Source organism: Schistocerca serialis, chromosome 8 (assembly GCF_023864345.2).
Source record: "Schistocerca serialis cubense isolate TAMUIC-IGC-003099 chromosome 8, iqSchSeri2.2, whole genome shotgun sequence".
Classification (NCBI taxonomy): Eukaryota; Metazoa; Arthropoda; class Insecta; order Orthoptera; family Acrididae; genus Schistocerca; species Schistocerca serialis.
The window spans coordinates 161,079,879-161,224,057 of NC_064645.1; the positions used below are offsets into that span (position 1 = coordinate 161,079,879).

At 43.0% G+C, this 144,179-nt stretch overlaps 1 protein-coding gene, 1 long non-coding RNA gene and 1 other non-coding gene across 4 annotated transcripts; all 3 read right to left on the bottom strand.

Moving 5' to 3' along the window:
- Window positions 1-17,192: 17,192 nt before the first annotated feature.
- Window positions 17,193-95,647, bottom strand: LOC126416553 (uncharacterized). Of its 2 annotated transcripts, none has more exons than XM_050084298.1 (4): window positions 95,539-95,647; window positions 23,267-23,353; window positions 22,301-22,359; window positions 17,193-17,413 (listed from the first exon to the last, which is right to left on the bottom strand). In XM_050084298.1, the coding sequence occupies exons 1-4, from the start codon at window positions 95,582-95,584 to the stop codon at window positions 17,291-17,293; spliced, it is 315 nt and encodes a 104-aa protein (XP_049940255.1). In that variant the 5' UTR covers window positions 95,585-95,647; the 3' UTR covers window positions 17,193-17,290. The 2 variants fall into 2 exon arrangements, with proteins under 2 accessions (XP_049940255.1, XP_049940256.1); XM_050084299.1 differs by lacking the exon at window positions 95,539-95,647 and adding an exon at window positions 28,987-29,121.
- Trnas-cga (transfer RNA serine (anticodon CGA)) lies at window positions 32,323-32,397 on the bottom strand. Its single transcript has one exon. It is a non-coding gene; the product is annotated as a tRNA-Ser (tRNA).
- LOC126416555 (uncharacterized) lies at window positions 64,474-78,826 on the bottom strand. Its single transcript, XR_007575481.1, has 3 exons — window positions 78,739-78,826; window positions 77,774-77,832; window positions 64,474-64,694 (listed from the first exon to the last, which is right to left on the bottom strand). It is a non-coding gene; the product is annotated as an uncharacterized LOC126416555 (long non-coding RNA).
- Window positions 95,648-144,179: the final 48,532 nt, after the last annotated feature.

Consider the following 144,179-nt stretch of genomic DNA (forward strand, 5'->3'; position numbering starts at 1 on the left):
CAGTGTGCGTCAGTTCTCAGCGGGACGCATCAGCATAAGCAGCATTTTTCTGAAGATGGCGAACAGTTAGATCGCCGAAATATCGAGTCAAGTTGATTTTAGGATCTGGCAGCAAACCCGAAGAGACTTTCAAAAATGTTCTTCCAGGTCCTTTGCTGTCTCCAACAGAATTACAATGTCATCGGCGAATCTTAAAGTTTTTATTGCTTCTCCATGGATTTTAATTCCTACTCGGAATTTTCCTTTTGTTTGCTTTACTGCTTGCTCAACATGCAGACTGAATAACATCGAGGATAGGCTACACCCCTGTCTCACTCCCTTCCCAACCACTGCTTCCCTTTCACGCCCCTCGACTCTTTATAACTGCCGACTGGTTTCTCTACGAATTGTAAATAGCCTTTCACTTGCTGTATTTTACTCCTGCCACCTTCAGAATTTGAAAGAGAGTATTCCAGTCAGCATTGTCAAAAGCTTTCTCTAAGTCTACAAATGTTAGAAACGTCGGTTTGCCTTTCCTTATTCTATCTTCTAAGATGAGTCGTAAGGTCAGTATTGCCTCACGTGTCCAACATTTCTACGGAATTCAAACTGATCTTCCCCAAGGCCGGCTTCTATCAGTTTTTCCATTCGTCTGTAAACAATTCATGTTAGTATTTTGCAGGTGGGACTTACCAAATTGATAGTTCGGTAATTTTCACACCTGTCAACACCTGATTTCTTTGGGTTGGAATTATTATATTCTTCTTGAAGTCTGAGGGCATTTCGCCTGTCTCATACATCTTTCTCACCAGATAGACGAATTTTGTCAGGGCTGGCTCTCCCGAGGCCATCAGAAGTTCTAATGGAATGTTGTCTACTCCCGGGGCCTTGTTTCGACTTAGGTCTTTCAGTGATCTGTCAAATTCTTCATGCAGTATCATATCTCCCATTTCATCTTCATCTACGTCCTCTTCCATTTCCATAATATTGCTCTCAAATACATCGCCCTTGTATAGATCCTTTATATACTCCTTCCACCTTTCTGTTTTCCCTTCTTTGCTTAGAACTGGTTTTCCATCTGAGCTCTTGTTATTCATACAAGTGGTTCTCTTCTCTCCAAATGTCTCTTTAATTTTCCTGTACGCAGTATGTATCTTACCCCCTAGTGATATATGCCTCTGCATCCTTACATCTGTCCTCTAGCCATCCCTGCTTAGCCATTTTGCACCTCCTGTTGATCTCATTTTTGAGACGTTTGTATTCCCTTTTGCCTGCTTCATTTACCATCTCTCTTCTATATCGGCCTCTCCTTCGTCTTCTATGACGTCCTCCCCCTCATAGGGTTCTTCAATGTACTCTTTCCACCTATGCGCTCTCTCCTCTGCATGTAACACTGGAATTCCCATTACACACTTAATATTACCAGTCGACCGCTGTGGCCGAGCGCTTCTATGCGCTTCAGTCCGGAACCGCGCTACTGGTGCGGTCGCAGGTTCGAATCCTGCCTCGGATATGGATGTGTGCGATGTCCTTAGGTCATTTAGGTTTAAGTAGTTCTAAGTCTAGGGGACTGATGATCTCAGATGTTAAGTCCCATAGTGCTTAGAACCATTTTGAACTTAATGTTACCGCCTTTGCTTTTAATTTCTGCGAGGATTGTTTTGACTTTTCTATATGCTTACTCAGTCCTTCCGACAATCATTTCTTTCTCGATTTCTTTTCGTTTTTCATGTAGCCATTTAGCCTTAGTTTCCTGCACTTCCGCCGCGCTGGTTTAGCCGAGCGGTCTCGGGCGCTGCAGTCATAGACTGTGCGGCTGGTCCTGGCGGAGGTTCGAGTCCTCCCTCGGGCATGGGTGTATGTGTGTTTGTCATTAGAATAATTTAGGTTAAGTAGTATGTAAGCTTAGGGACTGATGACCTTAGCAGTTAAGTCCCGTAAGATTTCACACACACATTTTTCTTCCTGCACTTCCTATTTATATCATTCACACGTGACCTATATTTCCGTACGCCTGAATTTCCCTGAACGTGTTTGTACTTCTTTATTTCAACCATCAACAGAACTATTTCCTTTGTTATCTATGGATTCTTTGCGGTTAGCTTCTTTGTACCTATGTGTTTCTCTCCAACTTCTGTGACTGCGCTTTTTAGAGATTGCCATTCCTCTACAACTGACCTGCCTACTAAGCTATTCCTTATAGCAGTATCTATGGCCCCACAGAACATGCAAACAATGGAAGTCCTTTGCTGTAAAGAAGCTCCATGTAAGCAACTGATATGGATCACACGTCACTGCTGTCGTAGTGCTCTCTGTTAGTACTGTGCTAATACTGTCCATACGAGGATGACAGGAGCGGCGCTAATATTCTCTTCGGCTAGAGGGCGCTTATGTCGTGATGCGGTCCTTGTCAGCATGCTATTGGCTGACGTCTCACCGCCATCTTTATTCTTGCGATCTTCGTCTTCGTGCCAGCGCTTGTCGATACCCCGGAACAGTTACTATCTGATATTTATGTCAGATCTCAGTTGCTCACTGTCTTATTCCTTTTAACAAGCCATGTTCTCCCGTAACCCTTTCTTCTACTCCTTTCCTTATAACTGCATTCCAGTCTCTGTGGCTAGCTATTAGACTCCCGTCTGCCTTTACGTGCTGAATTACCCATTCGACATCGTCATATACTTTCACTATGTCTTAATCTTCTGTATGCGACATCGATATGCATACCTGAACTATTGTTGCCGCTGTTGGTTTGCGATTCTGATGGGAATTACTCTTTTACTGAATTGGTCACACTAACTCACTCTCTGCCTTGTTGTTCTATTCATAACGAATCCTACTCCTATTATACCATTTTCTGCTGCTGTTGATACCACCCTATACTCGGCTGCCCAGAAATCCTTGTCCTCCTTCCATTTCACTTCACTGACCCCCCACCAAACCTAGACTAAGCCTTACAAGGGAACCTCCCCATCGCACCCCCCTCAGATTTAGTTATAAGTTGGCACAGTGGATAGGCCTTGATAAACTGAACACAGATCAATTGAGAAAACAGGAAGAAGTTGTGTGGAACTGTGAAAAAATAAGCAAAATATACAAACTGAGTAGTCCATCTGCAAGATAAGCAACATCAAGGACAAAGTGCGATCAGCAGCGCCGTGGTCCTGTCGTTAGCGAGACCAGCTGCAGAACGAGAAGTCCTTGGTTCAAGTCTTTCCTGGAGTGAAAATTTTACTTTCTTTATTTTCGCAAAGTAATGATCTGTCCGTTCGTTCATTGACGTCTCTGTTCACTGTAATAAGCTTAGTGTCTGTGTTTTGCGACCGCATCGCAAAACCGCGCGATTACTAGACGAAAGGACGTGCCTCTCCAATGGGAACCGAAAACATTTGATCGCAAGGTAATAGGTCAACCGATTCCTCCACAGGAAAACACGTCTGATATATTCTATACGACACGGCTGACGGCATGTGCGTCACATGACAGGAATATGTTGCCGACCCACCTAACTTGTACACTTGGCGCATGGGTAAAAAGATTCTTCTACCTTTCCCGATTTAGGTTTTATTGTGGATGTGATAATCACTCCCAAAAAGTGATGAAAACATAAGAGTTTGTCACATAAACTGCAACAAATGAATGCAACAGTTTCACAGTCGCACAGTTTTCCCTGTATTCTGTCAAAACATGTTTTTAACGCTTTCTAATTTTTCCGTGTGTTGACCGCCAAATCCTGCATAAGTCCAAGCAAATCTGAACATCTACTGGAATATTGGAGTGCGAAGTTGATTTTGTGTGAGTGCCTGAACTTTGATAACTGTCTGAAAATAAAAAATTAAAATTTCCACTCCAGTGAAGACTTGAACCAAGGACCTTTGGTTCTGCAGCTGCTCACGCTAACCACGGGACCACGGCGCTCCTAAGCGCTGATTGTCCTTGATGTTGCCTATCTTGCAGATGGACTACTCAGTTTCTATATTTTGCTTATTTTTTTCATAGTTCCACACAACTTCTTCCTGTTTTCTCGATTGATCTGTGTTCAGTTTCTCAAGGCCTATCCACTGTGCCAACTTATAACTAAATGTGAGGGGGGTGCGATGGGGAGGTTCCCTTGTTAGTATTTCCTTTTACGGACTTTCTAGCTTCCCTACCACTTTCAAAATTCTGACATTCCACGTCCCGCTTCGTAGAACATTACCTTTTCTCTGATTACTCAATCTTTTTCTCATGGTCACCTCCCCCTTGCACTCCCTTCCCAAAGTTTCGAACGTGGGAGTAGTCTGTAATCTTCTGCCAATGCAGTGATCATCGCGACACATTTTCAACTTCACCCCACATGTCCTGTCAGTACACATTGTGTGTCTTTAATGCTGTGGTTTCCATTTCATTCTGCATTCTCATAAAGTTGTTCGTTTTGATTCTTCTGCCTTTTAGGGTGAGTCTCCCACCACAAGGGCAAGAGAGTGGCCTGAACAAATGTGCGCTCCTCCGGTCTTTTTGACAATGGCGTTGGCAGAACGATGGTCGGAAGTGTTCAGCCGCCATTGCTGATGATTTTTATTCAGAATTTAAGCAGTGGCTGGGATCGAACCCCGGACCCACGACGTTTTGATTATTAATCTAAGGCGCTATCCATAAACTGCAGGTGCTGAGACAAAAATACTCCCCCTTTCTTAATTTCACTCTCATTTGCAGCTGTCCCTTGATAGAGGAGAGGCTACGTCAGTCAACACTCTTTGGGCATAGTCGTCTACTATGGTCTACACTGACGGTCAGAGCATTACAACGACCAACCTATTATCCATTTGAACCTGTGCAGGCGATAGCAGCGTCACCTGGCGAAGAATGACTGCTAGTCAGACACACGCTCGGTACATGTAGTATGAGTGAGCTTTCTGTCCTTGTATGGAATGGGGAAGTTGCGCGAACTAACTGAGTTTGACCGAGAGGAGACTGTGATCGCCCTGAGGCTCGACATTAGCATTTCGGATCGTGTTCGAATTTTCGGGTGTACGAGGAATGCTGTGATATTTGTCTTCAACACGTGGCGAAAACAAGGTGAAACCACGTCCAGATGTCATGGGATTGGGCGGTCGCGCGTCATTGGACATGTCGGACGTTGTAGGCTGAGCAGATCGGTAAGCCAGTACACACAGCGAACTGTGATGGAACTAATATCAGACTTTAATGCTGGGCAGAGTACAAGTGTGTCTGAACGCACAGTGCACCGAACACTCCTAAAGATGGGCCTCCGCAATCGACGACCCATGCATGTGCCAATGTCAGTACCACAATGTCGGCCATTGCGACTGAAATGGACACGTGACCATTGGCACCAGAAGTTGGTGCTGTGGCAGAGATTTGTGTGGTCTGATGAACCCCGATACTTTCTTCATCATGCCAGTGGAAGGGAGTGAATCTGTCGTCCTCCGAGGAAACAGCTCGTTCACACCTGTACTGCAGGTTGGAGACAAGTTGGGGAATATTCACATGGTCATCCATGGTCCAGTGGAGCTCGTGCAAGGCACCTTGACGTCCAGGGAGTATTTTACACTGGTTGCAGACCATCTACAGCCCTTTATGACGATCATGTTTGCCGATGGCAGTGGCGAGATAATGCGCCATGTCAGAAGACCAGGATTGTGCTGGAGTGGATCGAGGAGCACAGTGACGAGTTCCAATTTATATGCTGCCCTCAAGTCGCCAGATCTGAACCCAATCGAACACATATGGGACATGACCAAATGTGGCGTCAGAGCTCATCACCCCCCCCTCCCCCCACCCCCGGAATTTACGGGAGTTGGGTGATATATGTGTGCAGATGTGGTGCCAACTCCCTTCAGCGGCCTACCAAGCCTCATTGTTTTCATTCCACATCTCGTCACCATTATTATCTGTGGAAAGGTGGACATACTGGCTATTACGTAGGTGGTCATAATGTTATGGCTGTTCACTGTGTGGAGTCACAAGGCTCGCAGGAGGGACTCTTCCACTGCATACTGTAGCGCCAGTTTCTGGGTCATCACTCATGGGATGCAGAGACTGCCATGATTCTGCTAGGCCTACTGGAGGCTTGACCATCAAGGCCAAGGAGCTGTACGCCTTCAGCCAGGAGGTTGAACCACTGTTACTTTTTGTCCCGTTCCTGCAGCCGATTCTAGAGCTGCCAGACTCTGTCTCCCAGCTGGAGGCCGCAGCGCTGGAGGGCGAGTCCAGTGGTTGCAAGTCCTCAAAGAGTACGCTTCGGAGAACAGCCCGCAGAGCTGCTGTCCACCAGTGTCATCCATTGCCAGTCATGCCTGCCAGCCCGTGGAGGCCACCATCCAGCAGTGACGTAACAGCTGCAACACGAGCCTTCTGTCGACACATCAGTACGACCCATCAGCCTTCTGAGCTCGCTCAGCAAGACTGTTGAGAAGGTGATTCTCAAACGCATCACTAGGCACTGCATAACAAACGACATCCTGAGACCGGAGCAATTTGGCTTCAGGAATCACCACTCCACAACAACTCTTTCGGGTCATTGAACATACAACACATGGCTTCAACACAAAGAAAGCAACAGGGGCGGTGTTCTTGGACATCGAAAAGGCTTTCGACCGTCTATGGCACAATGGCCTCATTCGCAAACTCAGCGACGCGGGATTCCCCGACGGGCTGGTGCGTCTCATACTCATGCCTCACAGACGGTAGTTTCAACACTGACGTGCAGGGAAAACAACCAACACGACACGGTATACACGCGGGAGTACCCCAGGGAAGCATCCTAGGGCCCCTACTGTTTAACCTCTACATAAACGATCTCCCAACCACACACAACACAACGATGGCAATCTACGCGGATGACACAGCCATCCTCGCGCAAGATTGGAAACCATCAAACATTACGTCACGCTTACAGACTGCACTCAGAGTGGCTGAGCCTTGGTTGGTGAAATTGCGTGTTAGAGTAAACGTCGACAAGTGCGAAGCCGTTCTGTTCACTAGAAGACCGAAGCAACTGCGCAAGCACCGATACTGCACACCAATAACTCTACATGCACGCCCAATACGTTTCCGTGAGAAAGTCAAATACCTTGGTGTCTGGCTGGACCGGAAATTACTCTTGGGGGACCACATACAACAAATGACCAACCGAGCAAGCGCGATGCTCAAACAGCTCTACCCTATGCTCAACAGGCGTAGCACACTGAACAGAAGGGTGTCGAGGTCCATGTACATGACACTTATTTGACCCCTGATGAGGTACGCAGCTCCTGTCTGGGGATACGCTGCGCCCACACGCCTGCGCCGTCTGCAGCTCATACAAAACAAAGTACTCAAAATCATAAGCAATGCTCCACGATACACACGCATCGCGAACCTTCACCGGGAATACCGACTTGAGACTCTCACGGATGTAATCAACAAACTCACCACAAGACTAAACAGAAACTCAAGGCATTCGCAGAACCCGTTTATTCTGAATCTGGGAAACTACGACCACAACCATAGATAGAAACATAAAAGACCAAAAGACATACTTGTAAGGACCTAACATCTATGGCCAAGTACACGCAAACACAACGGTACAGGTGAGCCCCTGTTAATCAGGCGCCATTACGGGATATCCAGTTGGAACGCACTTGCCGAATAACTAGCACCACGCAGGGAAGCCGTACTGTACACTGTACACTGTACACTGCATGCCGACAAGCTCCACACACACCCCGCATAGTGAGAAGATCTATGTACGATCTTCCACTACTATATAAGGATTGTTTCAGGAATGTAGCGGCTGCAGCAAACTGGGATACATGGCCATCGCTTGCCACGGTAACGATGCATGATACCCATACTAACAAATCCAACCTTGCATGAACTATCGCAGCTAGTAAGCCACTTCTGCTCTTACTACCCATCCCACTGTCGCAGAGGTTTTTTTTTCCACGAGCCTTGGCACTTTTTTCCCTCTGCTCTTCAAATTGCTACCCTCATTCGCGTTTCGTCCACTATCTATCACCTGATGGACCGTGTTAATGCGTAGTCTTACCCAGACGCACGGATAACATCACAGGCCAGCATCCTGTGATCCACCTATTAGATAACTAACATGTTGACGGAGGTGACAGTAGAACTTTTGGTCTGGTCACCATGTTGGTGCGGGCGTGGAGGGGCGCCATCTCTATACTGCCGGGCGACGCACGCCTGCTAGTGCTGAGTGGGCCTGCATACCGCTGGCCCGAGTGAGCTGGCAGCGCCTGGGGAAAACAGTCCTGTATTGCTGATTGATACGAAGGGCGTACAATAACTAATGCGACGCATTTTTATTCTGAAAGCAGGTTGGTTTTGGTTCAAATGGCTCTGAGCACTATGGGACTCAGCTGCTGAGGTCATTAGTCCCCTAGAACTTAGAACTAGTTAAACCTAACTAACCTAAGGACATCACAAACATCCATGCCCGAGGCAGGATTCGAACCTGCGACCGTAGCGGTCTTGCGGTTCCAGACTGCAGCGCCTTTAGCCGCACGGCCACTTCGGCCGGCCAGGTTGGTTTTATTCAGGATTCAAATACATCATATTATTCCCCACACTTTTGGCTACAGGGGGTTATTTTTCAACATAATCTTTGTTCAATGCGACTGCCTTAGACCACTTTAATCAGAGGGCATGTGTGCTGGAATTGTACCAATCTGCTGGTCGACGTCGGAGCCCAAGTCTTGCTGCATCAATAACCTTGTCATGAGTTTGAAACTTCCCCTTCGAAAATTAAGAATGACTGTGCTAGTAAACTTCTACGTTATTTGATTTTCAAACAGCTGAGCAAAACTGAACGTACTCAGACATTTCTCTCTTTACTCATTCTCATCATCTCTAAACTTACACACAATATTTTTTAGCGCAACGCAGTCTGACTTTCAATAATCCCTACAAAAGAATGGCCCTGACTAACAATAACTTATACCTTTCATGAATCACTTACCTCATAAAAATCTTCGTTAGTCGAAATACTGCAATACACCGAGCGCCAATACTGCAAGCTAAATAAAAGATTTTAACTACTGAAGGCACTAACTACTGATAGGCATAGTTAGCAAATGAAACATTTTGATAGAGAACAAACAATGTATTTACCTTAAAAATGTTCAAAAGACATCATATATATATACAGGGTGTTACAAAAAGGTACGGCCAAACTTTCAGGAAACATTCCTCACACACAAATAAAGAAAAGATGTTATGTGGACATGTGTCCGGAAACGCTTAATTTCCATGTTAGAGCTCATTTTAGTTTCGTCAGTATGTACTGTACTTCCTCGATTCACCGCCAGTTGGCCCAATTGAAGGAAGGTAATGTTGACTTCGGTGCTTGTGTTGACATGCGACTCATTGGTCTACAGTACTAGCATCAAGCACATCAGAACGTAGGATCGACAGGTTAGTGTTCATCACGAACGTGGTTTTGCAGTCAGTGCAATGTTTACAAATGCGGAGTTGGCAGATGCCCATTTGATGTATGGTTTAGCACGGGGCAATAGCCGTGGCGCGGTACGTTTGTATCGAGACAGATTTCCAGAACGAAGGTGTCCCGACAGGAAGACGTTCGAAGCAATCGATCGGCGTCTTAGGGAGCACGGAACATTCCAGCCTATTACTCGCCACTGGGGAAGACCTAGAACGACGAGGACACCTGCAATGGACGAGGCAATTCTTCGTGCAGTTGACGATAACCCAGCGTCAGAGAAGTTGCTGCTGTACAAGGTAACGTTGACCACGTCACTGTATGGAGAGTGCTACGGGAGAACCAGTTGTTTCCGTACCGTGTACAGCGTGTGCAGGCACTATCAGCAGCTGATTGGCCGCCACGGGTACACTTCTGCGAATGGTTCATTAAACAATGTGTCAATCCTCATTTCGGTGCAAATGTTCTCTTTACGGATGAGGCTTCATTCCAACGTGATCAAATTGTAAATTTTCACAATCAACGTGTGTGGGCTGACGAGAATTCGCACGCAATTGTGCAATCATGTCATCAACACAGATTTTCTGTGAACGTTTGGGCAGGCATTGTTGGTGATGTCTCGATTGGGCCCCATGTTCTTCCACCTACGCTCAATGGAGCACGTTATCATGATTTCGTACGGGATACTCTACCTGTGCTGCTAGAACATGTGCCTTTACAAGTACGACACAACATGTGGTTCATGCACGATGGAGCTCCTGTACATTTCAGTCGAAGTGTTCGTACGCTTCTCAACAACAGATTCGGTGATCGGTGGATTGGTAGAGGCGGACCATTTCCATGGCCTCCACGCTCTCCTGACCTCAACCCTCTTGACTCTCATTTATGGGGGCATTTGAAAGCTCTTGTCTACGCAACCCCGGTACCAAATGTTGAAAGTCTTCGTGCTCGTATTGTGGACGGCTGTGATACAATACGCCATTCTCCAGGGCTGCATCAGCGCATCAGGGACTTCATGCGACGGAGGGTGGATGCATGTATCCTCGCTAACGGAGGACATTTTGAACATTTCCCGTAACAAAGTGTTTGAAGTCACGCTGGTACGTTCTGTTGCTGTGTTTTTCCATTCAATGGTTAATGTGATTTGAAGAGAAGTAATAAAATGAGCTCTAACATGGAAAGTAAGCGTTTCCGGACACATGTCCACATAACATATTTTCTTTATTAGTGTGTGAGGAATGTTTCCTGAAAGTTTGGCCGTACCTTTTTGTAACACCTTGTATATAGGCATCTCTCTCTCCACATCCGCCACTGCTAGCGGCTCACCTCCAACTGCCCAACGCTACACGCTGTTCACATCCAACTGCCCAACACTACACAAGCGAATATTCCAACAATGAGTCCAACCAGCCACAGACTGCACGCAGCGCAGTCAGCGGTTTTCATACAGAGCACTACGTGGCGCTACCAACATAAAAACCTAAACAGCCTACTTACAAGTTGAATAATAATTAATTCAGATAATAACGTGTTTTGTTTCATGGATTCTGACACTGCATCCTATTGATAAATGTTAATAAGAATGTCTTGTAGCTCATCATAGCTCACATAATGCTTCCCACAAAGTGCATCCTACATTGCGCCAAGAGGATGGAAAGTGCGAGATCCGGGCCGTAGGGTGCATAAGGAAGAACAGTTCAATGGTGTTTTATGAGCTCCTTTAGGGTGTGGCATTGCGTTTGACTGCAACCCGTCTATCATCTCGAATGAATTTCCACACTTTCCAACATTACAGTAATTAGAGCTGTGTGCGGTCGGCCGGGACGCTGGATGTCGGACATGTTTACTCGACCTTGTTGCAATGATGGAAGACGCCTCGCCCAACAATCCTCCCGGGTTGTGTTCTCTGCCAGATCTCCGTAGATATTCTGCAAGAGCCTACGGATATCTGTGATGCAATGATTTTCCGACGAAAACCACTTTATTTTGTGGTGCGAAGTTAAATTTTTGTTTAATGAAAGTTTCTTCTTCTTCCAGTTTGGGTAACGGATGGATAACTGTAGCTTTCGTTGCTTGTAACAATGCAGGAAGAGCAGGTTTGGAATCCTTTGAAACTAGGGAAATCCTAGCTTACCGTACTATACCTGTTTCTGAGGTTATTATTGCTAGTGAGGGTTCCTACATTTTACCGCGCGGTAGTTTGTCTTTGTCTTGTCGTAGACGTTGTAAGATAAATTCCGATTGTAGTATTCACTTATGGGTGAAGGCTAGTGGTTCTGCTTCTTTGGAAGATTGTCGTATTGTGGGTGATTGTACTTTATACAATCATTGAAAGCAGTTCTCAAATCGGCCCTTTTAAGGGCCACAAATACTACACATTGATCTTGCCAAAAGCCGAGAAGCGATTCTTCTTGGTGTTTTAGCTCCCTGGGGCACTCTGGGATGCTCTCTGGGGCACCCTGGGATGCTCTGTGGGCTGCTCAATAGATGTCGAGCACAGTCTCTGATTTGTTGTCTTGGTTTTGGCGCGCGATTCAAATTACGTTTCAACAACACGCTACCTAGTATTACTAGGAGCGTGTTGCTGGAAAACTCACTTCCGGTGCGATTGCGCAAGCTGATAAGAGTCCACATCCGCTGCGTGCTCCAGGACTGATGCTATAAATAGCACACTGTTCTGTCTAGCGCATTCACTCGGTTTGAGTGAATAGCCACTGAGGCACTGCTTCTTACAATGATGCGTAAACCTTTCTCTGCTTGGAACACACCTCCGCTACAAACACCAGTTTGAAAGCTACGTATGGCGCTGCCACCTATTAGAATTCATGGAACTATAGGAGCTGAAGCGGGAATGTTTCACGATGTTATAACATCTCAAAATGGACTTACAAATTTCTCTACAAAATCATGGTTTATGAATACTGCATTGGACACTGATAATTATTAGTTTTATTACTTCTTGCAACCATGAGCTGCAATTCTATCAAAATCAAAGTAAGTTTGTAATTGATCTAGTATCAGTGAACTCCATAATATCTTTGACGGACGATAAGATGCTACTACCGAATATTGTTCTCTTCCCTTATCTTGAGCCAAGCATGTAAGCATCTGATTTCATTCACTAGTGTAATTTCATCAGTTGATTAATAATTACTTCAGATAGTAACCTTATTTCAAGGAGTTTGGCACTGTATCCTATAGATAAATGTTAACAGGACTCCCCTTGCAGCTGGGCAGAATTTGGTACCATTACCTCGACTACTCGTACATTCTGTCAGATCGAATCTTCTTCTTCTAATGGTAAATCTACTTTTGTGCAGCAGATTGTAATCAAATATTTTATAAGTCAATGTTCACCTTCAGCGCGGCAGTTTAAATTACCCGCGCGTAGTCAATAATTGACGTACTGCCGACGATGTATTTTACGCCAGGGCGGGAAGAGGTAGATAAAAATTAAACAGAGTTTTCTTTCTAACTTTCAGTGAAAAGTATCAGTTAAGGATTTATTTCAAATTTTAGCAGTTCTGCGTCTTACTGAAGCCCCCACTCTCCTATTTACGCATAGCTCAATGCACGTAGGTAACTTTATGTAATTATGTACGTACTAAAACTTGGTCCAATTTTTCATGCTCTGCGAATACTACTCGTACATGGCAACAGCTTCATGTTGGCCTTACTGAACACCAAGAAAATAAAAAAAACTATATCCCTTTCAGGATCTTAAGAGATATTGCCCAAATATAGTGTTAAGCAATCAAGGCTACTTAGTCTTAGCTATTAAAAGTGTATTTTTTCAGTGATTTACTTTATTCCATTTGAACAGTTTACCTAATCTAGTAAGGAATGGTGTAGCACAAATATACCTTAATATGTAAATATTCTTTGTAGACTAGATATTTTTATTATGTGTATAATAGAACTCTCTTTAGTTTTAAGATTTTTTGGTAACAGTACACGAAGGATCAGGGAAACCATGGCCCTCACTGGACGCTGCATTTAGTAATTTAAGAATAAGTCATAGATTTGACTGTAACTTAAACTACCTACGCCGTAGAAATCAATGTTCCATGAAAAGTAGGAAATAATAGATTGTAGTGTATGCTTGGACTTGAGTCTTGGGTATTCAGTAGAGGATACACACTTGAGAGGCTTAGATAAAGAGCGCTATAATATTACAGAGATGCAGTTGTAGATATCTTGTAATATATATATATATATATATATATATATATATATATATATATATATATATATATATGACAAGGTGATTTTTTTCTTTCGTTCTGAAATTAATGTGAGGTCCATGAAGAGATGTGTCTTGTTCAAAAGAACTTCTCCAAAATGCTGTGTGCAGAGGTCTGCAGTTATTTCCCATAATTGAAACTGATAGAAGAGCAGCAATACGGGCACGGTCCATGCTTAGCACAATTTTGATAAGAAGAATTACTTTATGTCGCAGTTTCTTGGCCCGTGGTAGTCAGTTTATGTTTATAAGTAAACACCTGAGAGTAAAAGGGTCACAAGCGAATGCGTGTACACTCTAAGGGATATCAAGATGAAGTTATTCTTGTCTTTCGCCAGCGAAGACCATGATTAATAACTCATAAATTAAATGTTAACCTGGCGTAAAATATACCGATTAAAGTGATGAGTTTGATGATTATTAATGTCCTCTGTGAAACAAATGCAACAGAGAAAAATGAATAACAACTGATCGCCGTGTACAGCGCGAAATTGTATGTAAATGCTGTAAATATTGTTAATATGTAGAATTTTGCTTACTGCTTGGCCACATATATATATAGACAGTGTACTAGAAAGATACCAAACAGTAAACGATCTGGACCACTTTATGAGGGTGAGTGAAGCGGGACACTGTAAACGCGCTAAACAGACAGTAATAGGTGAGTAGTGAACACGCCCTGTTAGTACGACAAGGGATAAAATTATTACTGTGGATGTGAGAATTCCGTCCTGATATACCAGCGAATGTGTTATTTACAGTGGTGATTATGGTGAGCTACACTTCTGACGCGGCCTGTGATGGATGTGTGCAGACGGTGGCGAAGCGCAGTGAGGTTAAAGTGATTATCGGCAAATTGTTTTCGGAGAGCGCCAGCAACAATAACTCAAATTTCCCGGCCAGCCCTTGGGAGGCCGAATAACAACGTACCACATAACCTGATCTATGTACGTGTCCTCATGAGCATGCATGTTAACATGAAACGAACTATTCGTAACGCATAATTACAGGGTGACATTTATTGAACTATATGAAAAAAAAACATAAATTAGTTACAAATTGCGGCTGCACACACTTTATTCGACATGTAAACGTTACTACAGATATTGGGATTTCGCTCATGGCATGTTCGATATGGCTGCCATCATTGGCGAGTAGCGAAATTCTGCGCGACTCGTTGAAGTGACGGAAGATCGATGCTGTCGATGACCTCCTGAAAGGCTGTTTTCAGCTCAGCAATGGTTTTGGAGCTATTGCTGTACACCTTGTCTTTAATATAGCCACAGAAAAAGGAGTCACATGTGCTCAGATCCGGAGAATATGGCGGCCAATCGAGACCCATGCCAGTGGCCTCTGGGTACCCCAGAGCCAGAATGCGGTCCCCAAAGTGTTCCTCCAGAACTTCAAACACCCTCCCGCTTCGATAGGGTCGACCTCGGTCTTGCATGAACCACATCTTGTCGAAATCAGGGTCACTTTGGGTAAAAGGGATGAAATCATCTTCCAAAACCTTCACGTACCGTTCGGTAGTCACCGAGCCATCAAGCAATATCGCACCAATTATCCCATGACTGAACATTGTACACCAAACATTCACCCGTTGAGGACGAAGAAACCTCCCGATTGCGAAATGTGCATTTAAGTCCCCCACATGCGCCAACAAATTTTGCTTGTTGACGAACCCATCCAACTGAAAGTGGGCTTCGTCGCTAAACCAAATCATGCATGCGCATAATAATTCCCATCATGCCCCGCGGCCAACCGTGCAGTTTGAACGTCCTAAAGCAGACCGTTCCGAAGTTATGACTATTTAATTTCATTTAGTACAGTAAGTGTCACGCTGCATATGTGTGACGCAATTTAAAATACAGATGACTAAAATCTTCACTCTAGCATAGACAGTGCCAGGAATTACATAAATTAATGATGTCATGTGCAATGTCTACGTGACTTGGTGTGATAGCACATGTTCTTTTTCAGGCAATAATATGTTGTAAAAATGCAGTATATTTATGAAAGCCCTTGTGTAACCTTATATGTACTCCACGGCTGATGGCGAATGGTTACGGCAACTAGTCATAATCCGGCTAAATCTACTGAGACGAGATAAATTATCGGCAGTTCCAACAGCACACAGCTCTAATAGACCAACCACCTGCTCCATCCATTTACCTGAGAAACCTTCCGTCAAATTCAACACATTTCATAAATGTAAACTTAATCTGTTAAAACTAATTATCACTGTATATACTTCAACAGAACATGTTAGAGGATCATTAAAATCACACAGATCTTAGCGGAAACCTTCTGAACACTTCACTGAAACATAAATTTGATCTGTTTGCTGAGCGAAAATTGTAAACATCTGTGTTAAATGTGGTCTTACATAACCATGTTATTAAAGCAAATTACTTAATGTTGAATTTCAGAAAGTTCTAATCAACACAGACCAATGAAGTAAATTAACATGACTTTGTTTTTAGCAAGGTAAACTGATGAATGTGTAACGAATGAAATTATTACTATCATAACTGGAAGAAACGTCATCGCCCTGTAAAAAAATCTGTAAATCTACATATCTTTGTCGGTAAAAGTCCAAACTGTAAAATAATCCTGCAGTGTATAAGCATAGTTATTGTGTAAAACCAGGTCAAAATTCTCTGATATCTGTATGTTGTCTTTATTATAAATGCGCTAACTTGCCCTGTGTAATCTAATAATTGGTGACGCATTGTTGCGACTCAGAGATATCTTTTTTTTTTTGTCTCATATTGACTGATATATTAATTTTTTGATAATTTTATTTTCGTAATTTAGGATCGAACACTATTGTGGTACATGTACTTCGCTTTTGTAGAAGCTAAATAATTTCTTCCTGCTTCACATGTTACAGCCATAGTGTCAAACAGAAGTTATTTTCGCAGCACTTTTTATACACCTGCTACAGAGTACTAGCACGAGATGTCAGACGCTTCCAGAGCTGATAAACATACCCCATGAACGTTTTAAAACCACTACGTTGATGGCAGGTATGCTTCAGAAAGTCCAAATAAGAAACATTAATTTTATGGTGTCCCATAGACAAACTACATTGGTTATAAGCAAATTCCCAAAACGTCGTTAAACAACATGTTTTTGCCCCAGATGCTACATTTCACAACAAACAGAAATTACAGCTGGTGCCACAGTGTACTAGCAGTTGTCAGGAGCTTACAGAAGTGGTGCAGCTTACTCCCATGAACGTCATAAATAAATTCAGTCACTGGTAAGTATACTTCCCAGTCCGTGAAAGGGTACATTAATAGCAGATAACTAGTGTTGTTGTTATAGAAAAGCTTTCTCTGTCCATTGTGACTGAACTTGCGTCAAAACGGCGATATTTCGCTGTTGAAGAAATGGTACTTGTTACGGCTAATGTGGCTGTAAATAAAAAGGTGAAAGGAGCAGCTCCTTCAGTGAAATTGCTTTTCTGAAATCAAATAGTATAAATCAAGACATCGTGAGGAAAGGAAATAGTTAATTTACAAGTAATTTGTGGAAGTTCTTTAATTGTTGTGCAGATTATTTCTGTATACGGTGCTGATATTACTCAAGGTATAGAAACATCATACAAGCCACTTCTGCTTCTAGTGGTGATTACTGCGGTGGTGCAGAGGAGCATGTCTGGAACGATGTGCAGCCAATTTACGCGAGTGGGATCGCGCGTTGATGCGATCCGATCCGCCTTCCTCTGTTGAAGTAGATCTAGGCTGGAGAGCAGGAGAAGAAATAACTGTTTGATTACGTTGTTTCAATCAAATTTGGTACCAACATCATATTTCACGATTAACATCACACTATTGCTAATGTACCGCACAAATTGTGGATAATAAACCACCTTGAATTCATGCTACTACGATATGTTTGTGACAATGTGCGATTGGTGCTTTTACCAGCGGGGGGGGGGGGGGGGGGGGGGGGGGGGCGGGGATATGTCTTACGGGGTTAGTATAATTATATATGTTACTAGCTTCGACCGTGGCGTTACCCATGGTTTATAAATTGACGTTAATGCCGAAACTCACTATTCACGCGTATGCACTATCAGAAAAGCCATCCCCTGTTGTATCTTTAAAAGTACATTATAGGTGAAGCTTATTTACAAAATCATCTACATACAGGCATACGAGGAGAATTCAAAAACTAAAGGCACATTTGTGAAAAGCTGTACTTATTCTGATGACAGAAAACTGAAACATGCGTTATTTTTCTACGTAACCTACCTGGACTTCAATGGCAGTTTTCCCGACGTTTTACAAGTTTTTTTATTTCATCAGAAAATACGTTTATCGGTTGCATCTGTAACCAATTTTGCACCGCAGCAATGATGTCTTCATCACTTTCAAATCTTCTTCCCTGTAGTGCTTCCGTTAAGGGTCCAAACATGTGAAAATCGAATGGAGCCAGGTCTGGACTGTTTGCTGGGTGTTCCAGCACCTCGAATCTCAACTCCTTTATTGCGCCGGCTGTCCGTTTGGCAGAATGTGGGTGAGCATTATCTTGCTGCAGGATGATACCTCTTCACAGTTTTCCACGACGTTTGGATCTGATTGCAGGTTTTAGTTTCGTTCGCAACACATCACATTCCTCATACAATACAGACCTGGCTGTAAACCTCGTTTACGCTGGGGCGACGTCTTGCAACATTGTGGCATGCTATGGAAATGTGGCGTACATTGTCCTGCCATTTAGTTCTAAATGTTTTGAAATGATTAACTACTGCATAACTCTTTTCAAAATTAATAAGCAAACATATTAATAGTAATCATTCAGTGTTCGCCTCCAGAAATTTAAATTATATGTAAAGTCTTACTCCAGTGCGTGGGAAATAAACATCCCAGGTTGGGATGTATAAACTAAAACCAGAGCAGGGGATGGTCTGATGCAGAGTGGGGGAAATCCCCCCCATCCCCCCCCCCCCCCTGCAAATCGCACACTGGTTTGCGACGTCGACAGAGAGTACGTTGTCAGATTTGACAGTTGCTGTGCATACCTGTCACAGGGTCTAGTCACATTAATGTGACCACCGCCTATGTTCGACGCCAACGTGCCGTTACCACTCACAGATGGCAGGTGGCAGCACGAGTGGGGGTATATAAAGCATGTCGGAGGGACGCGGAATACAGTGCAGTCGTTGTCATAATGCGGAAACGGATCGATTTATCAGACGTCCAAAAGGGCATACTCATTGGCTTTCTGACTAAGAGCGGAAGCGTATCAGAAATGGCTAAGTTTGCAAACTGTTCACGTGCCTTATGCCTTGATTAAAGTTCACCTTGCATGGGAAAACTGCACTATCCAAATGACGCGCCGAGGCAACTGTGGTACACCACAGGACGTAGATGACAGGATTGGAGATATGTATGGGCGAACAGGCGTGCAAACTGTTGAGCAACTGACCGTCCAGATGAACCATTGGGTTAATAGCAGTGTCTTCTCCATGACTATCCAGTGAACGTTGCTGCGTATTTGCCTTCCCATTGGGCACCTTGTTCATGCACCCATGCTGACAGCTGTTCATAGGCGACGAAGGCTAGAACTTGCGCGGCAATACCACAGCTGGACGTCACACTGAGAGGCGACAGGTGGCGTTTTAAGACGAATCACGTTTTATGCTCCATCAGATAGGAGCCGCGGTGCGGCTCGCGTTGGTGCTGTTTGTAGGTTTCCGCCCTCTGTTGGAGGCCAGACGGTATCGTTTAGTTGGCATGGTTGCTGTTGTTTGTCTTCTTCTCCTCTTGACTGGCGCCACTCGTTTCGCAAGCGTTGCCTGTCCACTAGTGGCAGCAGCGAAGGTTAACGATATGTAGTAACTGTTGCCCTATCTTTGGGGCGACGTCGTTGTTTTTCCGGGTCGTGTGAGTGTGCCAGTTCGGTTAGGGACTCAGGAGGATCCAGGTCCGCGCAGTGCGAGAACACACCGGGACCGCTGGTGGCACGCATGGACTGCCGGATGGAAGGCCTGTGGTCACGAGGGTGCACGACCTCGTCGTAAAGGGGATCAGCAAGCTTTAAGATGAGTGCATTTCAATCCAAGTAGAGCGGAGTCTGTCACCCGTGTGGGCCCCGTAGTACGTATTTGATGTTGTGACAGATTATCATCGCGCCGTCATGTGCAGTTTAGTGGATCTGCATACCGCTTAGTACTTGAACACCCAACTGTGTTAAAACCACTCGGCTCAGTGATTAGACGGTGTGGTTGCACATCTGTGAATTAATGAAGCAGGGAAGAGATTTGTTTCATTCTGCCAACCATCGTCAGAGTTGCCACAGTGAGTTCATTGTGTATTTGTGTACCTACTAAATTTGATGTCACTCTTTTGGTTCAAGACAACACGTTAAATAAGAGTAACTTGTTACACATGAATAACGTTTACTGCTCCCCCAAAAAAGTTAAGAAACTGGCAAGAACTATTCTTCGTTCATGTCAAGGCACATTAATAATATAGTAGTCCTAATTAAGGACAAAATATTGAATGGTCCAAACCATAAATTAAGACACAGTGCACCGAGAGATAGCTGAAATACTAAAAATCGTGAGAAATGACGAGACCAGCCTAGACAGGGGGAGCTGGAATTGCTTTTAAGGAAACAAAATACGATTCTCTTACCAAATGTTTGGTATACATGTTGTCGTGTCCCGTCGACATTATTATGGATTAGCCGGCCGTTATGACCGAGTGGTTCTAGGCGCTTCAGTCCGGAACTGCGCTGCTGATATGGTCGCAGGTGCGAATCCTGCCTCGAGGATGGCTGTGTGTGATGTCCTTAGGTTAATTTAAGTAGTTCTAAGTCTAGGGGACTGATGACATCAGATGTTAAGTCCCATAGTGCTTAGAGCCACTTCAACCGTTTGAATTACCGATTAGCACGCGGAAACTGATTCCTTACCATACTGTATTGTGTTGCGCGATCAATGGCCGGTACCGATGTACCTAGCAGGCACATTTGTGCATAATGGCGGCAACTCAATCGTGGACGATGGTCGTGAACTTGCACTTAATAAGAACTGGCTTCGACTGGCTTGTCGTGAGAGCCTCCTGTCACTTCCGTGTCCCAAGACCCAACGACAGTGTCTGCCTCCGCCGACAGGAAGAGGATCTCCGTGACCATCTAACAGCTCGTTAGACACCCTGAAGGCGGTGTCGGCGCCCTCACAGTTGGGACACCTGAAATAGCGGGTCCTCCCCAAAAACGACGGAGAGGTCTGTGTTCCTCCGCCGCCGATGATACAGAATTGGTGAACACCAGAATGTAACAGTTCGTTGTGTCACTGTGGTGAAAACTGCTGCTCAAATTGTTGCTGTAGATGCAGTACGATGTCCCAGAGCCATACGCCGAACATTCTATCAGCAGTCGTTTACAGTGGCTACATTCCTGCCAAGTCTTTCTGCAGTGTAACTGAAGCACATCTCGTAGCACTGTTGCATGGCCTCATTAAAATTCGGTGAGGTGTTAACAAGGGTGTCTTTGTCGCCTGAAGGGCATTCCTAACTAACATCAATTCGCCACGTCCAATCTCAAAGGTAACCAACTCTCACGACCACTCAAGCGTGTATTTAAAGCAAACCTGATTTGCATCGTCATAGTGGCACTACTGTTGTGCAACTGGTGAGAAGTTTCAACAGACGTCATCTTTCAAATGTAGAAACTCGCCTACAACCTTTAGTTCGTGTCGCGCAACTCGTTCTTGGTGTTGCGATTCTTTTTTCCGCCAGTGTATTATCGTTTGGTGTTTGAACTGCACAGTTCAGACACTGTGCTCTAAGGTCAAGTGCTAATATTGGGAAGAGCACATCTATTTTGACCGATTGTTTCTTTGTGAATGGAACTTGTATTGACTGATTTGATTCAGTGTGAAACAATTAAGTAAATTTTGTGTAATAATTATTATACGTTATTATGCTGTTCAAGAACTTTACCTGTGACGAAACTTTTTTTTAACTTAAATTTTTATCTCATTCGTCAGTTTGGCTGCGAGTTTGAATTTTATATTATAAGGGGTTTGTAACATATATTACAAAACGTTGTGCATGTAATCTACCCAGTCCTACCACTCTCGTGCTGCTCCACAACAAAGATTTGTTACGTCTTTGTTGATCCATTATGGAATGTGGGACAACGGCTGGCGTGTATTTCTTGATGCAATCATTTATCAACAGCCTGCCCACTAAGAGCTATTGCATAACGATTTGATTCACGGATCCAGTTATATGGCTCCTTCCGTGTATAGTGATTTTGCGACTATGACGTGTGGGGCCTCAAGATGGCATCAATGTAATGCCGAAACTGGTAGCACATAAGAAGTTCATAAAAAGCCGGCCGGTGTGGCCGTGCGATTCTAGGCGCTTCAGCCTGGAACCGCGTGACCACTACGGTCGCAGGTTCGAATGCTGCCTCGGGCATGGATGTGTGCGATGTCCTTAGGTTAGTTAGGTTTAAGTAGTTCTAAGTTCTACGGGACTGATGACCACTGATGTTAAGTCCCATAGTGCTCAGAGCCATTTGAACCATTTGAACCAACTTCTACAATACATGCGGCTATTGATAAATTATTGCATCATGAAAGATTTACTTCGTCCGTTTCTTAATCTTACCTGGTACAGCAGGCATCGGTCGTCGCACCCAGCTTTCCTATATTCAGCAACTATGGGACCTGTCCAAGAAAAACAAAACGTTTTACAAGATATTTGGCTGAGGCCAGTTATATGGTACGTAGGTAAGAATACTAAAAGTAATTTCAGACGTAAAGTATAATTAATCCAACAAAAGCAAGTATGGCAGTGAGAAGTGGCTAAAATATTCCGTCCAGCTATCTAGTGCCGAGTGCCCCACATGTACAAATATTAAAATACAAAATTGTTTCTATTAATTCCTACTGCAAACAATACTACCCACGAGGGCATCAAAAGCTGCCTACCATCGCAGTCTAAATGACAGAACGCAGTGAAACATCGGACACTGAAATGACAGTGAGTGTTCATTACATGTTGATACTTCATCATGGAGAGTGGTTTTAAAGTTTCATGACCACATTAAATGACTGGAATACATGTGTAGATATGTGTTGTTGCGCTTATTTTATTTTCATTAAATTTTTCCTGTCGATAGCCGAAGTTCTTAAATATTCCTTTCGTACGAGTCAATACTTTCCTCTTTTGCAAAATATGTATCTCATCAATTTATAAGAATACTTTTAAGGGCATTTTTTGCGTTTCAGTAATTGTGAATGTGTTCTTTAATTAATAGTATTCCAAGTGTGCAGACTTACATAACCATCAATCAAAAATAGAATATAAACTTAAAATAAAGTAAACATTTATACTTTTTCATTCTAAGAATGGTAAATCAAAAGCACTTTTAAAGCCTAACACTAAATTTTTGATACTTTTGTAAGAATCAACAAATTCAGATGCCCTTAATGATAGATGCATGAGTGATCAAGAAGTGAAAAGATTATGGCCATCAAAAATCGTGAAACTTTTAGAACGCTATTATTCTCAATTGACTAAGAACATTTCGCTCATCAGGTGTTCAGATAAATGTAAGAGTAATATACAAACCACACGTAAGGGGGTCTTGTTGAGAATTAGCCTGTTTTGCCAGCTCTAGGCACTCATCAGAACATGTCACTTCTGCAGAGCTGGCACCTGCAAAAAGATACAATGTTATAGTGTAAATGTGAGTTATATATGTATTCTATATGTTATTCATCTTACACGACAGAGCCACGCGGGGTAGCCGCGCGGTGTAGGGCGCCTTGCCACGGTTCGCGCGACTCCCCCAGTCGGAGCTTCGACTGCTCCCTCGGTCATGAGTGTGTCTTCTGCCCTGAGCGTAAGTCAGTTTAAGTTAGATTAATTAGCGTGTAAGCCTAGGGACAGATGACCTCAGCAGTTTGGTCCCATAAGAACTTACGACAAATTTCCAGATTTACACCACACAAAAAAAAGACTTGGTTTGTTGGAAAGACCTAAAGGATAGTACAGTTCTTACTGTCAGATTGAAAAGGTTCACGATGCGACAACTCAGTGATATGCCTGTACTTACCATTATCATTTGACCTTCCAGCTAAGTGAGTATAGTTCCATCAGCTGCAAAAAGTTAGCGCATTAACATCGTATCTATAGAAATTACATTCACTCGCGTGTAATACGAGTACATCGTTGTAAATGTACACACTTTGTACACAACAAGAAGATTATTCAGTTTCACCAACACGAGCGTTCTTCCATTACACCCCACACACCTCACTGCATACCGTCACATTCTTATAGATGTAAATACGCTAGAGAAGAGAAGCAGTGTGTGACATATCGGTAAAACTTGAGCTCCAGACTTCTCACTGGACGCCGCAACATCCATGGTCTATTCCTCCCAGCGCTCAGAGCTCAAATTGCGTCACACAACTTGTAGGAACGTTAATCATGTTAACCGTCTCTCCCTAAAATAAAGTCCCCAATAACCGAGTGGTGCTAAATAATCTGTGAATCAACAATGGAGGCAAAATTCAGAAACTTGTTGATAAGCTCAGTTTGCTCAACAACAACATATGCCTACACGAACAGCGCAAAATGCAGAATTACGTGAAACGTTGAACAACAGGTATGTAAAGTCAAACACGGTCACGGAACACTACGAAGTATTCAGAAACCTGTTGAAACTGGGAAGGGCAACACGTCTGCAATGCCGAAATGAGGCATGCTCATTCGACTGTATTCAACGATACGAGATCGAAGTTCTGTAGCTCGGGTTCTAACAACCCTACCACAACAAAGGTCATAAATTAATTGTGATTGTAGTGTTGCTCACGCTGCTAAATACTGCATTTTCGGGCAACAACAAAGTTATATTATGTGGCAGGTGTCATTAGAGCACAGTTAATAAAGTCATTTCTTGAAATAATGGATAAACAAGGCACTCATCTTTTCGTGTTTCACACGCTGGTCTCGTTGTGAACTAATGGCTCAATCGTCGAAATTCTAGGTAGTGATGGTTCCAAGCTCGAATGCAAGGAGGCCTAGGTGTTATTCTGCGATATTCAAAAGTTTTATAGATGTGTTTCATAAACCATTCTTGAAGATTAAACTTTTGCAAAGTTATGACAATGGTGATGTAAAAAAGTAATCAGCACTCCGAATTTAAGTTACACTTCTTTTTTATTACTTTTGTTGCAATATCACGTAACTCGTTCCAAAACATCACTTCACAATATAAAACATACTCGAAAATATCTTCCTCGCTGTTAAAGTTCACATTTCGTAAACTGACTACAATTTGCGTCTTTTTAACATGACGACCAAAGCTTGACTCTCCAATAAACGCTTACGCCCCCAGAAATCAGAGTTACAAGTACGTCAATGATCATAGTGACAAAAGAAAGAATAGACATAAGAATGATATCATTGCAATATACACATATCGATGTATCGAAGTACCTCTACATTAATGAAATCAAATCTGAATGTTGTCACAGAAATATGTTAACTATTTTACAGAAACACAGTAGAATATTGCTGGTATCGAAAGGTTGAGGTGAGCCTCGTCACGGGAAGCAGCCGCCTGTGCCTTCCGCCAATTCTCTAAGCTAGTCTGCCTTTCGTTGTTTATGGCAAAATATCTTCGTAGCCAGCGGTTCATATGTGCAAAGATGACGAACGCAAGGAGCCAATTAAGGCCTGTATTGTGGGTGATCAAACACTTCAGAACTAAAGTGCTTTGGGGGCGTCTTCATTGCCCCTGCAGAATGCGTCTGAAAATTGTCTTGAAGAAAGAAACGCATGACATTTATATTATGTGGGCTGCATATCTTCAGACGAAATCTCTCACCAGACGCACATACTTGGCGGGAGGCATTTCTACGTGATCACTTTGCGCTCTGAACTGAAAAGGGTTACGTGAAGCGATCGACAGTGACACTAGACTTTCACGGGCGGAAATGTCATGTCCCTTATAATTTCCGGGCTGTTATGCCGTGGTCGGTTGATGAATTTTGTGTCAATTCCCAACGTTTCGTCCCTGTCTGCGGGAGACATCTTCAATGGGGTCTGTAGCTCGATGGAAGGTCCAACACACCCGCTGGCTCGCTACTGACTGCCGCTAAATTCCGAGTCCGCGCGCTCCCGCGCCGCGGCGTGACGTCACGTGTTTTGAAAACGTCAGTGCAATTGGCCGCTGTCCGTTGCCGTCGATCGCCGTTGCCATCACCCAGTAGTGGACGGGTGGTACACATCTTTAACACCGGCATCCATGTACCGTTTAATTTTAGGCCCTCCTCCTTACGATTGAAAACGTGTGGAAGAGCACAAGGGCAATTGTAGAAGAGGAGAAACGGAACAATCAGTTGTTGAGGAGCATGCTTTCCAGCCAGGGAACCACCATATTCGTTTCGAGGACACGCACGTACTAGCGGCCACAAGCGGATATTATGGAAGGCTCTACAGGGAGGCAATCTAGATCGCTAAACACCCTGCAGTTAAGAACGACGTTCAGACGCAAATGTGGCGAGTGATTGCCAGTCTACATTTTATATCCTCTCTACTTCGACCATCATCAGTTATTTTGCTCCCCAAATAGCAAAACTCCTTTACTAATTTAAGTGCCTCATTTCCTAATCTAATTCCCTCAGCATCACCCAACTTAATTCGACTACATTGCATTATCCTCGTTTTGCTTTTGTTGATGTTAATCTTATACCCTCCTTTCAAGACACTGTCCATTCCGTTCAATTGCTCTTCCAAGTCCTTTGCTGTCTCTGACAGAATTACAATGTCATCGGCGAACCTCAAAGTTTTTATTTCTTCTTCATGGATTTTAATACCTACTCCGAACTTTTCCTTTGTTTCCTTTATTGCTTGCTCAATATACAGATTGAATAACATCGGGGACAGGCTACAACCCTGTCTCACTCCCTTTCCAACCACTGCTTCCCTTTCATACCCCTCGACTCGTATGACTGCCATCTGCTTTCTGTACAAATTGTAAATAGCCTTTCGCTCCCTGTATTTTACTCCTGCCACCTTCAGAATTTGAAAGAGAGTATTCCAATCAACATTGTCAAAAGCTTTCTCTAAGTCTACAAATGCTAGAAACGTAGGTTTGCCTTTCCTTAATCTTTCTTCTAAGATACGTCGTAGGGTCAGTATTGCCTCACGTGTTCCAACATTTCTACGGAATCCAAACTGATCTTCCCCGAGGTCGGCTTCTATCAGTTTTTCCATTCGTCTGGAAAGAATTCGCGTTAGTATTTAGCAGCTGTGACTTATTAAACTGATAGTTCGGTAATTTTCACATCTTTCAACACCCGCTTTCTTTGGGATTGGAATTGTTATATTCTTCTTGAAGTCTGAGGGTATTTCGCCTCATTAACCACCCTAGATATGTAATTACGCAAGAAAGTATCGCTGAATTGTTTCTAAACGCTTATCAAAGGACGGCCACAGTGACGAAGGCAACAAAGGCGTTCAAGATATGTGGCATTTAGCCAATCGATCGTCAGATATTCACCGAGGAAGATTTCCTGCCTTCGACTGTTACAGACCAAAGTGACAAATTTAATGATGGATCCACAGTTGAAACTGGATCTCTCCAGAGACAAAGTTCAGAGACAGCTACAAATGAACCATAACCAGGACCAAGTACCTACGTTTCCCCAAAAGACATACTTCCTTAGCCAAGAAGAAAAGATTGCCATAAAAGACAGAAGAAAGGAAAGAAGTCAGAAATAGTATCTGGGACCCCATTCAAGAAGCAACTGGAATCCCAATCAACAAAACAAGAAATAAAGAAACCGAAGAGGAAACTGTTTGATTCTGATCAAGCAAACAAAAAGAAAGTAAAACAAAACTTAAATACGTCTAGCGAAAATTCATAAACTTTTCACTGTCCAGGCTGTACTGAAATATACAATAATCCACCAACAGAGGAATGGATTCAATGTCTCAAGTGCGAGGAGTGGTGGCATGAATCCTGCTCTTGTCATAAAGGTTCTGGACACTTCACTTGTGATCTCTGTTAAAAATATTTTCGTCCGACGGGAATATTTTTGCATGTTTTTGATGACAGGCCCAGATTTGTGCATTACGTCAAAAATTGTATGAACAGTAACTGTTATATGTTGAGAAACAAGGTATATTACGTTTATGTACGCTATAAATTAAATAAAAGACGAAGAACTAAATGACACATATGTTTTTCTCATTTGATAATAATGCGCAAATTTACCCCACTAGAAACGCACTCTTACCCCACGGTCGGGTAAGACTGCGCACTTGCATTACTTTTTTTACTAAGTGCGAATTACAGTTTAAATTGTTTCTATGACTTTCGGACTCTGTCATATAAGAGGCAAAATTCAGATGAAATGCCAGTAAAAATATAATTGTAATTTGTGACGTTTCCTTCAGTATATCGCTATTTAAACCTCAAGTGCGCAATCTTGCCCCACTTTACTATCGCCTAGTTATTTTAAGGATAGACGTCATTTTCACCTCCTTCTCACCGAACACAGCTATAGATGAAATGAACTACAGTAAAATACTGAGATTGTTCTTTAAAACCCTTCAAGAAATCGTCCGTCAGGTTTTCTCCATAAGAACTAAGTCCTCAGCCTTCGGACTGGCTTCAAGTGGCGAGCCACGAGTTCCTCTCCTTTGCCAACCTCGTCATCTAAGAATAGCACTTGCAACTTACGTCCTCAGTTATTTGTTGCACTTAATTCCAGATGGTTCCCTGTCTTACAATGCTGAAGTAACTGACTAATAATCTCTTTTTCCCGCCTGCTTTCCTAAGTAATGATGTGTGTGTTATCTTCGTTTGGCATAACTTTAAAGTGATCCTTCTCTCATTCTCCTTTTAGTCGCCTCCTTACTTTACGATTAATAAAATTTGCCCTACGGTGCCACAGACAGAATTTTTCTTTTATCCCAAATGAGGAAAGGGCAAAACGCGTGTCACAATAATGTTTGTTCCGACAGAGAGCAAAAACCGAGGAACAGACAACTCTAGAGATGAAATCACGCAGAGTAGCCGCAAAAAGGGTTGCTGCATGTTAAGCGTGAATGTAAATTAATGTAATGGAGAAAAAATTTAACTGAAGTGTTTATCATCATACAGTTGATTCCCACTTCATCACTCAATCGATATTTAGTTAAGGATAATTTATCATTCTTGAATTTTTTCCTCACATTTAAAGAACAAGGATGTGTGTACAATTCTAGTGTAAAGGGAGGTGGGTTCACCTCACACAAGACGTTACTACGTGCTGTTGGAACTGCTCGCTTACCGACACAGGCGGCGATCACGACGACAGCGATGAGTGCCTTCTGCATGGCGACTGATAGTCACAAGTCAGCAACGAGCGTCGCCAACGTTACCCTTTATGTACGAGTACGCGCCCACTGTTTCGGAATGCAAATTTAAGCGGAAAAGAAATATCAGCTGTAGCGATAACACCTGCAACCTGCATTTCCATCAAGTTTCTTATTGCTTGCTTCTTATTATCAGTAGCACGTTTAAATGAGAGTTAATAACTGTCCAACGAGGAAAAGGAAGCAAAATTCTTTGACGTTATCATAAGCGTGTAGCGTGGACACGCACATAAGCCTGATAACGAATGCGGTGTACAAATTATAGTTTCAGACAGTTTTTTTCTAAACGTTAAGTTTTTACCTGCACGAGTACTGCGATACGGGCTGACAAACGTGCCTTGGACACTATCCACGTAACTCGTAAGTAGTTACTGGGAAGGAGTGCAAGGTCACAAAAGGGCAAAGATGTTGATGGCATTCGACGCCCCATATACTCTGATCAGCCAGAATATTATGACCACCGACCTGCTATTGACGTAAACCCGTCCACGCGATAGCAGCGTCATCTTTCAAGGAATGACTCCTAGTCAGACACGCGCACGTTGCATGTAGTATCAGTAAGCATGCTGCCCGTGTGTAGAATGGGGAAGGCGCGCGATGTATCTTGAGTCTGACTGAACGCAGATTGTGCTGGCCTAGAGACTAAGCACGAGCATTTCGGAAACTGCCGACTTGTCGTGTGTCCGAGCAGTGCTGTGGGGAGTATCTAGAACACGTGGCAAAATCAAGGTGAAACGTCGTCCAGACGTCGTGGGGTCGGGTGACCACCCCTCATTACAGATGTCGGACACCATAGGCTGGGTAGACTGTTAGAACACGAAGCGAAATTTGGCGCAACTTACCGGGTGATCAAAAAGTCAGTATAAATTTGAAAACTTAATAAACCACGAAATAATGTAGATAGAGAGGTAAAAATTGACACACGTGCTTGGAATGAATTGGGGTTTTATTAGAAACAAAAAAAAAAAACAAAGTTCACAAAATGTCCGACAGATGGCGCTGGACAGCAAAACGTCAGTGACTGCGCATGACAATCGTGTATAAAAGGAGCTGTAATGAGAGAGAGAATCAGATGCACCAGCAGTCGCAGCATGTTGACGTTACCTGAAAAGGCGATTTAGTGAAACTGTATTATCAGAATGGGGAATGTGCTAGTTCAGCGTTACGATCGCCATAGGAAGGGGATTCGAACGGGTAAAGGTCCGTTGACAAATGCAGCTGTGGCGAGAATGATTTCAAAGTTCGAAGCCACGGGTTGTTTAGACGATAGACCCCGTAGTGGCCGACCGAGCGCAAGGCGTAATGCTGCTAAGACAGTTCAGGAAGAAATGGAGACTGTAGCGGGTTCGTCTATGCACGGGGAAGTCAGCGCTCGTGCAGTAGCACGTCGCACCGGCATTCCATACACTACTGTTTGGTTCGCACTTAGGCGTACCCTCCGATGCTATCCGTACAAAATCCATAGGCAGCATGAACTGTTACCTGACGATTTAGTGAAGCGGAGGGCATTTGCGGTGTCTGCGTTTCAAAAGATGGCGGAAGATGACGATTGGTTGAGTAACGGGTTGTGGACCGACGAAGCTCATTTCACGCTCCGAGGGTCTGTCAACGCCCACAAATGCAGAATTTGGCCTACCGAAAATCCTAGAACTGTCGTGGAAACTCCACTGCACGACGAGAAAGTCACGGTATGGATTGCATTTACCACATCTACCGTTATCGGGCCTTTTTTCTTCGAGGAAATGAGTGATTCTGGTTTTGTAACTGCTACCGTAACGGATGAGAGGTACGCTGATATTTTACAGAATCGCATCATCCCCAGCCTGGCTGATAAACACCTGCTGGAACGTACTATGTTTATGCAGGATGGCGCTCCACCCATACTGCTAGACGCGCGAAAGATCTCTTGCGCGCGTCGTTTGGTGATGATCGTGTGCTCAGCAGCCACTTTCGTCATGCTTGGCCTCCCAAGTCCCCAGACTCAGTCCGTGCGATTATTGGCTTTGGGGTTACCTGAAGTCGCAAGTGTATCGTGATCGACCGACATCTCTAGGGATGCTAAAAGACAACAGCCGACGCCAATGCCTCACCATAACTCCGGACATGCTTTACAGTGCTGTTCACAACATTATTCCTCGACTACAGCTATTGTTGAGGAATGATGGTGGACCTATTGAGCATTTCCTGTAAAGAACATCATCTTTGCTTTTTCTTACTTTGTTATGATAATTATTGCTATTCGGATCAGATGAAGCACCATCTGTCGGACACTTTTTGAACTTTCGTATTTTTTTGTTCTAATAAAACCCCATGTCATTCCAAGCATGGGTGTCAATTTGTACCTCTCTATCTACATTATTCCGTGATTTATCCAGTTTTCAAATTTATACTGACTTTTTGATCACCCGGTACATCAGACTTTAATGCTTGGCAGAGTACAAGTGTGCCTGAACACACAATACACCGAACACTTCTAACGATATTCCTGCGCAGCCGATGACCTACGCATGTGCCAATGTTAGCACCACGACATCGGCAACTGCGACTTAAATGGACACGTGACCATCGGCGCTGGACGTTGTCGCAGTGGCAGAGAACAGCATGGTCTGATGAGTCCCGGTACCTTCTTCGTCGTGCCGATGGGAAGGTGCCAGTCTGTCCTCTTCCAGGGGAACAGCTCGTTGACACCTGTACTGCGCGACGGACACAAGTTGATGGCGACTCCGTGACAGCCAAGGAATGTCGTACACCGGTTGCAGATCACGTATACCCCTTGAAACGCCCACTAAATCACGCAGGGCTAACAGGTAATTACGATTTTGGAATGGGCCAAGGGCGTTGCGGTCGGATTCATTTCACAATTGTAATTTATTATCTTTTAGTTCACAAATACACTTCTGAAACAATTAAATGTGCTTCGCGGCTGAAGGCTTCCAAACAGATGCTTTAGAATAAGTTCAATTTTGAAAAAACATGACACACAGTTAAATTTACGAATTAGATAAATCATATACATATATGAGATCAGCATGCAGAGCGGCTGATGACCGCCGGATTAAATCTTCAAAATTCCAAATATACTATGACGATTACTGAAGGCAGAAGGCCACAATGTTTTAAGATGCTAACAGGGCTGATGGTCCGCAAGGTGCACAGAAAGAGATAAACAAGCGCAATAAGATGGCTGAAGGCCGCAAAGTTAAATTCTGCAAATTGAAGAAATACGAAACTTCCTTACAGATTAAAACTGTGTGCCGGACCGAGACTCGAACTCGGGACCTTTGCCTTTCGAGGGCAAGTGCTCTACCAACTGAGCTACCCAAGCACGACTCACACCCCGTCTTCACAGCTTTACTTCTGGCAGTACTTCGTCTCCTACCTTCCAAACTTTACAGAAGATTCCCAGGATGGATGAACTATATATATATATATATATGGAAGGGTCATTTGAAAAGTCCGTGCAAAAATAAAAACTACTTACGTGTTTGGGGTAAACCTTTTTTATTTTTCGACATAGTCTCCTTTCAGACTTATACACTTCGTCCAACGCTGTTCTAATTTGTTGATCTCTTCCGAATAATGGGAAATGTCCAAGTCTGTAATATAGCTATTAGTTGCTGCAATTGCCTCTTTGTTTGAATAAAATCTTTGTCCTGCCAGCCACTTCTTGAAATTGGGGAACAAATAGCAGTCCGAGCGAGTCGTCTGGAGAATAGAGGGGATGTGAAACGAGTTAGAATACTATTTCCAATAATTTTGCGACCACCACTGCTGAGGTGTGTGCTCCTTCATTGTCGTGATGGAAAAGGACTTTTTTGCGGTCCAATCGCTGGCATTATTCTTGCAGCTCGGTTTTCAAACAGTCCACTAACGATAAATAATGTGCACCTGTAATAGTTCCCTTTTCCAGAGAGTCGATGAGGATTATACCTTGCGAATTCCAAAAGACAGTCGCCATAAACTTTCCGGCCGAAGGAATGGTCTTCGCGTTTCTGCTGCAGATTCTCCCTTTGTAACCCATTGTTTAGATTGTTGTTTGGTCTCAGGAGTATAATAATGTATCTATGTTGCATCCACAGTGACGAAACGACGGTTCAGTCCTGCGGATTCTAACTGAACAGCTGCAAACCATCCTTGCATCACTTCACACGATTCCGTTTTTGGTCAAGCGTGAGCAATCGCGGAACCCATCTTGCGGATAGCTTTCTCATGTCCAAATGTTTATGCAAAATATTATGTACCCGTTCATTCGAAATGCCCACAGCAGTAGCAATCTCACGCACTTTAACTCTTCTGTCATCCATCACCATATCATGGATTTTATCAATGATTTCTGGAGTCGTAACCTACACAGGGCGTCCAGAACGTTCAGCATCACTTGTGCCCATATGGCAACTCCGAAAATTTTGAAACCACTTATAAACTGTTCTAATCGAAGGTGCAGAGTCACCGTAATATTTATCAAGCTTCTCTTTAGTCTCCTGAGGCTTTTTGCCTTTCATAAAGTAATGTTGACTCACCACACGAAATTCTTTTTCGTCCGTTTTTTGACAATCACTCGACTTCCTGGATTCACACGAATGCCGAACACAAAGAAATAGACCTATATGGCTGAAACTTGGTGTGCGTTCTTTCCAAAGATGTTAATAACTGAACATGACCTCGATACGCGCCGGTGGTGCCATCTCTCGGACTTTGCACGGACTTTTCAAACGCCCTGTACGCGAGCCTCAGTGCGCTAGTCCTACCCACACTTGGCCAATTTTGCTAAATACAGTAGTGTCTGGAGGGAGCTACTAGCATTGCGTCGTAACACAATGACTGTCCCCGAATGACAGATCACTAAAAATAACTCTGTGCATCTGTACGCAAGATGTGCCAACAGAGTAAATTCAGAAAAATTTTCAGCATATAGATTGTCAGACAATTGTCAGTTTTTACAAGATCATTTACTTCCAGTGGAGACATGAACATTCTTACAGGTACTTCCACTCTTCAACCACTTATACGTCCGTGGAGTGAGGCTATCTCCTAGGATAACACGTGGTTGCTGTTCTGAACACAGTCATACCGTCGTGCAAAACTTCACCCACACCACGAGAGATTCGCTGGCACGCAGGTCGATACACGATATCCTGCACAGAAATTCAGTCCTTACCGCTATTTTCTCTATTCTGATTATGATTTTCCACCTCTTGCGCTCGGTATATGTAGAGAAAAAAGTGTATCTCAGGGCAGCCAGAGCTGGACTGCAACTTGCCCGGAAATAGACCGAAGATCTATAGCTGCACTCTGTGACAGAAGAGCAGCGTCCACGTTGTTCCCGCATCTGCACTTACAGTAAACAATAACGTTATTAAAAATAAAGTTTCGTCTGATAACTTACCGTTAAGACGCTTCAGTCTGAAAGGTTTCGAAATACTATGTAATAAAGGTTATTATCTCAGGTTATGATATAATTTAGGTGTCCATGAATTCATTGTCAGAGAACACTATCAGGATAAATAATAACAGCATGCTTATTAATAGAACCTATGGGACACATATTTTAATCTTTAAACAAATCAAATTAATAAATGTTTTGATCAGGATGAAATAAAGATCGACTTTTGCAGTCATGAAGTCACAACATAAATTTGGCACTTGTTGCATATTGAATATGGATGGAAAGGCTGCATAGGAAATTTGCGTTTGTAGGCGATATCTTAGCATGGCCATTACTGTGGATATATAATGGATGTGCGTCCTTCGTCAGTCGGATATTGTCCTCCATCTCAATTGTCCTACTCGGTGACGGGACGTAAAACATCCATTCCCCTATAATCAATCCCAGTCTTGCGTCTACCTTTCTTAACACTCGTTTAAGTGTTTGTCGGAGTTGTGAGTTATCCTTAATGTTACTAGTCTTGTTATTGCGCTTAACCGTCTTTTTGTGCGTGCTTGCCTATGCAGCTTACTTGCTTGTTCGGTGCTCAACCACTAGTTTGGCACTATTCTTGTCTATAGTTCTCCTCTATTGCATCCTGTGGTTGAGTGTGTGTGAGATTTTCGTCATGTGATTCCTAACAATAACCCTAATTTCTAATTGTCGACAAAATGCTAGTGCATGCAACAGGTGACGCGACACGTACACAAAACCAACTCAATCAGTAAGTGGTGCGTAACTGCCAGCATTATTCACGCCTACTTTCATATTCCTACATCTACACAGGTACTCCGCAAGCCACTGTAAGGTGTATGGCGGAGGGTACGCTGTACCGGTACTTGTCATTCCCCTCCTGTTCCACTCGCAAATAGAGCGAGGGGGAAACGACTGTCTGTACGTCTCCGTAAGAGCCCTAATTTCTCGTATCCTATCTTCGTGGTCCTTACGCGCGGTGTATGTTGGCGGCAGTAGACTCGTTCAGCAGTCAGCTTCAAATGGCGGTTCTCTAAATTTTCTCAATAGTATTTCGCGAAAAAAACGCCGTCTTCCCTCCAGGGATTTCCATATGAGTCCGCGAAGCACCTCTGTAACATTTACGTTTTGTTCGAGGCTACCAGTAACAAATCCAGCAGCCATCCTGTGTATTGCTTCGACATCTTCCTTTAATCCGACCTGGTACGGATCCCAAACACTCGAGCGGTACTCAAGACTCGGTCGCACCAGCGTCGTATATCTGGTCTCCTTTACAGGTGAACCACTCTTTCCTAAAATTCTCCCAAAAACCGAAACCGACCTTTTGCCTTCCCCACAACAGTTTTCACATGTTCTTTTCACATCACCAAAAACAGGGAATGGCTAGCTGATTTGGCATTATTTAATAAAGTAATAAAAGGGTTCTTACCCTTTTATAATCATGCGTTTAAGCTTGGTAATAATCATTTTGGATGGGAAGGTAACTGTCTGCAACTCCAACACTGATATTACGTGACATAAATTTTATTATTCCCCTTTACGGGAAGGCCAGGAGATCAGGTCTACGTCCATAATTTTTCCGGGAGGTAGGTGCGTGTCGGAAATCTTAGTAAATTTACTCCCTGTTTCTTGGTGTATTTTAGGCCCGATGAATCTGCTGGTTAAGGATAACCACACCGGTAAGCAGTACCAGATCCACCTTAGCCAAGTTAAATTTGGTTAGTCCTATTGTTGAGTGCCCCCCCCCCCCCCCCCTGGGTTGGTGTTTGAGGGGGCAGGTTAAGCGGTGGCCGGCTCGCGTTGATGCTGTTTCTTCTTCGGCATTTTCTCACTATTGGGTGGCGTCTTATTGCTCGCTGAGTAACTACCATAATGAGTTGCTGACTTGCCTCCGTCAGCGGCAGCAGCACTTTTAGATACTAGTACTGCTGTACCATCTTTGGTCTGACCGCTATTTCCGTGTGGTGGCGTGTGTGAGGCATTCGGTCGGTTGCAACAGAGCAGTGAGGAAGTCTCCGCGGCGTGATGTCAGGCTGGGGCCGCTGGCGTCGTGCACGCGCGGTCGGATTTGTGAGGCACTAGCTGCGAGAGCTGCGAAGTTCGTCGCCCGCAAAACCTGGATACTGGAGTTGAGTAATCAGTTAACCTGTTATGAAACCTCAATTCCTGTGACGTCTCTTCATTCACTGCTGGTTGTTGCTTCCTGGGCCATTCCCGCAAACAGCTACGTATGGTGTGCTGGAGTCGGCAAAATTTTGCAGCCGTCTTCCTGTATGGTGTTTAACTATTGAATTGATTGTAATTTATCAGAGAAATCCACCAGCGGTATCTTCTGCCTTGTAGCCGTTAACATTCCAGTTACCTGCCCTGGTCATTAGCATAGTTTTCCGGCAGTGTGTTTTCCTCGCCGTGTTGATGCTGTCCGGCACGGCGTGTAGTTCGACAGCGTTGGCGTTGTTCATTATTTTTAGTGGTTATTGTGCCTTGTCTGTATTTAGACGCCATTTGTCAAGACCTAGTGCTGCTGATGTCTTTATCCTCACTGATATTTTCGGTTGTCATGCTGTTGGTCAGGTGGAAGGGAATTGATTAGGTTGTTGGTTGATTCTTCAGCCATCCCTAGGCTGTGTTGCCATCCCATTATTTAGTATTACGCTTGGCTGCCTGTCTCACCTAAACTTATGTTAGAGTTTCCTCCCCAGGCCGATCCTTGGAACACTTCTGAGCACCACTGCTCTGTTGTTTTTCATTGTGATTTTTTTAAGTCTCAAGTAGTGCTCGAGGCCTTCAGCTGTGTATTAATTTAGTTTGTTTTAATGTTCAGTATGTGGGCTTTAGCCGAACTTCTATGTGAAATATTTTAAGATAAGGCCTTCAGCCAAATTAAATTAAAATTCGAAAAAGCACTTGAAAATTTGAGCATTTTCCTTTCTATCTTAAGTTTGTTATCCAAACCTTAAGACTTGAGTTGTTCTATAATCAGTATACGTCCTTCAGCCGAACCTTATGTGAAATATTTTAAGATAAGGCCTTCAGCCATCTTAAATTAAAATTTGAAAAATTATTTGAAAATTTGAAAATTTTCCTTTCTGTCTTAATTTTTGTTGTCCAGGGCTTAAGCCTTGAGTTGTTCTAGGTTCAGTATATGGCCTTCAGCCAAACCTTATGTGAAATATTTTAAGATAAGGCCTTCAGCTCCTTCAGCTGTCTTAAATTAAAATTTGAAAGGTCATTGGTTTAAAACCTTTTAAAATTTCCTTACTGAAATTCTTGTCATCCAGGCCTTAAGCCCTCAGTTCTTCTATTTGGTAACGAAGGTGTATTCCTTAAGGCAATTTTAATAACTTGTGTTCTGACCTTCAGCCGTACTGTTTCTGAATTCTTTTAAGGGCATGTGTTATTAAATGTTTTAGCCAAATAAAGTTTGTATGTTTGTGCAACTAACAGCAACTGATTTGGGCCCCTTCCCACAACCTGATCCGCTCTGTCCTGCGAACCCAGATTTCATGAACATACTCTTGAATCATCGGTCTACACTATTATAGGTGCTGACACGTACTGAAATTTCTAATAGGTCTCGTACCATTGACCTATTAATTGTCACACTACAGGGATGCCGAAAGGAATTAATTATCACACACTAGAGCATAACCTTTCCACGCGTCGACAAGCTGAAGTAGACAACCAAGAATTACGCAAAATGCCCCTATTATACAAACTAAAGCAAAGGCGCGATCGCGCTGAGCTGGGAACTTACCCTCAGAGACGTCTGAGCGCACAATAATCAACTGCGCTCGTGAGATGAGCCAAAGATGGGACGTTGGTTAGCGAACTTCTTCTGTGATGATACTGCATTTTACTACAGCTTTCCACCTGTCAAACGGAGCACCTCCACACTGCGTCCTCTCCTCAGCACGTCCACTGACGACTCTACCGACCGGCCACCACAGCCGTTGTTCGAACTGCCACGTTTCTATTGGCTGAGGGCCAACATCAGCCCTCTATGCTCCTCAGAACAGATCTTTCAGAAGTCTCTCAAGCAGTCCCAGTATTTAGCTTCCCTATTTTCTTTTTCGGGAAGCCTACTGGATGTAATGACAATCTTTGAAACAAACCTGCGCCTTTCTAAGACCATCAGATTCACACAACATGCCCTCATACATACTGGAAATGTACAGAGACAATGTGGAAGTGTGACATCGATATCACACGAAAAGTCTGTGAGGCAAATTCAAGCAAAACCTTCTTTGATGTGTGTGTATATACACACATATAAAAAAAAAATCTCACGGGATAGATAAGGATGGTTAGTTTATTAGGAATGATAATACAAAGTAATGTCTCCTTGTACAACAATATATTTTGTAAGAACACCACTAATCAGCCATGATTGTACAGATCGAATTTGGCAAGTTTTTATTCGTGTGTAATGGTTACTTCGAAGGAACTTTTGTCTCCATTCTGCAGCTCTCTGAACATTTTATCTAACAGAACGAGTCGCATTTGCCTACAAGCAGAAAAACGTAAGAACTCTGTTCGAAATTTGTTGTGAAATGGGTCCACAGTCTTCACGGAACTATGAAACATTACATTCACCGCTTACTGCTCTCAAAAATATTTATTTATAGTGATTGCAATATCTAGAGCTCTCATTTTCGGGCAAAGGCCGCAATACATACATGGCTGAGTGCATATTTGTCTTTGGGTTCATTTGTTTGAATACGAGGAATAAAGTTGTCATTGCAATAAATAAAAAAATTTTCATAGCCGTTAACAAGAATACAGCGTTTATTTTTCTTAAGTTTTAAGCAGTTTCAGTCATACGAATATGTTACGTCAAATGATGTAAATCATTGGTAACAACCTGTACACTCTGTTACTCGATGAAGCTTTTATCATCGATCACAGCACAGTACGACACAGCTTGCAGCTTTCCACCAATAGAACATTTCGAAGCACGGGGTTGGAAATGAGATCGACTATAATTATGTCATCAATGGCACTTAATTGACGTGAATCGTGTCGTTCATCTGCCTTGCGCTAATGATTCGGAACAATATGCGAGCGACGGACACACAAATCCAATACAGGAACATACAAAGGGCGGTCTGGAGAGAGAACGTGAGGTAGTTGTAACAGACCTTCCAAACAGATCGACAAATCGGTTGCTTGCAGCTCGTTATGACAGAATCTGTTTTCCACATTTGTTGTACCAATAAGCTGCATGCTGGAAACACGTCACAAGTCTACGAAAGCCGTTCGAACTTTCAGTTAACTGTTCGCCATTACAGCTGACACTGAATGTTCTACAATTAAAAACCCCTGGTACAAACGTAACTTTAAGTACCAAAGCTAAGAATCTATCTCTTCTAAAACAAAAAAAAACAATACCTTCCACGTGATGTGAAAGAAGGAAATAAATTCAGGAAGTTAAGAATTAACAAATAATATGTCACTGGTAAGCGCTGTGAGTGTCTGTCGTGCAACCACATCTTTCCAGCTCTCCAACAGCGTGGATGTGTGGATGGGATCATTTTTATGCAAGATGGCGCACCTCCGCACATTGCAAATCCAGTTACGCAGCTGCTGAAGCTCCATTTCGGAAATGCTAAAATTATCAGCCGCCATTTCCCTACAGCCCGGCCGTCCCGATCACCTGATCTTAATCCGAGTGACTTCTGGCTGTGGGGATGTTGCGTTCAGTGTTCCGATTGCAAACTCAGCTGCATTGAAGGCACGCATTGCTCCATGTTTTGCACCAGTCACATGGAAATTAATAATCCGATTTGGTTTTGATTGATGCTTTTTATGCGGTTTTTGGCCTCAGGACAATTAAAAACCGATGTGGGATGCTTTTTATGTGGTTTTTGGCCTCCGGACAGTTAAAAATCGATTTTTCCCATCCGATGTGATATGACCTTGCCGTGGTGGATGGGCTTACGTAACTAACAGTATCCACCTGTACACCCATGCACACTGAGTAGTACAGTTTGTTTAACATCAAACATACACCTTAGGCATTTTTGTATGATTCATTTGTCATTTGTAGTCGACAACTATTAAATTATGATGCTTACAGCGCCATCTAGTGCTACATTTTATAACTTGTGTTTTTCTTCTAACATACATTTTTCCCCTTCTCCGATAATATTCCGTTGCAATTTGACGTCATTTTGATCAGTGGTGCTATTTCTACAGAGTTTTGAAAGTTTAACTTTAATTTTACTCATCCTGTACATTTCGATGCACTCTAATCATAAAGCTTATTTTAAACTTATTTTCCACACCACAACAACAGCAACGAACTGTGAACACAATAATATCCACAGTATGCGAGTGACTGGCAAGGACAGTATTGATCACAGACGTAGCAATATTTCTGGACAGCGCAGTATATTTAAAAAGTTTTTGACTTTCGTACTATTATTGCGCAACCTCCCACTCTCATCCCTAAACGTTCAATATTACTGCGCATGATGAAATATTGTGCAATATCATTGACCTCTAGCGAGCGCTTATAGAGGACGGTAAGCTGCCAATAAAGCTGTTCAACATCTGACTGTGAGAGCATTCCCTGGCCTCGCTGCCGCCGCGGACTCCACTTTAATCGTTCGCTGGGGCTACGCAAATTCAACATCCTGGCGGCCAGGTAGGCATCCCGCTATTCTTGGGTTACTACATAGTGGTCAGCAACCAGGATCACCACAAAGTGAAAGCAAGGTAAATGTAACCCAGCCAGTATTGCAGAGTCATTCAAATTAGGATCACTCTCTCCAGAAACGTACTCCTACATAATAATAATTAACGCATGGGTTTTGTCACTGCAGCTGGTTACATTTAATAAAAAGATTTATTTTCCGTAAATGTCGCCTTAATATCTTAACTCTTACGTCCACTACCAGTTTTTGCCCATATGCCCATTCTCAAGATCAGATCATTCAACTGCTACATGGTCCAAGTTTAAAACTATCCACTCACATGATCTTATCTGTAGTGACAGAGACTGTTTCCTTCTCTACACGTTTTACCAGGAGAGGTGGCACGCTGGTTGACGCTCTGGGTTCGCATTCGGGTGGATTTAAGTTAAGTTATGTTTCCCATGGTTTCAGAAAATTATTTAAGATGAATGTCTCGATGCTTCATTTTAAAAGGACATAACGGGTTTCGTTGCTCATCCTACTCCTACGAATTTCTGCTATGTCGCAAATGACCACATCTTGGACGGGGCATTAAAGCTTGTCCTTCCTATCTTCCGCAGGTTTCATATGTTTCCAGTCTGTACAATACTTTTATCCTTCTCACATCTATCACAGGTTCGTTGATGATATGCTACATTCAGTAAAAGTGAGCAAGGATTATATGACCAACTGAATGTAATGAACAGTCTAACGCGCACAAAATCTGGGCTGGGAGTACACCAAAGAAAGACTAAACTAATGAGGAGTAGCAGAAATCAGATTAACGGTAACCTCACGTTAAAAATGGGGACCATGTAGCTGAAAAATTTAGGGAATTCTGCTACCGTGAAGCAAAATAAAGCATAATCGACGAAGTAAGGAGGACATATAGGGTGGCAAGTATGAACTATATGAAAAAAACGTAAATTAGTTAAAAAATACTGCGTGCACACACTTTATTCAACATGTAAACGTCACTACAAATATTCGGATTTAGGTTATGACATGTTCGATATACCTTCATTATTGGCGATGATATGGGGCTGACGAATAGCGAAATTATGTATGATCCGCTGAAGTTTCGGAACATCAATGCTGTCAATGACCTCCTGAATAGCTAGCTGTTTTCAGCTCAGCAATAGTTTTGGGGTTATTACTGTACACCTTGTCTTTAATACAGCCCCACAAAACAGAGTTCCATGTGTTCAGAACCGGAGAATTTGGCGGCCAATCGAGGCCCATGCCAGTAGCCTCTGGGTACCACAGAGCCAAAATGCGGTCCCCAAAGTGCTCCTCCAGTACATCACTCTCCTGCTTCGATGGGCTCGAGCTCCGTCTTGCATGAAATCGGGATAGCTTTGGATAATGCGGATGAAATCATCTCCCAAAACATTTACGTGCCGTTCGATAGCCACCGTTCCATTAAGCCATATCGCACCGATTATTCCGTGACTGGACATTGCACACCTCACAATCACCTGTTGCGAGTGAAGAGACTTCCCGATCGTGAAATGCGGAGTCTCAGTCCCCCAAATGCACCAATTTTGCTTATTGACGAACCCATCGCTAAACCAAACAGAACAGTGCATACTAATTCCCATCATGCCCCGCGGCCAGCCGTCCTGTTTGAATGTCCTAACGCAAACCGTTAAGGAGTTATGACGATTTTATTTCATACAGTTCAGTAATTGTCACCCTGTAAGAAGCAGATTAGCACAGACAAAGAGGACATTCCTGGCCAAAAGAAGTCAACACGTGTATCAAATACAGCTTTTAATTTGAGAAAGAAATTTCTGAGAATGAAGTTTGTAGCACGGACATGTATGGATATGAATCAGGAACTAAGGAAAAATCGAAAGAGAACGAAATCTAAACGTCTCAAATGTGGCGTTGCAGATGGATGGTGAAAATTAATTGGACTGGTAAAACAAGAAAATACGGGGTTCTCCGCAGAATCGGTGAGGAAACGAAAACTGACTGAAGGAAGGTTCAAATGGCTCAGAGCACTATGGGACTCAACTGCTGTGGTCATTAGTCCCCTAGAACTTAGAACTACTTAAACCTAACTAACCTAAGGACATCACACACACCCATGCCCGAGGCAGGATTCGAACCTGCGACCGTAGCAGCAGCGCGGCTCCGGACTGGAGCGCCTAGAACCGCACGGCCACCGCGGCCGGCGACTGAAGGAAGGGGCAGCACGACATGACATGTATGAAGAGCATAGGAATGCATTCCATGGTACTAGAGTGAGCTGTGGAGGGAAAAACCATCGGGCAAGATGAAGTTTTAACACACCTAACAAATAAATGAAGACGTATGGTGCATGTGCTACTCTGAACAAAGACGTTTTTGCCAGCCGATGTGGCCGAGCGGTTCTAGGCGCTTCACTCTGGAACCGAGTGACCACTACGGTCGCAGATTCGAATCCTGCCTCGGGCATGGATGTGTGTGATGTCCTTAGGTTAGTTATGTTTAAGTGGTTCTAAGTTCTAGGGGACTGATGACCTCAGACGTTAGGTCCCGTAGTGCTCAGAGCCATTTTTTTGAACAAAGAAGTTGTCACAGGAGAGGAAGTCGTTGGGGGCCGCATTAAACCAATCAGAAGACTAATGAGGAAAAACAAAACAAATAAGTTTTTAAACTACCTTTAATTGCTTTACCTGTGGGAATCAAACTCAACAAGTTCAAGTCAGCAGTCAATTACGCTAATCTCCAGGCTCATATTGGGCAATGGCGTTGCGAACCGTGTTTTTGGCCTCTCTGGAACCATCTTCATTTCGCCATCCAGGTGTGTTACTGGAGCTGCAAGTGAACGTGCAAAACGGCATGTGGAAGTTTATCTCAAAGTATCAGCAGCTCCAGTCTACGAGACGGGTGTTTGTTTATAGTACTGTAGAGTGCCACCCGCATTCCGTCCCGACCCATGGGCAGTCTTACCCCAGCCAATAGAGTCGACTGCAGATCAGAGACCGAGCTGCAAGTGTGACACTGGTGAGGCACGCTTCGCTTACATCAACACCGACGAGCAGTGGCAATATCGCGGCCGCCGGCACATCGGAAACCTCGCAGCAGTGGGAGGGAGAAAGAAAACATACACTCGGCAACAGTGGGTCCAAACATATAGCCTCTGCAGCGACAGCGGTCGAGATATCGTCTGCAGCTCAGTGGAATGGGATGCAGTACAGTGTATATCCAGCAGGCCAGAGCCATCCAGTTAACTACTGGTGCATTCAGCGCCCTGTGTATATATGCTGCCGTGTGCTAGAAGAAATCTGGGCCGAACGAACAAAGCGGCCAGAACGAGGCTGTTATGGAGGAGTAATCCACTAAATTACAGGCCCATATCGTTAACGTCGATATGCAGCAGGATTTTAAAACACATACTGTGTTCCAACATTATGAATTTCCTCGGAAGAAACGGTCTATTGACACACAGTCAACATTGGTTTAGAAAACATCGTTCCTGTGAAACACAACTAGCTCTTTATTCATATGAAGTGCTGAGTGCTATTGACAAGGGATTTCAGATCGATTCCGTATTCCTGGATTTCCAGAAGGCTTTTGACACTCTGCCACACAAGCGACTCGTAGTAAAATTGCGTGCGTATGGAATATAGTCTCAGTTATATGACTGGACTTGTGATTTCCTGTCAGAGAGGTCACAGTTCGTAGTAATTGACGGAAAGTCATCGTGTAAAACAGAAGTGATTTCTGGCGTTCCACTTTGCTGTTCCTTATCTATATAAACGATTTGGGAGACAATCTGAGCAGCCGTCTTCGGTTGTTTGCATATGACGCTGTCGGTTATCGACTAGTAAAGTCATCAGAAGATCAAAACAAACTGCAAAACGATTTAGAAAAAATATCTGAATGGTGCGAAAAGTGTGAGGTCATCCACACGAGTACTAAAAGGAACTCGTTAAACTTCGGTTACACGATAAATCAGTCTAATCTAAAAGCCGTAAATTCAACTAAATACCTAGGTATTACAATTACGAACAACTTAAATTGGAAACAACACATAGAAAATGTTGTGGGGGAGGCTAACCAAAGTCTGCGTTTTATTGGCAGGACACTTAGGAAATGTAACAGACCTACTAAGGAGACTGCCTACACTAGCCTGTCCGTCCTCTTTTAGAATACTGCTGCACGGTGTGGGATCCTTACCAGATAGGACTGATGGAGTACATAGTAAAAGTTCAAAGAAAGGCAGCACGTTTTGTATTATCGCGAAATATGGGAGAGAGTGTCACAGAAATGATACAGGATTTGGATTGGAAATCATTAAGAGAAAGGCGTATTTCGTTGCGACGGAATCTTCTCACGAAATTCCAATCACCAACTTTCTCCTCAGAATGCGAAAATATTTTGTTGACACCGACCTACATAGGGCTGAACAATCACCACGATAAAATAAGGGAAAGATATAGGTGTCCATTCTTTCCGTGCGCTATACAAGATTGGAATAACAGAGAAATGTGAAGGTGGTTCGATTAACCCTCTGCCAGGCACTTTTTAAATGTGATTTGCAGAGTACCCACGTAGATGTAGATGTAGATGGCAGTAATAACGGTCACCTAAACACCCAAGTCAGCGGGAAGAAGAAGAGAGTAATAAAGAACTTAATTCTTCAAATAACTTACGGGAATGCAGCCGGGTGACGTCATCGACAACCGCTGGTATTTCGATGGATGCACAACCGCCATTTCCAAGGCCACAGTGCAGCAAGTATGCGCTGGGCAAGGGACTACAAAACCTCGGTTTGCAGAGAAATTCCGGAAATATAAAATTAAACTAAAATCAACACCTCTGTTTTTAAGTTTATTTTTAAAATTTTATTTCGAGTGCTTCCTTAATAACACCATTTCTGTAATTGGAAGTGCATGACAGAATCTCCGTGCTGTTATATTCCATAGGATGGCCGGTGTCAAGACAAGGTTCTGCAATGACGGATTAGCTCGGCTGCTGTAAGCGTTTGTGCCGCTTATGCCCAGTACACCAGTCCTCCACAGTCCTAATGTTGTTGTTGTGGTCTTCAGTCCAGAGACTGATTTGATGCTGCTCTCCGTGCTACTCTATCCTGTGCAAGCTTCTTCATCTCCGAGAAATTACTGCAACCTACATCCTTCTGAATCTGCTAGTGTATTCATCTACGATTTTTAACCCTCCACACTTCCCTCAAATACTAAGTTGGTGATCCCTTGATGCCTCAGAATGTGTCCTGCCAACCGATCCCTTCTTCTAGTCAAGTTGTGCCAGAAATTCCTCTTCTCCCCTATTCTATTCTATTCAGTACTTCCTCATTAGTTACGTGATCTACCCACATAATCTTCAGTCCTGATAGTCTGACCAATATATTACATGCTACAACTGCAACAAATGTAGTAGACATCGGCCTTATGTAAACCAAGATTATACTTTAGGGAAGTTAAAAGGACACTGATCTTAGATGGTGGACGAAAAACATACCATTCATGATGTTATAACGCCTCGGAATGGACTTATAAATTTCTCTACAAAATCATAGTTTAAGAGTACCGCATTGGACACTGATAATTATTAGTTTTATTATTTCTCGCAACCATGAACTGCAATTCTATCAAAATCGAAGTAAGGATGTAATTAATCTAGTATCATTGAACTCTATAATAACTTTGATGGACTATAAAAAGCGGCTACCGAATATCATTCTCTTCCCTTATCTTGAGCCAAGCATGTAGCTCCATTAGTGTAATTTCATCAGTTGAATAATAATTAATTCAAATAGTAACTTTTTTTTATTTCAAGGAGTTTGACGCTGTATCCTATAGATAAATGTTAACAGGACTCTCCTTGTAGCTCGGCAAAATTTGGTACCATTACCTCGACTACTCGTACATTCGGTCAGACGCCAACTGCCACAGATCGAATCTTCTTGTTCTATTGGTAAATCTACTTTTTGTGCAGCAGATTATAATCAAATCTTTTCTAAGTCAGTGTTCATTCAGCGCGGCGGTTTAAATTACCCGTGCGTAGTCAATAATTGACTTACTGCTAACGATGTATTTTACGCCCGAGCAAGAAGAGCTAGATAAAAATCATACAGAGTTTTCATTCTAACTTTCAGTGAAAAATATCAGTTGAGGAATTATTTCAAATTTTAGCAGTTCTGTGTCTAACTGAAGCCCCATCAGGTACTCTGAACTTACGTAACGGGACTGCTAACCATATAACGTTTTGCCCTCTACGCCTTAAATACAAATTGAAACTTTAATCAAAGCAAATCTTGTTTCCCACTCTCCTATTTACGGAAACGTTATAAGTGGTGCCCAAACGCATAGCTCAATGCTCGTAGCTAATTTTAAGTAATTATATACGTACTAATACATTGTCCAATTTTTCATGCTCTGCGAATACTACATGGTAACAGCTTCATGCTGGCCTCACCCAACAGCAAGAAAATAAAAGAACCATATCCCTTTCAGGATCTTAAGAGATATTGCCCAAATATAGTGTTAAGCAATCGAGGCTACTTAGTCTTATGTATTAGAACTGTATTTTTTCAGTGATTTACTTTATTCCATGTGAACAGTTTACCTAATCTAGTAAGGAATGGTGTAGCACACATATGCCTTAATACGTAAATATTCTTTGTAGACTAGATATTTTTTATTATGTATATAATAGAAGTCTCTTTAGTTTTAAGATTTCTTTGTAACAGTACACCAAGGATCAGGGGAATCGTGGCCCTCACTGGACCTTGCATTTAGTAATTTTAAGAAGAAGTCATAGATTTGACTGTAACTTAAACTACCTACGTCGTAGAAATCAATGTTCCATGAAAAGTAGAAAATAAAAGGTTGTTGTGTATGCTTGGATTTGACTCTTGAGTATTCAGTAGAGGATACACACTTGAGAGACTTAGAAAAAGAGCGCTATAATATTACAGAGATGTAGTTGTAGATACCTTGAAAATGTATATATGACTAAAGTAACGTGAGGTAGATGAAGAGATGTGTCTTGTTCCAAAGAACTGCTCCAAAGTGCTGTGTGCAGAGGTCTGCAGTTATTTCCCATAATTGAAACTGATAGAAGAGCAGCAATATAGGCACGGTCCATGCTTAGCATAATTGTGATGAGAAGAATTACTTTATGTCGTAGTTCCTTGGTCCGTGGTAGACAGTTTATGTTTGTAAGTAAACACCTGAGGGTAAAAGGGTCACAAGCGAATGCGTGTGCACTCTTGGGGATATCAGGATGAAGTTATTCTTGTCTTTCGCCAGCGAAGACCATGATTATTACCGTATAAATTAAATGTAAACCTGGCGTAAAATATACCGATTTAAGTGATGAGTTTGATGATCGTTAATGTCCTCTGTGAAGCAAATGTAACAGAGAAATATGAATAACAACTGATCGCCGTGTACAGCGCGAAATTGTATGTAAATGTTGCCAATATTGTTCATATGTAGGATTTTGCTTACTGCTTGGCCACATATATATAGACAGTGAACTAGAAAGATACTAAACAGTAAACGATCTGGACCACTTTATGAGGGTGAGTGAAGCGGGACACCGTAAACGCGCTAAACAGACAGTAATAGGTGAGTAGTGAACACGCCCTGTTAGTCCGACAAGGGATAAAATTATTACTGTGGATGTGAGAATTCCGTCCTGATATACCAGCGAATGTGTTATTTATAGTGGTGATTATGGTGAGCTACACTTCTGACGCGGCCTGTGATGGATGTGTGCAGACGGTGGCGAAGCGCAGTGAGGTTAAAGTGATTATTGGCAAATTGTTTTCGGAAAGCGCCAGCAGTAATAACTCAAATTTCACGGCCAGCCCTTGGGAGCCCGAATCGCAATATACCACATAGCCTGCCGTATGTACGTGTCCTGAAGAGCATGCATGTTAGCATCAAATGAACTTTTCGTAACTCATAATTACTGGTTGACAGTTATTGAACTATAGGGAAAAAAACATAAATTACTTACAAATTACGGCTGCACACACTTTATTCGACATGAAAACGTTACTACAGATATTGGGATTTACGTTATGGCACGTTCGATAAGGCTGCCATCATTGGCTATTATGTGGCGCAAACGAGTAGCGAAATTCTGCGTGACCCCTTGAAGTCTAGGAAGATCGATGCTGTCGATGACCTCCTGAATGGCTGTTTTCAGCTCAGCAATGGTTTTGGAGTTATTGCCGGACACCTTGTCTTTAATATAGCCACGCAAAAAGGAGTCCCATGTGTACATGTCCGGAGAATATGGCGGCCAATCGAGACCCATGCCATTGACCTCTGGGTACCCCAGAGCCAGAATGCGGTCCCCAAAGTGTTCCTCCAGACCATCAAACACCCTCCTGCTTCGATAGGGTCGACCTCGGTCTTGCATGAACCACATCTTGTCGAAATCAGGGTCACTTCGGATAAAGGGGATGAAATCATCTTCCAAAACCTTCACGTACCGTTCGGTAGTCACTGAGCCATCAAGCAATATCGCACCAATTATCCCATGACTGGACATTGTACACCAAACAGTCACCCGTTGAGGATGAAGAAACCTCCCGATTGCGAAATGTGCATTTAAGTCCCCCACATGCGCCAACAAATTTTGCTTGTTGACGAACCCATCCAACTGAAAGTGAGCTTCGTCGCTAAACCAAATCATGCATGCGCATAATAATTCCCATCATGCCCCATGGCCAACCGTGCAGTTAGAACGTCCTAAAGCAGGCCGTTCCGAAGTTATGACTATTTAATTTCATTTAGTACAGTAAGTGTCACGCTGCATATGTGTGACGCAATTTAAAATACAGATGACTAAAATCTTCACTCTAGCATAGACAGTACAAGGAATTACATAAATTAATGATGTCATGTGCAGTGTCTACGTGACTTGGTGTGATAGCACATGTTCTTATTCAGGCAATAATATGTTGTAAAAATGCAGTATATTTATGAAAGCCCTTGTGTAATCTTATATGTACTCTACGGCTGATGGCGAATGGTGACGGCAACTAGTCATAATCCGGCTAAATCTACTGAGACGAGACAAATTATCGGCAGTTCCAACAGCACACAGCTCTAATAGACCAACCACCTGCTCCATCCATTTACCTGAGAGGCCTTCCGTCAAATTCAACACATTTCATAAATGTAAACTTAATCTGTTAAAATTAATTATCACTGTATACTTCAACAGAAACTGCTAGAGGATCGTTAAAATCACACAGATCTTAGCGAAAACCTTCTGAACACTTCACTGAAACATACACTCCTGGAAATGGAAAAAAGAACACATTGACACCGGTGTGTCAGACCCACCATACTTGCTCCGGACACTGCGAGAGGGCTGTGCAAGCAATGATCACACGCACGGCACAGCGGACACACCAGGAACCGCGGTGTTGGCCGTCGAATGGCGCTAGCTGCGCAGCATTTGTGCACCGCCGCCGTCAGTGTCAGCCAGTTTGCCGTGGCATACGGAGCTCCATCGCAGTCTTTAACACTGGTAGCATGCCGCGACAGCGTGGACGTGAACCGTATGTGCAGTTGACGGACTTTGAGCGAGGGCGTATAGTGGGCATGTGGGAGGCCGAGTGGACGTACCGCCGAATTGCTCAACACGTGGGGCGTGAGGTCTCCACAGTACATCGATGTTGTCGCCAGTGGTCGGCGGAAGGTGCACGTGCCCGTCGACCTGGGACCGGACCGTAGCGACGAACGGATGCACGCCAAGACCGTAGGATCCTACGCAGTGCCGTAGGGGACCGCACCGCCACTTCCCAGCAAATTAGGGGCACTGTTGCTCCTGGGGTATCGGCGAGGACCATTCGCAACCGTCTCCATGAAGCTGGGCTACGGTCCCGCACACCGTTAGGCCGTCTTCCGCTCACGCCCCAACATCGTGCAGCCCGCCTCCAGTGGTGTCGCGACAGGCGTGAATGGAGGGACGAATGGAGACGTGTCGTCTTCAGCGATGAGAGTCGCTTCTGCCTTGGTGCCAATGTTGGTCGTATGCGTGTTTGGCGCCGTGCAGGTGAGCGCCACAATCAGGACTGCATACGACCGAGGCACACAGGGCCAACACCCGGCATCATGGTGTGGGGAGCGATCTCCTACACTGGCCGTACACCACTGGTGATCGTCGAGGGGACACTGAATAGTGCACGGTACATCCAAACCGTCATCGAACCCATCGTTCTACCATTCCTAGACCGGCAAGGGAACTTGCTGTTCCAACAGGACAATGCACGTCCGCATGTATCCCGTGCCACCCAACGTGCTCTAGAAGGTGTAAGTCAACTACCCTGGCCAGCAAGATCTCCGGATCTGTCCCCCATTGAGCATGTTTGGGACTGGATGAAGCGTCGTCTCACGCGGTCTGCACGTCCAGCACGAACGCTGGTCCAACTGAGGCGCCAGGTGGAAATGGCACGGCAAGCCGTTCCACAGGACTACATCCAGCATCTCTACGATCGTCTCCATGGGAGAATAGCAGCCTGCATTGCTGCGAAAGGTGGATATACACAGTACTAGTGCCGACATTGTGCATGCTCTGTTGCCTGTGTCTATGTGCCTGTGGTTCTGTCAGTGTGATCATGTGATGTATCTGACCCCAGGAATGTGTCAATAAAGTTTCCCCTTCCTGGGACAATGAAATCACGGTGTTCTTATTTCAATTTCCAGGAGTGTAAATTTGATCTATTTGCTGAGCGAAAATTGTGAACATCTGTGTTAAATGAAGTCTTGCATAACCATGTTATTAAAGCAAATTACTTAATGTTGAATTTCAGAAAGTTCTAATCAACACAGACCAATGAGGTAAATTAACAAGACTTTGTTTTTAGCGAGGTAAACTGATGAATGTGTAACGAATGAAATTATTACTATCATAACTGGAAGAAACTTCATCGCTCTGTAAAAAAAAACTGTAAATCTACATATCTTCGTCGGTAAAAGTCCAAACTGTGAAATATTCCTGCAATGTACAAGCATAGTTGTTGTGTAAAACCGGGTCAAAATTCTCTGATTTCTGTATGTTGTCATTATTATAAATGCACTAACTTGCCCTGTGTAATCTAACAATTGGTAACGCATTGTAGCGACTCAGAGATATCTTTTTTTGTCTCATATCGACTGATATTGAAAGGTGGTTACACTGAGCCACAGCGCCAGAGATTGCGCCAAGGATTATTATTCCGCCGCCTCCACTGGTGCAGTAGTAGTTCAGAGGATGTCGAGTGCAGTTGTTCTGTTGGGCGAGAGAGTAGATGTTGTTCAGTTGATGTAGTGTGTAGATGGAAGATGTTGCAATTATCACAGTGTATTTGAGAAAGGAGATGGGCTTTGATTTATGATGCTGGTGTCATGGAAAAATTTCGTCAATATATAATGAAGTAAAAAGGTATTACAGATTTCTTTAATGACAGCCTCTTGGTCACAGGTACAGTCAACAAAGCATCTGGCTCGTGTTCATGTATTAGACTTGTAATTCTGGTTTCTATGTGCAATTATAGTATTTCTGGTTTTTCAATTAGTTCATTGTAAATGGTATTTAAAATATTTTGTCGTTTTGAGAAAGAACCGAGCCAGATACATGTACGTTGAGTCACACTACGACACACAGAACAGTTACACTTGTGCTTTATTGTTTCGTAGTTTTTATAGTTGCAGGGGACTTAATTAATCTATTGTGTTAATGGAAATTCCTTCTCACTCTTTATATTTATTCTATGCAGTCAGATTGCGTGCTAATACTAGTCAGGGCCAATCGGTTACGAGACTTCGTAACCGGTCACACAGCTACTAAAATTATTGCATCAATTAATATTTTTAATTAAGCCCCCATGCATGTGGCGACCACTGCTTCGGATCGTCCCTTGGAATTCTTTTGATAGTAAAAATAGCAGACAGTAGTATTGTTGTAGTAATTTGCAGTTTAGTAATTGTAGTCTATATCGCACATATAGATTTTGTAATTGAACATTTGTAGTTGTCTTATCATTCTTCTGATGGTATATTTATAGAATTTAATTTTTGATGAGTCGTATACGGGTTTGAGAATTTTATGCAATTGTGAAGGTTTTAATTCAAAATTGTTAAGGCTTTCGTGACCACTTGTTGACAAACTGCCTATTGGCTTCTGTCTCGGGTTCTTCGGCCGACGTTCATCTAATGATTTTTCTGACGTTTCGCCAGCACGGGTGGCTGGCATTGTCAAAGCTTCACCCTCCATTGCCGGTGGTGAACTGGAGCCGAGCTCGCAGCCGCAGACTATATGTACCTGGCGCGCCAACGTCCGAGGGCTTCTCCGCGGTCATTTCCGGTGCGGTCCTCCTCTTGCTACCTGCGACGGTCGTTCGATGCAGTACGGGAAGCCAGGATCCGCTTACCTTAAGGCTTTCCTCTTTCTTGTTCAAACTGTTCGCGTGTTTTTGTATTTCTATAGCTTCTCTGAACATGCGCGTGTGATAGTGCTTCTCTACAGCCAGAACTTCCGTATCAGCGAATTTTATTACGTGGTCGGTCTCATTCAGTGCGTGCTCTGCCACTGCCGATTTCTCCACCTGCCCCAACCTGCAATGTCGCTTATGCTCTTTGATCCTGGTGGTAATGGATCGTCCAGTCAGGGTGAAGCTTTGACAATGCCAGCCACTCGTGCTGGCGAAACGTCAGAAAATTCATTAGATGAACGTCGGCCGAAGAACCCGAGACAGAAGCCAACAGGCAGTTTGTCAAGGTTTTAAATGTTCGTTAATCGTGTTTGTCGGGAAGTATTTCGTGTGGATGGTATTGTTGGTGATAAAGTGTTATATTGTGTGTAATTTTCGTATAGTGACGAGTTTTGTGTATTTTGTAAATGATTACGCGATCGATGAAAAAGGCAAAAATGATGAATAGTCAGAATAACGAAATTGTTAACAGTGCGAACTCCCCAACACAGGAGAACAGTATGATGAATAATGAAGTAGAAAATAATTTAATAAGCCGGGAAAATAGTCCGGAACCAGTTCAAAATTTTTCACAATCATAAAATTTTCAGAATACGAGATTAACGACAGAAGTTTCTGGAATAGTATCGAACACAGATAGCTTTACACCTATGATGAAGGAAGTTAGTTTTACGGGAAATGTTAGGGGCGAAAAGAATTTCGAACCAGTTAATATGGAGCAGTTGATGAGTGCAATATTAAATTTGGGATCACAAATAGGAATAATTAAAACCGATGTGAGAACAACGGAAACACGGTTAGACTCACGAATAGGGACATGTTTTAAAAACATGAAAGATGAATTAAAGAAAGAAATTAGAGAAGAAGTACAACCGATTTTGAATGCTCACAATAATAGATTAACTTCAATAGAAATTAGACAAAAGGAACAGGATAGAGAACGGGAAGAAAGAGATCGCGTGATAGTACAAAAATTTTCAGAGTTCAATTTACAATGTGCACATGATAAGGAAGAAATATTTGAAAGACTCGAGGAAATCGTACCAAATGACAGAATAAATAACCTAACACAACAATATGAACAGTTAACTACTAAATGTGTCAATACTGAAACCCGGGTCGCGACACTTACGGAAGACGTAAATAAACAGAAAGAACAAATAGGTGACTTATCGGAAAGAGTTGAGATTTCAGATAAATTGACAAGTCTTAGTTTAAATGGGGACAGAGATTCAGATGATACAGCTCCATTGCCATTTGCAGAAACAGAAGAGTACCAGAATATAAATAAACATGTTGAAAATCAGGGAAAATTTAATGATCGCGTTAAAAGGAAATTTGAGGCGTTACGAAAGCAAGTTAAACAAATTGAAAGCGAAATCATAGGAAAAGACAGTAGAAGAAATTTAGACTCACCGATAGCAGCGGGTTTTGAAGAAAATAATTTATTTCATTTACGAGATGCAACAATAGAGCGCCAGGCGCGCGAAGTTGACAATAATCGACATTCGGACTGGGACAGACGCGGTAGGTCTTTGTCGCCACGAGGCGAAAACTTCGACTATCAACACTTTTTAACTGTTCGCAATTTTAAGATCTTTCGCAATTCTAATAATGACATACATCCATGTTCATGGTTAGATCAATTTATGTACGCACTTCCGCCAAATTAGCCACTAAGTCACAAACTTGAAACTATGTGTGGCTGTTTAAGTCCTCAGGGGATTCACTACACTAAGTGAATATGTGCCGTAGCGTGCACAGGGCCCCGAGCTGTAGTGGTGCTATTTCCCTTTTAGTTTTCTGCACTGCTGCCTACTCTTTTACTTTTCTTTGTATCTATCAAAACAACTCTTCAACTATCAATCTATCTAGAAAAGGGGTCAGTAAAGAATAACCAGATATGACTATTTTACCCAAAAGTGACAGTATTCAGGATATCGATAGAAACGAACCGGCGACGTGCATGCGCGCACTTATTGTTGTTGTTGTGGTCTTCAGTCCTGAGACTGGTTCGATGCAGCTCTCCATGCTACTCTATCCTGTGCAAGCTTTTTCATCTCCCAGTACCTACTGCAACCTACATCCTTCTGAATCTGCTTAGTGTATTCATCTCTTGGTCTCCCTCTACGATTTTTACCCTCCACGCTGCTCTCCAATACTAAATTGGTGATCCCTTGATGCCTCAGAACATGTCCTACCAATCGATCCCTTCTTCTGGTCAAGTTGTGCCACAAACTCCTCTTCTCTCCGATTCTATTCAGTACCTCCTCATTAGTTACGTGATCTACCCATCTAATCTTCAGCATTCTTCTGTAGCACCACATTTCGAAAACTTCTATTCTCTTCTTGTCCAACTATTTATCGTCCATGTTTCACTTCCATACATGGCTACACTCCATACAAATACTTTCAGAAATGACTTCCTGACACTTAAATCTATACTCGATGTTAACAAATTTCTCTTCTTCAGAAACGCTTTCCTTGCCATTGCCAGTCTACATTTTATATCCTCTCTACTTCGACCAACATCAGTTATTTTGCTCCCCAAATAGCAAAACTCCTTTACTACTTTACGAGTCTCATTTCCTAATCTAATTCCCTCAGCATCACTCGACTTAATTAGACTACATTCCATTATCCTCGTTTTGCTTTTGCTGATGTTCATCTTATATCCTCCTTTCAAGACACTGTCCATTCCATTCAACTGCTCTTCCAAGTCCTTTGCTGTCTCTGACAATGTCATCGGCGAACCTCAAAGTTTTTATTTCTTCTCCATGAATTTTAATACCTACTCCGAATTTTTCTTTTGTTTCCTTTACTGCTTGCTCAGTATACAGATTGAACAACATCGGGGAGAGGCTACAACCCTGTCTTACTCCCTTCCCAACCACTGCTTCTCTTTCATGTCCCTCGACTCTTATAACTGCCATCTGGTTTCTGTACAAATTGTAAATAGCCTTTCGCTCCCTGTATTTTACCCCTGCCACCTTTAGAATTTGAAAGAGAGTGCTCCAGTCAACATTGTCAAAAGCTTTCTCTAAGTCTACAAATGCTAGAAACGTAGGTTTGCCTTTCCTTAATCTTTCTTCTAAGATAAGTCGTAAGGTCAGTACTGCCTCACGTGTTCCAGTGTTTCTACGGAATCCAAACTGATCTTCCCCGAGGTTGGCTTCTACTAGTTTTTCCATTCGTCTGTAAAGAATTCGTGTTAGTATTTTGCAGCTGTGACTTATTAAACTGATAGTTCGGTAATTTTCACATGTGTCAACACCTGCTTCCTTTGGGATTGTAATTATTATATTCTTCTTGAAGTCTGAGGGTATTTCGCCTGTTTCGTACATCTTGCTCACCAGATGGTAGAGTTTTGTCAGGACTGGCTCTCCCAAGACCGTCAGTAGTTCCAATGGAATGTTGTCTACTCCGGGGGCCTTGTTTCGACTCAGGTCTTTCAGTGCTCTGTCAAACTCTTCACGCAGTATCATATCTCCCATTTCATCTTCATCTACATCCTCTTCCATTTCCATAATATTGTCCTCAAGTACATCGCCCTTGTATAGACCCTCTATATACTCCTTCCACCTTTCTGCTTTCCCTTCTTTGCTTAGAACTTGCGCACTTATTAGACAGTGTAATAATTTAAATGATTTTATCATGCATTTCTATCGGCATATTGGTTCGAAAACACGCAAGACAGAGTCAAACATAGTCTTATTATGCAGCGTAATTTTAAACAGTCTGAGTTCCGCACGCCGGCAGAATACTTTGAAGACATAATTCGAAAGAATCAATTCCTTTCCAACCCTTATAGCAAGACTGAATTAATTCGTATTTGTTTAACTAAGATGCAACAATCGATAAGACACATTGCTTTAGCCGGCAGATGTAAAGACGACATTGAAACTTTTAAGACTTTGCTACAAGAACTTGAGTATGACAACGAGGACGGAACTTCTTGTAATTTTTCAGTAACGGTAATCACAATAGATTTTCAGAGAAAAGGGATAATGATCGAAACGGCCGTTATAGCGGTAATTTTGGAAATGACAAATGGAACAGACAGGGCAATAGATACCAGCCTTATGCCAAAGGAAAGCGTAGCGTTTAGACAGTATTATTTAGTTCGCAATGATGTTATTTTTAAACGAAAATCGGTTAACAACTCTGTTTGGTTAGTTTGCATTCCTGATGAGTGGGTTAATAAATTGATTTTGGTATACACATTTCAGCTATACACACTTTGGTCCCAGGAAATGCTTTCATAAATTACGAGAAAATTGCTACTTCAGTAATATGGAAAAACGTATTTGATTTGTTCTTGCCAAATGCAAATTATGTCAAAAGGCTAAGCCGCCAACTATTTCTCACAGAGCCCCGTTGTTTCCTACCATTCCAGCGAAATTAACGGACATGGCTGCAATCGATTTGTTCGGTCCAGTGGTTCCGTTCTACTAACGGTTTTGCATACATTTTGGTAGTAGTGGAATTGACATCAAAATTGTGTGTTTTACACCTTTACGCAAAGCAACAGCTCATTCAGTATCTAATGCTTTCATCAAACATTTTCTTAAAGAAGTGAGTCATGTTGATAAAGTTATATCAGATAATGGATCACAGTTTCGCTCTAAAATTTGGCTTCGTACTCTGCAGCGTCGTAAGATTAAACCAATTTTCATTTCACTTTTTCACCCTCAATCTAACGCTTCAGAGTGATGGATGAAGGAAATTAATAAATTGTGTCGCCTTTATTGTCGTCTTAATCACAGAACGTGGGATCAGTATCTTCATATTTTTCAAAACGTTCTGAATGGAGTCCCTAATGATTCAACTTCTTTACCGCCTATATTGATATTAAAAAATAAAGCACCGACAAATCACATTTCTGAAATCGTTCCTTTTCCGCCTACACGGAAACTGCGGCATTCTGAAGTTGTCAACCTGGCTCTACAAAATATTGCATCTGTGGCTGCTAGAAGAGTGAAATCAGCTAAACGTCCTGGTCGTTTAAAAATTTTGTCAGTTGGTCAAAAGGTGTTAATTAAGTCCCATCGTTTGTCTCATCAAGGAAAAGGCTTGTGTGGCAAATTTTTTCTGCTTTATAAAGGTCCATACAGAGTTCGCAAAATTATTCATGATAACACTGTTGAAGTAGAAACTCTTAAATCACGGCGCTCTAAGGGAATACATCATATATCGAACGTTAAAATTTTTGTGGAATGACATACTTTTGAGAAATTAACAGTTACACGTAAACACGCAGAGAACACAAGGGATACCGCGCCGTGCTGTAGCGGCAGCACATACACAAAGCGACAGTCAAGTCCACGCCGCACAAGGGAGCCGTTGATCGGAAACAATTGCTTCCTACGTCACGCTTACCTACAGGTGATCGAGCGCTCAGTGCAAATGCACTGACAGCCGTAGACAAATACACAGTCTAATTTCTCCGATTAAATCCAGTATAAAGCTATGGTGACTTGATAACTTATGTTATTAACTTTCAGTTTTTACAGAATACAGTTGTATAAAATATTTAAGAACTTCAGGTAAATTCTGTGCGTGTCCGACGTTAAGAGGACTTGCTATCGAGAAAATTTCAAGAAGAATGTAATTTCGAGGAAGAACGTAATAAACTAAAAAGGTAACTATTAATTGAGTTTATTTTTCAGGTAATATTTCTACTTAGGTATGTACTTTATACGTAATTTGCTGCTCGCGATTACGTGATTTATACTTTGTGTTAAATTTTATGCTCTATGAATTTATTTGTGAAGCGACATGCTTGCGTACATTTGCTGATTTTGACAATGTTTTATTAATGAACAGGGTTGTTACTTGTGTATATTATGCATCGATTGGCTGCCATGCTTTTTCACTGATGTCATATTTTTTATTATGTGCCTGCTGTGCCTATTTATTTAAATTATAATTGTCACCTAATTAGGTGTGCTGATACGGTTATGTATGTAAGTTATACTTTGTGATTTATATGCTTGCGCCTTCATGTTTACTTATTAAGAGTAAATATGAACATTTATTTGCTCATGCTGATATGATGCTAATGACCTATTTATTATGTAAGATATATACTTGCTGTTTTGCGTATGGATTGCATATTTACACATTTCTGTTTTGTTGTCATAACTACTCTCTAATTTAGTATAGAGAAATGCTTATATACTGTGCACGAACATAGAGTTTAGGTTACACTGTGGTATTAATTACAGATTGTTCACTTGGCAGAGCCTCGTTGTAGGGATTGTGCTGCATCCACTTGTTGACATTCTGTTCTCTACTGGTATATTTACTCGCTATTGCATGTTTTGCTTATGCTTGGTGCTTTACATTTTAAGATAAGAAAATGAACTGCTACAATTCTACCAACTACATGGGTACAAGAAACTTCATTGAAGTCACATGAACTGGAGGTTCAATGGAAGCTGTATTAATTCATTATAATAGAAAGGAAGCTGATGACATGAAATACCAACACTAGCTTTAGACCATTGACAATTATTACACTGCATTCTTCGTGAGCAATTGAAATAACAAGTGACACTTAACACAAAAAATACTCCACATGTTTGCTTCTGTTTTGCCATGATTCTTGAAGTGGTGTACACACTGTGAAATATTACGATTTATTCATTCAAATCCTTATGTGATCATTAATACTGTGTACTCGCACCTACTTACTGAAAGTTATTCAAATTGAAGGCTGTTAGAGGTCATGTATGCATTTCTTTTATTTTATGATGGACAAGGAAACCAAAATGTATTTCATCATTCATAATGAGTAGAAGATTTGGCTCAGGTGGATTACACAGAGGTTGTGTGTGGACACTGTGTCTTTGGATTGTATGGGATGATGAATTGAAGTTTGCACTAGGATTTTATCTGTACTTGTTCGAGGAGACTGACTAGAGGGAAGATTTGTTGTGGAAGTGAAATGATATTGGTGATAAGGGTTATATGTATCGATGTATTGAAGAGGTATTATTGAAGTATTGAAATTATGTGATGCTGATGATTATTGGAGTTTTGGTGGATAAGAGGTAAAGTAAGTGAGGAGCATTTTTTTTTTTTTTTTTTGGTTTACCTGGAACAAGAAGGATGAAGATGGGAGACTAGAACACTCCAGTCGAAGGAAGATTGTCTACACACACATTTTGTTAAATCAATAAGCAGTATATACTTTTATTTTGGAGAGAGGAAGTATTTGCATATCTTGGCACACTGTGAGTTGTTCAGCAACCGTGCATTTTGATTTGGCTTGGCAAACATTGGTCTTGACATGATGACTATGACATTGACAAACTGTTATTGGCTATTATACACTGCTGCCACTACTATTTGATACACATGTTGAAAATCAAATTTTGACAGAATTGCATTGACACAGTTAACACTATTCGATTACACAATAGTACTTAATATGTGGATGAAGGATGAGTGAGTGTGTTTTGTGTGTTTTCCTTTCCTAATCCCAAATAATTGGTACCGACCTACCTCCTAAATATTATTTTACTTGTTTGTTGTGGGTTGCACTGGCACCCATAAATATTATAGGTTTACTGATATTTGTATTTTTGTAATAGTTAATGACATTATCTGATATCATTTATGTGTTTATTATAATTTGTATATTTAGTGTAAGAGCATTGATAATAATTTAGTAAAAGCAATTGTGTGTGCATTCAAACTGTTGTTTGTGCTTACACCTATTATCATTGATGGGTGCCACTTGGAAATGTTTAATTTCTGCTGCTGAACTCTGATGAACTGTTTAATTATTGCTGGTGAATATTATGGACTGTTACATGCACTTGTTCAACATTATTTGGTGCCACTGTTGGAACTGCTCAACCACTGATGAGATGTCACTTGTTGGTGTTTGCACCTGCTCGCCATTGCTGGGTGCCACTGTTGGAACTGCTACTATTGATGTGATGACACTCATTCCTGCCTGCACCTGCTCGCCATTACTGGGTGCCACTGCTGGAACTGCTGCTACTGAGATAATGTCACTTGTTGCTGTTTGCAACTGTTCAACATTGCTGGGTGCCCCTGTTGAAACTGTCAACTACTCTCAGGAGTGCTACTTGTTTATTGAACTATTGAAAAGATTTTATATGTGTAAACTGATTTATTGTGTATTTACTGTTTATGAAATGTTATGGGTCTGCTATTTGCACCTGTTGACCATTGCTGGGTGCTACTGTTGGAACTGTCAACTACTCTGAGGAGTGCTACTTCTTTATTGAACTATTGAAAAGATTTTATGTGAATATTTGTGTAAACTGATTTATTGTGTATATACTGTTTATGAAATGTTATGAGACTCTTATCTGCACCTATTCGTCATTGCTGGTGCCATTGATTGAACTGTTTAACTACTCTGAGAAATTATACTTGCGTAAACTATTATGTAAAATCACATGTATGCAAGCATTTGTATTCCTTACTGTATTTTTATATATTAGGTTATTGAAGGGTCAGTGCAAAGCCAGAATTTATTTAGTTATGTGATATTTACTTATTAGTATCATCTGTGCTTTTTGAACGATTTTGGTGGTATTTTCACCATCAATGCTGGCAAAAATGCCATCAAATTCTAGCCCATGGAGGAGGGGCATATGAAAGGTGTCTAAACTGAGTCTCAGCGCCAGAGATTGCGCCAAAGATTATTATTCAGCCGCCTCCACTGGTGCAGTAGTAGTTCAGAGGATGTCGAGTGCAGTTGTTGTTCTGTTGGGCGAGAGAGTAGATGCTGTTCGCTTGATGTAGTGTATAGATGGAAGATGTTGCAATTATCACAGTGTATTTGAGAAAGGAGATGGGCTTTGATTTATGATGCTGGTGTCATGGAAAATTTTCGTCAATATATAATGAGGTAAAAAGGTATTACAGATTTCTTCAATGACAATGCCTCTTGGTCACAGGTACAGTCAACAATGCATCTGTCTCGTGTTCATGTATTAGATTTGTAATTCTGGCTTCTATATGCAATTGTAGTATTTCTGGTTTTACAATTAGTTCATTGTAAATGGTGTTTCACATATTTTGTCGTTTTGAGAAAGAACCGAGCCAGATACATGTACGTTGAGTCACACTACGACACACAGAACAGTTACACTTGTGCTTTGTTGTTTCGTAGTTTTTATAGTTGCAGGGGACTTAATTAATCAATTGTGTTAATGGAAATTCCGTGTCATTGTTTATTTTTATTTTATGCAGTCAGATTGCGTGCTAATACTAGTCAGGGCCAACCGGTTACGAGACTTCGTAACCGGTCACACAGCTACTAAAATTATTGCATCTTATTCATTTAATTAAGCCCCCATGCAATATATTAATTTTTTGATAATTTTATTTTTGGGATTTAGGATCGAGCACTATTGTGGTACATGTACTTCGCTTTTGTAGAAACGAAACAATTTCTTCCTGCTTCACATGTTACAGCCATAGTGACAAACAGAACTTACTTTCGCAGTACTTTTTATATACCTGCTACAGAGTACTAGCACGAGATGTTATACGCTTCCAGAGCTGATAAACATACCACTATGAACGTTTTAAAACCACTAAGTTGGTGGCAGGTATGCTTCCGAAAGTCCAAATAAGAAACATTAATTTTATGGTGTCTCATAGAGAAACAACATTCGTCATAAGCATATTCCCAAAAGTCTTTAAAACAACGTGTTTTTGCCCCAGATGCTACATTTCACAACAAACAGAAATTACAGCTGGTGCCACAGTGTACTAGCAGTTGTCAGGAGCTTACAGAAGTGGTGCAGCCTACTCCCATGAACGCTGTAAATAAATTCAGTCACTGGTAAGTATACTACCCAGTCCGTGAAAGGGTACATTAATAGCAGATAACTAGTGTTGTTATAGAAAAACTTTCTCTGGACATTGTGACTGAACTTGCGTCTTGTTACGGCTAATGTGGCTGTAAATAAATAATTAATAAATATAGACCTTAATCAGAAGCATATAGCTAAGGTAGAATATTCCAAATTTTTAGGTATGTCCATTGATGAGAGATTAAATTGGAAGAAACACATTGATGATCTGCTGAAACGTTTGAGTTCAGCTACTTATGCAATAAGGGTCATTGCAAATTTTGGTGATAAACATCTTAGTAAATTAGCTTACTACGCATATTTTCACTCATTGCTTTCATATGGCATCATATTTTGGGGTAATTCATCACTGAGGAATAAAGTATTTATTGCACAGAAGCGTGTAATCGGAATAATAGCTGGAGTCCACCTAAGATCATCCTGCAGACATTTATTTAAGGATCTAGGGATATTCACAGTAGCTTCTCAGTATATATACTCTCTTATGAAATTTGTTATTAACAACCAAACCCAATTCAAAAGTAATAGCAGTGTGCATAACTACAATACTAGGAGAAAGGACGATCTTCACTATTCAAGATTAAATCTAACTTTGGCACAGAAAGGGGTGAATTATACTGGCACTAAAGTCTTTGGTCACTTACCAAATAGTATCAAAAGTCTGACAGATAACCAACAAGTATTTAAGAAGAAATTAAAAGAATTTCTGAATGACAACTCCTTCTACTCCATAGAGGAATTTTTAGATATAAATTAAGAAAAAAAATATTAAAAAAAAGTAGTTATATTAACTTAAGTATGTTGTTAAATTAACCTAATTATGTCATGTATTGGAAAATTCGACTCGTTCCACATCATTACGAAATATCGTATTCATGATCCATGGAACTAGTATTAATCTAATCTAATCTAATCTGTGAAAGGAGCAGCTCCTTCAGTGAAATTGCTTTTCTGAAACCAAGTAGTGTAAATCAAGACATCGTGAGGAAAGGAAATAGTTAATTTACAAGTAATTTGTGGTAGTTCTTTAATTGTTGTGCAGATTATTTCTGTATATGGTGCTGATATTACTCAAGGTATAGAAACATCATACAAGCCACTTCTGCCTCTAGTGGTGATTACTGCGGTGGTGCAGAGGAGCATGTCTGGAACGATGTGCAGCCAATTTACGCGAGTGGGATCGCGCGTTGATGCGAGCCGATCCGCCTTCCTCTGTTGAAGCAGGTCTAGGCTGGAGAGCAGGAGAAGAAATAACTGTTTGGTTACGTTGTTTCAATCAAATTTGGTACCAACATCATATTTCACGATTAACATCACACTATTGCTAATGTACCGTACAAATTGTAGATAATAAACCACCTTGAATTCATGCTGTTACGATATGATTGTGACAGTGTCCGATTTGTGCTTTTACCAGTGGGGAGGGGGGGGGGGAATGTCTTATGGGGTTAGTATAATTATATATGTTACTAGCTTCGACCGTGGCGTTACCCATGGTTAAACAGTTATTTATAAATAGATGTCAATGCCGAAACTCACTATTCACGCGTATGCACTATCAGAAAAGCCATCCCTTGTTGTATCTTGAAAAGTACATTATAGGTAAAGCTTATTTACAAAATCATCTACGTACAGGTATACGAGGGGAATTCAAAAAGTACAGGCACATTTGTGAAAAGCTGTACTTATTCTGATGATAGAAAACTGAAATATGCGTTATTTTTCTACGTAACCTACCTGGACTTCAATGCAGTTTTCCCGACGTTTTACAAGTTTTTTTATTTCATCAGAAAATACGTTTATCGGTTGCATCTGTAACCAACTTTGCACCAAGGCAATGACGTCTTCATCATTTTCAAATCTTCTTCCCTGTAGTGCTTCCGTTAAGGGTCCAAACATGTGAAAATCGCTTGGAGCCAGGCCTGGACTGTTTGGTAGATGTTCCAGCACCTCGAATCTCAACTCCTTTATTGCGCCGGCTGTCCGTTTGGCAGAATGTGGGTGAGCGTTATCTTGCTGCAGGATGACACCTCTTCATAGTTTTCCACGACGTTTGGATCTGATTGCAGGTTTTAGTTTCGTACGCAACACATCACATCCACCATACAATACAGACCTGGCTGTAAAGCGTCGTTTACGCTGGGGCGACGTCTTGCAACATTGTGGCATGCGATGGAAATGTGGCGTACGTTGTCCTGCCATTTAGTTCTAAATGTTTTGAAGTGATTAACTACTACATAAGACTTTTTCAAAATTAATAAGCAAACATATTAATAGTAAACTTTCAGTGTTCGGCTCCACAAATTTAAATTATACGTAAAGTCTTACTGCAGTGCGTGGGAAATAAACATCCCAGGTTGGGATGTATAAACTAAAACCAGAGGAGGGGATGGTCTGATGCAGAGGAGGGGAAATCCCCCCCCCCCATCCCCTCCTGCAACTCGCACACTGGTTTGTGACGTCGACAGAGAGTACGTTGTCAGATTTGACAGTTGCTGTGCATACCTGTCACAGGGTCTAGTCACATTAATGTGACCACCGCCTATGTTCGACGCCAACGTGCCGTTACCACTCACAGATGGCAGGTGGCAGCACGAGTGGGGGTATATAAAGCATGTCGGAGGGACGCGGAATACCGTGCAGTCGTTGTCATAATGCGGAAACGGATCGATTTATCAGACGTCCAAAAGGGCATACTCATTGGCTTTCTGGCTAACAGCGGAAGCGTATCAGAAATGGCTAAGTCTGCAAATTGTTCACGTGCCTTATGCCTTGATTAAAGTGCACCTTGCATGGGAAATCTGCACTATCCAAATGACGCGCCGAGGCAACTGTGGTACACCACAGGACATAGATCACAGGATTGGAGATATGTATGGGCGAATAGACGTGCAAACAGTTGAGCAACCGACCGTCCAGATGAACCATTGGGTTAATGGCAGTGTCTTCTCCATGACTATCCAGTGAACGTTGCTGCGTATTTGCCTTCCCAGTGGGCACCTTGTTCATGCACCCATTATGACAGCTGTTCATAGAAGGCTAGAACTTGCGCGCCAATACCACAGCTGGACATCACACTGAGAGGCGACAGGTGGCGTTTTAAGACGAATCACGTTTTATGCTCCATCAGATAGTCAGCCGCGCTGCGGCTCGCGTTGGTGCTGTTTGTAGGTTTCCGCCCTCTGTTGGAGGCCAGACCGTATCCTTTAATTGGCATGGTTGCGGTTGTCTTCTTCTCGTCTTGACTGGCGCCACTCGTTTCGCAAGCGTTGCCTGTCCACTAGTGGCAGCAGCGAAGGTTAACGATATGTAGTAACAGTTGCCCTATCTTTGGGGCGACGTCGTTGTTTTTCCGGGTCGTGTGAGTGCGCCAGTTCAGTTGGGGGGACTCATGAGGATCCAGGTCCGCGCAGTGCGAGAACACGCCGGGACCGCTGGTGACACGCATGGACTGCCGCATGGAAGGGCTGTGGTCACGAGGGTGCACGACCTTGTCGTAAACCGGATCCAGCACGCTTTAAGATGAGTGCATTTCAATCCAAGCAGAGCGGAGTCAGTCACCCGTGTGGGCCTTGTATTACGTATGTGATGTTGTGACAGATTATCATCGCGCCGTCATGTCCAATTTGGTGGATCTGCATACCGCTTAGTACTTGGAAGACCCTACTGTGTTAAAATCACTCGCCTCAGTGATTAGACGGTGTGGTTGCACATCTGTGAATTAATAAAGCAGTGAAGAGATTTGTTTCATTCTGCCAACCATCGTCAGAGTTGCCACAGTGAGTTCAGTGTGCATTTGTGTACCTACTAAATTCGATGTCACTCTTTTGGTTCAAGACAACACGTTAAATAAGAGTAGCTTGATGTGATTCTTGAGTTTCTCCCGGCGTATTTGATAATCAAAATATCCACGGGTATGCTGCCGGTCTATAGTGTCCAACGGGCACAATATTTCGGCGATCAAACATGTCGCCATCATCAGGTGAACTGACGGACTGAGCTCCTGTGAATGTGCCGGCACGGAGATCCGTACGCTATGGCTGCTCAGAGGGAACTGGGTTCGGTCGCGGCGGCGGCCGATTTAAATACCCTCCGCCCGCGGCGCGCTCCCTCCGCCGTCCGCGCCCAGGGCCACGGTCGCGCGGTGGAACAGATTGCGACGGCGTCTGAGATGACGTCGGTGTGATGGCTCTGTCCGCCGTGGTCGTCACAACTATACGTCTGCTCGATTTACTCTTGATTAACCCGATCGCTGGTTCCCAAGCCTTGCTAAGATTATAGCCACAGTCACGGTTTATGAGGTCGTCATTGGTGCAAATTTCGATGGCCTCTCTAACAACGCTGTCCCAGTATCTCGACGTCTGTACCAGAATCTTCGTGCGGTCATACTCCATGGCGTGATTTTCCGACAAACAATGTTCAGCGACCGCCGACTTGCTCGGATACATCAGTCGAGTGTGCCTCTGGTGTTCACGGCATCGATCCTCGACGGTACGCGTCGTCTGACCAATATACGACTTGCCACATTGACACGGAATCTGGTACACGCCGGCCTTCCTCAAACCGAGGTCATCTTTGGCGCTCCCCACCAGTGCCCGAGTTTTATTTGGAGGACAAAACACAGTTCCTACCCGGTGTTTCTTCAGAATGCGGGCGATTTTTCCCGAGAGTGCGCCTGTGTATGGAATAAATGCAGTGCCTACCTCCTCCCTCGTGACTTCATCCATCTCAACAGGTTGTGCTGCAGTGGTTGGGCGGAGAGCACGTTGAATCTGCCACTCTGAGTACCCATTTTTTCGAAATACAGTTCTCAGATGTTCCAATTCCTGGGGTAGACTCTCTGCGTCAGAGATAGTGCGCGCCCTATGTACTAGAGTTTTAAGTACCCCATTCCTCTGTGAAGGGTGGTGGCAGCTGTCTGCATGCAAATACAGATCAGTGTGCGTAGCCTTCCGATACACCCCATGACCTAGGGTGCCGTCAGCCCTTCTCTTGACCAAGACGTCAAGGAAAGGTAATTTACCCTCCGTTTCAGTCTCCATAGTGAATTTGATGTTGGGGTGTATGGAGTTTAGATGTGTAAGGAAGACAAGGAGTTTATCCATACCATGTGGCCAGATGACGAACGTATCGTCAACGTAACGGAAAAAGCAAGTAGGTTTCCATACGGATGACGACAGGGCTTCCTCCTCGAAGTTCTCCATGTACAAATTCGCTACCACCGGTGAGAGTGGGCTACCCATGGCGACTCCCTCCGTTTGTTCGTAGTATTCTCCATTAAAAAGAAAATACGTGGAAGTCAAGACATGCCTAAAAAGTTCAGTGGTCTTCTCGTCAAACTTCTGACTAATCAATTCTAGTGACTCTCGCAGGGGTACCCTCGTAAACAAGGAAACGACGTCAAAACTCACCATGATATCTGACTCATCCAACCTGAAGCTATCAAGGCGTTTAACAAAATCCACGGAATTACGGATGTGATGAGGGCATTTACCCACATAAGGACTTAATATTCCCGTCAGGTATTTGGCCAACAAATATGTAGGTGCCCTGATGTTGCTGACAATGGGGCGTAATGGTACCCCCTCTTTGTGAACCTTCGGGAGTCCGTATAGTCTAGGCGGTACCGGACCTTGGGGTAACAATTTCTTAGCGTCACCCTCCGGTAAATCTGCGTCCTTGAGAAGCGCCCTCGTCTTGTTCTCCACCTTCTTTGTAGGGTCAACGCTGATCTTCCGGTAGGAATCGTCATTTAGCAGGCTCTGCATCTTATCAGTGTAGTCCTTATGGGAGACAACAACTGTAGCATTGCCTTTGTCAGCCGGTAAGACAACAATTTCAGAGCGCTCCCTCAGATCACGAATGGCCGCCCTCTCTTTACTGCTGATATTTGACTTCATCGGCTTGGATTTCGTCAACGCGCGACAAGTTTCACGACGTATTTCCTCGGCTGATTCTGGCGGAAGTCGAGCTGCAACCTGTTCAACAGCACTAACAATTTCTGCGACCGGAGTGAACTTGGGGGTGGGAGCGAAGTTGAGACCTTTCTGCAAAACCGAGACCGCATCATCACTCAACACCATGCCACTCAAATTGATGACAGTCTTGCACGGAACCTGCAGGGGTGGTTTGTCAAGGAGACGTGAGAACTTAGCTGTTCGACGTCCCGTAGCCTTCTTATGGGCGGAATCAGCTGACACCCAGGTGACACCATCAATCCAATCCCAGGAACAAGAAGTGAACTTACTCGCCAGTTGCAAATGTAGTTTGAGTAATTCCTGTGAGATAAACTCAAGGCTCCGGCGGGTGAATTGCACTCTCTCACGTACCAATGCGAGGCTGGCTCGTTTCTTGATTCTCTTAGCTGCTGCAGAATCGATGTGATGCATAACCTTAGCAAAATTTGGAACAACATTCTCGGAACGACATCTCTTTAGAAAGGCAAGAGTACTTAGCAAACGACATCTACGGTGGCGCAACTTTTCAAATTTCTTCATGCTGCGATACATCTTCTCCCCGTAAAGGTGTATGATGTGATTCTTGAGTTTCTCCCGGCGTATTTGATAATCAAGATATCCACGGGTATGCTGCCGGTCTATAGTGTCCAACGGGCACAATATTTCGGCGATCAAACATGTCGCCATCATCAGGTGAACTGACGGACTGAGCTCCTGTGAATGTGCCGGCACGGAGATCCGTACGCTATGGCTGCTCAGAGGGAACTGGGTTCGGTCGCGGCGGCGGCCGATTTAAATACCCTCCGCCCGCGGCGCGCTCCCTCCGCCGTCCGCGCCCAGGGCCACGGTCGCGCGGTGGAACAGATTGCGACGGCGTCTGAGATGACGTCGGTGTGATGGCTCTGTCCGCCGTGGTCGTCACAACTATACGTCTGCTCGATTTACTCTTGATTAACCCGATCGCTGGTTCCCAAGCCTTGCTAAGATTATAGCCACAGTCACGGTTTGTGAGGTCGTCATTGGTGCAAATTTCTATGGCCTCTCTAACAACGCTGTCCCAGTATCTCGACGTCTGTACCAGAATATTCGTGCGGTCATACTCCATGGCGTGATTTTCCGGCAAACAATGTTCAGCGACCGCCGACTTGCTCGGATACATCAGCCGAGTGTGCCTCTGGTGTTCACGGCATCGATCCTCGACGGTACGCATCGTCTGACCAATATACGACTTGCCACATTGACACGGAATCTGGTACACGCCGGCCTTCCTCAAACCGAGGTCATCTTTGGCGCTCCCCACCAGTGCCCGAGTTTTATTTGGAGGACAAAACACAGTTCCTACCCGGTGTTTCTTCAGAATGCGGGCGATTTTTCCCGAGAGTGCGCCTGTGTATGGAATAAATGCAGTGCCTACCTCCTCCCTCGTGACTTCATCCATCTCAACAGGTTGTGCTGCAGTGGTTGGGAGGAGAGCACGTTGAATCTGCCACTCTGAGTACCCATTTTTTTCGAAATACAGTTCTCAGATGTTCCAATTCCTGGGGTAGACTCTCTGCGTCAGAGATAGTGCGCGCCCTATGTACGATTCCTACCGGAAGATCAGCGTTGACCCTACAAAGAAGGTGGAGAACAAGACGAGGGCGCTTCTCAAGGACGCAGATTTGCCGGAGGGTGACGCTAAGAAATTGTTACCCCAAGGTCCGGTACCGCCTAGACTATACGGACTCCCGAAGGTTCACAAAGAGGGGTACCATTACGCCCCATTGTCAGCAACATCAGGGCACCTACATATTTGTTGGCCAAATACCTGACGGGAATATTAAGTCCTTATGTGGGTAAATGCCCTCATCACATCCGTAATTCCGTGGATTTTGTTAAACGCCTTGATAGCTTCAGGTTGGATGAGTCAGATATCATGGTGAGTTTTGACGTCGTTTCCTTGTTTACGAGGGTACCCCTGCGAGAGTCACTAGAATTGATTAGTCAGAAGTTTGACGAGAAGACCACTGAACTTTTTAGGCATGTCTTGACTTCCACGTATTTTCTTTTTAATGGAGAATACTACGAACAAACGGAGGGAGTCGCCATGGGTAGCCCACTCTCACCGGTGGTAGCGAATTTGTACATGGAGAACTTCGAGGAGGAAGCCCTGTCGTCATCCGTATGGAAACCTACTTGCTTTTTCCGTTACGTTGACGATACGTTCGTCATCTGGCCACATGGTATGGATAAACTCCTTGTCTTCCTTACACATCTAAACTCCATACACCCAAACATCAAATTCACTATGGAGACTGAAACGGAGGGTAAATTACCTTTCCTTGACGTCTTGGTCAAGAGAAGGGCTGACGGCACCCTAGGTCATGGGGTGTATCGGAAGGCTACGCACACTGATCTGTATTTGCATGCAGACAGCTGCCACCACCCTTCACAGAGGAATGGGGTACTTAAAACTCTAGTACATAGGGCGCGCACTATCTCTGACGCAGAGAGTCTACCCCAGGAATTGGAACATCTGAGAACTGTATTTCGAAAAAATGGGTACTCAGAGTGGCAGATTCAACGTGCTCTCCGCCCAACCACTGCAGCACAACCTGTTGAGATGGATGAAGTCACGAGGGAGGAGGTAGGCACTGCATTTATTCCATACACAGGCGCACTCTCGGGAAAAATCGCCCGCATTCTAAAGAAACACCGGGTAGGAACTGTGTTTTGTCCTCCAAATAAAACTCGGGCACTGGTGGGGAGCGCCAAAGATGACCTCGGTTTGAGGAAGGCCGGCGTGTACCAGATTCCGTGTCAATGTGGCAAGTCGTATATTGGTCAGACGATGCGTACCGTCGAGGATCGATGCCGTGAACACCAGAGGCACACTCGACTGATGTATCCGAGCAAGTCGGCGGTCGCTGAACATTGTTTGTCGGAAAATCACGCCATGGAGTATGACCGCACGAAGATTCTGGTACAGACGTCGAGATACTGGGACAGCGTTGTTAGAGAGGCCATCGAAATTCGCACCAATGACGACCTCATAAACCGTGACTGTGGCTATAATCTTAGCAAGGCTTGGGAACCAGCGATCGGGTTAATCAAGAGTAAATCGAGCAGACGTATAGTTGTGACGACCACGGCGGACAGAGCCATCACACCGACGGCATCTGAGACGCCGTCGCAATCTGTTCCATCGCGCGACCGTGGCCCTGGGCGCGGACGGCGGAGGGAGCGCGCCGCGGGCGGAGGGTATTTAAATCGGCCGCCGCCGCGACCGAACCCAGTTCCCTCTGATCAGCCATAGCGTACGGATCTCCGTGCCGGCACATTCACAGGAGCTCAGTCCGTCAGTTCACCTGATGATGGCGACATGTTTGATCGCCGAAATATTGTGCCCGTTGGACACTATAGACCGGCAGCATACCCGTGGATATTTTGATTATCAAATACGCCGGGAGAAACTCAAGAATCACATCATACACCTTTACGGGGAGGAGATGTATCGCAGCATGAAGAAATTTGTAAAGTTGCGCCACCGTAGATGTCGTTTGCTAAGTACTCTTGCCTTTCTAAAGAGATGTCGTTCCGAGAATGTTGTTCCAAATTTTGCTAAGGTTATGCATCACATCGATTCTGCAGCAGCTAAGAGAATCAAGAAACGAGCCAGCCTCGCATTGGTACGTGAGAGAGTGCAATTCACCCGCCGGAGCCTTGAGTTTATCTCACAGGAATTACTCAAACTACATTTGCAACTGGCGAGTAAGTTCACTTCTTGTTCCTGGGATTGGATTGATGGTGTCACCTGGGTGTCAGCTGATTCCGCCCATAAGAAGGCTACGGGACGTCAAACAGCTAAGTTCTCACGTCTCCTTGACAAACCATCCCTGCAGGTTCCGTGCAAGACTGTCATCAATTTGAGTGGCATGGTGTTGAGTGATGATGCGGTCTCGGTTTTGCAGAAAGGTCTCAACTTCGCTCCCACCCCCAAGTTCACTCCGGTCGCAGAAATTGTTAGTGCTGTTGAACAGGTTGCAGCTCGACTTCCGCCAGAATCAGCCGAGGAAATACGTCGTGAAACTTGTCGTGCGTTGACGAAATCCAAGCCGATGAAGTCAAATATCAGCAGTAAAGAGAGGGCGGCCATTCGTGATCTGAGGGAGCGCTCTGAAATTGTTGTCTTACCGGCTGACAAAGGCAATGCTACAGTTGTTGTCTCCCATAAGGACTACACTGATAAGATGCAGAGCCTGCTAAATGACGATTCCTACCGGAAGATCAGCGTTGACCCTACAAAGAAGGTGGAGAACAAGACGAGGGCGCTTCTCAAGGACGCAGATTTACCGGAGGGTGACGCTAAGAAATTGTTACCCCAAGGTCCGGAACCGCCTAGACTATACGGACTCCCGAAGGTTCACAAAGAGGGGGTACCATTACGCCCCATTGTCAGCAACATCAGGGCACCTACATATTTGTTGGCCAAATACCTGACGGGAATATTAAGTCCTTATGTGGGTAAATGCCCTCGTCACATCCGTAATTCCGTGGATTTTGTTAAACGCCTTGATAGCTTCAGGTTGGATGAGTCAGATATCATGGTGAGTTTTGACGTCGTTTCCTTGTTTACGAGGGTACCCCTGCGAGAGTCACTAGAATTGATTAGTCAGAAGTTTGACGAGAAGACCACTGAACTTTTTAGGCATGTCTTGACTTCCACGTATTTTCTTTTTAATGGAGAATACTACGAACAAACGGAGGGAGTCGCCATGGGTAGCCCACTCTCACCGGTGGTAGCGAATTTGTACATGGAGAACTTCGAGGAGGAAGCCCTGTCGTCATCCGTATGGAAACCTACTTGCTTTTTCCGTTACGTTGACGATACGTTCGTCATCTGGCCACATGGTATGGATAAACTCCTTGTCTTCCTTACACATCTAAACTCCATACACCCCAACATCAAATTCACTATGGAGACTGAAACGGAGGGTAAATTACCTTTCCTTGACGTCTTGGTCAAGAGAAGGGCTGACGGCACCCTAGGTCATGGGGTGTATCGGAAGGCTACGCACACTGATCTGTATTTGCATGCAGACAGCTGCCACCACCCTTCACAGAGGAATGGGGTACTTAAAACTCTAGTACATAGGGCGCGCACTATCTCTGACGCAGAGAGTCTACCCCAGGAATTGGAACATCTGAGAACTGTATTTCGAAAAAATGGGTACTCAGAGTGGCAGATTCAACGTGCTCTCCGCCCAACCACTGCAGCACAACCTGTTGAGATGGATGAAGTCACGAGGGAGGAGGTAGGCACTGCATTTATTCCATACACAGGCGCACTCTCGGGAAAAATCGCCCGCATTCTGAAGAAACACCGGGTAGGAACTGTGTTTTGTCCTCCAAATAAAACTCGGGCACTGGTGGGGAGCGCCAAAGATGACCTCGGTTTGAGGAAGGCCGGCGTGTACCAGATTCCGTGTCAATGTGGCAAGTCGTATATTGGTCAGACGATGCGTACCGTCGAGGATCGATGCCGTGAACACCAGAGGCACACTCGACTGATGTATCCGAGCAAGTCGGCGGTCGCTGAACATTGTTTGTCGGAAAATCACGCCATGGAGTATGACCGCACGAAGATTCTGGTACAGACGTCGAGATACTGGGACAGCGTTGTTAGAGAGGCCATCGAAATTTGCACCAATGACGACCTCATAAACCGTGACTGTGGCTATAATCTTAGCAAGGCTTGGGAACCAGCGATCGGGTTAATCAAGAGTAAATCGAGCAGACGTATAGTTGTGACGACCACGGCGGACAGAGCCATCACACCGACGTCATCTCAGACGCCGTCGCAATCTGTTCCACCGCGCGACCGTGGCCCTGGGCGCGGACGGCGGAGGGAGCGCGCCGCGGGCGGAGGGTATTTAAATCGGCCGCCGCCGCGACCGAACCCAGTTCCCTCTGAGCAGCCATAGCGTACGGATCTCCGTGCCGGCACATTCACAGGAGCTCAGTCCGTCAGTTCACCTGATGATGGCGACATGTTTGATCGCCGAAATATTGTGCCCGTTGGACACTATAGACCGGGAGCATACCCGTGGATATTTTGATTAAGAGTAGCTTGTTGCACGTGAATAACGTTTACTGCTCCCCAAAAAAAGGTCAGAAACTGTCAAGAACTCTTCTTGGTTCATGTGAAGACACAATAATACTATAGTAGTCCCAATTACGGACAAAATATTGAATGGTCCAAACCATAAATTAAGACACAGTGCACCAAGAGATAGCTGAAATACTAAAAATCATGAGAAATGGCGAGACCAGTCCAGACGGGGGCAGCTGAAATTGCTTTCAAGGAAACAAAATACGATTCTCTTATCAAACATTTGGTGTACATGTTATCGTGTCGCGTCGACATTATTATGGATTAGCCGGCCGCTGTGACCGAGTGGTTTTAGGCGCTTCAGTCCGGAACTGCGCAGCTGCTATGGTCGCAGGTGCGAATCCTGCCTCGAGGATGTCTGTGTTTGATGTCCTTAGGTTAGTTTAAGTAGTTCTAAGTCTAGGGGACTGATGACATCGGATGTTAAGTCCCATAGTGCTTAGAGCCCTTTGAACCATTTGAATTACCGATTAGCACGCGGAAGCTGATTTCTGACCATACTGTATTGTGTTGCGGGATCAATGGCCGGTACCGATGTACCTAGCATGCACATTTGTGCATAATGGCGGCAACTCACTCGCGGACGATGGTCGTGAACTTGCACTTAATAAGAACTGGCTTCGACTGGCTTGTCGTGAGAGCCTCCTGTCACTTCCGTGTCCCAAGACCCAACGACAGTGTCTGCCTCCGCCGACAGGAAGAGGATCTCCGTGACCATCTAACAGCTCGTTAGACACCCTGAAGGCGGTGTCGGCGCCCTCACAGTTGGGACACCTGAAATAGCGGGTCCTCCCCAAAAACGACGGAGATGTCTGTGTTCCTCCGCCGCCGATGATACAGAATTGGTGAACACCAGAATGTAACAGTTCGTTGTGTCACTGTGGTGAAAACTGCTGCTCAAATTGTTGCTGTAGATGCAGTACGATGTCCCAGAGCCATACGCCGAACATTTTATCAGCAGTCGTTTACAGTGGCTACATTCCTGCCAAGTCTTTCTGCAGTGTAACTGAAGCACATCTCGTAGCACTGTTGCATGGCCTCATTAAAATTCGGTGAGGTGTTAACAAGAGTGTCTTTGTCGCCTGAAGGGCATTCCTAACTAACATCAATTCGCCACGTCCAATCTCAAAGGTAACTAACTCTCACGACCACTCAAGCGTGTATTTAAAGCGAACCTGACTTGCATCGTCATAGTGGCACTACTGTTATGCAACTGGTGAGTAGTTTCAACAGACGTCATCTTTCAAATGTAGAAACACGCCTACAACCTTTAGTTCGTGTCGCGCAACTCGTTCTTGGTGTTTCGATTCTCTTTTCCGCCAGTGTACTATCGTTTGGTGTTTGAACTGCACAGTTCAGACACTGTGCTCTAAGGTCAAATGCTAATATTGGAAAGAGCACATTTATTTTGACCGATTGTTTCTTTGTGAATGGAATTTGTATTGACTGATTTGATTCAGTGTGAAGCAGTTAAGTAAATTTTGTGTAATAATTATTATACGTTATTATGCTGTTCAAGAACTTTACCTGTGACGAAACTTTTTTTTAACTTAAATTTTTATCTCATTCGTCAGTTTGGCTGCGAGTTTGAATTTTATATTATAAGGGGTTTGTAACATATATTACAAAACGTTGTGCATGTAATCTACCCAGTCCTACCACTCTCGTGCTGCTCCACAACAAAGATTTGTTACGTCTTTGTTGATCCATTATGGAATGTGGGACAACGGCTGGCGTGTATTTCTTGATGCAATCATTTATCAACAGCCTGCCCACTAAGAGCTGTTGCATAACGATTTGATTCACGGATCCAGTTATATGGCTCCTTCCGTGTATAGCGATTTTACGACTATGACGTGTGGGGCCTCAAGATGGCATCAATGTAATGCCGAAACTGGTAGCACATGAGAAGTTCACAAAATGCCGGCCGGTGTGGCCGTGCGGTTCTAGGCGCTTCAGTCTGGAACCGCGTGACCTCTACGGTCGCAGGTTCGAATCCTGCCTCGGGCATGGATGTGTGCGATGTCCTTAGGTTAGTTAGGTTTAAGTAGTTCTAAGTCCTAGGGGACTGATGACCACTGATGTTAAGTCCCATAGTGCTCAGAGCCATTTGAACCATTTGAACCAACTTCTACAATACATACGGCAATTGGTAAATTATTGCATCAAGAACGATTTATTTCGTCCGTTTCTTAATCTTACCTGGTACAGCAGGCATCGGTCGTCGCACCCAGCTTTCCTATATTCAGTAACTATGGGACCTGTCCAAGAAAAACAAAACGTTTTAGAAGATATTTGGCTGAGGCCAGTTATATGGTACGTGGGTAAGAATACTAAAAGTAATTTCAGACGTAAAGTGTAATTAATCCAACAAAAGCAAGTATAGCAGTGAGAAGTGGCTACAATATTCCATCCAGCTATCTACTGCCGAGTGCCCCACATGTTCAAATATTAAAATACAAAATTGTTTCTATTAATTCCTACTGCAAACAATACTACCCACGAGGGCATCAAAAGCTTCCTACCATCGCAGTCTAAATGACATAACGCAGTGAAACATCGGACACTGAAATGACAGTGAGTGTTCATAACATGTTGATACTACATCATGGAGATTGGTTTTAAAGTTTCTTGACCACATTAAATGACTGGAATACATGTGTAGATATATGTTGTTGCGCTTATTTTATTTTCATTAAATTTTTTCCTGTCGATAGCCGAAGTTCTTAAATATTCCTTTCGTGCGAGTCAATACTTTCCTCTTCCGCAAAATATTATCAATTTATAAGAATACTTTCTAGGACATTTATTGCGTTTCAGTAATTGTGAATGTGTTCTTTAATTAACTATAGTATTCCAAGTGTGCAAACTTACATAACCATCAATCAAAAATAAGATTCGAAACTTAAAATAAAGTAAACATTTATACTTTTTCATTCTAAGAATGGTAAATCAAAAGTACTTTCAAAGCCTAACACTAAATTTTTGATTCTTTTGTAAGAATCAACAAATTCAGATGCTCTTAATGATAGATGCATGAGTGATCAAGAAGTGAAAAGATTATGGCCATCAAAAATCGTGAAACTTTTAAAATGCTGTTATTCACAATTAACTAAAAACATTGCACTCATCAGCTGTTCAGATAAATGTAAGAGTAATATACAAACCACACGTAAGGGGATCTGGTTCATAATTAGTCTGTTTTGCCAGTTCTATGCACCGATCAGAACATTTCAACTCTGGAGGGCGGGCTCCTGCAAAAAGATACAATGTTACAGTGTAAACGTGAGTTATATATGTATTCTATATGTTATTCATCTTACACGAGAGGCGCCTTGCCACGGTTTGCGCGGCTTCCGCAGTCGGAGCTTCGAATCCTCCCTCGGGCATGAGTGTGTCTTCTTCCCTGAGCGTAACTCAGTTTAAGTTAGATTAAGTAGTGTGTAAGCCTAGAGACCGATGGCCTCAGCAGTTTGGTCCCACAAGAACTTACGACAAATTTCCAAATTTACACCACAGAAAAAGAGACTTGGCTTGTCTGAAAGACCTAAAGGATAGTACAGTTCTTACTGTCAGATTGAAAAGGTTCACACGCGACAACTTGGTGACGTGCCTGTACTTACCATTATCATATGACCTTCCAGCTAAGTGAGTATAGTTCCGTCAGCTGCAAAAACTTAGCGCATTAACATCGTATCTATAGAAATTACATTCACTCGCGTGTAATACGAGTACATCGTTGTAAATGTGACACACTTTGTACACAACTAGAAGATTATTCAGTTTCACCAACACGAGCGTTCTTCTACTACACCCCACACACCTCACTGCATACCGTCACATTCTTATAGATGTAAATACGCTAGAGAAGAGAAGCAGTGTGTGACATATCGGTAAAACTTGAGCTCCAGACTTCTAATTGGACGTCGTAACATCCATGGTCCATTCCTCCCAGCCCTCAGAGCTCAAATTGCGTCACACAGCTTGTAGAAATGTTAATCATGTTAACCGTCTCTCTCTAAAATAAAGTCCCCAATAACCGAGTAGTGTCAAATAATCTGTGAATCAACAATGGAGGCAAAATTCAGAAACTTGTTGATAAGCTCAGTTTACTCAACAACAACATATTCCCACACGAACAGCGCAAAATGCAGAATTACGTGAAACGTTGAACAACAGGTATGTCAAGTCAAACACGGTCACTGAACGCTGCGAAGAATTCAGAAACCTGTTGAAACTGGGAAGGGCAATACGTCTGCAATGCCTAAATGAGGCATGCTCATTCGACTGTATTCAACGATGCGAGATCCGAAGTTCTGTAGCTCGGCTTCTAACAACCCTACGACAACAAAGGTCAAAAATTAATTGTGATTGTAGTGTTGCTCACGCTGCTAAATACTGCATTTTCGGGCAACAACAAAGTTACATTATGTGGCAGGTGTCATTAGAGCACAGTTAATAAAGTCATTTCTTGAAATAATGGATAAACAAGGCACTCATCTTTTCGTGTTTCACACGCTGGTCTCATTGTGAACTAATGGCTCAATCGTCGAAAATCTAGGTAGTGATGATTCCAAGCTCGAATGCAAGGAGGCCTAGGTCTTATTCTGCGATATTCAAAAGTTTTATAGATGTGTTTCATAAACCATTCTTGAAGGTTAAACTTTTGCAAAGTTATGAGAATGGTGAAGTAAAAAAGTAATCAGCACTCCGAATTTAAGTTACACTTCTTTTTTATTACTTTTGTTGCAATATCACGTAACTCGTTCCGAAAATCACTTCACAATATAAAACATACTCGAAAATATCTTCCTCGCTGTTAAAGTTCACATTTCATAAACTGACTACAATTTGCGTCTTTTTAACACGACGACCAAAGCTTGACTCTCCAATAAACGCTTACGCGCCCAAAAATCAGAGTTACAAGTACGTCAATGATCATAGTGACAAAAGAAAGAATACACATAAGAATGATATCATTGCAATATATACATATCGATGTATCGAAGTACCTCTACATTAATGAAATCAAATCTGAATGTTGTCACAGAAATATGTTAACTATTTTACAGAAACAGAGTAGAATATTGCTGGTATCGAGAGGTTGAGGTGAGCCTCGTCACGGGAAGCAGCCGCCTGTGCCTTCCGACAATTCTCTAAGCTAGTCTGCCTTTCGTTGTTTATGCCAAAATATCTTCGTAGCCAGCGGTTCATATGTGCAAAGATGACGAACGCAAGGAGCCAATTAAGGCCTGTATTGTGGGTGATCAAACACTTCAGAACTAAAATGCTTTGGGGGCGTCTTCATTGCCCCTGCAGAATGCGTCTGAAAATTGTCTTGAAGAAAGAAACGCATGACATTTATATTATGTGGGCTGCATAGCTTCAGACGAAATCTCTCACCAGATGCACATACTTGGCGGGAGGCATTTCTACGTGATCACTTTGCGCTCTGAACTGAAAAGGGTTACGTGAAGCAATCGACAGTTACACTAGACTTTCACGGGCGGAAATGTCATGTCCATTATAATTTCCGGGCTGTTATGCCGTGGTCGGTTGATGAATTCTGTGTCAATTCCCAACGTTTCGACCCCGTCTGCGGGAGACATCTTCAAGGGGGTCTGTAGCTCAATGGAAGGTCCAACATACCCACTGGCTCGCTAATGACTGTCGCTAAATTCAGTGTCCGCGCGCTCCCGCGCCGCGGCGTGACGTCACATGTTTTGAAAACGTCAGTGCAACTGGCCGCTGTCCGTTGCCGTCGATCGCCGTTGCCATCACCAGTATTGGACCGGTGGTACACATCTTCTTTAACACCGTTTAATTTCACGCCGTCCTCCTTACGATTGGAAACGTTTGGAAGAGCACAAGGGCAATTGTAGAAGAGGAGAAACGTGTAAGTAGGCTGTTTATGTTTTCTTATTGGCAACGTTACGTAGCGCTCTGTATGAAAATCACTGGCTGTGCTGTATTCAGTCTGTGGTTAGTTTGCATTGTTGTCTGCCATTGTAGTGTTGGGCAGATGGATGTGAACAGCGCCTAGCGTTGCGCAGTTGGAGGTGAGCCGCCAGCAGTGGTGGATGTGGGGAGAGAAATGGCGGAGTTTTGAAATTTGTAAGACTGGATGTCATGAACTGCTATGTATATTATGATTTTTCAACACTATTAAGGTAAATATATTGTTTGTTCTCTATTAAAATCTTTCATTTGCTAACTATGCCTATCAGTAGTTAGTGCCTTCCGTAGTTTGAATCTTTTATTTAGCTGGCAGTAGTGGCGCTCGCTGTATTGCAGTAGTTCGAGTAACGAAGATTTTTGGGAGGTAAGTGATTTGTGAAAGGTATAGGTTAATGTTAGTCAGGGCCATTCTTTTGTAGGGATTTTTGAAAGTCAGATTGTGTTACGCTAAAAAATATTGTGTGTCAGTTTAGTGTTGATCAGAATAAGTAAAGAGAGTGAATGTTTGAGTACGTTCAGTTTTGCTCAGCTGTTTGAAAAGCCAATAATGTAAGAGGTTCATCAGCACAGTAATTCAGAAATTTTTCTAAGGGGACGTTTCAAACGGAACGATCGGCTGTTGCGGAGCATGCTTTCCAGCCAGGGAACCACGATATTCGTTTCGAGGAGACGCAAGTACTAGCGGCCACAAGCGGATATTACGAAAGGCTCTACAGGATGGCAATCGAAATCGCTAAACACCCTAATAATTTCAATCGTAGGGAGCAAGGCGTAAAATTAAACGGTATATGGATGCCGGTGTTAAAGAAGATGTGTACCACCGGTCCACTACTGGGTGATGGCAACGGCGATCGACGGCAACGGACAGCGGCCAGTTGCACTGACGTTTTCAAAACATGTGACGTCACGCCGCGGCGCGGGAGCGCGCGGACACGGAATTTAGCGACAGTCAGTAGCGAGCCAGTGGGTGTGTTGGACGTTCCATTGAGCTACAGACCCTCTTGAAGATGACTCCCTCAGACGGGGACGAAACGCTGGGAATTGACACAGAATTCATCAACCGACCACGGCATAACAGCCCGGATAATTATAATGGACAAAGCTCCATCGGATTTTCACAGTGGCTTCCATTTTGCAGCCTAATCAGACCTTACTTTCCGAATATGTATCGTATTACCACATACCTACGTTACAATAAACACAATAAGGAAAACAATAATGAGAATCTCTTCTGAAGAGATGGGCAACAACGGTATTAGCATTATCACATTCACGAACGTCCCTGATGGCAAACTTGATAAGCATGTTTCATATTTCTCTCGTGGATGGGGTGCATCCTGTGGCATCGCCGGAGTTCGCAGTGCCATACCAAAGTCGGCAACGCGAATCGCTACCACAGACACAGACCGCAGAGGGCTCTCTGCCATCCGCAACAACCAATGGAAGGCAGTCCAAAGAGATGCCCTCCCTCTCAGTACAGTAGCGCCCTTGCGATGTCTTTTATAGTCTCGACCATACAAGAGCTCTGTTCCAGTTTGAGGCCTACACTGCAGCAGTCAGTATACGTAAACGACAGCGAAATTTCTAATGAAATGCACTTTCGTAAATGTTGCATTTTGAACTGCAAGGCGACAGTTTGTTAATCCGTGCATCAAGTGATTCTTTCACAGTCACTGACCGTTGTAAATTTCAAGCAATTCTGTGGCAGAGAACTGTGTCAAGGTTAAATAAATCTTTTATTCATTTACGTAATAAAGTGAACTAGTGTTTCATGTGTTTTAGTCTTATAAGCCTTTCTGCCACAGCAATTACAGAATCCACAATCGGACAAAAGTAGTTTCGTCAGGTCACAACTTATCCCTTTCAGTAAAAAAAAGGAGTATAGTCCGACATATTCATAAAAATCGATAACCCACAATCATCTAATCATAAACCGATCACCTGCTGTGCCCAAATTATTCCGCCTGCGTAGACGAGCTGCCAGCGCCGCTTATTCTTATGCAGGAGACCCGCGTTCCATCTCCTGTCAGGTCGGAGATTTTATCCGCTCAGGGACTTGGTGCTGTGTTGTCCTAACCATCACTTTACCATCATTGACACGCAACTCACCGAAGTGGCGTCAAATAAAATGGCTTGCTCTAGGCGGCCGAACAACCCCAGAGAAGGCCACCTGCCCAAAACTGGCATACGATCATTTCGTTTTACCCAAATTCAAGACTTATCTTAAAGATCAGTCCGGTTTTCGTAAAAACCATAGCACAAAATTTGCGCAAATTGAGGTAACTGATGAGCTGAATTAAGTCGCACATAACTGCGCGGGCACAGTGTTCACACTATTAAACACCAGCAATGCATTTGATACCATCAAAATTGGTATATTGCCGAGGCAGTTAAAATATTCATATAATGTGCTTGTGAATTACAAGGTTCCTGAGAACCAGAGAGCAGCGTGTGGTCTGCGGGGGTTGAAAAGCCTTGATGGAAACATTCATTGATCAGCTAGAACATTATGACCATCGATATAAACCCGTCCACGTGGTAGCAGCGTCACCTGCCGAGGAATGGCTACTAGTCAGAGACGCCCACGGTGCACATAGTATCAGAGTGAGTGCTGTCCCTGTGTACAATAGAGAAGGCGCGCGATCTATCTGAGTTTGATCAAGGGTAGATTGTGGTGGCAGAGCATTGCATGGTCTGACAAATCCCGCTATCTTCTTCATCATGTCGATGGGAGGGTGCGAATCACTCGACTTCCAGGGAAACAGCTCCTTGAAGCCTGTACTGTGAGACGGAGCTGGCGGTGGCTCCATTATGCTATGAGGAATATTCACGTGGGCATCCGTAGGTGCAGTGGAGCTCGTGCAAGGCACCGTGGTGCCCAAAGAGTATCGTACTCTGGTTGCAGACCACGTACACACCTCCATGGCGATGATGTTTCCCGACGGTAATGGCATTTTTCAACAAGATAATGCGTCTTGTCATAAGGCCCACAGTGTTTTGGTGTGGTTCGAGGAACACAGTGGCGAGGACCAATTAATGTGCTGGCCCCCAACTCGCCAGATCTGAACCCGATTGAACACACCCGGGATTTGATTGATCGTGGCGTCAGAGGTCATCGCTCCCCTCCCCGGAATTTAAGGGAATTGGGTGACTTGTGTGCAGGTGTGATGCCAACTCCCTCCAGCGGCCTACCAAGGCCTTACTGCTTCCATGCCACGTCGCGTCGCCGCTGTTATCCGTGCCAAAGGCGGACATACCGGCTGTTAGGTGGGTGGTCGTAATGTTCTGGCTGATCAGCGTATTTTCGCAGAAGTGCCCCAGCGTTCAGTCCTTGGTTCACTTTTCTTCTCTTTGTGCGTCACCGCATTTTTGTTGATTCTGCCCTGTAAATGTGCGGTAGTGGATAAATGGTGTAGTGGATGTGTGTAAGATGAGCAGGATTCCTGGTAAAAATAATATTGAAGCGGAATTTGTGCAAATAGATTCGATTAGAGCGTGGACGCAGCTGTACCAGCACATAAGGGATGAGAGTTTAAACAATGATTACACACTCATTGAAGCAAAGAAAGCAGAAAACAAGACCTTAACAGTTATAGAGATGTCAGTCCATATGATCATAGCTGAGTTGTTCTCACAAAGGGATACTGCAACTGTATAAATGCAATTGAGTACTGACTCATCAGTGTGGGATCCGTACCAGGTCGGGTTGACAAGGAAATAGAGAAGATCCAAAGAAGAGCGGCGCGTTTCGTCACAAGGCTATATGGTAAGCATGATAGCGTTACGGAGAAGTTTAGCAAACTCAAGTGGCAGACTCTGCAAGAGAGGCGCTCTGCATCGCGGTATAGCTTGCTGTCCAGGTTTCGAGAGGGTGCGTTTCTGGATGAGGTATCGAATATGTTGCTTCCCCCTACTTATACCTCCGGAGGAGATCACGAATGTAAAATTAGAGAAATTCGAGCGCTCTTGGAGGCTTACCGGCAGTCGTTCTTCCCGTGAACCATACGCGACTGGAACAGGACAGGGAGGTAATGACAGTGGCACGTAAAGTGCCTTCCGCCACACACCGTTGGGTGGCTTGCGGAGTATTGTTGTAGATGTAGGTGTAGATGTAAATTTCGTTCCTATGATGACGAGCCCCAGCTTTACTCAGGTGCCTCACCAGGAGCCATTGTCCAAGCTAATAACCTAGAACTTTATCTAAGTATGATGACGTCCTGAGTATCTTCTGTATCCCAGCAGAAATTAACTAGTTCTAGATTTCATGTGCAATGCCCTTTCGTTCTTCTTAACGGTGTCCAACAGCATATCAGTAAACGATCAACGTCACGGGTGAGATTTCGGATGAGTAACTCAAGTGGGCAGTAAACACTGTTGCAACCTGTAGGAATACTGACTCTTGCCTTTACACCTTTTAGAAGTTTCGAAATGTATTTACATATGATGTGAAACGGAAGTCTGTGCAGTCACACGTTCTGCCGAACCTGCAGTATGGCGATGAAATCCAACCGACAATAGTAGCGAGAGCTCTAGGCGGTTACAACAAACCGTGAATAACTGTGTGCGCTGCATCTGCAACATTCGGCAGTTCAAATGGCTCTGAGCACTATGGGACTCAACTGCTGTGGTCATAAGTCCCCTAGAACTTAGAACTACTTAAACCTAACTAACCTAAGGACATCACACACACCCATGCCCGAGGCAGGATTCGAACCTGCGACCGTAGCGGTCGTGCGGTTCCAGACTGTAGCGCCTTTAACCGCTCGGCCACTCCGGCCGGCTAACATTTGGCAGTACCCATATCATTGCCTCGTACTCTCGAATAGGACTATTATGGCTGGACAAGTCACGTGACTACCGAAAGCTATGCCTACATCATCGACTCTTCAAAGCGGATGTATCCCACTATTTCTTAGCATCAAAGGTCACATCCTGTCATCTCGTCACGCCCATGATACAAGGACTCACTTATGGAGAATAAAATAATCTTCACAAGATACATAGCGACTGACTGCCGCAAATCCTTCCACACTAACAAAACAGGAAGAAGACATTTGTTCCTAATTATTTGCTTCTCTTCGCCCCTGAAACTGATCCTATTGTGATTGTAACGGACGCCTTCAACAAGCCATTAAAACTGCTACACCACGAACATGACGTGCTACAGACGCGAAATTTAACCGACAGGAAGAACATGCTGTGATATGCAAATGATTAGCTTTTCAGAGCATTCACACAAGGTTGGCGCCGGTGGCGACACCTACAACTTGCTGACATGAGGAAAGTTTCCAACCGATTTCTCATACACAAACAGCAATTGACCGGCGTTGCCTGGTGAAACGTTGTTGTGATGCCTCGTGTAAGGAGGAGAAATGCGTACCAGCACGTTTCCAACTTTGATAAAGGTCGAATTGCAGCCTATCGTGATTGCGGTTTATCGTATCGCGACATTGCTGCTTGCGTTGGTCGAGATCCAATGACTCTTAGCAGAATAAGGAATCGGTGGGTTCAGGAGGGTAATACGGAACGCCGTGCTGGATCCCAACGTCCTCGTATCACTAGCAGTCCAAATGACAGGCATCCGCATGGCTGTAACGGATCGTGCAGCCATGTCTCGATCCCTGAGTCAACAGATGAGACGTTTGCAAGAGAACAACCAACTGCACGAACAGTTCGACGACGTTTGCAGCAGCATGGACTATCAGATCGGAGACCATGGATGCGGTTACCCTTGACGCTGCATCACAGACAAGAGCGCCTGCGATGGTGTACTCGACGATGAAAGTGGGTGCACGAAAGGCACAACGTCATTTTTTCGGATGAATCCAGGTTCTGTTTACAGCATCATGATGGTCGCATTCGTGTTTGGCAACATCGCGGTGAAAGCACATTGGAAGCATGTATTCGTCATCGCCATACTGGCGTATCACCCGGCGTGATGGTATGGGGTGCCATTGGTTACACGTCTCGGTCACCTCTTGTTCGCATTGACGGCACTTTGAACAGTGGACGTTACATTTCAGATGTGTTACGACCCGTGGCTCTACCCTTCATTCGAACGCTGCGAAACCCTACATTTCAGCAGGATAATGCACGACCGCAGGTTGTAGGTCCCGTACGAGCCTTTCTGGATACAGAAAATGTTCGAATGCTGCCCTGGCCAGCACATTGTCCAGATCTCTCACCAATTGAAAACGTCTGGTCAATGGTGGCCGAGCAACTGGCTAGTCACAATACCCCAGTCACTACTCTTGATGAACTGTGGTATCGTGTTGAAGCTGCATGGGCAGCTGTACCTGTACACGCCATCCAAGCTCTGTTTGACTCAATGCACAGGCGTATCAAGGCCGTTATTGCGGCCAGAGGTGGTTGTTCTGGGTACTCATTTCTCAGGATCTATGCACCCAAATTGCGTGAAAATGTAATCACATGTCAGTTCTAGTATAATACATTTGTCCAAAGAATACCCGTTTATCATCTGCATTTCTTCTCGGTGTTGGAATTTTAGTGGCCAGTAGTGTAGTTACAGCATCTTAACAATCATCTGGCCAATGACTACATGAAAGCGATACGTATTGTGAGAACCAAGTATAAATTAGAGAGGTGGAAAAATAAGTGCGTGGATCATAGGTCAAGCATTAATGTACGACTGGCGTTGAATAAGTAATGCAGAACATTTTCTTTCTCAGCTAATTTCGACTGAAAAAATGCGGGGACATCTTGAAATACTCGTGCTTAAGACCTTATAGTTTCATGAAGTCCTGGTAGCCTTCAAAATGGTGTATGTAACGGAGATGCGTTCAAACCAGAGAGCTGTCATTGAGTTTCTTTTGGTAGAAAACCGGAGCAGCGCAGGTGTTCACACGCGCTTGCAGATTGTCTATGGACGCCTGGAAGTGAGCAAAAGCACGGTGAGTCGTTGGGCGAGGCGTCTGTCAGCATCGCAACAGGATCCCGCAAACCTGTCCCATCACCCCCGTGCCTCCCGGCTGCATGCAGCTGCGACTCCTGCAGTGTTGGAACGGACGTATTCATGGCCAAGAAAACGCAAACAAACTTCTCCTTCTCCATGACAACGCAAGGCGCACCCGAGAGGACCTCACCAAACCTCGTTGGACTGTTCTCCCTCATCCACCCTACAGCGCTGATCTCACATAACCCGACTTTTATCTGTTTGGCACGATGAAGGATGCACTCCGCGATAAGCAGTACGCGGATAATGGGGGGGGGGGGGGGCGGATTATTGACGCAGGAAGACGTTGGCTCTGATGTCGACCATTAGAATGGTACCACGTGGGCATACAAGCCCCCTCAGCAAGGTGGCGTGAGGCCGTCACACTGAACCAAAATCATGTTGAAAGATAGGGTTTTGTAGCCAAGAGAGTGGGAAATAATATGGTGCGTTGAAATACTGAACAAACCAACTTACTTTCATACAAATTTTGTGTCGCATTACTTATTGAGCGTCTGTCGCAGAACCCCAGCTGTGTACACCCATAAAAGAAAATCAGACGTAAACTCATTCTCTGTTGTTGTTGTCCGCCTCTTCAATAAGCTGCGCCACACACAGGGCACAGTTCAGTGGCCTCTTGTCTTTACGGAACAGCCGAATGAGTTCCTTCAGCGTACCCAATAACATTATCCTAAAAAATTAACAAATACATCCAATTTCTTGCTGTGAATCAATAAGCAAATGTTGCCATCTTCTCCCAGTTATGTTTCCTTTTTTTCCGTTTGTTAATCAATCACACAACACTCCCCGTCCTCTCTTTAACAGTCAGGCATTTCATTAATGTTTAATGTACAAATTGAAAGTTTTTTTAAATTAGTATGTGTATACTTTTCTTTGCCTTAAAATTAATTTGTTTAATTTTGTAATATATATAATTTCCTACGTGTGTATATATATATATATATATATATATATATATATATATATATATATATATACATATATAGGGTGGCCAATTGATCGTGACCGGGCCAAATATCTCACGAAATAAGCGTCAAACGAAAAAACTACAAAGAACGAAACTTGTCTAGCTTGAAGGGGGAAACCAGATGGCGCTATGGTTGGCCCGCTAGATGGCGTTGCCGCATGTCAAATGGATACCAACTGCGTTTTTTTTTAAATAGGAACCCCCATTTTTATTACATATTCGTGTAGCACGTAAAGAATGTTTCAGCTGGACCACTTTTTTCGCTTTGTGATAGATGGCCCTGTAATAGTCACAAACATATGGCTCACAATTTTAGACGAACAGTTGGTAACAGGTAAGTTTTTTAAATTAAAATACAGAACGTAGGTACGTTTGAACATTTTATTTCGGTTGTTCGGTTGTTCCAATGTGATACATGTACCTTTGTGAACTTATCGTTTCTGAGAACGCATGCTATTACAGCGTGATTACCTGTAAATACCACATTAATGCAATAAATGCTCAAAATGATGTCCGTCAACCTCAATGCATTTGGCAATGCGTGTAACGACATTCCTCTCAACAGCGAGTAGTTCGCCTTCCGTAATGTTTGCACTTGCACTGACAATGCGCTGACGCATGTTGTCAGGCGTCTTCGGTGGATCACGATAGCAAATATCCTTCAAATTTCCCCACAGAAAGAAATCCGGGGACGTCATATCCGATGAACGTGCTGGCCATGGTATGGTGCTTCGACGACCAATTCATCTAACATGAATTATGTTTTTCAATACCGCTTCAACCGCACGCGAGCTATGCGCCGGACATCCATCATTTTGCAATTCTGTCACTGCAGTGAAACATCTTGTAGTAACATCGGTAAAACACTGCGTAGGAAATCAGCATACATTGCACCATTTAGTTGCCATCGATAAAATGGGGGCCAATTATCCTTCCTCCCATAATGCCGCACCATACATTAATCCGCCAAGATCGCTGATGTTCCACTTGTCGCAGCCATCGTGGATTTTCCGTTGTCCAGTATCGCGTATGATGCCGGTTTATGTTACCGCTGTTGGTGACTGACGCTTTGTCGCTAAATAGAACGCGTGCAAAAAATCTGTGATCGTCCCGTAATTTCTCTTGTGCCCAGTGGCAGAACTGTACACGACGTTCAAAGTCGTCGCAATGCAATTCCTGGTGCATAGAAATATGGTACGGGTGCAATCGAAGTTGATGTAGCATTCTCAACACCGACGTTTTTGAGATTCCCGATTTTCACGCAATTCGTCTGCTACTGATGTGCGGATTAGCCGCGACAGCAACTAAAACACCTACTTGGGCATCATCATTTGTTGCAGGTCGTCGTTGACGTTTCACATGTGGATGAACACTTCCTGTTTTCTTAAATAGCGTAACTATCCGGCGAACGGTCCGGACACTTGGATGATGTCGTCCAGGATACCGAGCAGCATACATAGCACACGCCCGTTGGGCATTTTGAACACAATAGCCATACATCCATACATCAACACGATATCGACCTTTGCCGCAATTGGTAAACGGTCCATTTTAACACGGGTAATGTATCACGAAGCAAATACCGTCCGCACTGGCGGAATGTTACGTGATACCACGTACTTATGCGTTTGTGACTATTACAGCGCCATCTGTCACAAAGCGAAAAAAGTGGTCCAACTGAAACATTCATATTTCTTTACGTACTACACGAATATGTAATAAAAATGGGGGTTCCTATTTTAAAAAAACGCAGTTGATATCCGTTTGACCTATGGCAACGTCATCTAGCGGGCCAACCATAGCCCATCTGGTTTCCCCCTTCAAGCTAGACGACTTTCGTTCTTTGTAGTTTTTCCGTTTGATGGTTATTTCGTGAGATACTTGGCCTGGTCACTATCAATGGACCACCCTATATATATACGCCCATTGCTCCCGATTCTCGAAAGTAAAATTACTTTTAATGTTTTTGTACTCTACTCATTAACAAATACTGCTCATTAACAATACACCTCGCGTTGGTGGACATCCGATGACTGTTAGCAGAATATGGAATCGGTGGTTTCAGGAGGGTAATACGGAACGCAGTGCTGGATCCCAACGGCCTCGTATCACTAGCAGTTGAGATGTCAACAGATGGGGGCGTTTGCAAGAGAACAACCATTTGCACGAACAGTTCGACGACGTTTGCAGCAGTATGGACTACCAGCTCGAAGACCATGGCTGCGGTTACCCTTGACGCTGCATCACTGACAGGAGCGCCTGCGATGGTGTACTCAACGACGAACCTGGGTGCACGAATGGCAAAACGTCATTTTTTCGGATGAATCCAGGTTCTGTTTACAGCATCATTATGGTCGCATCCGTGTTTGCCGACAGCGCGGTGAACGCACATTGGAAGCGTGTATTCCTCATCGCCATACTGTCGTATCACCCGGCGCGATGGTATGGGGTGCCATTGGTTACACGTCTCTGTCACCTCTTGTTCGCACTGACGGCACTTTGAACAGTGGACGTTACATTTCTGATGTGTTACGACCCGTGGCTCTACCCTTCATTCGTTCCTTGGGAAACCCTACATTTCAGCAGGATAATGCACGACCGCGTGTTGCAGGTCCTGTACGGGCCTTTCTGGATACAGAAAATGTTCGATTGCTGCCCTGGCCAGCACATTCTCCAGATCTCTCACCAATTGAAAACGTCTGCTCAATGGTGGCCGAGCAACTGGCTCGTCAAAATACGCCGGTCACTACTCTTGATGAACTGTGGTATCGTGTGGAAGCAGTATGGTCAGCTGTACCTGTACACGCTCCGTTTGACTCAATGCCCAGGCGTATCAAGGCCGTTATTACGGCCAGAGGTGGTTGTTCCGGGTACTGACTTCTCAGGATCTATGCACCCAAATTGCGTGAAAATGTAATCATTTGTCAGTTCAAGTACAATATATTTGTCCAATGTATACCCGTTTATCATCTGCATTTCTTCTTGGTGTAGCAATTTTGATGGCCAGTAGTGTAGTCTGAGGTGCGATAAGCTACAACTCTCGTTCACTTTTTGTGTTCCTGGAGGGGACGCTAACCAGCTCTCGGTACATGCTGAATGTTGTTAGACCCATTCAATCACCGTCCTTGCAATGAAAAGGAAGCAGAATGCAGGCGGGCCTTATCGAGGAGTACCATCACTTCACGCAGTGTTCTAAGCGTTGTTCTTGGACTGTGTCTTTAAGACGTCTCAGTTGTTGACAATGAATGCCAGCAGTGATAGTTACACCTCGGAAAAGTAATTCGTAGTACATCACACCGTCGCTGCTCCACCAGATGCATGATATTATCTTTTGTGGATGTCTTTGTACGGCGAGTTGCTCATTTCTTTGGGATGAAACATTCCTTTCATTTCCTTTTGTCAGCGTAAAGAAATCCGTTCTCGTCACCAGTAACAATACAGGATAGGAACGGGCTGTGTTCTTCATGAGCAAATTGATGACAAGCAAGCAGAGATGCACATTTTGCCGCCCGCTGATTTTTGTGATTTTGGCTTAGAGAATGCGACACCCGTACACTAGAGTTTTGAACCTTCCCCATCGCATGCCAATGTCGGACGATGGTGGAATGACCTCAGTTCATAAATAAGCCATTTCTCGAGTACACTGACGGGGATTTTTGTGGATTAAAGCATTTACACGATCTTCATCAAACACCGAAGGTCTTCGTGAACGCGGAGAGTCACTAATGTCAAAACGATTCTGCTCAAACGAGAAAATCAGTTCTTTGCTGCCACCTCTCTACTGAACAACAAATGTCGGAAACGTCACGATTTCTCCACTTGGCACTCTAGCGACCACAGCTCCATTCACTACCTCTAAATGAAAAAATGACAATGTGTAAACTCGAATAGCAGCAGTGAACTACAAATAAAAAACGAGAACCGATAAACAAACACACAGCAAGCGAAATACCAACATATAAACGAAAACGCTACGAATTCCTGGGCAATGTTAATATGTCCATACAGAATACTGTGCGATGCTATGTGTGTACGATTCTCCTGCGTGAACCATTCCTTAAATGCGATATTTACAACTTCGGTCTCCCTTTTTCTGTGCTCAGCTACCAGACCAGATACAAACAATCATCGTATTTTAATTGTTTCTCTACTGTACGCAGCACACGTGGTGTGAAATGTGACTATATCCTTCCGCTTTTAGCGTTTTCCGAAGCGCAATATGTGGACGACATTCTAATCAGGAAATGCACCCCGATTACATAACACCACCTACTCTGCACTTCAACGTTAGTATAATACATGGTGGCAGGTAAAGTTCTCGAAGGTTTGCGAGGCCCAAATCCTCCCTTCGGATTTTTATATCGTGTAGCATGATTCTTCACTCCTAATCTCTCCTTTGCTGTCATCAGCTGTACAATGACGTCGTTCCTTACACCACCTCAAACGTTGTTTATCATCGATTGCACACAAGTGTACCCGGCCACTGTGGCCGAGCGGTTCTAGGCGCTTCAGTCCGGAACCGCGCTGCTGCTACAGTCGCAGGTTCGAATCCTGCCTCGGGCATGGATGTGTGTGATGTCCTTAGGTTAGTTAGGTTTAAGTAGTTCTAAGTTCTAGCGGACTGATGACCTCATATGTTAAGTCCCGTAGTGCTCAGAGCCATTTGAACCAGCAAACATGTATAGGTTATAAGGAGCTGCTTGACCATTCTACCCCATTCTTTTTAATTCCCTACGCTGGCCTGAAAGCCGGTAGCACTTTGGAGCTCACGAATTATTCCTCCCGCTGATACCATGCGATTTTTTACAGTCGTCCTCTGCAGTCCTCTACTGTTGCTGTCAATCAGTACACAAGGACTGCTTGCTCTTGCTTCAGCTGTGGCTGTTTCTTCGAGCTTCTGCTTCACAGTCACATCACTAATAATCGACTTGGGCAGCTTTAAAAGAGTTAAAATGCCCATGATGGATCTGTTACTTAGGTGGAGTCCAGTGACAAATCTGAGCAGGAAACAAGTGAGCTCTGGAGGCCAACCTATTGTTTTGTTACTGCTTCTCTACTGAAAACCAAATACTTGTCTTCTTTTATACTGGCGAGCCTGCGTCTCGTGACATCTAGTGGTCAATTCGGCAGTAGACCTATATGGGGATGCCTGTATACTTTTGTTCAGACACTGTATCACTAACGTTATTTGTATAATATCAAATCTTTTAGTTCTTGTAAAAGTGGTGTAAAATATTTGTTGCTGTTATCATATCTCCTGCTTGAAATAAGTACCAAAGGTAAACAGTACTATGGCCTAGTTATTTTAAGGATAGACATCATTTTCATCTCCTTCTCACCGAACACAGCTATAGATGAAATGAACTACAGTAAAATACTGAGATTGTTCTTTAAAACCCTTCAAGAAATCGTCCGTCAGGTTTTCGCAATAAGAACTAAGTCCTCAGCCTTCTGACTGGTTTCAAGTGGCGAGCCACGAGTTCCTCTCCTTTGCCAACCTCATCATCTCAGAATATCACTTGCACCTTACGTCCTCAATTATTTGTTCCGCTTAATTCCAGATGGTTCCCTGTCTTATAATGCTGAAGTAACTGACTAGTAATCTCTTTTTCCCGCCTGCTTTCCTAAGTAATGATGTGTTTGTTATCTTCGTTTGGCATAAGTGATCCTTCTCTTATTCTCCTTTTAGTCTCCTCCTTTTCTTTTATCCCAAATGATGAAAGGGCAAAACTCGTGTCACAGTAATGTCTGTTTCGACAGAAAGTAAAAACCGAGGAACAGACAACTCTAGAGATGAAATCACGCAGAGTAGCCGCAAAGAGGGTTGCTGCATGTCAAGCGTGAACGGAAATTAATATAATGGAGAAAAAATTTAACTGAAGTGTTTATCATTCATACAGTTGATTCCCATTTCATCACTCAAACGATATTTAGTTAAGGATAATTTATGATTCTTGAATTTTTCCCTGAAATTTAAAGAACAAAGATGTGTGTACAACTCTAGTGTAAAGGGAGGTGGGTTCACCTCACACAAGACGTTACTACGTGCTGTTGGAACTGCTCGCTTACCGACACAGGCGGCGATCACGACGACAGCGAAGAGTGCCTTCTGCATGGCGACTGATAGTCACAAGTCTGCAACGAGCGTCGCCAACGCTACCCTTTATGTACGAGTACGCGCCCACTGTTTCGGAACGCAAATTTAAGCGGAAAGAATATCAGCTGTAGCGATAACAACTGCAACCTGCATTTCCATCAAGTTTCTTGTAGCTTGCTTCTAACTATCAGTAGCACGTTTAAATGATATTTAATAACTGTCCAAAGAAGAAAAGGAAGTGAAATTCTTTGACGTTATCATAAGCGAGTAGCGTGGACACGAAGGTAAACCTGATAACGAATGCCGTGTACAAATTATAGTTTCAGACAGTTTTTTCTAAACGTTAAGTTTTTACCTGCACGAATACTGCGATAAGGGCTGACAAACGTGCCTTGGATACTATCCACGTAACTCGTAAGTAGTTACTGGGAAGGAGTGCAAGGTCACAAAAGGTCGAAGATGTTTATGGCATTCGACGCCCCACATACTCTGATCAGCCAGAATATTATGACCTCCGACCTGCTATTGACGTAAACCCGTCCACGCGATAGCAGCGTCATCTTTCAAGGAATTACTCCTAGTCAGACACGCGCACGTTGCATGTAGTATCAGTAAGCATGCTGCCCGTGTGTAGAATGGGGAAGGCGCGCGATGTATCTTGAGTCTGACCGAAGGCAGATTGTGATGGCCTAGAGACTAAGCACGAGCATTTCGGAAACTGCCGACTTGTGGTGTGTTCGAGCAGTGCTGTGGGGAGTATCTAGAACACGTGGCAAAATCAAGGCGAAACAACGTCCAGACGTCGTGGGGTTGGGTGACCACCACTCATTACAGATGTCGGACACCATAGGCTGGGTAGACTGTTAAAACAGAACACGAAGCGAACTATGGCCAACTTACATCCGACTTTAATATGAGTACGAAGTCTTTCGCGACGGAGTCCTTGCATAAAAAGTTCTCGGTTTACCTGCCGCGTCAAATTTGGATAAAATCCCAAGCTTTCGATGACTACCGCCGTCATCTTTGTCGGGGGTAAAACTGACTGTCGTGGACCGGTGAGGCTTCAGCTTTTATAAGCGGTGGACGGCTTCTCATTGGCTGAATGACGTCACGGTGAAAACGGCGCGTACAGAGATGGCGGCCTTTATGTCCATAGATTTTGTTTGCGCGCTTTATCCAGCGTTGCTTGCATCGCCATCCATCGCAGCAGGCGGAGAACTCCGAGGAATGTAAGAAGTCTCCCTCTGCGCTCTTTCTTTATCAGTTGCGCGAAAATGGATATTCTGATCGTGATATCAGATCCACTCTGGCGAAGAAACCTAGGAAGTGCGCTGTTCGAACAGATCAAGAGGACCAACACATCGCGCGGCTACCATTCTGCGGTGCAACGACCAGCAAGATCGGCAGAGTCCTGAGCCGGCAGGGAATCAGACCAGTCTCCCGGCCACCCAGGAATATTAAGGAAATGTTGCGACATCTGAAAGATTATCTTGGCTTGAGAGTACCGGGAATTTACAGCATTCCTTGCGAGTGTGGCAAAAATTATGTGGGCCCGTCTATAAGAACTGTTGCCGATCGCTTTGTGGAACATTAGCGTCACCTGAAAAACAGGTATCTAGAAAAACCAGCGGTGGCTGAGCACAGTTTGTTAAATAAACATAAAATTTTATTCGATGAAACCAGAATACTTGGTCACGCTTCAAACTATTGGGACTCTGTCATCAGGGAAGCAGTTGAAATTAGACTGTGTGACAATAATTTCAACAGAGACTCCGGATATGCACTCAGCAATGCATGGAAGCGCGCAGTTGATAAAGAAAGAGCGCAGAGGGAGACTTCTTACAAAAATAGCTCTGAGCACTATGGGAGTTAACATCTTATGGTCATTAGTCCCCTAGAACTTAGAACTACTTAAACCTAACTAACCTAAGGACAGCACACAACACCCAGCCATTACGAGGCAGAGAAAATCCCTGACCCCGCCGGGAATCGAACCCGCGAACCCGGGCGTGGGAAGCGAGAACGCTACCGCACGACCACGAGATGCGGGCGAGACTTCTTACATTCCTCGCAGTTCTCCGCCTGTTGCGATGGATGACGCTGCAAGCAACACTGGATAAAACGCGCAAACAAAATCTATGGACATAAAGGCCGCCACCTCTGTACGCGCCGTTTTCATCGTGACGTCATTCAGCCAATGAGAAGCCGTCCACCGCTTATAAAAGCTGAAGCCTCACCGGTCCACGACAGTCAGTTTTACCCCTGACGAAGATGACGGAGGTAGTCATCGAAAGCTTGGGATTTTATCCAAATTTGACGCGGCAGGTAAACCGAGAACTTTTTATGCATCAGACTTTAATGCTTGGCAGAGTACAAGTGTGCCTGAACACACAATGCACCGAACACTTCGACGATATGCCTGCGCAGTCGATGACCTACGCATGTGCCAATGTTAACACCACGACATCGACGACTGCGACTGACATGCACACGTGACCATCGGCGCTTGACGTTGTCGCAGTGGCAGAGCACAGCATGGTCTGATGAATCCCTATATGTCCTTCATGCCGGTAGGAGGGTGCGAATCCCTCTTCTTCCAGAGGAACAGCTCCTTGACATCCGCACCGCGCGACGGACACAAGCTGGTGGCGACTCTGTGATAGCCAAGGAATGTCGTTACACCGGTTGCAGATCACGTACATACCTTCATGACGATCATGTTTCCCGACGTCCGTGGCATTTTTAAGCAAGATGATGCGCCATGTCACATGACCAGGAGTGTGCTGAAACGGTTGTAGGAATACAGTGATGAGTTCGAATTTATGTGCTGGCCTCCCAGCTTGCCAGATCTGAACCCGATCGAACACATCTGGGATGTGATTGAACGTTGAGGCAGAGTTCATCGCCCTTCTGCCTGGAACATAAAGGAATTAGGTGACATGTGTGCAGATGTGGTGCCAACTCCCTTGAGTGATTTACCAGGGCTTCATTGCTTCCAAGCCACGACTCGTCGCCGCTGTTATCCGTGCCTAAGTTGGCCGTACTGGCTACTAGGTAAGTGGTCGCAATGTTCTGGCTGATCAGTGTATTGTCTGTCATGTAAACACAATATTGGCTGCTAATGGCAACAGGGGGCGGGACTGGATGTATCCAGTGGTCAGCATAGCACGAGGATACGGAGCGTAGTTGAACTGCTTAGCCGATAAGTATCTCACAACACTGTACCAGTGGTAGCGGTGTTGATACAAAGTAGAGCAATGGAAAACTACGCATTATATCTACAATAACAGTTGCCGAAGCTTTCATTTCGTCAGACAGGAACACAAGGAATGTAGCAGATTGGTTCAAATGGCTCTGAGCACTGTGGGACTTAACAGCTATGGTCATCAGTGCCCTAGAACTTAGAACTACTTAAACTTAACTAACCTAAGGACATCACACAACACCCAGTCATCACGAGGCAGAGAAAAACCCTGACCCCGCCGGGAATCGAACCCGGGAACCCGGGCGCGGGAAGCGAGAACGCTACCGCAAGACCACGAGCTGCGGATTGGATGTAACAGAGTGAGAAAGAAGTGACAGATGAAGTATTAGCATTTGTGCAAGTTGAGGCCATGCAATGTGTGGTGACGTATGCGCGCGACTGTGCGAACAATGTACATGAGGAGTACAATGATGACGGAAGGTACTTAACAAGTGAAAGTGATAATGAAACAGGTGTCAAATAATTGAGTTCATCATCCTTGTCGGTCAGGGAGCCCGCAAATCCCGTCTCCAGTGAAACGTAGTAAAGGACAAGCGTTGTCCAATGAGTGGGATAATCCGCAGCATACTAGTATAACAATTATGAACAGATTCGAATAAGTTCGCAGAAATATGACCGTGTATTGCATACGCATAACTAAGGATATTCAAGGGAGGGCAAGGCGCAATTGTTACAAAAACTGGTGCTTACGTGTTTCAAAAATGCTCGATACAACGTACAGGTCGTCATTTTTATTCGTTTTCCGTCTTTTCCTTTAGTTGCTCTAAATTCGTGGAGGTATGTATCATCTATGCAACTAAATGAAGACAGTTTGTTTGTTGCCATACGCGTTTCGCTTCATTTATTTGGGAAGCCGCAACAGTGGCCGAAAATACGTATTTCTTTTTATAAATACAATAAAGTATTATGTGAGAGATGTAATATACTCATATATTACATTTTGTCGTGTTTTTCTCTTGCTTTTTAGGTTAGAAGCATCTTTTGTAGCACAAGTTCCGCATTGTAAACGTATCGTTCGGTGTTACTTACGACTTCCAGCGCTGTTAACACAAATGTGTGTTCCTGGAGATGTATTTGTTGGTCTTCATCCTCCAGTTGGCCCATTTCTGGTTTTATTTATAGACATTTTTCACATCGCATGTCTCACTTTCACTTTCCTTTGGTGATCAACGTATGTGTGTTTTCGGTGTTGTTGTGTGTCTGTATGTCTTTTGTTTATGTTGTGTTTGATGTTTTCCATTTGTTGTATGTGTGTGTGTGTGTGTGTGTGTATGTGTGTGTGTGATTGTTTGCTTGTGCACGCACGCATGTGTGGTTGTGTGTGTGTATTCTTTTTTTTTAAAATAAATATGAGTTTGTGTTTGTGTGTGTGTGTGTGTGTGATTTGCTGTCTGCTAATGTATTATTTTTTTAATAAATATTAGTTTGTGTGTGTGTGTGTGTGTGTGTGTGTGTGTGTGTGTGTGTGTGTGTTTTGCTGTGTGCAAATGGTTCTTTTTTTAATAATTATGCGTTCATGCATCTGTGTATGTGTGTTTGGGCGGGGGGGGGGGGGGGGGCGGGGGGGAGGAAGGGAGAAAGAGAAGATGGGAAGGAGATTCATTAATTACTTATCCTGGTTACATTTCGGTTTGTCATTGTTTCGGTGTCTAGCAGGGTCACGGAGTTTTTGTTTATATGGATTTGGTCATTGAGTACCTTCTTTTCCATGGCGATGGCTCTTTGTAGGTGAAAGTTTTTTTGCAGTGTCAGGAGCTTTTTGTTGTGATTATGCACTCGGATAACTGTCATATCACAATCTATGTTGGATGGTTCATGTCCATGTTTTATCATGAGTTTGGCGAAGGTAGAATGACTGTTTTCATATTTCCAACTTCTTATATGTTCTTTATATCTAGTTTTAGTTCCTGCTTGTCATCCCCTGATATACTCATTTACATTCTTGGCACTCTAGCTGGTATATACCTGCTCCTTGATATTATCTGGTTTTTCTGTTGTTTGTAAATGTGATTGGAGTGTGTTTCTTGTTATGTAAGGTATTTGTAATCCCTGTTTCTTTAGTATATTTGCTATCTTGTGTGTTGCTTTGTGTTTGTATGTAAGAGTGTACCATTTTCCTCTGTTATTCATGTCATGAGTGTTATTGTTTTGTGTTTTCGTGTGTGCTGTAGTGTATGTGGGGTTCTGTGCTCTCTGCTAAAGTTGTTGTTGTTGTTGTGGTCTTCAGTTCTGAGACTGGTTTGATGCAGCTCTCCATGCTACTCTATCCTGTGCAAGCTTTTTCATCTCCCAGTACCTACTGCAACCTACATCCTTCTGAATCTGCTTAGTGTATTCATCTCTTGGTCTCCCTCTACGATTTTTACCCTCCACGCTGCCCTCCAATACTAAATTGGTGATCCCTTGATGCCTCAGAACATGTCCTACCAACCGATCCCATCTTCTGGTCAAGTTGTGCCACAAACTTCTCTTCTCCCCAATCCTATTCAATACTTCCTCATTAGTTACGTGATCTGCCCATCTAATCTTCAGCATTCTTCTGTAGCACCACATTTCGAAAGCTTCTATTCTCTTCTTGTCCAAACTATTTATCGTCCATGTTTCACTTCCATACATGGCTACACTCCATACGAATACTTTCAGAAATGACTTCCTGACACTTAAATCAATACTGGATGTTAACAAATTTCTCTTCTTCAGAAACGCTTTCCTTGCCATTGCCAGCCTACATTTTATATCCTCTCTACTTCGACCATCATCAGTTATTTTGCTCCCCAAATAGCAAAACTCCTTTACTACTTTAAGTGCCTCATTTCCTAATCTAATTCCCTCAGCATCACCCGACTTAACTAGACTACATTCCATTATCCTTGTTTTGCTTTTGTTGATGTTCATCTTATATCCTCCTTTCAAGACACTGTCCATTCCATTCAACTGCTCTTCCAAGTCCTTTGCTGTCTCTGACAGAATTACAATGTCATCGGCGAACCTCAAAGTTTTTATTTCTTCTCCATGAATTTTAATACCTACTCCGAATTTTTCTTTTGTTTCCTTTACTGATTGCTCAATATACAGATTGAACAACATCGGGGAGAGGCTACAACCCTGTCTTACTCCCTTCCCAACCACTGCTTCCCTTTCATGTCCCTCGACTCTTATAACTGCCATCTGGTTTCTGTACAAATTGTAAATAGCCTTTCGCTCCCTGTATTTTACCCCTGCCACCTGTAGAATTTGAAAGAGAGTATTCCAGTCAACATTGTCAAAAGCTTTCTCTAAGCCTACAAATGCTAGAAACGTAGGTTTGCCTTTCCTTAATCTTTCTTCTAAGATAAGTCGTAAGGTCAGTATTGCCTCACGTGTTCCAGTGTTTCTACGGAATCCAAACTGATCTTCCCCGAGGTTGGCTTCTACTAGTTTTTCCATTCGTCTGTAAAGAATTCGTGTTAGTATTTTGCAGCTGTGACTTATTAAGCTGATAGTTCGGTAATTTTCACATGTGTCAACACCTGCTTTCTTTGGGATTGGAATTATTATATTCTTCTTGAAGTCTGAGGGTATTTCGCCTGTTTCATACATCTTGCTCACCAGATGGTAGAGTTTTGTCAGGACTGGCTCTCCCATGGCCGTCAGTAGTTCCAATGGAATATTGTCTACTCCGGGGGCCTTGTTTCGACTCAGGTCTTTCAGTGCTCTGTCAAACTCTTCACGCAGTATCGTATCTCCCATTTCATCTTCATCTACATCCTCTTCCATTTCCATAATATTGTCCTCAAGTACATCGCCCTTGTATAGACCCTCTATATACTTCTTCCACCTTTCTGCTTTCCCTTCTTTGCTTAGCACTGGGTTTCCATCTGAGCTCTTGATATTCATACAAGTCGTTCTCTTATCTCCAAAGGTCTCTTTAATTTTCCTGTAGGCGGTATCTATCTTACCCCTAGAGAGATAGCCCTCTACATCCTTACATTTGTCCTCTAGCCATCCCTGCTTAGCCATTTTGCACTTCCTGTCGATCTCATTTTTGAGACGTTTGTATTCCTTTTCGCCTGTTTCACTTACTGCATTTTTATATTTTCTCCTTTCATCAATTAAATTCAATATTTCTTTTGTTACCCAAGGATTTCTACTAGCCCTCGTCTTTTTACCTACTTGATCCTCTGCTGCCTTCACTACTTCATCCCTCAAAGCTACCCATTCTTCTTCTACTGTATTTATTTCCCCCATTCCTGTCAATTGCTCCCTTATGCTCTCCCTGAATCTCTGTACAACCTCTGGTTCTTTTAGTTTATCCAGGTCCCATCTCCTTAAATTCCCACCTTTTTGCAGTTTCTTCAGTTTTAATCTACAGGTCATAACCAATAGATTGTGGTCAGAGTCCACATCTGCCCCTGGAAATGTCTTACAATTTAAAACCTGGATCCTAAATCTCTGTCTTACCATTATATAATCTATCTGATACCTTTTAGTATCTCCAGGGTTCTTCCATGTATACAACCTTCTTTCATGATTCTTAAACCAAGTGTTAGTTATGATTATGTTGTGCTCTGTGCAAAATTCTACCAGGCGGCTTCCTCTTTCATTTCTGTCCCCCAATCCATATTCACCTACTATGTTTCCTTCTCTCCCTTTTCCTACACTCGAATTCCAGTCACCCATGACTATTAAATTTTCGTCTCCCTTCACAATCTGAATAATTTCTTTTATTTCATCATACATTTCTTCAATTTCTTCGTCATCTGCAGAGCTAGTTGGCATATAAACTTGTACTACTGTAGTAGGTGTGGGCTTCGTATCTATCTTGGCCACAATAATGCGTTCACTATGCTGTTTGTAGTAGCTTACCCGCATTCCTAAAGTTATCAGCGTTTATTAACAACCCAACATTGTTGATCAACATAATACAAAAAAACTGAACACGTCACAGCAAGAACATTGCTACACACATACAACAAACACAAACGAAAAATCAGAACACTCACTAACAAAAATAACCATAAAGAACAGCATGACAATGTGCAACAAACCCATCACCACAAATTTCACCCGAAATTAATACATCTCACAGATACACAATTAACAGAAAAAGGAACACAGCTATTAGAGAAAGGGTTCAAACACAACATCAGCACAAAAAGAGATAACCACTACATAGAAAACTTTATTGTAGAAACAGATAACATCCTGACAGAGGAAGAGAAAAAACAAAATAAGACTATAAATATTGGGCTAACACAAGAACTAGTGAAGAAAGAAATAAATAACATAATCACCATGTTAAAGAAAGAGCAAAACAGTAAACTTCAAACATAGAAAACACTACTAAGAAATTAAAAGAAAAACTACAAGCTAACAACATCATAGTCACAAGAGCTGATAAAGGGAGCAGCACATTACTGATCAATAAAGAACAATATACAGAAAAAACTAAAGATTTCATCTCTTCTAACAATATCACAAAACTAAAATCTGATCAACGGGCAAGCTTCCAGACACACACAGAAGAACCCAAAAGCACCAACAGTCAGAAGCCATCTCAGTGGAATCTCCAACTTCAGGAACACTGGTAAACATATTAAGCAACCACATAGAAAACACAATCTGTGATACAGTCATCACAAAGAAAGGATACATAATTTTTTACTGGTTACAAGTATGTCGACGAAATAAACTGTATGGTAGATGAACCAACAGAAAAAATTGATAAACTTCATACAGATACAAACAACATACATAAAAATAACCAAATTGCCAAGGAAAAAGAAACACAAAAGCATATACATTTCTTGGATATAATAATAAAGAGAGAGAACAATAAACACATAATGTTACTTAAAATCCGTCTTGATTGCAAATTTTTTATTCATATGACCGGTTTCGCTTCATTCAGAACCATCTTCAGATCTGATATTTCAGTTACAGGAGTAACCCGTCCAAATCCAGCAACTTTCACATGACATGTCACATCACCTGTGACGTAGCATGTGAAAGTTGGGTAGCCTTGAGGGATGAAATAGTGAAGGCTGCAGAGGATCAAATAGGTAAAAAGACGAGGGATAGTAGAAACCCTTGGGTAACAGAAGAAATATTGAATTTAATTGATGAAAGGAGAAAATACAAAAATGCAGTAAATGAAGCAGGCAAAAAGAAATGCAAACGTCTCAAAAATGATATCGACAGGAAGTGCAAAATGGCTAAGCAGGGATGGCTAGAGGACAAATGTAAGGATGTAGAGGCTTATCTTACTAGGGGTAAGACAGATACTGCCTACAGGAAAATTAAAGAGACCTTTGGAGAAAAGAGAACCACTTGCATGAATATCAAGACCTCAGATGGAAACACATTTCTAATCAAAGAAGGGAAAGCAGAAAGGTGGAAGGAGTATATAGAGGGTCTATACAAGGGCGATGTACTTGAGGACAATATTATGGAAATGGAAGAGGATGTAGATGAAGATGAAATGGGAGATATGATATTGCGTGAAGAGTTTGACAGAAAAAGGAACACAGCTATTAGAGAAAGGGTTCAAACACAACATCAGCACAAAAAGAGATAACCACTACATAGAAAACTTTATTGTAGAAACAGATAACATCCTGACAGAGGAAGAGAAAAAACAAACAACCTGAGTCGAAACAAGGCCCTCGGAGTAGACAACATTCCATTGGAACTACTGACAGCCATGGGAGAACCAGTCCTGACAAAACTCTACCGTCTGGTGAGAAAGATGTATGAGACAGGCGAAATACCCTCAGACTTCAAGAAGAATATAATAATTCCAATCCCAAAGAAAGCAGGTGTTGACAGATGTGAAAATTACCGAACTATAGTTTAATAAGTCACAGCTGCAAAATACTAACGCGAATTCTTTACAGACGAATGGAAAACTGGTAGAAGCCGTCCTCGGGAAAGATCAGTTTGGATTCCGTAGAAATGTTGGAACACGTGAGACAATACTGACCTTACGACTTATCTTAGAAGAAAGATTAAGGAAAGGCAAACCTACGTTTCTAGCATTTGTAGACTTAGAGAAAGCTTTTAACAATGTTGATTGGAATACTCTCTTTCAAATTCTGAAGGTGGCAGGGGTAAAATACAGGGAGCGAAAGGCTATTTACAATTTGTACAGAAACCAGATGGCAGTTATAAGAGTCGAGGGGTATGAAAGGTAAGCAGTGGTTGGGAAGGGAGTGAGACAGGGTTGTAGCCTATCCCCGATGTTATTCAATCTGTACATTGAGCAAGCAATAAAGGAAACAAAAGAAAAGTTCGGAGTAGGTATTAAAATCCATGGAGAAGAAATAAAAACTTTGAGGTTCGTTGATGACAATGTAATTATGTCAGAGACAACAACGAACTTGGAAGAGCAGTTGAACGGAATGGACAGTGTCTTGAAAGGAGGGTGTAAGATGAACATCAACAAAAGCAAAACGAGGATAATGGAATGTAGTCGTATTAAGTCGGGTGATGCTAGCCGGCCGGTGTGGCCGTGCGATTCTAGGCGCTTCAGTTTGGAACCGCGTGACCGCTACGGTCGCAGGTTCGAATCCTGCCTCGGACATGGATGTGTGTGATGTCCTTAGGTTAGTTAGGTTTAAGTAGTTCTAAGTTCTAGGGGACTGATGACCACAGATGTTAAGTCCCATAGTGCTCAGAGCCATTTGAACCTTTTTTTTTCGGGTGATGCTGAGGGAATTAGATTAGGAAACGAGACACTTAAAGTAGTAAAGGAGTTTTGCTATTTTGGGAGCCAAATAACTGATGATGGTCGAAGTAGAGAGGATATAAAATGCAGACTGGCAATGGCAGGGAAAGCGTTTATGAAGAAGAAAATTTTGATAACATCGAGTATAGATTTAAATGTCAAAAAGTTGTTTCTTAAAGTATTCGTATGGAGTATAGCCATCTATGGAAGTGAAACGTGGACGATAAATAGTTTAGGCAAGAAGAGAACAGAAGCTTTCGAAATGTGATGCTACAGAGGAATGCTGAATATTAGATGGGTAGATCACATAACTCATGAGGAGGTATTGAACAGAATTGGGGGAAGAGGAGCTTGTGGCACAACTTGACTAGAAGAAGGGATCGGTTGGTAGGACATGTTCTGAGACATCGAGTGATCACCAATTTAGTATTGGAGGGCAGCGTGGAGGGTAAAAATCGTAGAAGGAGACCAAGAGATGAATACACTAAGCAGATTCAGAAGGATGTAGGCTGCAGTAGGTACTGGGAGATGAAGAAGCTTGCACAGGATAGAGTAGCATGGAGAGCTGCATCAAACCAGTCTCAGGACTGAAGACCACAACAACAACAACAATATATTCTTTTAGGATTCCGTGCCTCAGTCTGTAAAAACAGAACCCTGTCTGTGTATGTGTGTGTGTGAGTGTGTGTGTGTGTGTGTGTGTGAGAGAGAGAGAGAGAAAGAGAGAGAGAGAGAGAGAGTCCGACTGTTAAAATTGATACTCGAAAACTCACTCATACGATACTTCCCGTTGACTAGATTCATTAAATTTGTCAAGAAGCACGGTTTGACTCTACAAGTAAAGGAAAAAATTCGAAAATTGTTAGCTTGTAATTACATCACACGAAAAAAAATTTTGTCATTTTTTATCCGTCTGTCCGTCTGTTGGGTCTTTTAAGACCCCTTTTTTCTCTGGAACCGGTCGGCGTACCAAGTTGAAAGTTATTTCACATGCTAAACCCTACAGTCCCCTGGCGGTGTAAAAAATATAAGCTTCTAAGTCAAACCAATGAAAAGATTGGACCATTTGTCACATACGAAGGTGGCCCAGAAAGTAATGCACAGAATTTTTTTCTTCTTCGATTATTTATTGAACATAATGTGAATTACATACACGAGAGAATAGTGTTTTATGTACACACCATATTTTTCCACATGATCTCCATCCCATTCTATGCATGGTCTTCCTCCAGCGCGAAACAAAGGTGTGTATACCTCGTCCGTGCCAATCCTTGTGCTGGTGGCGGAGCAAGTGCTTCACTGCGTGGATCAGCTCCTCATCGTCCTCAAAATGTCTTCCACGAGTCGCATCCTTTAATGGCTGTCCTCGCGAATGACAGCATCAGGTCGCTTCAACTTGTCAGGAGTGACCGCCATGGATGGTCTCCCCGACCGCTGCACGTGGAGCTCCGCCGAGCCACCTTCTGATGACCTCACCCTCCTTGCCCAGCGACTAACTCTACTTCTGTCGATAGCAGATGGTCCATAGACCTTGCACAGGCGTTTGTGTATATTCCCCACAGTTTCTTTCTCTGCAGTGAGAAATTCGATGACAGCGCGTTGCTTGTAACGTACATCACCTACAGACACCATTTTGCAACTATCCTGCAGGTATGCTGTCGGATGTGACGGAAACTTGGCGCGCTCACTCAGACTTCAAATAATATATGTAAGTAACGTTTCGCATTCGTAGCACTGTTTTCGGCTGAGAAAAAAAATGCGGTGCATTACTTTCTGGGCAACCCTCGTACTTCGAAACTCGCAAAGTCACTCATCAAAACCTGTAGCGTACTTCCCGTTGACCTAGAGTCAAGAAAATCGTCAAGAAGTAAGATAAAAATTTGGAACTTATTAAATTGTAATTAGATCACATAAAAAAATATAGTTCTGCCATTTCAACGTACATTGCATTCATCATCTGTCAAAAGCATAATAGACGATCATTACTGCACGTAAACACAGAATGTAAGCAGTAGTCTTTCTTAGTAAGTAAATACAAAATATTTCATTAAATCTTCTCTGTCTACATAAACGTAGTAAATTCCCTGTTCGCTTCTTTTTGTGTGTCCGAGCTAGTAAGAGGAGATTTTGATACGGTCTTGCAATTTCCGGGACCAATATCCTGCCAGAATCTATATCAGTAAATCGATGACATTCTCGATACCCAGGATGGATGCAAAAATAAAAACTACTTACGTGTTTGGGGTAAATCTTTTTTATTTATCGACATAGTCTCCTTTTAGACTTATACACTTCGTCCAACGCTGTTCTAATTTGCTGATCCCTTCCGAATAATAGGAATTGCCCAAGTCTGCAAAATAGCTATTAGTCGCTGCAATCACCTCCTCATTTGAATGAAATCTTTGTCCTGTCAGCCATTTCTTCACATTGGGGAACAAGTAGTAGTCCATCTGGAGAAGAAGGGGGATGTGAAACGAGTTGGAATCCTATTTCCATTAATTCTGTGAACACAACTGCTGAGGTGTGTGTTGTTACATTGTCGTGATGGAAAAGGACTTCGTTGTGGTCCAATCGCCGGCCTTTTTCTTGCAGCTCGGTTTTCAAACGGTCCATAAACGAATAATTATATGCACCTGTAATAGTTTTACCCTTTTCCAGATAATCGATGATGATTATCCCTTGTGAATCCCAAAAGACAGTCGCCATAAACTTTCCGGCCGAAGGAATGGTCTTCGCCTTTTTTGGTGCAGATTCTCCCTTGGTAACCCATTGTTTAGATTGTTGTTTGGTCTCAGGAGTATAGTAATGTACCCATGTTTCATCCACAGTGACAAAACGACGCTTAACGTCCTGCGGATTCTTCCTTAACAGCTGCAAACCATCCTTGCAACACTTCACACGATTCCGTTTTTGATCAAGCGTGAGCAATCATGGAACCCATCTTGCGGATAGCTTTCTCATGTCCAAATGCTTATGCAAAATATTATGTACCCGTTCATTCGAGATGCCCACTGCACCAGCAATCTCGCGCACCTTAACTCTTCTGTCATCCTTCACCATATCATGGATTTTATCAATGATTTCTGGAGTCGTAACCTCCACAGGGTGTCCAGAACGTTCAGCATCACTTGTGCCCATATGGCAACTCCGAAAATTTTGAAACCACTTATAAACTGTTCTACTCGAAGGTGCAGATCACCGTAATATTTATCAAGCTTCTCTTTAGTCTCCTGAGGCGTTTTGCCTTTCATAAAGTAATGTTTAATCACCACACGAAATTATTTTTCGTCCATTTTTTGACAATCACTCGACTTCCTTGATTCACACGAATGCCGAACACAAATAAATAGACCAATATGGGTTAAATTTTGTGTGCGTTCTTTCCAAAGATGCTACTAACTAAACATGACCTCGATACGGGCCGGTGGTGCCATCTCTCGGACTTTGCACGGACTTTTCAAACGCCCCTAATGGGAGCTACTAGCCCTGCGTCGTAACACGATGACTGTCCTCGAATGGCAGCTCATTAAAAATAACTCTGTGAATCTGTACGCAAGATGTGCCAACAGAGTAAATTCAGAAAAATTTTCAGCATATAGATTGTCAGACAATTGTCAGTTTTTACAAGATCATTTACTTCCAGTGGAGACATGAACATTCTTACAGGTACTTCCACTCTTCAACCACTTATACGTCCGTGGAGTGAGGCTATCTCCTATGACAACACGTGGTTGCTATTCTGAACACAGTCATACCGTCGTGCAAAACTTCACCCACACCACGAGAGATTCTCTGGCACACAGGTCGATACACGATATCCTGCACAGAAATTCAATCCTTACCGCTATTTTCTCTATTCTGATTATAATTTTCCACCTCTTGCGCTCGGTATATGCAGAGAAAAAAGTGTATCTCAGGGCAGCCAGAGCTGGACTGCAACTTGCCCGGAAATAGACCGAACCTATATCTGCACTCTGTTGCAGAAGAGCAGCGTCCATGTTGTTCCCGCATCTGCACTTACAGTAAACAATAACGTTATCCAAAATAAAGTTTCGTCTGATAACTTGCCGTCAAGACGCTTCATTGTTAAAGGTTTCGAAATAGTATGTAATGAAGGTTATTATCTCAGGTTATGATATAATTTAGGTGTCCATGAATTCACTGTCAGAGAACACTATCAGGAAAAATAATAACAGCATGCTTATTAATAGAACCCATGGAAAAACATATTTTAAACTTTAAACAAATCACATTAATAAATGTTTTGATCAAGATGAAATAAAGATCGACTTTTGCAGTCATGAAGTCACAACATAAATTTGGCACTTGTTGCATATTGGATATGGATGGAAAAGCTGCATAGGAAACCTGCGTTTGTAGGCGATATCTTAGCATGGCCATTATTGTGGAGATATAATGGATGTGCGTCCTTCGTCAGTCGGATATTGTCCTCCGTCTCAATTGTCCTACGGGACGTAAAACATTCATTCCCCTATAATCAGTCCCAGTCTTGTGTTTACCTTTCCTAACACTCGTTTAAGTGTTTGTCGGACTTGTGAGTTATCCTTAATGTTACTAGTCTTATTATTGCGCTTAACCGTATTTTTGTGCGTGCTTGCCTATGCAGCTTGCTTGCTTGTTCCGTGCTCAACCACTAGTTTGGCAATCTAATCTTATCTGTAGTTCTCCCCTACTGCATCCTGTGGTTGAGTGTGCGTGAGATTTTCGTCATGTGATTACTAACAACAACCCTAATTTCTAATTGTTGACAAAACACTAGTGCATGCAACAGGTGATGCGACACGTACACAAAACCAACTCAATCAGTAAGCGGTGCGGTAACCGCCAGCATTATTCACGCCTACTTTCATATTCCTACATCTACACAGGTACTCCGCAAGCCACTGTAAGGTGTATAGCGGAGGATACGCTGTACCACTACTTGTGATTTCCCCTCCTGTTCCACTCGTAAATAGAGCGAGGGGAAAAGACTGTCTGTGTGCCTCCATATGAGCCCAAATTTCTCGTATCTTATCTTCGTGGTCCTTACACGCGATGTATGTCGGCTGCAGTAGACTTGTTCAGCAGTCAGCTTCAAATTCCGGTTCTCTACATTTTCTCAATAGAGTTTCCCGAAAAAAACGCCGCCGTCCCTCCAGGGATTTCCATTTGAGTCCCCGAAGCTCCTCCATAACACTTATGTTTTGTTGGAAACCTACCAGTAACAAATCCAGCAACCATCGTCTGTATTACTTCGACGTCTTCCTTCAATCCGACGGTACGGATCTCAAACACTCGAGCGGTACTCAAGACCCGGTCGCACCAGCGTCCTATACCCGGTCTCCTTTACAGGTGAACCACTCTTTCCTAAAATTCTCCCAAAAACCGAAATCGACCTTTTGCCTTCCCTACAACAGATTTCACATGTTCGTTCGACCTCACCAAGAACAGGGAATGGCTAGCTGATTTGGCATTATTTAATAAAGTAATAAAATGGTTCTTATTCTTTTATAATCATGAATTTGAGCTTGGTAATAATCATTTTGGATAGGGAAGGTAACTGTCTGCAACTCCAACACAGATATTACATGAGATAAATTTTATTATTCCCCTTTAGGGGAAGGCCTGGAGATCAGGTCTATGTCCGTAATTTTTCCGGGAGGTAGGTGCGTGTCGGAAATTTTAGTAAATTCACTCCCCGTTTCTTGAGGCCTTGCACCATTGTACGTATTTCAGGCCCGGTGAATCTGCCGGTTAAGGATAACCGCATCAGTAAGCAGTACCGGATCCACCTTAGCCAAGTTAAATTTGGTTAGTCCTATTGTTGAGTTACCCCCCCCCCCCCCCCTGGTTGGTGTTTGAGGGTGGAGGTTGAGCCGTGGCCGGCTGGCGTTGATGCCGTTTCTTCTTTGGCATTTTCTCACTATTGGGTGGCGTCTTATTGCTCCCTAAGTTACTGCCATAATGAGTTGCTGACTTGCCTCCGTCAGTGGCAGCAGCGCTTTTCGATACTAGTACTGCTGTACCATCTTTGGTCTGACCGCTATTTCCGTGTGGTGGTGTATGTGAGGTAGTCGGTCGGTTGCGACAGACCAGCGAGGAAGTGGCGTGAGGTCAGGATGGAGCCGTTGGCGACGTGCACACGCGGTCGGATTTGCGAGTCCCTAGCTGCGAGAGCTGCTAAGCTCGTCACCCACCAAATCTGGATACTGGAGTCGAGTAATCAGTTAACTTGTTATGAAACCTCGACTGCTGTGACATCTCTTCATTCACTGGCGGTTGTTGCTTCCTGGGCCATTCCCGCAAGCAGAAACATATGGTGTGCTGGAGTCGGCAAAATTTTGCAGCCGTCTTCCTGTGTGGTGTTTACCTATTTAATTGATTGTAACTTATTAGTGAAGTGCACCAGCGGTATCATCTGTTTTGTGGCTGTTAACATTCTGGTTACCTGCCCTGGTCGTTATCGTAGTTTTCAGGCAGTGTGTTTTCCTTGCCGTGTTGATGCTGTCCGTCGTGGCGTGTAGTTCGACAGCCTTGGTGTTGTTCATTTGTTTTAGTGGGTATTGTGCCTTGACTGTATTTAGACGCCAATTGTCAAGAGGTATTGTTGCTGGTATCTTCGCCCTCACTGATATTTTCGGTTGTCGTGCTGTTGGTTGGGTGGAGGGGAATTGATTAGGTTGTTGGTTGGTTCTTCAGCCATCAAATGGTTCAAATGGCTCTGAGCACTATGGGACTTAACATCTTAGGTCATCAGTCCCCTAGAACTTAGAACTACTTAAATCTAACTAACCTAAGGACATCACACACGTCCATGCCCGAGGCAGGATTCGAACCTGCGACCGTAGCAGTTCCGCGGTTCCGGACTGCAGCGCCTAGAACCGCAAGACCACCGCGGCCGGCCTTCAGCCATCCCTAGGTCGTGTTGCCATCCCATTATTTAGTATTACACTTGGCTGCCTGTCTCACCTAAACTTATGTTAGAGTTTCCTCCACAGGCCGACACTTGGAACATTTCTGAGCACCACTGTTCTGTTTTGCTGGACTGTGATTTTCTTTTAGTCTCAAGTACTGTTGGGAGCCTTCAGCCATGTATTAATTTAGTTTGTTTTAATGTTCAGTATGTGGCCTTTAACCGAACCTTATGTGAAATATTTTAAGATAAGGCCTTCAGCCGTCTTAAATTAAAATTTGAAAAATCATTGGAAAATTTGAAAATCTTCCTTTCTTTCTTAATTTTTGTTGTACAGGCCTTAAGCCTTGAGTTGTTCTAGGTCCAGTTTATGGCTTTCAGCCGAACCTTATGTGAAATATTTTAAGATAAGGGCTTCAGCTCTCTTAAATTAAAATTTGAAAGGTCATTGGTTTAAAAACTTTTAAAATTTCCTTACTGAAATTCTTGTTATCCAGGCCTTAAGCCCTCAGTTCTTCTATTTTGTAACTAAGGTCTTCAGCTGTGTGTATTCCTTAAGGCAATTTTAATAACTTGTGTTCTGACCTTCAGCCGTACTGTTTCTGAATTCTTTTAAGGGCTTGTGTGATTAAGTGTTTTAGCAAAATAAAGTTTGTATGTTTGTGCAACTAACAGCAACTGATTTGGGCCCCTTCCCACAACCTGATCTGCTCTGTCCTGCGAACCCAGATTTCATGAACATACTCATGAATCATCGGTCTACACTATTATAGGTGCTGACACGTACTGAAATTTCTAATAGGTCTCGTACCATTGACCTATTAATTGCCACACTGTAGGGAGGCCGAAAGGAATTAATTATCACACACTAGAGCATAACCTTTCCACGCGTCGACAAGCTGAAGTAGACAACCAAGAATTACGCAAAATGCCGCTATTATAGAAACTAAAGCAAAGGCGCGATCGCGCAGAGCTGGGAACTTACCCTCAGAGATGTCTGAGCTCACAATAATGAACTGCGCTCGTGAGATGAGCCAAAGAAGGGACGGTTGTTCGCGAATTTCTTCTGTGATGATACTGCATTTTACTACAGCTTTCCACCTGTCAAACGGAGCACCCCCACACTGCGTCCTCTCCTCAGCACGTCCACAGACGACTCTACCGACCGGCCACCACAGCCGTTGTTCGAACTGCCACGTTTCTATTGGCTGAGGGCCAACATCAGCCCTCAACGTTCCTCAGAACACATCTTTCAGAAGTCTCTCAAGCAGTCCCAGTATTTAGCTTCCCTATTTTCTTTTTCGAGAAGCCTACTGGATGTAATGACAATCTCTGAAACAGCCCTGCAGCTTTCTAAGCCCATCACATTCACACAACATGCCCTCATACATACTGGAAATGTACAGAGACGATGAGCAAGTGTGACACATTGCAAAAGCTATCTAAATGATAGGCTTAGTTGCTTTTCTTCCTCTCCATCAGTTGGGTTATTGGCTTAACAAGTGACGAAAGACTCATGTCACATCATATGGTAATGCTGCAATCAGGTGATTAAGATCGAATATCCCTCAACTGGGGTTTATTCAACTGAGGCATGATAAGCGTTCATGAAGGTCACTCACAGTAACGCTTCGTTATTTACTAGCGAACCTGGCAATGCTTCGCAATTGCTAAATAGGTGTGGGAATTGCATTCCTTGTCCCCTTCTCTCTGCCCATTTTCTCATCCCTTCTCTCTCTCCTTACCTCTCCTCCTCCTTCTTTCTCTCTATGCATAACCTCCTCTCCCCCTCTCTCTACCCATCTTCCCCCCCCCCCCCCCCCGCCACCTCTATGTCCATTTCCGTCTGAATGTAATGAATTACAAAAATATACAGATTATGTCGGTCTGAATGTTCATTAGAGTATCGTGTAAAAATTTGAAGTAAATGTGACAAGAACTTTTCGAGATTTGTAGTAGCTACTTTTCTGCTTTATTCAGTACTTTATATATATATATATATATATATATATATATATATATATATATATATATATATATATATATATATATATATATATATATATATATATAACGTCACTACAGGTATTCATATTTATATTATGACATGTTCGATATGCCTGCTATCATTGGCGATGATGTGACGCAGACGAGTAGAGAAATTCTGCATAACAAAGAAGTGTCGGAACATCGATGTTGTCGATGACCTCCTGAATGGCCATTTCCAGTTCAACAATGATTTTGGGGTTATTCTGTACACCTTGTCTTTAATATAGCTCCATAAAAGGAGTCGCACGTGCTCAGATCTGGAGAATATAGCGGTCAATCGAGGTCCATGCCAGTGGCCTCTGGGTACCCCAGAGCCTGCATGCGGTCCCCAAAGTCCTCCTCAAGGGCATCAAACTCTCTCTTCCTTCGATGAGGTAAAGCTCCGTTAAGTATGAACCACAGCTGATCGAAATCAGGATCACTTTCGATAATGGTGATGAAACCATCTTCCAAAACATTCACATACCTTTCGGTAGTCACCTTGCCATCAAGGAATATCGCACCGATTATTCCGTGACTGGATCTTGCACACCACAGTCACGCGGTGAGGATGAAGTGACTTCTCGATCACGAAATGCGGATTCTCAGTCCCCCAGATTCGCCAGTTTTGCTTGCTGACGAACCCATCCGAATGCTTCATCGCTAAACCAACCAACAAGGTGCATACTAATTCCCATCATGCGCCGCTGCCAACCGTGCGGTTTGAACGTCATAACCAAAACCGCTCAGAGGTTATGACGATATTATTTCATTTAGTTCAATAATTGTCACCCTATGTTTTACATATATATTTATATATTATATATATATAACAGCCAAACTCATTTTTTGTTACGGAAGCATGTGAGAGCATACTGAAAGCAAATTTTTTTATTTTCTTTTTCGTACCAAAAATACCGTTACGATCCACAATTATGACCACAGTTTTAAAAAAATCAATCAAACCGGTCGAACCGTTCTTAAGTGACGATATTCCACAACTGATTTCAATTTCCGACCTTCCCCGTGGCTTTACCAAAAATTTTCTTCCATGCTTAGCTTTCCTGACAATTACGAACACAACAAAGACGAAAATCAACCAAGTTCGTCAAGCCGTTCTTAACTAACATATGCGGCAACTGATAATAATTTCTGACTTTTCCGTTGAACTTTCCAAAAATTCTCCATATGTCTATCTTTTTAGAGACGGTTGCGGGACTCGGCTGATCGATAGAGGATATCTACTAATACCGGTTCTAGGCGCTTCAGTCCGGAACCGCGCGACCACTACGGTCGCAGGTTCGAATCCTGCCACGGGCATGGATGTGTGTGATGTCCTTAGGTTAGTTAGGTTTAAGTACTTCTAAGTTCTAGGGGACTGATTACCTCAGATGTTAAGTCCCATAGTACTCAGAGCCATTTGAACTATTTTGAACCTGTTTTGATCACAAGCAAGGTAGATTCTTCCTACACGTCGGTCGGGGGCCTGAAGATGGCGTGGTAAAAAGCTGAAACTGGTTGCCAAATAAAATAAGGTTTGAAATCTGACAGCTGAAAGCTGTTTAATTTGACATCCTTTTTTTCCAAAACTTTTCTTCCATACAAACCTTATCCTGACAACGAACACAACAAAAAATCAACCAATCGCTCAAGCCAATCTCAGGTGATGATCTTTCATAGATTTTAATTTACACAGATTTGTTCTTATTATTCCGGTATGATAATAAACGCTACGTTCAGCAACAAGGATTATTCATGACGCTTACACTATTTTATAAATTTCGTGTTCGTTTATTTGCATACAGATGGATAGAAACAGCAGAATGTGACCATATCTTCTAGTTATCGAAATTAGAATTTTCGGAGTTTTGATTATCTAAATACTTAACGTCAAGGAAAACATAGTGACAATGAGTTTATGTCAACTAGCTTGTGTAAAGTCATTATTGCCGTGTTTTAACTCATTCGATACAATCGTTTTGCTGACATTACTTTGTGTTCAAGTTTATGTTCTAGTTGCATACTCCGCCATACAGTGCATAGTGGAGGGTATGTTGCACCACTGTAGTCATTTGCCTTCCTATTCCACTTACAAAGGGACCAGCGGGAAAACGGCTATTTATATTCTTCCGTAAGGCCCCTGATTAATCTTGGCTTCGTGGTCCTTGCGAGAGATCTACGTTGGTGACGGTGGCCTCATATGGCATTTCTCTAAATGTTCTCAACAGAGTCATCTTCTCTCCACGAATTCCCGTTTGAGTTCAAAAATGGTTCAAATGGCTCTGAGCACTATGGGACTTAACTTCTGAGGTCATCAGTCCCCTAGAACTTAGAACTGCTTAAACCTAACTAACTTAAGGACATCACACACATCCATGCCCAAGGCACATCTATGCCCAAGGCAGGATTCGAACCTGCTACCGTAGCGGTCGCGCGGTTCCAGACTGTAGCGCCTAGAACCGCTCGGCCACTCCGGCCGGCTCCCGTTTGGGCTCCCCAAGTATTTCCGTAGTACTCGCCTGCTGATCGAACTTACTGGTAGCACGCATCTAAATCGTTTCTGTGTCTTCCTTTAAAATGACCTGCTGGGGATCCCAAACAGTCGAGCAGTATCCATAAATTAGTCGCAGAAGTATTCTGTAAGTAGTCTCCTTTATACGTGAGCTACACGTTCCTTGAGTTCTCTCGATAAACCGGAGTCAACTATTCGAATTGTCTACAAAACGGCCTTACGTGCTCGTACATTTTTATGTCGCTTTGTAACGTTACGCATTTGTATTCAATCGACGTAGCTGTGTCAAACAGAATCCCCCCTACGGTACTCGAGCACTACAGCAGTGGTTCTCCCACTCATCTCCATTAACTAACATTTCCCCACATTCAGAGCAAGTTGCCATTCACCATATCAAACAGAAATTCCATCCAGGTCTTCGTTTATCCTGCTACGGTCACTCAATGACGACACTCTACAGCACACTACAACGTCAGATCGTTTATGCGTAAAGAGAACGAGGGCGTTCCTATTGTACTTCCCCGAACAATCACTGTCCAGAACAACGTACTCTGTTCTATTACTCAATACTATCTTCGAGTCATATGTCTCACAACCTGTTCCATTTGCTCGTATCTTTGTTAACAGTCTATCATCGCACTCCGTCAAAAGCTTTTTGGGAATCTAGGAATGGAAACTTGAACGTTATTTTTACAATAGACTGTACAAATGTGTTTCGAACAGTTGTAAGTAGGCTGTTTAGGTTTTTATGTTGGTAACGTCACGTAGCGCTCTGTATGAAAATCACTGGCTGTGCTGTGTACAGTCTGCGGCTGTTGGAATATTCGCTATTGTAGTGTTAGGCAGTTGGATTTGAACAGCGCGTAGCGTTGCGCAGTTGAAGGTGAACCGCCAGCAGTGGTGGATGTGGGGAGTGAGATGGCGGAGATTTGATAGCGGACGTTCTAGACGTGTGTCCATCAGAACGAGTAAATTTGTAAGACTGGATGTCATGAACTGATATATATATTATGACTTTTGAACATTATTAAGGTAAATACATTGTTTGTTCGCTATCAAAATCTTTCATTTGCTAACTATGCCTATCAGTAGTTAGAATCTTTTATTTGGCTGGCAGTATTGGCGCTCGCTGTATTGCAGTAGTTCGAGTAATGAAGATTTTTGTGAGGTAAGTGATTCATGAAAGTTATAGGTTTTGTTAGTCAGGGCCATTCTTTTGTAGGGATTGTTGAAAGTCAGATTGCGATGCGTTAAAAATATTTAGTTCAGTTCTGCTCAGCTGTTTGAAAATCAAATAACGTAAGAGGTTTATGAGCACAGAAATTCATAAATTTTTCTAAGGGACGTTTCATATGGCGACCCTGCCAGGATACCTAACTGTAATCTTGTGATTTTTTTCTTGTAGTTTGAGTAATTAGTGTAGTTATTGTTTATTGCTAGTGCATAATTGTAGAGAGAATTTTCTTTGTAATTGTAGTTTTTCATTGTTGTAGAGTAAAACAGTTGTGGCATGCATGTAGATTTGCACCAACTATTTCGCAGCCGCGCTTCCAATTAATTGGATATTATTTTCAGTGCTTTTTCTCTTTTTTGCTCTTCAAATTGTGCTCTTCTGTGTTATAGTGTGAAATTTTTTGACAATTATGTTGTGTGAAAAATGTAACACTAGGCTGCAAAGTAAGTAAGTAGTGTGTTAGCACCACCGTGTAATGAATTAACAAATATTCAGAATAGTAATTTGGTAACTGTGCATAGGGAAATGGACCAGGAATAAATAATGGTGTAGACAGTGAAACAATTAGTGAACAGAGAAGCATTGTCGATCGATCGGTTGGCAACAGCTCACCTCAGGAATCCGAAATGACAGGACAAAATTTTGCAAATACCGTAGATTCAGGTTTTGCGTCCTCACCTTTTTCTCAATTAAGTCAAGACACATTTTCTGCTTTTCAAAATATGAACGCTGCCGGTGCAAATGCAATGCCGATAGGCATAAAGGAACATGTTCCAGGCACTAACACATTATTATTGCAATTATGGCAACAAATGGAACAAAATCAAAAACATTCACAGCAACAAATGTAACAAAATCAGAAACAAATTAAAGAAACACTTCAACAAAAACGTGAAGTTTTAACTGCTGAGTTACTTAAAATCGAATCGAAATGTCAAAAAGTCTGTAATGACGTAAAAACACAAATTTGTGAGCATTTTCAACCTATTTTTTCGTGGCATGAAAATGCATTACAGAATCACAAAGCAGCCATTAAAGAACTGCAAACTATTGTTCATGAAAATCACGAGACCTTGCGGACTAAAACTGACTCAGTTGCATCTGCTAATTCGGTTATACAACTTGCAAAAACTCAGGAAAACTTAAAGGACACTGTATATACTCTGAAAATTGGTTCAGAAAGACACATGGATGAAATTAGTTCATTATCAGAGAAAGTAGTCGAACTTTGGGATCAGCTAAATAATTTATCTACGAAGGTAGATGATAATCTGAATGACACAAGACCAGTAGTCTTTAATGACACAGAAGAGTACGAACAAATTAGGAAATTCAAACAAAACCAGAATCAAATTAATACACAGTACAAAAGAGAAATCCGGGAAGTACAAGATCAGTTGGCACAAGTAATACAAGAATTTCATATTTCAGAGGAGACTCGGGCTCCAACACGGGAAGAGGTACTTAGAAATACGGAAAAGCCACAAAATAATAACAGAGCATTTCATAAGTTATGAAAGAAATTGGCAAGGTGCACCGAATATTGAGATGGAACCGCCGACACGATGTAACAATGACCGATATGTGACTCGCCGTCATGATGACTTTGACTATAAGCTGTTTATTACTACACATAAACTCAAAACATTTAAGAACTCTGGCAACGACATTCATCCACAAGTGTGGCTTCATCAATTTTCTCATAGTTTCCTCCCAACTGGTCGTTGGAGCACAGATTAGAATTTACGTGTGGCTGCTTAGAGAATGAGCCAGCTGTAAGAATGCGATCGGTCATTAATGATTGTCACAGTCAAGAAGAATTTTACCATGCCTTCCTCTCAGCATATTGGTCTCAAGCTACTCAAGATCGCGTAAAACATAGCATCATGATGATGAAACACTTTGAACAATCTGAATTTTCCAGTCTTGTCAAATATGTCGAAGACATGTTGCACAAGAATCGGTACCTGTCAAACCCATACAGCCCCTCAGAACTCATCCGCATTTGCTTAATCAAATTGCCTGAACATTTACGACATATTATTTTGGCAGGACGTTGCAAAGACAACTTTGAAGCTTTTCAGGGACTATTACAAGAATTGGAAATTGACACTGACAATCGTGGGACACAAAAACAGGAAAACAATCATTACAGGTCACATCCGTCACAATTCCGTGACGACAGAAATAATAACTGGACATGACAAGGCTATTCGTACAACACAAATCGTGACCAAAACAGACACCACCCATACGACAACCACTGGCAGAGTAATAATAGTCACAGGGAAAGATCACCCCTCCGTGGTAATGACTATGACAGAGACATTCAGAGAAATAGACAATATGGGAACCAAAACAATTATTATCAAGGGAGACAGAACAATTTCAGACGCATCGGTCCACCGTGCAGTTACGATTCCGGGAGAAATTCTACACCACGTGACTGACAAGAAAGAAAATATGTAATCTACGGACATGACGACAGACGATATAATCGTGACGACAGACCTGAATTTCATCAGAACTGGCGGGATTCAAACAGGGCAGGGCCCTCTCGACAAGGTGAACTTGTAGAAGTTAGAGCACCTAATCCTACCGACGCGCGCCAACAAAGAGACAGGCAATGACTCGCACCGCAGGCAGCCACGTGCGCCGGCTGACTCAGAGGAAAATAACATAGACGCTAACCTTGAGAAAAATTTTAGCATACCTTACCGACCTCTACAACATGATAATTGCTTTGAAGTTGAAACTCTGTGTACTAGGAAGGGTAAAGGATTGCACCACATTTCACATATAAAACCGTTTATTGAGAGATAATCTGCTTTTGCACTTAGTCTTTGCCATAAAACGTTTCACTTCCCGCTACTAGTATGCTTTGTCAGACTTAGAAACTGTTAACATGCAACAATGTTTGAAGTTAAATATCCAGTCAAGAACCAAGAGAACTTATTTAAATACAAATTACGAATGCATTGTTATAGTGAACAGGCGACACAGTTTTGTTATTTGTACATTCTTGCTTGTTAGTTGCACGATTATATAACGAATATATGGCTTACATACTTAGAACATATGCTGCTAATGAGATTTTAATGCAACATTTTGGTTTACTGAAAAGACATTCTTTATTTGAAGTACATTCTGTGAGATTAAAGATGACTTAGCATTTAGTTTACTTGACAGCTACATGATTATATCACAACACTACTAATGAGTGACACAATTTACATTATTGCTTTTGAGCTGTATCTGTTTTATATCTGCACAATTTTTCTGAATTCTTCTGGAAAGTAAAACATGTTTTATTAGTAACTTTTGTGGTATAGCTACAATGAGACAGCCTATTCTGTAACACAACAATACGTTACAGTACAGTACTTACTTCATCATTCTGGAAACATTTCACTTTTGTTTATTACGAAGTAAGTACATTGACTTCTACATAACTTTGCTTACAGACGACGATAATTACGACACTTGCCACATTTTGTATCCTTAAGTAATGACAGAGATTATCTTACAACGAGACGCACAGTTTAGCGCTACAGTACACGTATTTGAGTGATTAATTTTGTATTTAAAACATTTACTTTTAAATATTTTTGAATTACAAAGATACAAAGGTTTTCCGTGATACATTTCATTCCATTGCTGTAATCCATAACACCTGAGGGTACAATTACATTAATCCTCAGGGGGGTACACGCATACTTGTGTGCCATGTCTGTGGCGAGCGCTAGGAGCCCTAGCTAATATGTTATTTGCTTATACAACTTTACACATCATTCTCTAACACAGAATTACAAATCTATCTGATCATTTAACTGAGAGAGAGAGACAAACTTTTTTTACTAAGTCAGTGACACATGTTTACACAAATACACGGTTGGATAAATTCACACTTATGAAATTGTATTTTGTCTGTACTTTGTGAACTGTTCATATTTTGCAGAACCATTGTGATACTATGAGAACTTTGAATGATGTATTTGGTATGGGATCATGATATTTAAATTACGTTTTAGGTAGATGACATTACTGAAATGAGCAGAGAATTTTTTTAGGTTTTGGAATTATTGGAGAAAGCTACGATGATTTTGAGATTTGATTGATGTGCTATGATGTTATTATTATGACGATGATGTGTATTATGCTGTTGAGGTATGTTTATGAGCAATAAGCTGATACTATATAAGGAATTTGATTATGCCACATATTTATTATGATGAAATATTGAAAAAGTGTTGACGACTATGTATATGTGTAATAAGGTAAGCAATAATGAGTAGTGGTTAGGGACTCTGATTTGTAAAAAAGGATGTTGGAAACCAAGAATCGTACTTTAAGAGTTATGACTTGTGTGTCCATGTGTGAATGTATCACAGCACTACTATCCATGAGATTTCGTTTCTATGCATTTCTACTGTAATTTTTCGATCTGTCAAATTTTTTTTATATGAAACTGTCACTGTAGCGGAAACTGCTGACGTAAATATTTCGGTAAGAAAGCTAAGTGACCTTGACAGGTTATGGGCGCCCAGCTGCACCAGTTGCCTGGAAAAATAGCCTTTAGGTGGAGAAAAAAGGCCATTAACCTTGCTATTGACATTCCTTTGTAGAAAGCATCACAAATATGACACACTCATACTTGAAACATATGATTACAGTTTTGAGCTCATACTTTCTGCCCCTTACTGAAATGTTTATGAATTGATGGGAAATATTCTTACATCTGCACACCTGATTATGACAAGTGTCTTTCTACGAGAGTTGAGAGAATTTCTACTGACTTATGAAATGCCACATGGCTATTGAATGACGTTTTATGCTTTGCTTTGTACATAATTGCTTATTTCATTTGATATCTGGTTTCCAACTATGTCGCAGCATTGGTTTTATAAAATAAAATTAAATGCATTTGCTAATGTGAACACTTTCTGTCAACAGATCTGTTAAATAATAATTTTATGATCCACATTCTACAAAAAGGGAGTGCTTGGAAAGGAAAGATCAATAAGAAGGGAGTAATAACAGTAACTGCATACATAATTTTCTTTTCAAGTACTTGGTAATTTTTTTTTTTTTTTTTTTTTTTTTTGTAGAATAAGTTGTTGTGGTGCACCACTTTCATGACATAGACATTAAGATATGAATAAACATGTCCCTTATCTGCATTGGTGTCTTTAGTGTACATTTTTTCCTGTTTGTGGGTTTGTCATGTTTAGATATAAGTTATTGCATTTGCTGCAACTGTTTGCCAGGCATAGTGCTACTGAAGTTCACTTTGTATTACTCTGTATTACACTTTGTATTACTCTGGCAGTACTGGCGCTTGCTCTATTGCAGCAGTTCGAGTAACAAAGATTTTTGTGAGGTAAGTGATTCATGAAAGTTGTAGGTTATTGTTAGTCAGGGCCATTCTTTTGTAGGGATTGTTGAAAGTCAGATTGCATTGCGCTAAAAACATTGTGTGTCAGTTTAGTGTTGATCAGAACAAGAAAGAGAGAAATGTCTGAGTAGTTTCAGTTCTGCGCAGCTGTTTGAAAATCAAATAACGTAAGAGGTTTATGAGCACAATAATTAATAAATTTTTCTATGGGGACGTTTCACAGTGGATAGGTAATATCATTGTAAGTATATCGAAGTAATCAGCAACCAGTTGCATCAAAGAAATTTAATTTCTTAAAAGGTTTGGGGCACTTAATGCCCTTCTTCAGAAGACAATACCTATCGCATTATTTGCGAGTGTCAACAGTAAGATGCATACAAGCAGTAAGCTGGTCGTCAGGTTCATAGCACCTGTATAAAAATGGTACAAAGCTGTTTGGTTTCTTTACAAAAATTTTATACAGGGATTATGAACCACGTGACCACGGCAATATGCTGTATACATTATATTGTTGACACTCGCAAATAATGCGATATGTATAACCTTCTGAAGAAGGGCTGTAAGTGCCCGAAATTGGTTAAGAAATTAAATTTCTTTTATGCAATTGGTCGCTGATTATTTCGGAATATACAACTACTGTTGCTGTAGATGAAAAAAATACTAAATCATTTTAAGCATTGTGGAAGAAGACATTAGGTTACATTTAAAGACGAAGAAACTGAAAGCAGCTGAAATGTGGAACAATCGAAAGATATAAAATTGTAACTACATAGATAAAGTTTACAAGAATACCAAAATAATAGGACACGAAAGAAATCTATTACAATGTTGGTGGAACATCTCTACAGTCATCCAGAACTTCACAAGGAAATAACATTAGAGGCAACGAATAATGTAGCCTGACAGATATGAGAATAAGCAAAACAGATTAATCAGGATCTTGTGAGTCATGACATGCATTCGACTCAAAATTGATAGGTAATTGAAAACTGAGCATTTTTCATCAATATATACGATGTCTGCAACCGCGTATTTTCCGAGATATCGAAGATAGAAACATTTACGCTTGCTACTTATTTACCCACAAGAGTTACACCTTTCAACGAAAGCGGCTCTGTCCAAGCGGCCAAGACATCCTGCTACAGAGCCAGTTGTCTACAAGCCCCAAATGCACTGCGCAGATTTTTTTCATATTTTTTTCTCTGTATCGAAATTTGTGGAAATAAGACGCTTAATAAGATAAATAAATCAAAAAGGAATTATAACAAGATAGGTAAAAAAATTCTGCCACAGCTTGGATTAGGCGTAGCGAAGAACTAAAATTTTAATCCTTGTCGTTTTACAATCGCTCTTTCATTTATTCTGTTACATATCATTACATTCCTCCGAAGAACTATATGAATGGTACTTATCATAGAAAAATTAGAAGCAAATATACTAACATCACTGCCATATCTCATGATCATGTTTGGTTTGTGGGGCACTCTACTGCGTTATCATCAGAGCCCGCACAAATTCCAAATCTTCTCACTGTCCAGTCTCACCACTTTCCCAAAATGAAATAATGAGGACAACACAAACATCCAGTCCCCAATCCTGCCAGGAATCGAACCCGGGACCTCAGGACCCAGAGGAAGCAACGCTGGCCATTAGATCCTGAACTGCGGACCTCTCACTGTCACTGTTCTGCTACATGTTGAAATAATATTTTCCCCAACGGTACAAATATGGCACCATACTGTTTAAGGATATGCCGCATGGTATTAGCCGAGCGGTCTAAGGCGCTGCAGTCATGGACTATGCAGCTGGTCCCGGCAGAGGTTCAAGTCCTCCCTCGGGCATGGGTATGTGTGTTTGTCCTTAGGATAATTTAGGTTAAGTAGTAAGCTTAGAGACTGATGACCTTAGCAGTTAAGTCCCATAAGATTTCACACACATTTTTGTTTAAGGATACAAAGATGGAAGCATCCGAGTCTTACCCAACACACAGGCTTCATGAGGCGAACCTTGCCGGTATTAGACAGAAAGTCTGTGAGGCAAATTCAGGCAGAAACCTGTGATTATATTATTCTACAAACATGTTATTATAAAAACTCTTATGCTATCATACACATATACTTGTATGTGCTTGAGCATTTGTATATGTTCCACATTTACCCCCTACACCACTCCATTTATTTATATCAAATTTCGTACACAGTACTTACTACCTGGGAAGGAGTACTGCAGTGGTATGAACCGCATCAGAATTGGCGTTGGGGCTAGAAGGATTTGCAAACCCCAATATCTAGGCAGCCCTCCACAACAGGTATGTTGTGCAGGTAGTATTGGATAGGGGATATATCTGTGTATGGGTATGGCTGATTAGAGAGAGAGAGAGAGAGAGTAGGGTTAGATGATAGTGAGAGGAGGGAGAATGAGAGTGAGAGAGAGGGCAAGGAGGAGGAGGAGGAGGACGAGATAGACAGATAGAGATGGGACAAGATGATAGAGATGGGAGGATGAGATGGACACAGAGGGGGAGCACGAGATGGACAGACAGAGAGAAGGGAGAGACAGGGTTGAGGAGAAGATGTACAGAGAGACAGCAAGGATGTGAAGGTGTAGGAGGCAGGTGGGAAAGGAAGAGGGGAATGAGAAGATGGACAGAGAGGGGGACATGAGGACACCGACAGAGAGAGGAAGAGGAGGAGAGATGGAAAGTGGAGATCGACTAATAGAAGATTGAAATAAATGAATGCATCGGCAACACCAGGTGGTCAGCTGTTATGCCACATCATGGAGAATCTAACTTGGTCCGAGCAGCGCGATATGCATTTTGTTTATGGTGAGGCGAAAGGAAATGGGTGTGCAGCTTTATGCAGTAAAGATATCCAGAAAGGCGCCAGCCACGTCATTCTATGTTTGCGGCTTTTCATCAGCGTCTGGGTGAAACAGGTGGTTTCAAAGAACATCGAAGAGGCAGAGGTCGCAAGCAAAGTGTAGACACGCTTCGATTTGAAGAGGACCGTTAGGTTCGATACACACCCATCCACAGACAGTCGCGCTGTGGCATACGCATTGCAAAGCAGCCACCTAGCGGTCTGGAGCGTAATACGTGAGAAGGGATTGTCTCTGTTCCATCTTCATTAGGCACAAGCGGCGACGGCCCATGATTTTGCTCCGCGTGTCGAGTTCGGGCAGTGGTTTTTGCAACATTGCGCCATACAGACGTATTACGCTGCTTAAATTTCGTTCGCGGGCGAGGCGTCAGCCATGAGGGTATGTTCAGATCTCACGGTTGTAATATTTGGGCGGTGGAAAATACCTAAGCCACCCACGAATTAGGTCGTCGAGAAAAGTTTACGCAGGGTGTTGCAAAATTAAACCGAGAAATTTCGAGCTGTTGTACGTGGTGTCTTGCCGAAAAAGTTGAGGACAGGAACTTGCGGCCTGAAACGTCATCCAACGACACTACATAGCGTCGAAATTGTACCCATCGGCGTCTGCTGCTAGGCCACCCATTCGGCAGCTAATGTGATCTTGTATGCTGACGGACCATACGCGGAACGTCTCGCTATAGGCCTTGTTGTTTTGTTATTCAGCGAACGCGACTGACTGTCACGCTCGTATGTGCAGAAGATGGAGCTAGCTGCCGCGTAGACACTTCTTGCCTCCTATGAACGCGATTCTCAGTTGCCTTGGTGCAAGAAGGTTTCGGAAATCGGTTACCATCAGGAACCCTCTAAAATCTCCAGTGTTTTTCTGTCTACAAGGTGTTACAGAAAGATACCGACAGCGTCAAAAAAAATAGGAGCTAACGTCTGCCTATGCAGCAGATATCGCCACCTACTCCGCTGCAGTCTGCGATTATCAGTTACGTATTTTTGCATTCAATAAATGACGGCAGAGTTTATGTGACTATGACGTTACCTTTTCCTTTAAAGGAAAGGAAACATGAATACAAAGAAAAGAGGATGAAGCATTAGGGAATTCACTGTGGCAGACAAACGAAAACAAATTTCAAGGAGTAAACATTTATATTTTATCGTTAAAAGAAATTAAATAAAATGAGAGAAGGTGATGAAAATGCCTTCTCCTATGATTGCAGCATGCGTGACATCTGTGTACCACTGACTAACAGACCCGTTCAAAGATACTGGACATGCTGCGAACATCTTCACATGCTGCAAGTTTCATTCCGCTGACTCCACTGGGGTCTTATACTCCACAATCTACAGATAACCCCACAACAAAAATCTCAGCGGGTTGAGGTCAGGGACCAAGGCACCAAGTTACAGGGTTACCTCGACCAGTCCATCGATCTCGGAACATCTGCACGGTCAGGATTATGGCAGCTACACTGAAGTGTGTGGATGTCACCATAGTGTTGGAACCACATACGTCTACAGATTGCAAGTGGCAACTCCTCAATCACAGCACCACGTCTCGGACGAACATTATATAGCTATCGCCTGTGAGCTGAGAAGGTAGCATGTAGGGGCCAGACAAATAATTGTGTATCGTGCCCATAATTTTTGATAAACTTGAAATGCCGGGGCTAGCAGGACAGAGCGGATTAGGTTGTGGAAAGGGGCCACAAATGGTTGCTGTCAGTTGCACTCAACATACAAACTTCATCAACACACAATATTACAACAAGGATGCAAAACACTCAAAACATTAATCGACCTCCTTTGATTAACTTTAGATCGGATGAAGGCCACATTCAGAATTCAAGACACAAGGCTTACGCAAAATTGAAATACAAGGTTCTTCTGGAGGTTTCACCCAAGCATATTTTCTAAATCTTCAATCTAATCAGCTGAAGGCCTTAGCAATTTAATTTTAATGGAACTAGGCTGGAGTTCGCATATTAAGCAATAAGAGGAGTTTCAATCACAAGGCAGAAGGTCTTACCTTAAAACGATTCATGTAAATTGGGCTGGAGGTCCCATTCAAAAGCATAGCAATCTTATGCCTTAAGGGCAAGAGAAGAAGATTAATTTCAGAGATACTAAAACTCGGCTGAAGGCCGCTGACCAACAAATAATTTAACGGCTTAAGCCCTAGAAAAAGAGTTTCAATTTTAAAGGGCAGAAGGCCGTCTCTTAAAACATTTCGCATAAAATAAAGAATAACGATCTCATGCCTTAAGGCCAAAACAAGGATATTAATTTAAGAGGTATTGATACTCGGCTGAAATCCACACATCAGCTAAATAACTAAAATCCAAACAGGGAAATTACTGCATAAGACACAAGGCACAGCACTTAGAAGTTTCCAAGGGTCGGCCTGGGATTTTAACACTGTAACAACACCCATTTAGGTGAGACAGGCAGCCTGTCCAACGACTTCTTAATCTGGAGGTAACCCAACCGACAGACAGCCGACCGACCAATCAACCAAATCAGTTCCGCTCCATGCAACCAGAAAAATGACCACAAGATTTCAATACATGACACACAGAATATTGTTGCCCACAACGACCAACAACACCTCAGCTGTCGAATTACACGCCGCGCTGGACAGCAACAACACAACGAGGAAAATACACTGCCTAAAATTACGTCAACGACCAGGGCAGGTAACCGGAACATCAACGGCCACAAGGCAGAAGATACCGCTGATGAACTTCCATCACAGGGAATAAATTAAGTTAAATTTCACAGGAAGATGGCTGGAATCTTAGCCGACTTAAATACACACACATTGTTGCTCGCGGGAATGTCCCAAAAGCGACAACCAGGATCAAACGAAGAAATTAAACAGTTGAGGCTCGATCGTAAGTTAAGTGAGGACTCAACTTTCATGTCCAAGATCGGTGGGCGGCAACCTTCGTAGCACTTGCAAGCAGCACCTCACCATCAAACCGCGCATGCACGCCGCCAGCGGCTCCAACCCGACTCCACATGATGGGGGCCTGCTTGATACCCCACGCCAACCGACCGACTGGACTGCTGGTCCGTCCGCGACTGCTGCTCCGTCGCGACTGCACTGATGGTGCGCCCCCCACTCATTCACTACCCAACACACGACGACCCGGAAATACCATCAGTCGCTCCAGAGATGGTACGACAGTGAGCTTATCGATACGCGCTGCTGCTGCCACTCACGGGCAAGTAAGGCAGGAAGTTAGTGACACCAGTAAATGGAATAAGAAAACGAGGCGGCGCTACCGTAATAGAAGAGAAAAATAATTAATGGGATGAACACGAACCGTGCACGGCTCAAAACTTTTCTTGACGATATTATTTGTGGGTGGCTTAAGTGTTTTCTTCCACCCAAGAATTACAACTGTGAGCATTGAACATACTCTCATGGCTGAACAACGCCTCGTCCGTGAATGAAATTTCTGAAGATGGAATGGAGATCTTTTCTTCTTAGGTATTACCCTTCAGACAGCTATGTGGACGCTCTGCAACGTGTGTACCACAGCGCGAATTTTGTGGATAGGTGTACGTCGAATGTCTCTAATACGTCCATTTCAAATCGTTGCGTTCTTTGCATGTGACCTCTAGCGTTTTGACGTCCTCTGAAACCACTTGTTTCACCCAGATGCTAACAGGTAGCCGATGACTGTGGCTGACCCCTATTTATATGTCTTTCATCTGTAAAGCTACGCACCCATTTCCTCTCGCCTCACCACAAACAAAATGCATATCACACTGCTCGCACCAAGTAAAGTTCTCCATGACGTGGCACAACAGCACGAGACAAACTACGAATGTGTGCTGCATTTCCGCAGCACGTTTGTCTTTCGCCACTGTCTCCACTTCTGTTAGCAGTCTCTACAGTGTTGTTGTGACAGGTATGGACGCATCCGACGTCATCTAACGTCCAGAGTGCTGACATGTTTATTACAGGGTGTTCTACCTGCACGCCGTCAGCGTACAAGGTTGCGTTTACTGCCAAAGATCCTCCTTGGTAATTGAAATATAGCGAGGACTTCAGTGCGAGATACTTATAACAGTTTCCACACGAAACTTTGTCTCGAAACCTGGTCGTATGTAAAGTATGTAAAGTTTGTTAGCGGCAAGAAACAATCAATGCCTTCTCTGCGCGATAGCAATGGAGATACTATCGAAGACCGTGCTGCCAAAGCATAGTTACTAAACACAGCCTTTCGAAATGCATTCACAAAAGAAGACGAAGTAAATATTCCAGAAATCGAATCGAGAACAGCTGCCAGTATGAGTAACGTAGAAGTAAATATCCTCGGAGTAGTGAAGCAACTTAAATCACTTTATAAAAGCAACTCTTCTGGTCCAGACTGTATACTAGTTAGATTCCTTTCGGAGTATGCTGATGCATTAGCCCCATACTTACCAATCATCTACAACCGTTCGTTCGACGAAAGATCCGTACCGAAAGACTGGAAAGTTGCACAGGTCACACCAATATTCAAGAAAGGTAGTAGGAGTAACCCACTAAACTACAGACCCATATCGTTAACGTCGATATGTAGTATGCTGATGCATTAGCCCCATACTTACCAATCATATACAACCGTTCATTCGACGAAAGATCCGTACCGAAAGACTGGAAAGTTGCACAGGTCACACCAATATTCAAGAAAGGTAGTAGGAGTAACCCACTAAACTACAGACCCATATCGTTAACGTCGTTATGCAGCAGGATTTTGGAACATATACTGTGTTCAAATATTATGAATTACCTCGAAGAAAACTGTCTATTGACACACAGTCGACATGGATTTAGAAAACATCGTTCCTGTGAAACACAACTAGCTCTTTATTCACATGAAGTGTTGAGTGCTATTGACAAGGGATTTCAGATTGATTCTGTATTTCTGTATTTCCGGAAGGTTTTTGACACTGTACCACACAAGCGGCTTGTAGTGAAATTGCGTGCCTATGGAATATCGTCTCAGTTATGTGACTGGGTTTGTGATCTCCTGTCAGAGAGGTCACAGTTCGTAGTAATTGACGGAAAGTCATAGAGTAAAACAGAAGTGATTTCTGGCGTTCCCCAAGTTAGTTCAAAAATGTTCAAATGTGTGTGAAATCTTATGGGACTTAACTGCTAAGGTCATCAGTCCCTAAGCTTACACGCTACTTAACCTAAATTATCCTCAGGACAAACACACACACCCATGCCCGAGGGAGGACTCGAACCTCCACCGGGAACAGCCGCGCAGACCATAACTGCAGCGCCTAAGACCGCTCGGCTAATCCCGCGCGGCCCCAAGTTAGTGTTATAGGCCCTAGGCCGTTCCTTATCTATATAAAAGATTTGGGAGACAATCTGAGCAGCCATCTTAGGTTGTTCGCAGATGACGCTGTTGTTTATCGACTAATAAAGTCATCAGAAGATCAAAACAAATTGCAAAACGATTTAGAAAAGTAGTTGATGCTAAATAACGAAAAGTGTGAGGTCATCCACATGAGTACTAAAAGGAATTCGTTAAACTTCGGATCCACGATAAATCAGTCTAATCTAAAAGCCGTAAATTCAGCTAAATACCTAGGTATTACAATTACGAACAATTTAAATTGGAAGCAACATAAAAAATGTTGTGGGGAAGGCTAACCAAAGACTGCGTTTTATTGGCAGGACACTTCGGAAATGTAATAGATCTGGTAAGGAAACTGCCTACACTACGCTTGTGCGACCTCTTTTAGAAAATTGCTGCGCGGTGTGGGATCCTTACCAGATAGGACTCAAGGGGTACATCGAAAAAGTTCAAAGAAGGGCAGCACGTTTTGTATTATCTCGGAATATGGGAGAGAGTGTCATATAAATGATACAGGATTTGGGCAGGACATCATTAAAAGGAAGACGTTTTTCGTTGCGACGGAATCTTCTCACGAATTTCCAATCACCAAGTTTCTCCTCCGAATGAGAGAATATTTTGTTGGCACCGACCTACGTAGGGATAAACGATCACCTCGATAAAATAAGGGAAATCAGAGCTCGTACGGGAAGATATAGCTGTTCGTTCTTTCCGCGCGCTATACGAGATTGGAATAATAGAGAACTGTAAAGGTGGTTCGATGAACCCTCTGCCAGGCACTTAAATGTGAATTGCAGAGTATCCATGTAGATGTAGATGTACTTCTGTTTAGCGTATTTTATCGGCACTCGTCTCAAACTGTTTTCGCGCTGAAGACCTTGCTGCCGTGTGCTCATACCAACACGTCCATCCGCCCATCCTAAGTTAGACTCCAGCTTCTTTGGTAGCCAGTTTGATGCTTACTCAGTGAAGCAGATGTCCGTGATACTAGACTGGTTATTGGATGCCAGTTAAAATATCCGGGTTGGGGACCAGTCCTACAAGAGAGTGCAAGAATTCAAATACCTAGCGGCACTTTTCACTGAGAACTCGTCATGTGAAGCAGAGATCAATGCCAGAATACAAGCAGGAAATCGATCTTATCACAGCCTAGCACAACTGTTTCGGTCCAGATATCTCTTCAGACAGTTCAAGATTCGACTGTACAAAACCCTGATCCAGCCTGCTGTGAGACATGGAGTATCCGGAAACAGGACTTCCATTAGCTCCTTGTTTTTGAGAGAAAAGTGCTTCGGAAGATCTTCGGTCCGGTTCTGGATGTAGATACAGGGGAATGGAGGATCAGATACAACCAAGAGCTTGAGGAACTATACCAGTAGCCCAGCATAGCAGGAACTGTCAAAGCCAACGAATGCAGTGGGCTGGCCATGTGGCCCGGATGGAGGATCACAGATGGCCTCGAAAGCTCGTGGATTTCACACCTACAGGAAAGAGACCGCCAGGGAGACCCAAGAAGCGTTGGAGGGATGGACTCCATGAAGATTTAAACCAAGTGTCAACAGATGTGAACGGATGGCGGATAGCAGCAATGGACGAATACAGTGGAGGAGGAAACTTGTACATGCGTACTGTAGTAGTAGTAGTAGTACTTAAAATATCCTACAGTATGATTACAATCCCCAGTACAATATCTTAAAAATGTAATATGGAGGTGGTTCATGGTGTGGGTTCCTGTAGTCATGTCCTAGTTCATGAAGCACGGGCAACGTATGAGTGGCCAAGTAAGTGGTCCTGACAGTCGGGATACCAGTTACTTTGTAATAAGGCTGGGAATCTCGGACATATTCTGAGTCGTGTTCACCTTTGTGCTCATACGGCAAAGACTACCAAATCCACCGGTTAGTCCCTCAGCCGTTAGGGGTAAAACCCAATGGGACTCGGGGCAAGTAAGGCTAGCAACCTGCTTCCCTGGTACTTTAAATATGATGCTGGCAACAATCAGAGCAAAATGCCTCGGACCTTTGGAGGTGACGGAGTCCCACCTCTAACTGACAAACCAGGGACTCAAAAGATACGACTTGGCAAACAAATGGTAATGAGATGGGGAGCTATTAATATCAATGGGGGCTACTCTGGGAAGAAGGTAGAGCTGGCAGAGTCTGCAAGTAAGATGGGGCTGGACGTTTTAGCTGTTGGTGACATTCGGGTAAGGGGTGAGAAAGAAGAGGAAGTGGGAGAATACAAGGTCTACCTGTCAGGAGTCAAAGCAGGAATAGCACAATGGGGTGTAGGGCTTTACATCAGGAAAGAAATGGAACCCAGCGTAGTTGCAATAAGGTATGTAAACGAACGACTGATGTGGATAGACTTGACAGTGTCTAGCAAGAAAATTAGGATTGTGTCAGTATATTCGCATTGTGAAGGGACAGATCAAGATAAGATGGATAGTTTTTATGAGGCTCTCAGTGATGTAGTTGTTAGAGTAAAGGAAAAGGACAGTGTTCTGCGCATGGGTGATTTTAACGCCAGAATTGGAAATCGAACAGAAGGGTATGAAAAGGTTATGGGTAAATTTGGAGAGGATATGGAGGCCAACAGGAATGGGAAACAACTCTTGGATTTCTGTGCCAGTATGGGCTTAGTAATCACAAACTCCTTTTTTAAACATAAGAACATTCACCAGTATACTTGGGAAGGCAGGGGAACCAGATCTGTCATTGACTATATAATAACAGATCAGGAATTCAGGAAGGCTGTGACGGACACACGTGTATTCAGGGGATTCTTTGATGACATTGATCATTATTTAATCTGCAGTGAAATTGGGATTGTGAGGCCGAATGTGCAGGAGGTCAGGTCCATATGTAGGAGGATAAGAGTGGAGAAACTTCAGGATAAGGAAATCAGGCACAAGTACATAACAGCGATCTCAGAAAGGTACCAGTTAGTTGAATGTAGTCAATTACAGTCATTGGAAAAGGAATGGACAAGGTACAGGGACACAGTACTAGAAGTGGCTAAAGAATGTCTTGGAACAGTAGTGTGTAAAAGTAGGATGAAGCAAACAGCTTGGTGGAATGATACAGTCAAGGCAGCCTGTAAAAGGAAAAAGAAGGCGTATCAAAAATGGCTACAAACCAGAACCCAGGTAGACAGAGAAAATTATGTTGAAGAAAGAAACAAAGCCAAACAGATAATTGCAGCATCCAAGAAGAAATCGTGGGAAGACTTTGGAAACAGGTTGGAGACTATGGGTCAAGCTGCTGGAAAACCATTCTGGAGTGTAATTAGCAGTCTTCGAAAGGGAGGTAAGAAGGAAATGACAAGTATTTTGGACAGGTCAGGAAAACTGCTGGTGAATCCTGTGGATGCCTTGGGCAGATGGAGGGAATATTTTGAAGAGTTGCTCAATGTAGGTGAAAATGCGATCAGTAATGTTTCAGATTTCGAGGTAGAATGGGATAGGAATGATGATGGAAATAGGATCACATTTGAGGAAGTGGAAAAAATGGTCAATAGACTGCAGTGCAATAAAGAGGCTGGGGTGGATGAAATTAAGTCGGAACTCATCAAATACTGTGGAATGTCAGGTCTTAAATGGCTACACAGGATAATTGAAATGGTCTGGGAGTCGGGACAGGTTCCATCAGACTGGACAAAAGCAGTAATCACACCAATCTTTAAACATGGAAACAGAAAAGATTGTAACAACTATAGAGGTATTTCTTTAATCTGCGTTATTGTCTGTTCTACAAGATTATGGAATAGGAGGCAAACTTTTGCAAGCAATTAAGGGTCTTTACATGGATAGTCAGGCAGTAGTTAGAGTTGACGGTAAATTGAGTTCATGGTTCAGAGTAGTTTCAGGGGTAAGACAAGGCTGCAACCTGTCTCCACTGTTGTTCATATTATTTATGGATCATATGTTGAAAACAATAGACTGGCTGGGTGAGATTAAGATATGTGAACACAAAATAAGCAGTCTTGCATATGCGGATGACTTAGTTGTGATGGCAGATTCGATTGAAAGTTTGCAAAGTAATATTTCAGAGCTAGATCAGAAATGTAAGGACTATGGCATGAAGATCAGCATCTCCAAAACGAAAGTAATGTCAGTGGGAAAGAAATATAAACGGATTGAGTGCCAAATAGGAGGAACAAAGTTAGAACAGGTGGACGGTTTCAAGTACTTAGGATGCATATTCTCACAGGATGGCAACCTAGTGAAAGAACTGGAAGCGAGGTGTAGCAAAGCTAATGCAGTGAGCGCTCAGCTACGATCTACTCTCTTCTACAAGAAGGAAGTCAGTACCAAGACTAAGTTATCTGTGCACCGTTCAATCTTTCGACCAACTTTGTTGTACGGGAGCGAAAGCTGGGTGGATTCAGGTTACCTTATCAACAAGGTTGAGGTTACGGATATGAAAGTAGCTAGGATGATTGCAGGTACTAGTAGATGGGAACAATGGCAGGAGGGTGTCCACAATGAGGAAGTCAAAGAAAAACTGGGAATGAACTGTATAGATGTAGCAGTCAGGGCGAACAGGCTTAGATGGTGGGGTCATGTTACACACATGGGAGAAGCAAGGTTACCCAAGAGACTCATGGATTCAGCAGTAGAGGGTAGGAGGAGTCGGGGCAGCCCGAGGAGAAGGTACCTGGATTCGGTTAAGAATGATTTTGAAGTAATAGGTTTAACATCAGAAGAGGCACCAATGTTAGCATTGAATAGGGGATCATGGAGGAATTTTATAAGGGGGGCTATGCTCCAGACTGAACGCTGAAAGGCATAATCAGTCTTAAATGATGATGATGATGATGATGATGATGATGATGATGATGTAATATGGAGACATGGAAATGATGGAATGAAATAATGACGTTGGCATGTAAATCTACCTAACCACTGGCAATAAACAACGCGGCAAAATCTTAACACTGAGTTGCTGAGAAGAAACGAGTGCTGAACAGCTGCTAAGAGAGCAGACTTTTCCTAGGGTCTGTTGCCTGCGTGGCACTAGACAATATGTTATACGCGTTTACAAGTTCTGGTTTACAGTGCAGAGGCACGTAGCGGCAAGGTCTGGGACGGCTGGGCGAAGCTCATCAGCAGCGACCAGGACGGTCCCTGCTCCCTTCACCCTCAGTAACATGCGGACTGCCCTCGGACCATCGCATGGAAAAACCACGCGGCACATTGCGGTCAATGCGGCAATGGCAGACATCGGCAAGCCTACCACCTCAAAGCAGCTGTGGTTACTGACGCATCTTCACTCCTCCAGTACTTCAGCGGGACAGTGTTGTTCTGTTTTTACTCGTCTTTGTGCCGTAGTTTACTCGCGCGGTTTCTCCACTGTAACCCCAATCACGTAGGAACTTACGTGATCTGGGTTTGTACCTTCCCCATCCAATGGGATTTGGAATTCCAAATTCTTTGCTTGCTCATGCCAATTTTGTTCATCTGCCAAACAAATCCCTCTACAAATAACGTTACCATCGGAAATTTACACTTCATCTGACTGTAGGAAAATCGTCCTAGGGTAGCTACCCTTTAGTGACAATTTTCTAGCACTGTCTTTGACGCATTTGATCCGCTCTGTGACAAGATATTGGCACCGTTTTCTTCAACCCATGTGCCATCTGTTGCGGATGTTGAAAAATTCATACCACTAATTTTTAAGTTATGATGCTAAAAGGCAGAAAACTTGTTGTTGAAAACCAAAAGCTACATCGAAATCGAATTTATTTTTTGCATGAATCTATTAGTTCAGTCTCGATCTCTGCTGGGTAGCCTATATGGGATCCAAAGATTTGTGTATTGGAAAAGATTTTTCTAGTTTTTGTGTCGAAAATCGGGCTTAAATTATTCAAATAAAATTTTTTGCCGAATCTGAGTTTTATTTATTCTGAATTCTTCCATTCGGAATCCGAATTTTATTCATTTATAGGGTTCCATACCGCACTCGGTAAAAACGAAACCTTTATAGGAGCGCTTTGATGTTCTTCTGTTCTTCTCCGATTGTTAAGATTGTTAAGAATTGTTGTTACATGGTTGAGATTGTTTCTCAGTGATGGGACGACGAATCAAGTTGAACTTTATGTCACATATTACTTTATATGGTCCCTTGGCGCTGTAAGAATTTTAAGCTTCTAAGACCATTCAGTCAAAAGAAACGTCCATTGATGACACGAAACTCACCTATCAAATTCTACATGATACTTCCCATTGGTCTAGAATCATGAAATTTAGCAAAAATGAAGGTTTCATAGCACAAGTAAAGGAAAAACTCCGAAAAATCATTAAATTGTAATTGAAATACATAAAAAATATCTTTTTGGCATTAGAACTTACATTGCATTCATCATCCGTCAAAAGCATCCTTAAAAAATACTACTCAAACGAACATAAAACGTAAGTAGTAGTCATGTTTTAATAAGTAAACAAAAAGTATTTTGTTAAATCTTCTCTCTCTAAATGTACAAAACTTAAATCTCCCGGTCGCTTCTTTTTATATGTCCAGGTTAGCCACAGGAACTATTGTAGAGATTTTGATACGATATTGGAATTACGGGACGATCTCTGCCAGTGTCGAAACAGATAACATCAAAAACCGTCGAGGCTCTCGAGTCTTGGGTTGGATCAACTATATACATACACATCAAAAAAAGTTTTGCATCACCTCGGTTCCGAGAGTTCCGGAACCTGTACAGAAATCTGGAATAGAGATCAACATTAACATCATTTCTGCCCTTTTTATTGCTCATGAAAACCACACATTGCATGTTATACCACCCTACAGCGAAACCTTCAGAGGTGGTGGTCGAGTCGAGACTGCTGTACACACCAGTACCTCTAATACCCAGCAGCACGTCCTCTTGCACTGATGCATGCCTGTATTCGTCGTGGCATACTATCCACAACTTCACCAAGGCACTGTTGGTTCAGATTGTCCCACCCCTCAACGGCGATTCAGCGTAGATCATTCAGAGTGGTTGGTGGGTCACGTCGTCCATAAACAGCCCTTTTCAATTGATCCCAGGCATGTTTGATAGTGTTCATATCTGGAGAACAAACTGACCACTCTACTCGAGCAATGTCGTTATCCTGAAGGAAGTTATTCATAAGATGTGCACGATGGGGGCACGAATTGTCGTCCATGAAGACGAATGCCTCGCCAATATGCTGCCAATATGGTTGCACTATCGGTCGGATGATGGCATTCACGTATCGTACAGCCGCTGCCGCGCCTTCCATGACCACCAGCGGCCTACGTCGGCCCCACATAACGACACCCCAAAACAGCAGGGAACCTCCACCTTGCTGCACTCGCTGGACAATGTGTCTAAGGCGTTTAGCCTGACCGGGCTGCCTCCAAACACGTCTCTGATGGTTGTCTGGTTGAAGGTATATGCGACATCGGTGAAGAGAACGTAATGCCAGTCCTGAGGAGTCCATTCAGTGTGTTGTTGTTCCGTCTGTACCGCCCTGGATGGTGTCGTGGTTTCAAAGATGGACCTTGCCATGCCCGTCGGAAGAGAAGTTGCGCATCATGCAGCCTTTTGCGCATAGTTTGAGTCCTAACACGACGTCCCATAGCTGCGCGAAAAGCATTATTCAACATGGTGGCGTTGCTGTCAGGGTTCCTCCGAGCCATAATCCGTAGGTAGCGGTCATCCACTACAGTAGTAGCCCTTGGGCGGCCTGAGTGAGGCATGCCATCGACAGGTCCTGTCTCTTTGTATCTCCTCCATGTCCAAACAACATTCCTTTGGGTCACTCCGATATGCCTGGACACTTTCCTTGTTGAGAGCCCTTCCTGGCACAAAGCAACAATGCAGACGCGATCTAACCGCGGTATTGACAGTCTAGGCATGGTTGAACTACAGACAACACGAGCCGTGTACCTCCTTCATGGTGGAATGACTGGAACTGGTCGGCTATCGCACCCCCTCCGTCTAATAGGCGCTGCTCGTGCATGGTTGTTTACATCTTTGGGCGGGTTTAGTAACATCTCTGAACAGTCAAAGGGACTGTGTATGTGGCAAAATAAACACAGTCAACGTCTGTTTTCATGAGTTCTGGGAACCAGGGAGATGCAAAACCTTTTTTGATGTGTGTATGTACACACATATGTATACATATGTTTGTACAGAGTCCTACTCGCATTTGGCAAGTTTTTATTCATGTGAAATGGTTACTTCGAAGGGACTTTTCTCTTCATTCTGCTCTTTTCTGAACATTTTCTCTCCCAGAACGAGTCACGTTTACCAACGAGCAGAAAAGCATAAGAACTCTGTTCGAAATTTGTTGTGAAATGGACCCACAGTCTTCACGGAACTATGAAACATTACGTTTACAGCTTACTGCTCTCAAAAATATTTATTTATAGCGATTGCAATTTCGAGAGCTCTCATTTTCAGGCAAAGACCGCAATACATATAAGGCGGTGTGCATATTTGTCTTTGTGTTCTTTTGTTTGAAAACGAGGAATATTCTAAATTGCCATTGCAATAAATAAAAAATTTTGACAGCCGTTAACAAGAAAACAGCGTTCATTTCTCTTAAGTTTTAAGCAGTTTCAGTCATATGAATATGTTACGTCAAATGATGTAAAACATTTGTAACAACCCTTCCATTCTGTTACTCGATGAATCTTTTATCGTCGATCACAGCACAGTACGACACGGTTTTCAGCTTTCCAGCAATAGAACATTTCGAAACACGGGGTTGGAAATGAGACAGACTGTAATTATGTCATCAGTGGCACGTAATTGCGGGTAATCGTATCGTCCAAATGCCTTGCGCTAATGATGCGGAGTAATATGCTAGCAGCGGACACACAAATCCAATACAGGGACATACAAAGGGTGGCCTGGAGAGAGAACGTGAGGTAGTTGTAACAGATCTTCGAAACTGATCGACAAATCGGTTGCTTGCAGCTCGTTATGACAGAATCTATTTTCCACATTTGTTGTATCAATAAGCTGCATGCTGGAAACACGTCACAAGTCTACGAAAGCCGTTCAAACTTTCAGTTAACTGTTCGCGCTTACAGCTGACAGTGAATGTTCTACACACTACTAAAAACCCCTGGCGTAAACGTAGCTTTAAGTGCAAAAGCTAAGAATCTGTCTCTTCTAAAAGAAAAAAAACCTGCTATGTGATGTGAAAGAGGGATATAAATATAGCAAGTTAAGAATTAACAAATAATATGTCAAGCCTTACTCGATACAGATTCCAAACTTCATACATCTGTCTAGTGGGCTGGAAAAGTATCAAGATCTTCACTTGTCGGATGGAGCCTGATTCTTCATCATCATCTTCTTCTTCTCCTTCTGCTTTCTCTTCTTCGTTTCGTTTTGACCACCTGAGAACCACGTTAATTTGGATCAGTCTCGTTTCATCGGCCTCTATCCTCAACCATCATTCTTTCATTCTCATATTTTGCAATCCTCCTTCGTTTCTCTGTCCACGATGTTTTTGTCCTGGGTCTAAGTTTGAGATGGAAACCTATGGAAAACCGTATTATTTTATTTGAAATTTGACCTGTTATAAATTTCCTTTTTCTCCAGATCGTTTTACACATGTTATCCAGTGTGCTTTGGTTCTCTCTTTCGCAAGACTCTGTAATATCTGACGTGTCAACCCTCCCTGATTTTCAGTGGATGAGCCCAAATAACATAGTCGTTTTACTGATGATGTCCGAAGTTTCTGTATCTGGATATACAGTTCTCGATTCGATCGTCTTATATACTGACCGTCTCCTGATCTTTAAAGTCCTAATATCCTCTTCGTAATACTTCTTTCCACAAATTGTAGCCTCTTGACTGTCCTGTTCTTATAAAGTTCAGACTTCCTGATGCATATAAGGCTTCAGGGCGAATCACTACCAGTTTTGCGTGATGGAAAAATTCTTCTTGTACGGGGGTCACTGCAAAAGAAATGCACACTATTTTTTTTAAATCCATCTATTATTCTACATGTTTGAAAGTTTTACAGTGTGTAGATACATCCTTTAGGAACAATATTTTCATTTCTCCACATAATTTCCATCCCTTTCAACTGCCTTACTCCATCTTCGAACCAGCGACTGTATACCCGCACGGTAAAATTCTGGACCAACCTGTTGGAGCCACTGTTTGGCAGCGTGCTCAAGGTAGTCATCATCTTCAAACCTTGTTCCACGAAGAGAGTCTTTCAGTTTCCCAAAGAGATGATAGTCACATGGAGCCAGGTCAGGACTGTAAGGCGGGTATTTTAGTGTTGTCTATCCGAGTGTTGTGATGGCTTCCACGGTTTTTTGACTCACATGTGGCCGTGCATTGTCGTGCAACAGCAAAACATCCTGCTTTTGCAGACGTGGTCGAACACGACTCAGTCGAGCTTGAAGTTTCTTCAGTGTCATCACATATGCATCAGAATTTATGGTGGTTCCACTTGGCATGATGTCCACAAGCAAGAGTCTTTCGGAATCGAAAAACACCGTAGCCATAACTTTTCCAGCAGAAGGTATGGTTTTGAATATTTTTTTCTTAGGTGAATTTGCATGATGCTACTCCATTGATTGCCTCTTCGCGTCTAGTGAAAAATGACGGAGCCATGTTTCATCGCCTGTCACAGTTCTTCCAAGAAATTCATCTCCACCATTCTCGTACTGTTCCAAAAGTTCGCTGCATACCGTTTTTCTTGTTTCTTTATAAGCCACTGTCAACATCCTGGGAACCCACCTGGCGCAAACGTTTTTTAACGCCATCACTTTCAGTATTCTGCAAACACTTCCTTCCCCTCTCCCAACGTAGCGTGGCAATTCGTTCACTGTGATGCGTCTGTCAGCAGTCACCAATTCGTTAACTCTCTGCACATTGTCTGGAATGTGTGCAGTACGAGGCCTGACACTGCGAGGACAATCCTCAATACTGCCGTGCCCGCTTTCATCACGTCACCTGCTTGCCCACCGACTAACTGTCCTGCGATCGACAGCAGCATCTCCATACACCTTTTTCAACCTCTTGGTGATGTTTCCCACTATCTCGTTTTCACAGCACAGGAATTCTATGACAGCACTTGCTTCTGACGAACGTCAAGTGTAGCAGCCATCTTCAAGACATGCTGTGACGGCGCCACTCTCGGGAACAGGTTGAACTAAGTTTGAAAACAAGCAGGAAGGATGTATCTACACACTGTAAAGCTTTCACACGTGCAGAGTGAAAAATGTATTTTTACAAAAATAGTGTGCATTTCTTTTGGAGTGATCCTCGTAGTAGTTTTTCATACTGAGTTTGTATGCTATATTTAACTTTTTTATCCGCACTCCCATAGCAGTT

Coding starts and splice junctions, on each gene's coding strand:
- LOC126416553 (XM_050084298.1), bottom strand. CDS start 95,584: ATGCAGAAGGCACTCTTCGCTGTCGTCGTGATCGCCGCCTGTGTCG. Junction 22,360..23,266: donor ACAAGACCCCCTTACGTGTG/GTTTGTATATTA, acceptor TTTCTTGGACAG/GTCCCATAGTTGCTGAATAT. Junction 17,414..22,300: donor ACCGATGCCTGCTGTACCAG/GTAAGATTAAGA, acceptor CCTGCTCTCCAG/CCTAGATCTACTTCAACAGA.